Genomic DNA, 111,135 nt, shown 5'->3' on the forward strand with positions numbered 1-111,135 from the left:
TATGAAATTCATGGAATTGGAAATCAAGGGCAGGAAGGTCCCAACAGGAGTGATTGAGGTATGAGTATCTGTTCTTGCTCCTTGAGTTTCCCGGTTACCTTTTGCTCTGCTAAGGCTAAAATTGTTTGGAAACCACTGTCTGTAGATTTTAGGTTTTTCTTCTCCACTGGTAAGACCTGAAGCTATTTGAGATGTTAAACAATTTGTGACTTCTCAGCTTGGTTGTGGTGCCAGCTTTGTACAGATAAATATAGAACCTGTGGCATTTTCAAAAGCCGTTTGGAATAGCTCTTCAATACAAGCACCTTCAGCAGAGATTAAATACATTATTTGGGTTTTCTGCCCAAAAAGCACTTAAAAAATTGGCAGAAATACCGTTTTCTTCAAATGACAAAGTTCTCTTCCTCCAAACTGAGCAAACTGAGGCTGGCAATTGGCAGCTCTTTACAAAGACCTTTTTTTTTTTTTTTTCTTCCCTCTCTCCCTTCCCGTACTCCTTGATTTCAAAATAACCTTCAAGGCAAAAAAGCAGGACACAGCAATATAAAAAAGAAATACAAACTGATTAAAATGTTTCACTCCTTGAACAGAATGCTTTACATCTTAACTAACTTGTATCAGATAAAACGCTATCACATTCCTAACACAAGACATTAATACATTGCAGGAAGCAGAACCACATATGTTCCTCAAGAAATGCGCTATTCAGAAGTTCTACTGAAAGAAGTGAAACACAATACAAATAAAGAGCTTTATTAAAATCACTTGGAATATTATATGAAATTTAATATTGTATAATATAGGTGCAACCCCCCTGATATTAACAGGATGTGATACATGTGAAGAAAGGACATTAATATACATATAAATAGAAAAGCTAAAATGTGTTTGACAGTGCTATATTAAATGGCTACATAAATGTGACCACAATTAAGAGAATATGTATTTTTGTGTTCTTTAAGCAGGATTTTCTGAAGCAGTATACATAGTAAATTGGTTTTACCTCTAGTGTCTGCTTTCTTATGAGTAACAGGAGATGCGTAGGAATATTATAGGCACATGCAAAAGCAATGTAAAAGATATAAAAACAGAGGCAGAACCAGGGACTTATTTGTTCTTGGCTGCCAGAGGCTTACGGCTGATCTTCTTTGACTTGTCATTGTTCTTCTTTGGAGGTTCAGGATTCGCCTGCATGTGTCTGCCATACAGACTGCAAGGAAATGAGACAGATATTTGTGATACAACCATTAAACACAGGCTTTTATTCTGCAGCATGTTAAACAATGCATCTAGTTACTAGAAATAAAAAAAAAAGGAAGGTCATATTTATTTTGTTTCAACACTGAATTTTCTATTGGATCTCATGCTGCAGTCATTAGTATTACGTTTTTCTCGACTTATCCGGAGAGTAACATGGGGAAGAGCAGGCCTTCACAAGAGCAGCGAAGGAGCAAGCCATTTTGCCTTCAGAAACTAGCAACCTTTATTGCACAGTTATGGGATTAAGGCTTAAAAGGCTGCAAGGATGTGTATTCAAGCCGACAATGACAAAAATTGGGTTGAACTGGAGAGATAGAGTGCCCGCTTAGAGCTAAGTGAGCATCATCCCTAACCAGAAAACCCAAGGGCTTGATAATGTGACAGAGAGCAATGGTGTCACACCCGCCTTCGCTGCTCACACATGATTGATAGTACTGGGACAGCTACCAACACATCAATGCCACATTAGTAAGTACCTCTGATTAAATGTTGACAAAGTATCTTACAATTAAGATGGCTAGCATTCACAGCAAAGCTAAATAGACTACATGGCTGAGAGGATCTTGCTAAATATCACATAGTAATTAATAGATAATTTATGAGTAATCCTGATTAAACTAAATTAAAAACCTACCCAAAATACACACAGCTCAAACTTAACTCCCCTTATTGACATAAAGTGCTTTTTGAAGACGGGCTTTGCGGGGGCGTCAGTGTATCTAGAAAGGAACCGAGACAAGCTTTGTGCCTGCTCATTCAGCTGTATGATCACTGGCAATGCTGACACCGACACTGAAATCCCTCTAAAGCTGTCCCCCTGCCAATCCTTCAGGTCAGTGCTGGTGAGTGCCCGCCCCAATCCCGTACTACACTGCCGCCAGTCAGGTCAGATGCTAACTTCTACCACTTGATAGGAATTCTGCTACTGCAGAAGGTAACAGCACCAGTTCCCACAACAGCCTTCCCTGTGTAACTGCACCTCCACCTTTTGGTGAACTCTGCCAAGAAACAGGACAGATCAGGGGCCTGGGGTTGAGAAACTCTGAGTCTTCCTAGAACTGCCTCTTGACGTGTCAAAATTTGGGTGAGTAGCTGCCAGCACTGTTGCCACAGAACCTGGGTCCTGCATTTTCATGTGTCTGGGGCACACAGAAGGACCCAGCTGCTGCATACAAGCTGCGCTGGTCCATCACACGCACCCTCACGTGGGTTCTCCCTTGCTGCAGTCTTTGTATGGAGCTTGCATGTCCGTCCTGCCCTTGCTGCAAACAAGAACCAGGCACAAATCCTTTTGCTACTTTCGCTTAGTCAAGTCAGGACAGACTTAGTTACTCATGATAGGCTGTTGTTTATCCAGAAAGCACGACCTGATGTACAGTTCTGCAGTGGGTATTACCCTGAGCAGGTATCTCAGAGATAAAGTGACTCTTTATTTACAGTGACGACTTTTGCTTTGCTGTCTGAAACTGATTTCAGCAGAGGATGGGCCCTCCTTCTTCTACAGTGCCTGGCGGACTACGCAGTCAACTGTACATAAGAGACATTGAACAAGGATCCAAACAGAATTACTCTTGAATTACTGTGCTATAAGGCATGGCCATGGAGGGTCTATTTATGTCAGATACAGAGACATTTTAGCTAAAACATACATTGCTTTCTACAGCTTCCTGAGGAGGGGAAATGGAGAGGGAAATGTTGAGCTTTTCTCCTTGGGATCCAGTGAGAGGATGCGAGGGAATGGTTCAAAGCTGCACCAGGGGAGGTTTAGACTGGGACATTAGGAAGCATTTCTTTACTGAGAGGGGGGTCAAACACTGGAACAGGCTTCCTAGAGAGGTGGTCGATGCCCCAAGCCTGTCACTGTTTAAGAGACATTTGGAGAATGCCCTTAATAATGTGCTTTAACTTGGTCAGCCCTGAATTGGACTAGATGATTGCTGTAGGCTGCTTCCAACAGCAGTGTGAGGTGGCATGGTGTTTATTTTATTCTACTCTGTGTCAGAAGGTTAAAAGCTACCGCCTGCTCTGAGTTCTGTTTTGCTGTATCTGGAAGATACTCCAGCTATGGGGTTCTTGGATGGCAGAATAAGATCAGAGCTTCTTGTAGGGTGGGGTGGAGAAGCAGCACTCGCTTTTACCTCCCCAGCAGCTGCAGTTTAACATGATGCTGCTAAGCAGGCTGCTGTCAAGGTGCACCGTACCCAAAACAGCCTTGCTCAAGGAAAATACAACTGTAAACTACGACATCACTTCACCTTACTGAAATGTTATGTGTGCCATCACCTCCTGTCAACAAGGGATCAGATGCCATTTCCTGATGAATGCAGAGAGCCCTGACCCTCTGCGATAACTGCATGCTTACTGTTAGCTACAATACACATATTTTTCTTTTTTCGTAAGAGATAAAGCCACAACAGCACAAGGCTATATTTTATCAAAGTACACAGCATGCATACTAATCAGATATCCATCCTAAATAACTGTCCTGTTTTGGAAGGCGTTAAGTGAGTTGAGGGACAGAAGATATGGAAGGAGATCTTTCGGTATCAGGAAATACTGTCACTGTGGAAGAGCACAGAAGTGCCAGTCAAGGAGGCTGTCCCATCAGAAACAGATCCAGGGTAGAAAGTCAGGGAACAAGCAGCATGTTGTTCTCAACGATATGCAGCACAGCATTTGAATCACTCTCAGCAATGATTTTGTAACTTGGAGAAGTTAGCAACAGAGAAGTGGAAATGTATGCTCAAATCTGTGAGCACCATTAGTTAAATACTAAATTAATATTCAAGTTGGGTTTTGGCTCTAGAGAAATACTGCTATGTTGGACTAGAATGTAAGTTTTTTTCATATAATAAGAAAGTCTCCATTTGGGACTTTAAGCGCTGAATTAACAGACAATCCACTGATCCACTGTATCTGAGCACAAAAAAACCCTCATGGATGGGAACAGAAGTCCCCTGTCACTGTCCTGTTTTCCACCTCCTGCCGCCCCATCACTCCTTTGTCCTGTTAGTGTCAACCCAAAGAGAACTGTAACAGCTTTAGTAGTTTTCAGGTGTTACATACCCTTTTTTTGCTCAGTTTTTTTGCACTTTTTTGCTTGGGAAAATTTACATGACTTTCTCAGATGACACTAGCAGCATTCATTCTGCCTCTCATTCCTTGCTTTCTCAGTGCAAATGTTCAAGTTTGTGGACTGGCAGTGCTCAGATCAGTGAACAACTTCTGAAGTGAAAGGGTATGGTGAGAATTCTACTGACTACATAACTGCTTTTGAAGAAACTGAATGTTGAACGTATTGAATGAACTTCAGAGTTCTGGTGAGGTCTACTTGGGCAACACCTTTTGACTGCGAAACGAGGTCCAGTGGCCACTGCACGCATTAAGCAGTAAAAATCCTAGCTGACCTGTGTTTTTGGTAGCAGTTCTTCTTTGATATTTGCTCCTTACAATATTCAGTGCTATTGCTGCTCCAGCAATTCCCTCCACCCCATGCAAATACATTAGCAGTAGTGGATGTGCGTGAGTTGCAGGCATCTGCAGTACTTTTACATTCCTTTTACTTACTCTCATGTCCAACCACTTCTATCAACACATGCACAGTAGTTTCATCCAGGAAAATAATTATCAGGTTTGAAATAAATCAAATATATCTACTTAGGTTTCTCTGGCAACATTTCAAGGAAGTTTCAGCTGCACACTGCTATCTCAACTGAAGATAAGTGCTTTACAATCTATCACAGTAGTCTGCTACGCAAAGAGCAAGGATCAGGCGTATTTAGATTATACAAGCCTTCACAGACAGGGACTCTCTTGTGTTTGCACACATCAAGCACAAGGAGACATATGGTGTCACAACAACATTTAAATACAATAATGACTGCGATAATGCCTCTGGGACAGAATTTGCCTTCTGTTACACTAGGGAAAAGAGAATTCACAATTTTCAATGAACTTCTGGTACAACAACAGACACCACTTTTACAGCTCCCATGGGAAAAAAAAACCCCACATCAGAAAATAAATAAATAAATAATTATAAAAAAGAAACAGGAGAAAAAGCCTAATGGAACTGATCTGCACAGAGAAGCAACTATCTGAATTATATGATAACCTATAATCCTTTATATGTAATAGATGTGGAGTTTACATATATAGTCCTTAATGATTTTGATACCTACTGGAAGGATACAACCACAGAAACTACAGCTTGCATGTCACCGTCTGTCAGCCAAGCTGTACTAACTGTGTACACGCTTTTTGCTCTGGCATCACTGCAAAGTCAAACATGTTAGGCAGAGACACTCACACACCATCCTCAGCAGAGGTCAGCTTAAGACATGCACAAGACGGTTATACAGCTCAGCTGATGGATGGTAATGGACTAGGAGATGGCACCTTGACATACATGCCTGCATGACCAGACACTTAGCAAAGGCAGATGGTCTCCACGAACAAAGAAAGGAATACCGAGGTAGATTGTGGCTACTGTTTCAAGGCAGACTTGTGAGGTAAGTGCCGACAATATATTCATGGCAGCACCTTCGCACTGGGTACTTTGGAATATCACCTGCTCACAGGGCTGGTGTAGCTGTGCGTAGGACACTACACACAGTTCGCAGACCAAAACCTCAGCTGAAAAATGAAATCTGGAGTGCAAATAAATATTTGAGATGTTTGCAGCAACAGTCAGAAGCTAGTAGTTATAACCACAGCTCACAAACTGCTGAACCTTTGTAGACTTAGCAACTACAGTATTGCATGCAGCCTTGTCATTATGTTAAAGTGAAAGAGGAAAGAAATGCAAGACGCAAAATGCAGAAAGCCCTTAGGCGAGTTGCTTTTGTTCCTTGTATATATTTTTCAAAGCAAGTATCTCCCATGAACAGAATTGTTTCTTTGTATGCAAATATAAGCATGAACGAAATCTCCCTGCATTCTCTATCTGCCCCACTGGAAGTAACAAATGTGAGCACTATGGCTGCTGCAGCAAAACTAACAATATCAAGTGAGAAAGATGCTCATTAAACTTCATCATTCTGTCTACTTTAATGATGCTTTTACTTAATAAAAATTCCCTGAGCAGTTGCAAGGATATTAGGCAAGGTCTTTGGTTATGTATCAGGGGTCTGAGCTGTCACTAGCAAGCATGCAGTTCAGCAGGGGCATTCCCAGGAGGAAAGAGTGAATACAGCTTTCTTGTAATAAATTCAGAGTGAATCAATAACCACAGCCTGCCACATTACTTAAGCATTTAGGAAAGTAGGTGATCCTTCTAAATTAAACTACAAATTGCTAAATGTTGCAATTTACAGCATAAGATCAGGTACAGAGCCTTATAACTTGAAAGCACACAGTCTTGCTACCAAAATCTTTGAATGTAAAAAAGAACAACAGTTAAAATTTATGAAGTCCAAAAGAGCCACTTTCAAAACCCACCTTCAGCACAATTGCCTCCAATTTTTTCTCTCTTGTACAACAAAACACTCACTAGCTGAAGGCTACATGCTCCCAGAGATGAAAACAGTGAACTTGTGTAAGCTAGTGAATTAAAGTATTTGATGCACATGCTGATTTTCTGGAGTTTAAGCACTTTGAAAGAGGATTTCAAGAATGAACCATAAAAAATACAGCGCTCTCACTTTATGTCTGCAATAGACCTACAGGGTGAGTACTCAGTACGAAAAGAACACGCACAGTTAAATACAATTCTGGAGATACCACCTCCAGGTATGTCTGATAATCTGAGAAACAAAGGTGAAACATTCCAGGACTGCTCACTTTTCCAACAGTTCAAGCTCAGGTTCATGTGGGTATTTAATGCTCAGATGCTGCTTCCAATGTATTTGCAGTGACCTCAACAGCACGGTCCCCAGCCCCAGCTGCTGAAGCAGGAGAGAGGAAAGGCTGAATCAGTGGCAGTATCACTAGAGACCCCTGAAAGAAGTGCTTGCAGGACTGATACGTGCTGGCTAGCCTGTATTAGTTACAATTCTCCAGCACTTACTGCAAGATGCTTTTGCCCTGGCAGTTTTTGCGTAGCCTATTGGTGCTCTGGTGTCTCCTCTGAGCTACTGAGACTGGCCTTTGTTCCCCTGGGAGCTGCTAATGTGTCACCTCCTCAAACCACATCTCCCAGGAAGAGGACAGATACTGGGATTTAATTTGCCAGTAATGTACCAATAAGAAAAATAGTGGGGGTTAAAATTACTTTGCAAATACCACATTATTTTGGTAGTTTACCAATAACTTTTTTTATCCTCTGTGACATAAGTCAGATGATTTCAATTAAGAGGAACAGTACATGGGTAAGTGAAACCAGTTATCTGTTTTCCTTGTACACTTGGATGGCAAGCTACAGTTTTAGGATTCTTAATAAAGAAGAACAGACCAGAGTGACTCATTTTATCCAGCTAATTTTTTTGCCCCTTGTTTGCGAGTGCTCTGAAAGCAGATGGCAGCAGTGTCAGAGATGTTCATCATCTGAAGCTCTCTGCAAGTTTCTTCAAAAAAACTCAGCTTTGGCCTGTCATCTGCCTGCATACCAGCTCACTGCTCACGCTCCAAAATGGAAGCGGCGCTGGCTGGCCGAAGGGGCAGGTGCTGGCAGTGCTGCATGCCTGCGCCGCCGCAAGAGCCTCTGGGCTACTAAACCTGCAGCTCTTCATGTGTTGTAAAACTGCTCCGGTATTTTTAGGTCTGTAACAGTTTGTCTTCCTGTATTGCCCACTCACACTCTGGTATGCCTAATATTTCAGATTGCCCAAATCTCCACACACCACAGCCCAGCCCCAAGACACTCCGAAGTACAACAACATGTTATATTTTCCTGTTCCACCCACCCCACTCATCTTCATAACCCAAAGTTCCTGCAGAGTTTGCCCTGGCATCCCCTTTCCTAATCCCAAGTTCTGCATTTCAGCTTTCAAAGAGACTTTCTGCATCACCAGAAATCCCTAACCACCTCAGGTGCTCTCTGGGATCTTCAACCCCAGAAGCACTCTGTAGGGAAACTGATCACATCTTCCCATCTTGGTTTAGTTGTTGGTTTTTTTTGGGGTTTTTTTTTTTTTTTTTTGTAGCTAGTGTCTTTTTTCGAAGGCTGAATTAGATAAGAACGAGAGGATTCAGTACAGGTGGAAAGCTAGGTCTCCAAGCCCATGTTGCGGTCTGTGGAGATCTGGCTAATGAAGCCAGTGGAGCAGAGAGCTTTTTGGGTGACCAAATACAAGGGTCTGCTGTGAGGTGCTTAGTCGCTATACTCTGTTACACATCTTCACCGATTTTCACAGTGGACAGTAGGTAGCTAGCTGACACTCACGTTTAGATATTTTAAAATGCTAGATGAAGTCCACCCAAAGCAACCACTCCCTCTCCATCCCCACTTTGCACGCTCTCACAAGCTGTTAGCTACCTTACGTTATAGACTCTGCTGAGTCATGCAGTCCAACACTGACTTTCTGAAAATTCCTGCCTAAAACCACTCCAAAACTAAATAAGAAAAAAAAACTGTTCTGCCAAAACTGTGCTGGAGCTCACTGTCTCAGCGACTGTGTAGAACATGCATCCTCCAAAATAAGCCCACCCATCCCATGTTTCCTACTGGCCGCTTCACCATTCAGTTCCCCAACAGAGCTCTCTTCTGCCAGATCCCTCAAGCCCAGGCTCTCCCCTCTACATTTGCTGTCCCATATACCTGAAGAAGATAAAAACTCAACCTCTATGTGCCATGTTTCCTACCCTCTTTCCCTACAGGTTACTATCAGAGATGGCCCCTGACCAGATGGACCTCTGGCCAGAGCTCAGGAGCTCCCTGTGGTGCTCCTCACAACAGCATCATCAGCCTTGCCGCAATAACTCGGCAGCCCAAACACAGCAGTTAGAAAGGGAATACAGTTCAGTTGGATGTACAAGGAGACACCTTGGGGCAGACATGTCTGTGTGGGTAGATTTAGCCAAGGTAAATATGATATACAAACACCTGCTCTCCTACAGGACTGGCAATTGCTGGATAATTCTAATTCTGCCAGACATGTCCACTCTTAAACTGGTTAATTTATTCCCTGCTTCTTTGAACTCACCATCTTGCATGTTAAGAAGAACTATTTTTTTTTCCCAGAAAGGAATTCCAAGCAGGTGTTAGGCATTTCTTTAATTAATACACAGTAATAAAAGAAAGTCTTCTTATATTCTCTGAGGCTAGCAGCCTTTTGAAGCAAGTACTTTAAATGTGATGCTTGTTAGGGGAGCACAGTCGGAAGCTCATAGAAACCTAGCAAAAAAAAAAAAAAAAAGGTCTTTTTTAAAGGAAAATGTACAGACCAAGATTTGCAAAACTGGCTAATTTTTGCATATCCAACTTGAAAGATCTTAGAAGAAATGTGGCTTTTGGCAGGGAGGGTTTTGGAAGCACACGGAACACCAGTATCTGCTTTCTAAAAGTCAGACCTATCTAATGCTCAGGGAGCCTAGCACTGAAAATTCCAGCTGTGTTACAAAGCCAGAGACACACACACAAGAGGGGCCTCCACGGAACTCATGAAGACGGAAAGGAGAGGATGTGCTTATGTTTATTTCTTTAAAAACAGAAACAAACACAAATTCAGATTTCATCTAGAGAATCTATTATGCTGATAAAACAACCCCCAGCTAGCCCAGTATAATGAGACAGCAGCCTGAGAGCACCAGGGAGAGAACAATTCCTTTCTGCACCTGCATAGTCCTAGCAAATTATCTCAATCATGAAGAATTTCTCACCTGGGACTTGTATCTTCAAGCACATCCAGAAGGGCTGATCTCCCTTCTCGCGCTCCATTTCAAATGGACTGGTGAGTGTTTCAGCCTACAAGTGCAGACCAGTCCCTGGATCCAACCCAGGCACAGAGAAACGTCATCGGTCAGAACCTGAAGTCCTCATGGCTGAGAATTCCCACAGACTGCAATGGAGTATTTTCCCCCTTGTTTTATTTTCAGAGATCAAACGGTGCTTTCCCTCTTACATATGACTAGAAAAAACAATTTAGTGCCAGATACAAGCATCAGCTGTAAACTCTGAGGGCTGAGGTATCCACTAGAATAAATTACATCTTCCACCTAATGAAGCAAAACAAATTAAGAGCCACAAAATCTACACGAGCAGGCTCAGCTTCTTTGGCAGAAGCCAACACAGGTGGCTGCAGAGAAAAATGCACCAGCAAGAAGCAAAAAGACCATTCAAGTGAGAAAGAAGTGTGTTCTGTTTACTGAAGTCATCTGTATCATCATAACCCTTATCTTTATGTATTTGAAATTCCATGAGCATGCAGTAGATAAATCCACAGTCTGCTCCATTTCACCAAACCATGCTGTTGGCACCATGTTCAGGGCTACCTGCCCACTCTCAAAATAAACCCCGGACGGGCAGCGAACACGGTGCACAAACATACCGACATGCAGCACAGATACCTTCCTGGAGCCAGCTGAGCACAGCCATCTTCATTCTTACGTTATTTCAGTGTTGTTGTCTACATGGAGTCCTTTGGGCTTAAGTAAACCAGTGTTCATTTTCCTTTTTCAACGCTACGCTAAGGGGCTTGCTGCTGAGATAAATCCCCTTACATAATCTTTATTATTGACGTACTACATGCATTTTGCCGGGCACCTAATTAACATTAAAGGAAAGGAAAACTGAGGGTAAAAATAGCTAAGTGCAAGCCAAGGAACTTTCCTTAAGTTATTCTATGTCTGGCAGGTATGTATTTCTTTTCCAGTAACTAGACAAAGTGTACCAAAAAAATGTATAGACAGGACTCTGGGGAAATACTGATACTCAGAGTCTCTTTTTTTCTCTCTTTTTTTTTTTTAAGCAAAAGTGTCTGAGTTAGAGCCTGCCCTGCTGCACACTGATGACCGATTTCACTCGCAGTAGCAGCGAGCACATTCTGGGGACCCCAATTCTCCACACGCAGGGTTTATATAGCTGCCCTGCTCTGCTGGGCTGGCTCCCATGCCTCTCCCAGGGCTCTGACCTTCGTCATCCCTATCGGCCACGGGGCCAGACACCTAACTGCTCCTCAAAACAGACACAAAGACTGAACAGTGACAAGGGACATAGTGACATGGTGGGGAGCTCCAACCAACCTAACTCCCCTGAATCGCCACTCCCGAGACCCTCAAAGGTGAAGGACTAAGCCCCAGTTCCACCACACAACCCACTGCCATGAGCCAACACAAGAAACTCTTTCTGGAAGGCTGTGCCAGCTCTGGGGACCATTGTGTAAGGGGGGCATAACTGTGGGATGCTTAGGGGGAGACTTGGGATTGAGCAGAAGTATTTAAGGATTATACAGGATCTATGAGGTGTTTAGGGGAAGGACCAAGAGAGTGGAAGGGAGGGATCAACGTGGACGGCAGAGAAAAAGCGCAGGAAAATGGAAAGAGGATCAGGTGGGGAATAAATGAGGCCAATGGTGTGCAAGCAGGAGGGTGGTCAGCTTACTTGCTTGGCTAAGCTCTGAGCCAGATCACTTCCACTTTGTCCTACCTAAACCCTGTTTCTAACTGTTTTCTGTGTGAGTGTGCTCCCTGTTCGGACAGCATGCGTCACAACGTGCATGCATGACTCATCAGCAAAGTTCAACCCAGACTAGCTGGTCACGAGGATGGACCGAGCCCTGGGTACCAGAGAGACCAAGGGTCTGAGTCCAGCCCTCAGGGAGGCTGAGGGGCTGTAGGCTGGTAAGGCTGGGTCTGGGGGCCGGATACTTCAAACATCAAAATTTGGGAGCCAGGTACCAGAGGGATCCCTGACAGGGATTTCCCTGAACGTGGATTCCTAGAAACGCAGTCTGGCTGGTTTGTCCTCTCTGTGTTTATGTGGCCACCTCTCTCACCTGTCTTCCTGCCATGCTAATTTGTGGTTAGCCTTGCTACTGGCAGGGTGCGGGAACAGGGGTACGGAGCAGCTGCTCGCTGCTGTCAGTGGAGGAATACTCTGGCTCTTCCAGCTCACTGGATTTAGCTGCTTAAGAGCACTACCAGGAAAAAGGTAAAGAAATGAGGAAACTCACTTCACCTTTTTCACAGAAAGGACCGCATCTGAAATGCTACACATCACAGACAATCCAGTTTCACCCAGTCACCTAAGTCAGCTTATGTTGGAGTCTGGAGTCTTTCCAGAAAGGCTGTTCCAGGGGAGCCTTCTTGGATTCAATTTTTGAACACACATAACAGGTCAATGCAAACACTGAGATTTGCCACCTTCCTCATGAAATCTCTTTCCAGTTCCCAAATACAGCCCTTTCAAGTACCCCTGGCCAAAACTGGCACAAACAGGCCAACAATGTCAATCTTGCAGACACTCTGATGAGTTGCGCTCAGACAGGTCCACATGCATGCAAAGGAGAAAGGAGTTTCAAAGCCAATTTCAAATTAATTGTCACCATTCATGTTAAAATGCTGGAATTTTGAAAGCCAGAGACTTCATTATGGAAGCAAAAAAATACAATGGTTTTCCAGTTATATATCTACTGTTGAAGACCAAAGATGGTCACATAGATGCCATGTAATAAAATGATACAGACTATTCACCTCATTTTCCAGCCAGTTTTGAACAAAACATTGCAGCATTAATATTTGGCAAACAATTACTGGGTTTTAAGCAAATCTTTGGCACTTTTCCATGGCTTTTACCATGCCAACAAAGCTGTTCCAGAATAATTTCAGGTGGGACCTATGTTATGTGGCAGCCAATAATCTTTATGGTAGCACTGCAATGAAAATGTCGCTTACTGTAATGAGCGGAGATCATAAGTTAAGCCCCCAGCTACCTTTCTACTATTTTTCATTACAGTCTTTCTGGGTTTGCTATGCTTCAGGAGTACTCAGGGAATTACACCAAATTAGGCTTACTAGTCAGCTCTTCATTACTCAGACCACACTGAAACTGAGCAATCAGCAACCTGAACCAGCTCCTGAGGTTACACAAGACACTAACATTTGTTTGAATATTTACCATTTCTTCTTTAGCTTGTCCTCTTTCTTAAAGCTCTGTTCTGTAAAACAAACTTGCCTATAGTTGGAGGCAGTTCTGAAACAACAGGAAAACCACATTTTTTTTTTTCACATCATTAACACCCTGAGCAAAGGTTTGGGCTTCCTTTCATCTACCAGAAACCAACTGGATATACTCATGCTTTCCTGACAGCAGGATTTTTCCTAGATTTGTGTTCCATAATGCTGCATGAGCTGGGTGAGACAAGAAGTCTCACCGTGTGAATCCTTGTCCGCACTCCACTGCAGATTTTTACATTGGCTTCCTGCCCTCTTGCAAAGCAAGAAGCTGACCACCCCTTTGGAAAACAGCAATTATGCTGACATCAGTAAGTTCTGATGTCATCCAATCCACACAACTTCCCAAGTTGCTCCCAGCGTCTTTCAAGGCCCACAGTGTGAAGAACATAGAGCCTTTACAAAGGCTTTCTTCTCTCCTGACGTCTGTCAAGATGCAATGGCAACATGGTATCAGCCTGATATTGATTTCGACAAAATCAATACAATTTTTGCTTCTGATTTCAGTGAGTGCAAGGTTTGGCCTTTAATGTCATACAATCAGATCGCAATCACACCTGACAACTGAAAATCCACTAGTGCACACCACGCAGCACAGGCTATCCCATGAGATGGGTCTCATCATAGTCTTCTTGGAAATCACCTGCATTTCTTATTTCAGCTCCCTCCTGACCAGAGTGACTTGGGAGGCATAAAGACCTTTAGATTACTTAAGAATTACAACAGAGGTTTCATAATAATTTGTGTTGTAATTAGTGTTAGCAACTGAGGTGTATCTTGGAAAGCGTGCAAAAACAAACACGGCTTTACGATGTCAATCAAAGAGTGTATTCTTTATTATTTAAATCATCTACACACGGCCACTTATTATCCATGCAAGCAAACAGGCAAACTGCACTTGCAGTACAGCTCGCAAGCCCCAAACTGTACAACAACATACGAACAACATCTAGGCTATGAACACCGGAGTGAAAATTACATCTTTTCATCAAGTACTATTAATAGCTAGGGCCAATGAGTCACTCTGTAAACTTCTTAATGCACACATTAACCAAAATAGTTTCTCTTACAGGGAAGATGGGATTATGCATACCAATATGATCTGGTTTTGCTGAACATCTTTTTGTCATAGGTAGGCAGCACGCATCCTAAACTACTGGTGCTTACATACACACGTGAGTTAGAGGAACAAATATGGAACTTTTACTTAAAAGGACAAGAACTAGTTAACTCGTTCATCAGACATTTGCAAAAGGCACCCACAGAAGCCTTCAAGAGTGATGCAAAATAAACCAGTGATTCCACCTGCTTCTGGGCAAAAGGAAAAGGAACATGGAGTTGAAACCACTTGCACGGAATTGGTCTAAGTTCCACAGTAGCAACAAAGGCAGAAAAAGTGCAACAATGGGGAGCCAAACTCCAAGCTGCAGTCATTGAAGATAAACTGCAGGACATCTACTCCTCATCTTCTTAGAAAACATTGGAAAACACATTGTGGGGAGGGCAGACATGGTCCTTGGACTACTGTCCTTACTTTCTGGTTCCTCAGCACACAGGCTACTAACACGTTTGCCAAATGCCAGCCTATGCATGCGAAGTAGCAAACAAGCACCCCCTTACTTGTGCAACCGTCCTAGTATTCCCCAAGCTTGCAGCATGGAGCAGATTTATGAGAAATGCAGGAGTGGGAAAAGCAAAGTGGCAAAAGATTTGTCAACAGGTCTCTGTCATTGAGAAAGCACTTCATTAGCCTGTCAGTTGCACAGTGTCTAGGAGATACATTTATTGACAACTCACTGCCAATTGATCTAACATCTATATAAAGTCTTCTTATGCAATGAGCTTGCTGATTCACATGATTATGAGATCCATAGAGAACTAATAGCTGTGCTAAGCCCCAAACTGCTCTAATGGTCTAAGCAAAATGAAACCAGAAGTGGCAAAATCCTACCAAAATCTCAGCACCTGGACCACATTCGCTGCTTACAGCACAACATTTTAAAATGAGATTAATTTTTGATACACTTGATAGGTGGGATATGAACTCATGGTGAATAAAAGTCCTTACGCAAAACACCGTTTTTCACTTCTATGCCATTTGTGCTTATGGGATTTCTTTTGAAATACAGGACGTCTGCATTTTCTACTCCCTCAATTTAGCACGGAAGTACCCAGTGATGTTCAATTCTGTATGCCAACCAACTGCTCTGTGCGGCTGGGTCCCTCAGCCTCTCATCGGGTGAGGATAATGCTGCAAATGGCTAATTGATCCTGCAGTGCCTTTAACAACTGGCAGTCACTCCACACAGCCAGCAGCATTCCTGCAGCGCACACGCTCCTAACCCTTGCTTGCTTTGCTTTGTAGTACCTGTTTTATCACTTCATGATAAGGCAGCATCAAAGACAGCAGGAATAACCTATTCTGGCATCTCCATCTGGCACTATATATCAGACTTGTGCTGCTCTGGTGGATTAGTTTCAGATCCCTGTTGGCAGATCAAAGGCAGCAATAATAACCACAAATCAACCCCTCTTTAAGGCCTAAACCATCTTCTCCCTCATGTAGGATGCCTCATTTCTTCACCAGCCTGGAGCCCTTATAAATACCGACTTTGCCTTTGGAATAGGATTCCAAAAGGATATTCATGAGATTCAAGATCCACACGGCTGCTGCAATAGAGAGGGAACATCTGGTCCCTTTTGCAATAACTGTGTTTGCATTCTTGAGATTGCCCTCAAATTCTTGATGCCTATGGGTCAGGTCTTAGCTAAAGGCAGTGGGAGTTTAAACATGACTCAAAGGCTAAGTATCAGCTCTCTGTCTGGCTGTGCTTTACCGTCGAAATGAGATTTGTACTGCAAGAGAAGTAGCTTTTGTTTCCTCCCTCTGTAACACCTTCACAGTGACAAACCTGTATTTACCATGATGTAGCTAGGCAGTTCCCTAGGACTCAACTCACCCAGAGATACTGTAACAAAACACCAAACAAACCCTGAAACAAACAAACAAAAAACCCAAACAAAACCCACAACACCTGTGCCTTGGATTTTACCAGAGAACACCTATTATGCTGTAAAAGATATACCTGCATGGGCAGTGAAGACATAAAACTCCTCATCTTTCTTTAAGTCTTTCAGTCTTGTAACTTGCAGTTTGAACTGTCTCTGAAGAGACTGCAACATCAGCTAGAATTAGCAACAGTCCCATGCTACTACATTCTGCCTAAAATGGAACCCAGAAAGACTGAAAATGATAGCTGCTTAAAGATGTTCTGAAATTCTTAAGAAAAAAATGAATCAATTAAAGGCAAACAGTGATAAAATCCTCTTCTGGTGCCAATATTGCACACCAGTGCAATATATTGACCTAATATTTCAGGGTTACCATATAAGGGCCCAAAGAACATTTTATCTTAAAATTGTTTTGAATATAAATGTAAAGTACTTTGATCCCGATTTTTTCAGTATTCAATTAAGATACAGTTCCAATCAACTGACTGTTTATCACTGATAATTTTTTTACTATACACATAAAACTAGAACATTGTCTCAACATATGGAAAATGTGGATAGTACATATTGCTCATAGCTGCACATTTTTAAGAACTGTAACTGTACTATTTCTAGAGAATTTTTAAACTATGACAAAGATGCATGCTATTGAAGAAAAATGGCAAGTCTATAAAAAGCTACATGTGTTTGAATCAATCAAGTATAAAGAATATATTTTTTTTTTACAGTATGATCTTTTTACATGCTAGTGTAAGTATGAAGTCAGAAAGATTAAACAAAGATCAAGAAAAAAATCCAGACCATCCTCCTCTTCTCCCCTCCCACTACTGGGCTTAGAAAAATATCCTAAAAAAGAAAAAAAAAAATCCACTGGCAGCTTCAAAGACAGTTTAATAAACCTGGGAGAAGGCCTTAGCACTGAATTTGCCTTCCCGGTAGTATCTAAAGCACTGGTACTAAAGCAATACAATAAAGTTTATGAACTTGTCTTTACTGCTGCATAATTTATCTTGGAGAAATGATACTATGGTGAGCAACTGCTCTCTATGAATCTCTTTGGGGCTTCAGTGGACTACAGTTTTTATCACAGCAAGTAAACTGGATGAAGATTGAACTCCAAATGAAAATATATATATTTTTGTATTAATGAAAAATACTTAGTTTAAAAGTTAAACACTAGTATACTCAAGTAACTGTTTTCTTGTGCTCTACAGCAACTTCCCAACTAAGTCTTTTTGAGACATTTTCACTGAAAACCAAAAGAAACAAATTCCAGTACCACTCATATTTCTTTCTAGTCAAGAAATTTTCCCTTTTCTGTTTTATTATTTTCCTGCCTAACAAAACCCAAATATATCCCTTCATTAAAAAAAACCCTAACAAACCAAACCAAAAAAAGCCCAAAAGCAAACCCTACAAATCCAAAATCACACTGCAAATTCAAAATAAACATAACCAAACCCCAGCAACCAAAGCCAAAGGCACACCAGCCTCACTTCTTCACCTGGTCTAGTGCTCACGGTATAGTTTGCTCAGACCACTTTCTAGTGCTGTCGTTACACTACTCCTGAAAATGTTTATTTTTCAGGGTGTATGCTTTCTGTCAGGTCAGCAAGATAACATCACCATGTTGTTAACTTGCTGTTTGGTTACCAGATTTAACGTGACGGAGGCATGGGAAACCCTAGCCAGAGGAAAAAGGTGAAGGAAAGAAAATAGATGAATCCATATTTTTAACTAAAAAACCCCACACAGATCAGGCTGCGTGAATCAGGTTGAACTACGCAAAGGGGTATGTATACATGCTGTGGGGAAAGCTTCATTGTCACTCAAAGCCCACAATCCCATACAAAGCTGACGTACAGAGTAGCGAGGAACAAGCACAGTGGAAGGGGGACCCACAGAATAACAGTCAGCCCCAATTCCTTGCCAAGGACATATTACAGGTTGGTAAGAAAACTGTCAGATATTCCGTGTAGCCTGGAAGAACAATTGTGCTGAGGGACTGATGACCTGAGTACAGCAGGGTAGTTTTCATCCCTGCATATTATGATTGTTTGCCAAGTGGCATTTCTCTGCGCATTTGCCTATTAGAAAATAACTTCAGGGCGCTGCATTATTTGAAGAATTCCAGCATTTCAGGGAATGTTCTAGAAAATGGGCAATGTCATATTGATTTTAGTGAAAACAAGAAAATGAAAGGGGAAAGGTACATATACACAGGGTTTGTGACCTCTTGCAGTTGGCAGCTGCAGCTGCTTCAGCCATCCAGATCTGTGGGTAACGACCACATGGAAGAGCCAGTGGATGGCTGCCACCTTCTTTGCCAGTGTTAATGACGCCCCCCTTTCCTCTGTGTCCTTGCAGCACTTGCTCCCAGTACACTTTAGAAATGCTGACACCAGAACAAACTGCCTCAAGAGAGGAAGAAAGACTGAGCTATGGCAAGGATGGAAGAGAGGAAGGAAGAGCTATGAGGACAAAACAGGGATGAAGAGATACACAAAGCTTCATGTATGAAGAAGCAGCTGACCTTGGCATGGGAAAAAGAGAACATTAGTATATTGCAAGAAACACACAGGCAACTCTCACTTTGGTGTAGAAATGGAGCACAGTGTGAACAAAGGAATAAATGAGTGTGTAGACCATGTGAATTCAGGAAGCCTTTATGGTACAGAACAGAAGAACATGGGGGGCTCTTGACTGATGCAAGGAGCATATTCCTGAAATTCTGGGTAAGTTCTCCTTTGTCTATGTTTTTTAGTACCATTACTTAAAGACCAAACACATTCAGCATGAGCACAGCCTGCAGCAGACCCTTCCCCGTTTAAACATACATGGTGCTTGTCACTTCTTCACATCCACCATTCAGTCACATTAGCTCTCTTAATGAAAAAATAAATGTTGCAAAAGGGAAGTATTAACATAGCCAATGCCAAGGACATTAATTTTAAAAACACTATTTACATTGTATCAGAGCAGTCATCTATCTTGATCGCGAGCAGTTCTTCACCTTGTCCAGATTCTGATTCCATGCTACAGAGGCAAACTCTGTCCTGGCACTCCTTCCTGCCCATGAATCATTCACTTGACATCTTTAGTACTGTACCCACTTGATGAGCTTCCTGTATTTAGTAAAAGACAGTAATTCTTATTTAAGCAAAAATGAGTTTTTTAGTGCAAATCCTGAATAGTGACTTACTGTGAAGAATAGATACAGTATGGCTCAAACTCTCTGCTTGAAGAGAGAAGTCACCTAGTTCCAAACACAACAGTTGGCCTCACACAGAAAGAAATTTGCAGCTTGATGAAGAGAGTAGGCAGATCCCCAGCCTTGAGGGATAAGCACTAGGTCCAGTGAGCTGCCTAGAAGTATCATGCAGCATCCGGCATTGAAGATCCACGTTACGTCCTAACCACGCAGATGCAGGACCCTAGCGAAGAGACTTGTGCAGGTAAGCTGCCTTCCTAATCTGTTCCCCTAAGACAAACCAACCACAGATGTCAACTCTGCATTTTTCCCTAATAAAGAGAAAAAATTGCAGGGAGCACAAAACTACTGCCAAAGTACAAGGAAAAGGTCAGCACTATGGCAATGCCCATCATTCTGCAAACAGTACCAGCTGACCTGGGGCTCATGCTGCACTCATTCATCCAAGCTGTTTTAAGAATTGCCTCTTTTCCCTGTGCAATGTTTCTAAAAAATTAATTTTACTCCCTGCCGATGTCCCTGCATCTTTGACACAGTTCCACTGCCCCGTGTCGCAAACCCACGGCTGCCCCAAATGCGGTCCCACTCTGGACTACATAAAAGAGCCAAAATCAAAACCAGACACAAACCAGGCTACGTAACTCTAAGCAGACTGGAGGCACACCGAGGACCTTCTCTTGAAAATCCTGATTCTTGTGAGCAGCTTTCACTTTTAGCAGCAGTCCCTGAGAAGTAAAGGCATTGAAGATCAGCTGCAGACAGCCAAAATAAAAACAGTAAGGCAAGGGCAAAATAGTAGGGCTTTCCTTTGATCCACAATTTTTCTCCAGGATACCTCTTCCTTATTCACTGTTTTGTTTAATTGGGCTGTCCCTATATGTTCCTCACATTACACCCATTCTGTATTTACATTGATCGTGGCCTGGGAGAAACAACAAAATTTCATTTAACTTGATTCTGTTCTTACTGATCTTTTATTATATTCTTGAAATACTATTTCAGTACTGGCAACTTTAGATCAGATATTCTCACAGCCTTTCTGAATATTTTTTTTTAATTTGGAAATTATTTTTAGTAAGGAGGTGAATACACTTGTGTATTTTTTAATTCTTCCAGAATAACAAAGAACAGGACAGGGGTTTACAGCTTCAAGATAAAATAATCACCACAAAATAAAATTAGTTTGAAGGAAAAAAAGACACTTTTTTTAAGGAGTCTTCCATAATTCCAGCAAAAATTAGTTTAATAGTACTGCTGTTTATGTGTTTGAGGATAAAAACTGCACATGCTACAATGGGAGATCTGTAACTTTTCTCAATACATGGGAGAAAATAACATTTTCTTTCAGAAGGAAAGTAATTTTTATTGAGGCAGTATATAATTTTCTACACATAGATGTGTTCATCCAAACCCAACCTACATGTCTCTGTGCCTTATGCTCACATCTTCTCTCACTGCATTCAATACATTAAGTGCTGCCTAACTCCCACCTCCTGAATTCAGAAAGAAATAATCACTTTTTCCTGTAAAAAACCCACCCTTTGAAATAGAATGTATTTTTATTGTTATCGCCTATAAGTTAGAGGCTGAAAACAGACATTAGTTAACAATTGCCCTACCCATTACCCTGTACAGTGTTAACAACATGTGAACCACTGCTGCAAGGAAATTGCCCAAAGAAAAGGGCAGGGCACACACCCTGATCCATCTCTTCTGGAGAACAAAGATGGACTGGGGCTTTACCCCTCAAAAATCCTCACTCTTTTATCCTGTGCTGGCTAACCTTTGCTAGCTGGCAAATGAAAGGGTGGGCCACAGCACAGCCAAGCGTTTAGCATCCCTGTACACGCTCATGCATCTGGGTCAGCATGTAGATCTTGGAAGCTCTGTACCTCTCCTGGTGCCACCTCACCACCCTGTGGACAGGGAGATGCCCAAGATTACGCACCACCCTACTCAGCACACTGAAGGCTGCACACCCCTTAGGTACTTGACTTAGCAAGTCAAAGTGTTTGCTACTTTACTGTACTAAAAGAGGAGAGCGGTTGTACAGAAATCTGCGTTTTTTTCTAGAAGCAGGAGGAAAAGAGATGACCCAAACTTGCTCAGAATCATTTTAAAGGATGTTAGTTCAAGCTGTGATCCCAAAACAACATGATTCAAATAATTCAAAGTAGTCACAGAGTTTAGCAATACAGTGGTATTAAAGGAAGCATGTTCTACCCAAAGTAAACATGGTGAACCAAAATCATGCAAAGGAAACCCAGAGTCCTAAGAAGAGGACAAGCAAGAAAATACAAGTTGGTTATGACTTTGACATTTATCCATCATCCCTCTCTCCCACCTACTGATTGGTAATAGGAGGGAAAGGCAGCTTTTTATATCCTATCCTTTGATTATTTTCTGTCCTTGGTTTCTGCTTTTACTAAATTCTCCATTTTTCTGCTATTGCTGCACTTCCTCCCCTCTCTTTCCTTTGCCTAATCAGCTGATTCTCTTCATTTATCTTACCTGTCGAGAATCTTAGCTCTTCCCATTTCTCTTCCCTTTCCAGCTCGTCAGCCTTTGCCTTCTTACTGGTCTTCCTCCTGTACCACTTTTATGCTTTCTTCCTTCCTTTCCCTGTTTCTCATAATTTTATTACTTTTTTTTTTTTATATAGGATACTCATCTTTCCATCTGTGCTCCCTTTTTGCCTCTCAGGTGGTTGGATCTGAATAGGAGTGACTGTTTTGAGAAATTTAAGTAGGAAAATGACTCCTCTTAGTATTTCCCTCAGCAGATGGACACACACTACACAGGGGGGATCTGCTATAATGTGTTTTAAAATATTTCCCTGGATCCCGTATCATCATTCAAAAAATATTTTTAAACTATTTAAAAAGGAAATAATATGAAACATTTCATATCAATCTTTATGGAATTGCAGTAAGTTCCATTTTGTTCCTTAAAAAGTAGGCATGAAATAAAAGTTACTACTGACATCTGTCATATTTGAAATTCCTTTATAAAATTTAGTAGTGGCAGCAACAGATGTAGCATAAAACACTGTGAAACGATCTCCTTAATAGAGCATCCTTTAAGGAAAGCAGCTTCATCATTGACAGTCATTTAGTAACACAGGAGGCAGCTTCCCAGAAGATATCTGCTGCTATTATATTAGAGGTAATTAAACTATAAGGTGATTTATTTCTTTGCAGCCATGTAATTGAGCTTTCTAAAGCCATTAATGATATCTTCTGAAAGTATCAGCAGATACAGAACATGATTATCCCCAGAAAAACTGGATTTACAACACACAGAGCCACAAAAATTCTATAAAATGCCATTTATTGGCAAAACATTAATATATTAAGACACAAAGGACAGTGCACTGAGGGTAGAAACTGTCACCAAACACACATCTCTCCTTCACCCTTCCCCCAGCTCTCCCTTTCCCATGATTGACAACGATTTTCTGAGAGCAGGCATTATCTCCAGGCAAGAAAATCTGTGTACATAAAAAATAGTTTTACATTAGTCCTACTGCAGCACTATTGATCACTAAAGGAAGCTGTTGGAAATGAAATATATATATTTAAAAATAATAATTTGTATTTAGGAGTGGAAAAAAACTCCTATGTATAGAAATTCAAAGGAGTATCCACGTCTCACATATTTTCACCACCATATTAACTAATCCAGCAAAAAAGATCCTTGATATGTCATTTTCTGATTGATGAGCACAGAGAGCTGAGACCCGAGCATAGAATTTTATTGCTGAAGACATTTTCATCTGCAGCCAAATCACCAGGGAAACACTTCGTCAAACAACTTGGTTCTGCAGGGAGACTTAGTGACAATATTGGCAACTTAAGAATTTGTTCTGGTTTTTCCAATAGCATCTACTTGTCCATGTTGAGAAATATTTACAGTAGCACTGCAATTCATGCAGATAACCCGCTTAAGACCTGGGAACAAGTGGTTCACATTTTATTGCAACAATATGTAAAAAACAGATGCTCACAAGTTCTATTTTTTTAATATATATCTAAACAATCCAATATATTTTTGGCAGTTTAATACCAAACCCCTATCCTCTCACAGTAACAACTGATCTTATATTGGGCACCTGCAGGACTACGTGTTGTTACTTGTTTTCAAGAGCTCAAGTACCTCTTTTATCCTTTTTGGGAGGTTCTTGTATATTTTTTTGTTTGTTTTGGGTTTGGCTGTGGTTTGTTTGTTTTTTGTTTTTTTTTTGTAACTGGGGGCACTGAATCTAACAAAACACTGCTGACATTTATACCATCAGTTAGGCAAGGTGTTAGGCTTCCAGTAGTACACCATGGGTTAATATATCCACACACTTATCCTCTTGCTGCTCCCGAAATTGCTAAGGAATCAGAGTCCTGCTGATGGTCTTGAAGTTTCTAATTATTTTCTGTGTTGAACAAAATTCCCAGGTTTCACAATTTTTACTGCAGTGGCAGCAAAAGTGACCTGCTATGAAGTTTTCTCAGCTGAGTAATTACTCATTCAGTGCTCTCAATGGCTCAGCTGCGCTGACCACAATGGGCTAAACCTGAGAAATCCAGAAACAGGTAGCCCCAATCAGACTTTATGTATAAAATTGTATGTACAATTCCTTTGTCCATAGATAAATGTAAGAAAGCAAATGAACGGCCAAACAAGACAGTTAAAACCACCTGGCATGTGATGGAGTGGAGAGAAGCAAAAAGTGTTGCTATTTCTGTACTGATAAAGACATACTATCAACCCAGCACAGTGGAAGAACAGTAATAACCCACAAGCCTCATGTCAATGGTAAAACTCTAGTCCCTTGCATTCAGCTGGGTTAGAGTTTATCCTTGGGATTTTAGGGTTAAATCCTTTAAGCCTCATTGACAATTCTGCATCTGAAAATGCAGGGTTAAGCTGAATAATTAGAATTTTTCCCAAAGAAGTTTCCCTAGGTACTGCGATGCCACTTTAGCCAAGCAATCTGCCAATGGCATTGTTCCACTGACCAATTTAAAGGACAGGAATCAAGTGTTAAATACTAGCTGCCAGTCAGCTTCCAAATAAAAAGGCACCGAGCATCCATTTCTGCCATTTGTATTGCCACAGGATCCACTCAAACCCCCACTGCTGCCCATCTCCCTGATGCTGGCCTTTGGGAATGCGCACAGAATTATGCTTTAAAAAAATAAACCCACCTGGCCACACATATACTAAGCAAAAATAACATGCTGAAATATGCTGTGAGCAGGTTACCACCAACTTCATTACCTTTTTTTTAAACTACAAACACATTTTAATAGTTAGCTCTTAGGAAACATATTTCTGTGTGTCACCTACTCTTACCTGAAACCTTCAGATCAAGTCCCACCTCAGACAAACCACCTGCTTTGTTTCTAGATGAATTCTGGCAAGGATGAAGGCTGAATGATTTGGTGAGAGTTTTTAAAATTGCAGCTCTTCATACCTGCTGTTTTGTTTGCTCCTTTTTCATAAAAGCTGAATTAAAATACCCTAACACATTCTTTCGTAAACTATGAACAGCTTAGTAAAAACAAGTGGGTGAGTTTTGCTGGCTAAATTACTTTGTAAGTAGAGCCACGTGGCTAACATGCTCATCTGAGACCATCTACAACCTTTCTAAATGGCAGCCGTGCTTTTCTTACAAGGGACAAGTGCCCAGCACTAAGCTGCTTTTGCAATGATCAGAGAGGGGAGCGCCCAGCACCCTGCTCACTTCTCCTTGGTGTGAAAGGTAGAAATGAATCCTCTGGGCTGGGTATCCTCCAGGGTATCCTTGGTCTGACACTGCTGGTCTTTTCCTAGCAGATCACTCAGATATTTTTTTTTTTCTTTTCTTCCCCCTGATGTCTGGCTTGTTGATCTCTGGCTTGAGAGTTCAAATGGCACACAAATAAATATAACCCAGAGAGCAGCGCAGTAGCTCCTACACTCCAGAAAACAGGGAGGATGAGGACAGGTTGACTGGGCACCTTGCCTCACAGCTGGAAGAGGAAGCGCTTTTCCCTTCCTACTAGAGCATATGAATACAGCTTGTTACAGGCACTGCTGCGCTAACTTGACAGGTTTACAACGCCTTGGGGCTTGCTCAGCACTAATGATCTTTCAACGTCCCTGTCAGATCAATGAGCAACTTTCCTCAGGACCTGCTTACTGGAACATTGGTCAGAAGGGAATGTAACTTTGCAAAACAGTGTCCAAACCAGACGGCTCTACCAGGAACTGCTGCAGTGAGAGACATGGGGCTGTTTGCAAAGTTCTTTGATTCAGCATGCTGAAAGGGTGCATCCCTAACCTTTCACTGAACGATCTAGATCTGTTGCAAGTCCTTCCTGCCAGTGGACTGTGATTTTTGGCACATGTCTCACCTTATCTGGTCTTTGCCTCTGGCAAACAGGAGACAGCAGGAGACAGCTAAGGTATTGTCCTGAACATACTTTGACAAACTTCCAATGTAAAGAAATCGTGTGACATCTCGTTACCATAAAAACATGCTGGTTTTTACTCCCTCCTAAATATAAGTGTAGCTACAACATGGCTCGATCATGAAGACCTGTTAAAAAAAAAAAAAGAAACAAAACAAACCACCCAGGAAATGACAGCTCAACTATTACTGTTGGGTAACAAGTAATTTCTTACAGAGCCTGCACAGCAACTTCCTTGCTTGAGACAAAAAGGTGTTTGAGTGCAGGGCGCAGACAAGAAGGTTTTGATCTTTATTTCTAATTTTTTAAACATTTCACTGTATAATCTAATCTGGTGAAACTAAATTTCAATAACAATACATCCGGGCTTTTTCTTTTCTATTTAAGCCATTAAGCTAAAATCCTCTTGCTCTACTCAAGAGTAACAGCTGTGAATAGCACTGCTATTAGTCCAAAGAGAGCTCAGAAGGTAATTCTCACTTCTCAATTGTGAAAATTGTGAACCCCCCCCCCCCCCCCCCAAAAATCTCAGTTACCTTAATCAAGATGAAGGCCATATAAATAAGAAACAATTTCTTATTTTGAAAGTATTATTTTTTGGACAGTGGAAAGTCTATCCCACAAATTGGAAGTTGTTTCTCAAGGATCTTCATTTTTGCAGCTCAGAACTACTAACATGAAACCATCTTCTTTCTAGGTATCGAACGTGTCTGAGTCCTGAAGGCAGCTTCACCCAGGTGACACTGCCCCGTTCAAACCTGCCTTCTCTAAGAGGAAAGGCATCAATACCTGGCAAAACCATGCTAACATTGCTCCACCTCAGGAAGCTGAACCCCAGTGTCTCAAAGAGATGTGAGAAGACTGCTGCTAGGGACTTACCACCTGACAGCAAGCTTTAGGGCACAAATGCTAAACCTAAAATGCATCCGTTTAGTCATAAAACAAGGCACCTTTACAGTAACCCAACAGCAACGTACGTTGCCATTCAGTGCACTTGGTCTGTTAATAATAATTAATCCTACTGATCTGTTTTAAAAGAAAGCAAAAAACCAGAGTGCTGGATGGCAATAGCAGCCAACATCAGGAGGAAATGAACAAAATCGGTGCAGTCTCCTTGCCAGGGTCCCATCATGGGGGATGCAGTTACATTGTTAAGGTCATAATAGAGCAACTGCAAATGCTGCATTTTCAATCCTGCTTCAAAACTATTATTTAATCCCTAATATATTGCTGTCTCCATCTGAACACCAGGAATAGTATGAAATTAGGACTCAGTACTTATTCATAAGATCAAATTTAAGTAATTCTTCTCTTCGGTATTACAGGCTTGATTCTCCTCGCATTTGTTCGCACACAGGACAAAGGAGTAATTCTGCTGAGGTCAATGTCAGTGCAAGAAAGGGACAAGCCATTCCTTCACCACAGGTCTGTACTGAAAGGGAAGAAGTGATTCCCAGCCAAGGTAGCACACAGACAACAGCAAGCAGTGAAGAAGCAGAGCTATGAGTTTCAGCTGCACAAGGCTGCTGAGCCTTATGTTGTTGTACCTTTACTGTTATTCTTACTCGTTAAAGCCAGCTTGAATACGTTCTGGCATGCTGAGGATCAGACTTTTTTTCTGAACAGACAAAAGCAATGTTTGAAGTGTGTTCTGTTTAAATGCCATGGGGCTCATCCTTGTTAGGTGTAAGCTGGAACAGCACAACAGAGCTTTGACCTCTCACAGTAGTGGACAATCTCTCTATATAGCTTTAAGAAGTTAAGAGACAGGGAATTTACAGGATTTTTTTTTAATTTTACTCTTTTCTTACAATCCAGGGTAAAAGATCTAGCCTTTGACATTAACTGTCAAGACCACACTCGAAAATTCGATGGGTGGACTGGCTATAGTGATGAACAAACAATCCAGAGATGATTCTGAAATGCCACCCACAGAATCAAGTCACATTTGGAACATATATAGGGTGCAAAGACACCAGCAGATGAGATGAAAATACACTGAAATGACTGCAAGGAGGTTTAAATTTCATTACCAGGACACAAGATTCAGCTGGACAGACATGAACAAAACCAGACAAAATGAAATGAAAACTTGAATGTCCCTCCTTTCCACTGCAGAAAAGACGCGACAAAAAATAAAGCCGTGGACATTTTACAGGTATAAGTATTAATAATGATTCCTCTATTCCTTTTACTTCCCTGTGAGGGAACACTTTCTGTTCTGACAGTGACAACCTCTCTGACAGATAAGAATACTCTTTAACTCTATAAGGAACCAACTTAAACTGCCTCTTAGGAAGGCTTAAACACTGATGAGTACCACATAGTTCGGGGAGTGCCAAACCTGAAAACCCCTATCAAAATCTTGACAATGAACATCACAGCCTCACACCTACTGGAAATCAGCCAGACAGATGAAGGAACCGCTATGCCTGCAAGAAATTTTATCCAGAAGTACAAAGCCTGGATGATAATACAAAAAAAGCTGTCAAGCTGGACAGATAATACATTTCCGAATCAGAAGAGTGACACAGCAGACAAGTTGTGCTGAGCAGCACAGCAAACATCAGCAGCTGAACAGCCAGGACCACCACCAGAGATCTGCAAGTGAAATAACACATAGGTAACCACTCTTCCCCATACCTGCTCTCACTCTTCTCTGGAAATGACTAACTTTTAACTTGATGGGATCTAAAGAAACTCCACCAGAACAGAAGAAACTTGTTTTGTATAGTTTAAAACCCATTCCAGCTTTAAGGAAAGGAAAGCATGAGAAGGTCTTGATAATATACTAAAAAAATGAACAGAGAACTCAGTTTTACCAGTCTCTATTCAGGAAGAATTAGCAACTTTGCCTTGTAAGACACTATGACGAAATGAGCTCTGACCTCAGAGGCCACAGTTGATCTTGAGTATTAGATCTATCACTAATACATGGTGATGCAGCTAGCCAACTATTTCTAATTAGCCATGCATCCCCAGAATACAGGAACTCACCAATCATAAGCCAGAAAAAAAGTGGGATACAGAAGGCCACTGTGGGCCGGCGGATTTGTCACTGGAAAGATCCTTTTGAGACCAGCTCTACATAGTATGAAGGAGTATGCTGGAGTGCCAGTACATCTGTTAGATTTAAGTAGCCTGTGAGTGCTGAAGAATGTGAAGAGAGGTTCTCCTCGGCATTGCATCTGCTTACTGAACTGCTGAGGCTTTTAAGCACTACCTCTCCTCTGCCTGGCTCAGCCAGCCCACCGCCCAAAACATCCCTGAACTCTACTGAAAAATGTTTCCCCTCGTCTAGGTGCCCATGATGTTCCCTCGGAATTGACTTGGGGAATTTATGTCCAATGCTTTTCATCTTAAATTCTCACCTCCTCTAAACTGGCAAATCTATGGCATCACATGAAGGGACTTCAAAGGTTAAAAATGCAGTTTCTAAATTATCTAGATCGTGCCTTTACTTCTTGAAAATATGCATGTCCTTCCTTGAGAATTACTTTTCTCTATTGCTTGGCTGCTGCCAGCCCATAATAACCATCAGGAACACCTGTTGGGAAACTAGCAACTGCCCCTCAAAAATGCAGTGAAGTTACCACTCTTCTGTGAAGAGGACTTTCTAAAAGCTATGTAGGGCACTTCCAGCCTGCATGGACACTCTCCTCCAGCAGGAAAGGCAAGAATTTTTCTATATCAGGATCTCATCTGTTTCTCTGAAATTCCCCAATCAGTACTTCAGAATGAGGTAATTTTTTTAATCAAAAGCCTATTCTGTGAGCTGTCTGCCCTCAGGTCCATCTCATTCATCTCTCTGGACATGGGTTTCAGTTTTCTCCTCCAAAGAGGTTAACAGATTGCTGTAATTGGATGGCCGCAAGAAAAGTGCTTCAAGCACCAGAGCAGCTAGAAACAGGACCCAGCCCATGCTTTGAGCAATGAAAGATTTCCCCTTAATACATATTGCTAACAATGTGTTTTAAGTACTTGAGGGAAAAGTATGATCTAAAGAGTTAATTCACACTTATCTTGCTATGAGGAGTTCTTCCCTGGCACTCAGGCTAAAACTGTCCACATCCCATGTACAATAAGCTAAAAAATTACAAAAAGAAAAGAATTAAAAAATTACCCTGACTAGTGTATTCATCTTTTAAACATCTGTAGACTCTTATGATCCTGTAATTAACTTCCTCCCCTTACTGCATTACCAGCAACTACTACTGCCACAGAAGTACAGCTCCTCATGTGTAAGCCTATCTCCTCAATTACATTCTAAAATTACTTTATGAAAATGCACGGATAAGGAAAGATGTCTTTACTGGCCTCTAACCTTGTGAAATCTGTACTTTATTTTTCATCATTAAAAAAGTACACCTGGTTCAGCATTCTTTCTCTGTTTTGTTTTGGGGTTTTTTTTAGGACTGTAAATGTCACAAGGTATCTTACTGTAATTACAACAAGCAGAAAATAAAACATTTTTCAACTAATCATTCCTAGTTAAATGGACGTGTCTGGATGACATGCAAAGGTATGTGAAGCATCATGTTTCAAAAAGCATACTTCTGTAGAGTGAAAACCTCATCACATATTCCATCACAATTAAGACTTCTTGCAGTTTCAATCTAATATGCCTTATGCCTTTTAATTCTCAAAAGAGTTGAAATATCCATGTAGAACTGGTGAATATTTTTTGAGAGTCAGCGTAACATTGAATAACCAAACAAGGGTAAATATATATGTGTAATCTGTGATGGCTGAGAAAAAGAAACTATGTGAAAGCCACTAACTACCAAATCAGAATTGACTTTTGAGTATTATAAGCTAAACTGAAGCCTTCCCCATTTTAACAAAACTGAATATATAAACTCTGCACTGACAAAAAATCAACTGTTATCTGTCAATACCACTCACAGATAAAAATGGTCCCTGGGATGGCTCAGCACCACACAATGGCAACCTACGGCACTCAGAGTATGGGGAGTAAGTCCCACAGTACCCAACACACTGAATCAAAGATGATCTATCTGGACAATACCAGTTAAATCCATAAATACGGATACTCACTGGAAGGATAATAAGATATGATCTCTTATTGAATTGGGTTATACAATGATGGAGACCCTAAAGAATGATGGATATGCTTCAGTTAGAGGGAGAACTTCTACTAGACATAGGGATATCAGAGATATATCTGAAAAAAATATTTACAGCCTTCAGAAGAAACACAAATATTATATCAAAAGCATTTGATATATCACTTAAGCCAGGCAAAGATATAAAAACACTTTCAACATGTCATCTTTTAAAAGCAGGTCTTCCAGAAAAATCCAGTTATCCAAAATATGTTTCTTCTATTGTCTGATGCTGGAATTTTGAAGGAATGCATTAATCAAAATTGTTCCTAAGAAGTGGGTGTTTTCTTTTTCCTTTGTTTTTAGGGTTGGGACAGGGTAGCAAGGTGAAAAGGGCAACAGACCTATTCATTAAATTACACATACATATTCTTTTACATAGACTGTTTAGTAAGTAAATAAAAAAAAAAATCACCATCACCCAAGTGTGAATAAAAAAAAAATAATTATATTATTGAGAGTTCCTGTTTTAAAGGCACCAGAATTACCTGTCACACCACAGCACTGTTCTGCTGGTCTGAGGGACACCTCTGAAAGGCATTTTTCACCCAACTGATTCACCAAAGCTACTGAACCAATTCATGCAGGAAAATAATTTAAACTACCAGTGCTTAGAATGCAATTTGACTGAAAGGAAGAAATATTTGCTTGAAATCTGAAGTATGTAAGATATGGGGACAGAAGATGGCCAAAAAACTTTCTTAGAAGTATTAGAGCAACCAGCTAGGACTTACATCAAGCACGGGGGAAAGCTCTGTGGGAGCAGAAGCACCAGTGAAGCATCTATCCCACCTTAAACCCTGCTCCCAGTGACATTTCTGTGTGTTATTTACATGCCAAGAAATTCTCACAGTGCAATGAACTAAGGGTGCTTACTTGGGAGGATATACATAACGACAAATGTTTTTTCTCCAAGAACACATTCTCCTTAAAAGCACTGTCTTTAAATCGAACTAGTTCTAATATATTTACTAGAAACTCTGCTAGAGAACCTGTGATTTCCTGAAGCCTTGCTTTATGATTGCTCCTCTTCTAAGATGTTGTTCAGCAGGTTCTAAAATAGCCTGGCGGCTTCCAACATAAAAACTAAACACATCTCCCAAAGCATCAAAAAATATAACCAATAGATAAAAACACTTTATCTGACTTTTAAAAATACTGTTGTTGGAGTTACAAATCCAGGAAACATAAACAAGAACTGGGGCCACTAGGTGTTGTTAAAAGAACACTATTTCATATCACTATATGGTTGCTTTGAAGCTTCTATAACTCTGTCAAAATGGAGGTGAGAGATTATATGGGTACAAGAGAAGTATTTCTTAAGTTCTCGGTGTTTCAAAACTTGCCTAAAAAACCATATGCACGCTGAACACACGTGAAAACACGACAGTAGACAAAGGGCCCGCCGCCATTATCTAAGGTGTAGACTACAGTTCCAGCAACCGTGCGATTTGATGAACAAGCCACCGCCGGTGTGCTGGGCTGTGGATTTACAGCTCAGGACCTGCTCAACACATACTCCAGCCACGCACTGAATGGCAGGTGACTTTCACCGGAGGAGTAAAGCACCTTTGCCTCAGGGCATGAGGGTGCATTTCGGCAGGTCTCGGGGAGCAGCTGGTATGCTGGAAGATGGTGTGACCATGCATCTCACCCTTGCTCTGAGCCTCAACACTGAAGAAAGGGCAGGGAAGCACACTTGTAGCAGCTGAGGTCTTAAAAAGAGCTTCCAGCCCCAAGAGCTGAACTAGCCCCGAATTAATTGTAACCTCCCAGGCAATGCAGCAGTTACAGAGTGACTGCATAGACCACGGGTCAGGAACCTTGCACAAGGGACATGTCAGACTGCATGTATTCATCCCAAATTAGTAGACAGCCAACAGGTACCAGAAGACGCTGCATCTCAGAGGAAAACAGCGCTCTCATTTTACTAGCAGTATCTATCCTCTGCAGAGGAACCAGTTCTTCTAAGACAACAACTTGGTGGTGAGCAAGTGCCAGAGATGCTGCTTCTCTGGGACACCTCTCAGCACACTACAACCGCTAGCTCCTCTTCTGCTAAATGCCACTTGAAGTACATGGCCCTTTAGCAATATGCTCTCACACAGACCATGTCAAACAGACAGCTGACATAACATGAAGGTACATGGGCAAAAGGAAGAAAAACCTAATACAAAGGGGTATTCTCAGCTCCAAGTCTCAATGCATCTCCTCTGCTATGTGTCACTCCCTCCTCCTGTCACCCACAGGTGACTTCTGCAGAACCATCTTCTAACTCACATCTCTCTACCTAAGTAACAACAGGTTTTCTGCCCACAGAGTTTTAGGTGGATCCATCTCCAATAACCTGAATATTACGCATTTACCCAGAACACGACTGCTCTGGCTGCAGGCAAAGAATCTCCAGGAGACTGAAATGCAGCTCCTTCCCACAGGCAAAAATTGCACCTGGTGGGTAATGCTGTAGCTGGATGCAGTGCCTGGGTCAGGTGATGGCATGTGTTACAGGCATACACTGCAAATTTCTGTGTCAGTACAGAGGCTGTTTACAAACTGCTCTGCAGATACATGTTGCGACATCCCACCATTACCCAAAACAATGTGCCTACTCCTGTCTGGTCTATGCACCCCAATTTCTCTTCTGTGGGAAAAATGGTAGAAGGGATATAAAGAGGAGTGGTCCGGCCTTGAGACTGCAGCAGAATGAGGCCGGGATGCACAGGCTGACAGGGAACCTGGAGACTCAAGTCTAACATTCAGCACATTCCCTGGCATACTGGACCCCATGTGTTCATGCTGCTGCCATGGGAATTAAGCAGTAGAGGAGATTCTTTGCAAGCTACGTGTTCCACTAGCTGTACACTAAGCATTCACCCTTACCCTAGAAGCAAGAGGAATAGGATGTCACAAAAAATTTCTTCATATATGTTCTTTCGTTGTACCCTTTTAGCAGCATTGTGGACTGCAGTACTGGATGAGCTTTCTTCTTTGACCCAGCAGAACCATTCATTCCTGTGGCAGATCCTCTTCTCTTCCAGCAATCAGCTTTAGAGAACTCATGAACTGGGGTCACACCTAGCACATCTTTCTTAACATGACTTTCTTCCACCAGTTTGTCCAACTGCTTCTAGAACAAGGTCACGCTATCCATCTTTACAACTGAATGACATGTGATAAACCCAAACCGCTTTCCTCCTTCCTTCCATTTGTTTTGCATCTGTCCCAGATTATTTCTCATGATTCTTGGATTATGAGAAATACTGAGTAAGGTTCCTTATTCATCTGTATCATGCCACTCATTACTTCACAGCTCTCTAACACATCCTGGTCAATCATTTCCTTTCCAGAGTGTTTCCAGGAAGAATAGGCTCTCAAGTCTATTTCTGCACATTTGTATTTCTTATCTTATACTTCTCCATTGAATACGCAGTTTTCCAATATTAGTTAAACACCTTCTCTTCCTAACTAGGTAAAGCCTATAAACTCTGAATTTGCAAATCTTGAACTATTTCTGCTACAAATCTGATCCAAAACTATCCATTTTGTTTTGTCACCCAATAGACTCATTCTTCACTCTTCTTTTCTGTAAGATTCCCAGCTGAAGAGATTTTGTTATAGTTCTACAGATGTGTACTACACAAATCAGTTTTAGATACAGGTATGCCTATTCTTAACCTAGTAAATATTTTGACAGTTATAAAATAAGAGAAATTGTTTTACATTCTTCAACTGGCACAATGACTTCTAAGACAAAAACATTTTTATCATGACTGCTCACCTAGAATGCAATTTCTGCCCAACAAAATCCAACAGGAAAAAAAGGAATTAAGAATTCTTTTTTTTTTTTTTTTCTTTTTCTAAATTAAACAAATCCTTATGTGTCACGATCTCCCTGCTGGGCCCTTCTAGGTTGTGCTGCCCTTTCAGTCAGGAACAGACTCAAGCCTTTGCTGTGAAATAAACAAACAAAAAGTATTTCCCAGAGGAATAATTTTATCCCTCTCTAGGTAAGTCTCCCTCCTGCCTTTGCACTCCCATATTACTCTTGAAAGACACTGACAGCAGACTGAAGGCTCTGTCACAGAAAAATTACATCTGCAGAGGACAGGAATTCAATCTTGTAACACTTCTTTCTGACCAGATAAAATTTTTGAAGATCCTTCTCCTAAAATGGAAAGTGTTTATCTCTTTCTAATTGGTTTCCTCTTTTGGCAAAATGAGCCTCACAATTTCAAAGGAGGACTGAGAACGAGACTCCTTATAGGAGAGGAAAATGACAGCTCCTAGCTTTCTGACTGCCAAGAAAAAACGAACACAATTAAAACATTAGCCATCCCTACTGAACAGAAAGACTGCAGAAGACAGGTATTTGCCAGAATATCTGCTAAAACTAAAACCATAGGTCTACCTTGTTAGAATTTTTACAAATAAAATGAGAAAAGTGAGTCTGAAAGGGAAATTGCATTAGGTGCAAAACTGTGGTTTAAGCTGGTTATAACACATTTATGACCGTAGAATTGAACTAGTTCTATTGCAAGTGAAACAATTCAGTTACAGACAAGCAGAAATCCTGCCAGGGCTGTCCCAAAATATTCCTGTTCTGTAACAGGAGATCCACCACAATATAAACCATTCATACTTCACAGTCTGTACTGTTACTCTGAACACTCTTCACTAACAAGTAAAAACACTAAAGAAAAGTTGATAAATAATTACCCAATATTTTTACTTGAAGGAGAAATACTACAGAGCAATAAAAAAACCTTGAAATAAATCCCCCTCCAAGATAATTACTAAAAGAACATCTCCCTCAGCAACACTGAAAAATAAGAGTAACAAAATATGCAGTTTTCCTATAGACAGTATATGTAAACTTTTTTTTTTTTTTATAGCCATTTTCCCAAGCACATTTTCAGGTTAAATAAAATAATGCTATTTGAAACAGTTTACACTTGAAATGTCTTGTTTGTTTGTTTGTTTTTACTTTAAAATACCCTGACACGATAGTCAAGTTTTACAAGATGATAAAACACGTCGTCTGTTATTGGGCAGAACTCCTCCTCAGAGCATTTCTACAACTTCATCTTTGTGTTCAACAATGCACCTAACACTGAAGTCTGACAAACAATACCTCTTTGGCCATCTCTTATGGTTTAAGGGGTTTAATAGTATTCTGTGTAGATAACTACATTATGTACAAATACTTTGTCATTTATGTTGGCAGTGATGTATACAGTGTATACTGTTAGCCACAGCAAATGCAAATTTCTTTTTGAAAAGAAAACTACAATTGCTTATTCTTGAAGCCTGTATTTTACACCTTTTTGAGCATAAGCAGATAAATTTTGTGTCACTGTTGCTGAGATTTCCTGCTATTTTTATTTTCTACTGACAGAATATTCAAAGCTGACAAATGTTGTAGAACAGACATAGTTATTAAAAGCTTCAATTTACAGCAAATAGTGACAGTTTGCTTTTGCTGCTCATAAACCAAAAATCTAAGAGGTGTAAATAGAGGGAAAGTGGCAACAAAACACTTCAGATAGTTCTTTAAATAATTCTAAAAGTAATAGTGATACGGAGTAACACACTTGCTTTCATTGTGTGCATCCAGCATCATCCAGTTTATGGATCTTGAAACAAACCTTTTAATTTTGGCTTTAAAAAAACCCGACCCAAACCACACAGATACTCTAAGCCTAAGTGAACAAAAAGACCAAAAAGATAAAGAATAAATGTACAGTATGTTTAAGCACACCTCTTTGAATGGCTGGGTTTGCCATGAAATACCACTGCTGCTCTTTACTGAGGTGGTGCTTATGTTTGATGAAGCTGTGTGTCTCACCCCTCTAGCTTCCATCTCCAAAATGGTTATTTCTCCTTCCTCACTCCCCTCTCTTCCCCCACTATAAAGTCTGGGTAGCAATTACTACTTAAGTTTTTCAACATTTAAAAAAGTTTCTATTTATCTTTCCATAACCATATCAAATACTTTATATCAGCACACAAGTCTCTTAATCAATACATTTTAAGCCCTATTTAGTGCAACAGTGAGGTAGTTGTCTGAGCAGATGAGGTTCCCTGGGAGCATGGCACTTTCTCTGCTTAGAGATGGGTAGTCAGACACATAAAATATTCCTGATATTTAATATACTGAATCGCTGGTTATATTATTAACTTACAGGATATACATGGTAGAGTATGGAGGATAAGGAAGGAAAGCACACCTGCTACTTCATGGTAAAGACCAGCAGAAATCAACTGTGTTGAGGAGAGCACTTTGTATGTTGGAAGCTGTCGCATTACTGCACTTCCCAGTGCCCACGCTCTGCCTGACCTCTGCACTTGCACAAAGGCTGCGGCAGCCTGAATGTGCCGGCCCTCATCTCACAAAGGACCTACAGCAAGTCTGCGGATGGGCAGCATCCCCCGCGTGATGGAGCTTCAGGTGTTTGATCTCCCCACTAGCAAAGAGTACTGGCACAAGAAAAGGTGATTTACTGAGCAGCAGAAGTAAAATATGGATGACTGAATCCCCTTACCCAAGCTGAGATCATAAATGAACATGCCGAGTAACTGTTCTGTGTTTACATGAACCTAACCCGGCTAGTGTGCACAGTCTAACAAGTCTGATGCTATACTTAATTTTTTAAAAGATCTCCCCTTATTTCTTCCCCCTAAAACCTTTTTCACCAAGCAGGTTTTTTCTCCCTGCATATTAAACTCTTAACTCAAAAAAGGCCCCCCTGTGCTTGAAAATCTGAGTTAATAAGCCTGCGTTTTGCACAATTGACACCAGTTTTGCTTAATTTTTCCTTTCACTGCACTGTGAAAACTCCCAGGACAAAGCATAGCACACTCTGCTTTGCTCTCCAGCAAGTTAAAAATTCCTAAGATTCATTTTCAGTAAATCAGGCCTGCAAGAAAATATTTTTTTTTGCTTTAGTTATAATATGCACAGTAATTGCTCTGAAGACTGAAATAATGGTGTTTCAAACAAAACACCAAATCAATTGTTGATTTCACTGGGGAAACCAATTTAAACACAGGTGTGGGCTCCGACCAACACAAGTTGCAGCATGTTTCAATAACTGGCCATACACCTTCTGTATACCATGGGATGAATAAAAAGGAATACTTAATACATACCTCAAGAGCAGCAATCTTACAGTGATATGCTTGATGCAGCAATTTTAATTGTATTTCTTACTTTCTCCTAGTTATCTTCTCAGACCAAAAAAAAAAAAAAAAAAGTAATGTTGACTACCAAAACAGTGAAACTACCCATTTCATCTTTTCACGTTGACATTTTTAAAGATGACCTACAGAAGACAATCTTTCAGGCTTCAGTGCTGCTTCCAAAAAAATCCCCAAAGGAAAAGTCTTTTGAAAGCCACACTTGACAAGAGCAGAAAACAACCTCATAAGGTAGCAAGCATGCTGTGGCACATTTTTCTACTTTAAATACTTATTTCTGCTTACAATAAATCTTCAAAGTTTTCTGTTCACATTCTTTCCTGACAACGTCTTATGTGTTGTTCACACCTCCCTCTAGCAAAACATATGCTATAAAGCAACATGATGGGTCTGAAATATGAGGACTACAGTTCCATGACAGAGGTTAAGACGACAGAGGTATTGCCTTGCAATGAACTCTGCCCACTAGGAAAGCTGGAAGCAAACCAAACCTCCATTCCAAATTTCATGGGGCCTTTAGAAATGGTTGCTGACGAAAATTATAATCTCTGCTGAAATCCTCTCCACCCCCACCGTACAGTGTCAGTTCTCCTTTCCCCTTTCAGATTTATGTCTTTATTTTAATATTTTTCAGTTAAATGTTATATTTACATAATATTTATGACCTAAAAGCACCATGGCCAGCCCTGAAGATCACCCAGTAACTACATTACAACAAAGAAGGTGCTAATCAATTATCACTTCAGTAGATTTTTAGGGAGAAGGAAAGCACGAGGTACTTACTTTTGGTTTTTTTGTGGAAGGAGGGAGAAGGGAAGAGGAAGAGCGAAGAAAGGTCAGACTTTGAGAACACAGTAAGAAATGGAGTCAGAAAAATAGGACTGACAGGACATTGAGAATTCATCTGCTTCTATCTTCTGCCTCATGACAGGATTAACTTTAGTTTGTCCTGAAATCTTTTGTAAGATCTCCAGTGATGACAGAAGTCAACATGAGTCCATTTTTTCTGTATTACTCTCACTCAAGACCACACTTTTTTTCCCCCCTTCCTTGTCTTGTAAGATATCTGAAAACACTTTCAGCATTTACTTCTTCAGGGCAAATGCCTCGACTTTGTCCATCTTTCCTCATAGGTGATTTTTTCTAGCCTTTGATTTTGCCTGTTCCTCTGCTCCAGGACTTTAATTGGTTCCCACCTTTCTTGCAGCTGGGATACGTACCTTAAAATAAGGCTGATAGAACCAAGTACGGCAGACATTACTTCTCCCGTGTCACATAAGACACTTCCCCAGTGATGTGGTGGCATTTGCTGACACTCTGCGGTTCCAGAGCTCATTCTGCAGATCCAGTGCTCAGCAGCAATTCCCAAAGATGTATTCCTGTAGCCAGTACTTTACACTCTGCTCTGCTGAAGTGCAGGCTATTCTTCAGGACACCGTAGTATTTCTATCTCAAATATTATTTCCCAAAATCATCAGTGGTGGATGTTTTCATTGTAGCCCTGTCTCCTGTACTATTATCTTTCTTCAGCTCTGCTAATCACTTTATCATGCTGTCATGTCTACAGGAAAAATAGTCTACTGTTCTCAAATACACAAGTTCCAAATTTTTCAGAGAAATACTTTCTTATACAAATAAAATGTATGATTAAACAGTCACTGAGCAAGTAGTACAGTAAGCAGGAGAAAAACAGGTTCTGATACAAATACTGATATACCTTGCCCCTGTTATTCATCGTGTCATATGTCTCTTGATTTTTTTCCCTTTATTCTTAGGTAGCAACTGCTTCTATTGCAAGCTCAGGACCAAGCAGTAGAAGGGAATGTGCTTTAACCTTCTGTGCAGTAAAGTGATAACTTCTCCAAATAAGGAGCAGTGGAGGCAAGAGAAGCTGACTTGCACTACGACACAGGGTTAAAGACGGCATCCAGGAAAACTCTGCTTCAGAGATCTGCTACAACATTTGATTTCTTCTACAGTGCTACTGGCTATTCTGGGAAAACCAGCCACTGCCTTCCTGTAAGTTTTCGTTACTCAGATTTGGCTCAAGAAAGAAGTTGAAGACTTGAAAAGCATCCATGGTCATTGTGAAGATTAATTTTCCAATGCAAATACTTACACTCTGATCCACTAAAGTGCTAAAACTAATGCCCAGCAGGTGTAGGCATCTATAAGGGAATATGTAACTATGAAACGAATTATGTAACACCTCTGATTCAGATGCCCTGTGCAACAAGAACAGTAATAACGAAGAGGGAGTCAGAGCTCTATGGGGTGTAAAACTATAATGAAATAAAACACAGATTTGCTAATGTGAATAAAGCCTTGGGCAAAAATCTTGTTGCAAAGCCTTGAAAATACTCCCCCTAGAAATCGAACAAATTTTGGAGCAATCAAGATTTGAATCCTGATGCCGTTTCCTTCACAACACTCTGAAGATCTGGCCATTTCCCACTGTCCAGATAGCAAAGAACATAATTTCCCTCTGCATATGTCACTCCTTTCCAGTCCATACCAGAAATTACCAAAAATAGTTTTTCCTTCTTCAATGCATTATGCTAAATTTCCGTTTCTCTGTAGTTGATTCTGCCCAACCTGATATAAAAGGACAACCTTTTTTTTCCCTCTCCATCAATCCCATTTTTTCTGCCCTATCAATGACATTAAGCTTTATTGTCCCACTTACCCTTTTTCTACATAGCAAACTCTTGCTGTTCTTCCACCAACCCACGACAAACAAATCTCTCCTGACATGCTATGGCAAAGAATTACTCCCTTATAACTCAACGTTTTCACTGAGGTCCCTTTTATATTGTGAAGCAACTAAACAGTTACCAAAAATAATCATGAAATTATAAGCACTTGGGAAATGTTTATGCCCTTTGACATTGCTTTGTCTTTCAGACTCGTCAGTTCTCAATATCAGGAACTGTCTTGTATTTGAGTATCATCCAGGACATTTTGGTAGCATCCAAAATCTAATAATCATAACAGCAATAAAAGCAGTAACACATTTCAGATGCTGTCCTTAGAGATTTCATGTTCCAAAGTGTTCAGCCAATTAATGGAAAAATCAATGTTGCCAGTAATTGCTTTTAGAGTTGGTTGGTTCAACCCCTTTGAATGTGATGGTTTTATTTCTACGCACTGGGTAAACAACCATGATGGAAAGCTCATTTACATGATCTTTAGAACACACGAGCACAAACTGAAGTGATCTCCATGATTTGCAAGGCCTACAACATGATGTTTGTTTCAGTGCATGCGCCAACATTAAAAAAAAACCCACCACCCTCTCTTGCAACTGGCTATGGGAGCAAGTTATTAGGAATAAATCCCTAATAGAACACTGTCTTTTTAGCTGTAACACATTTTGAACTTCTTCCACCACTTAGTCAACAAAATTAGCAATCAGTAGAAATCCTAAAGTGAGACAGATGGTTTAGTTACTGTCAGTAACATATTTCAGAAGTCTGTAACAAATAGCACCATCAAATGAATAAATAATGTTCGAAGTCTAACAGCCGGCTTCCCTAACAGTGTGAAAATATGTAAATGTTACATTGCTTTGCTGTTCAAACTGGCTCTCTTTTCATTCCTCAGAGACTCTTCTGTCAGAATAACAAGCTAAAAACAAAATATGAATGACAACTGCACATACTTAGCTGATTGAGAACACAGAGTCAAACAGTAACCATATTAATCTCGTCTCTCAAAGAGGCTGTGCGAATTCCAGGCAGAAATATTGATTTTGATCTAGTCTACTGCAGTGTAGATTGATAATTGGTGTTCAAAATCTATGCGGGAGTGCTTTCCTCCAAAATGGCACCCTTCAGCACTTTCCTTAGTTCAATTAGGACACCTAGAATCTTGATACTCAAAACCCATTAACACTGTCAAAATCCTCTGATATTTCTATACATCCTCAACAAACACCTGACCTTTGAACTTCCAGTATATACATAATCATAGCCTAAAGACATAAGAAAACTGTAAACGCTATCAGTGACTATTCTTGATCCAGATTTTTTCACCAAAGCTGGTATTCATCATACTGAAGCAAATTCTTTCTTTAGTGCAGTACTGTCAAGCTGCTTGCCTGACTGTAGTACTGCAGTGTCATTATTAACCCTGTATGTCCCCAGTGCAGCTCAACAGTGCCACGCCATCTTCACTGTCCCCTTCCATATACCACACACCTGCCGTCACACTACAAGATCCTAAACTCATTCCCAGTAATTCATCCTTCCCTTGCCTGCACATCCCCCCAGCAACTCACAAACCACCTCAGCAGACCAGTACTCCTGAAGCTGCTATTTAGCACTTACAGGAGTAAGATGCAGTGGATTACTCGGTACACAGTGGCTCTCGGCTCCCATCACTGTTCATTTCTGTATGACAGTGCCCCATCTGAAAAGTTATGGCTGGCCCAGCCGCAGTGGTTGTTCTTTGCCACTGTCCTTATCTGTGCATTAGCAGAACAATTTGATCTTAAGTATAATAAATCCCATTCCAACATCTGGCCACCCATGAATCAGGAAGATCAGCTCAAACATTAAAAAGACCCAGCAGTTAGTGAAGATCCAGAACTTGCTGGTACAGGAGATTGCTGGTAGACAGTCTCAGGAGCTTCAAACAAGAATTATAAATTCACTAACAGGTCTGTAAATAGGTGATGAAAGGAAGAGTCAGGGATGTACTCTCCATCGCCCCTAGAATGACAATGCTGGATGCTGGGAGAGAATAAGGGGAAGGGACTACAGGCAGCAGGCAGTCTTGTGTGTTCTCCCTGAACGGTATCTCCTACTGCTTCTTGGGGGAAGGCTGTCAGACTCGATGGGTTGTGGGTCTAACACAGAAAAGTCTTTTCTTATGTATTTAGGGTAGCCATTGTAGAACCTGGGAGCTAAAGCAGTCAAACCACAGGCAAGACTAGCCACAAATGAATGACGCTGTAAAGATTTTTTTCAGAAAAAACCCCAATATATTTGTCCAAAAAGGTCAAGAATCATTATTTTACATCTAGCTATGAAAAACTCTCAAGCTGCTAAATGAAAACTGAAACATTTCACTTAGAACTTTCACTGTGAAAGGTTAGGGAAGCAGTTGCCTAAACTCCAATTAGTGCCTTATCCTGTGATTTTCACACACTAATTCACAAAGGCCCATTCTAATTAAAGGAAAAACGCCAGGTCACTTTTGTTGGCATCATTAGGTGGAAAAAAACCCCACAACACCCAATGAACCAGCAGCAAAAAAACACCCCAGCAGACACAAGCAGCTGTTTACTGCTCTGTAATGCCATAAATAACAATCACATTAGATCAGACTTCAGGAACAAGGCCCAAAGTTTGAGCTAGTGTTACTCTTTACTGACTTGGAAAGTTTCTGAGATTGTAATAGCAACAGCATTAAGCATTTCCCCTCAATGGAGTAGGCTCACAGGAAAGCAAAGGGTACAGTAAAATTGATGACAGTATCTCATTGGCTGCTGTTATAGGAGGACTGACCAAGGGTTGTTATTGGCACAAACTATCTATTATGTTGGTAAAAAAAAAAAAAAAAAAAAAAAAGATGAAAAAAGGCCTTAAAAGCTTTCAGCCTCCCCTGGTAAAATTGATGTCATGTTGTTCTGGGAGGGAAAAGGGCTGTCTGCTCTCTGAAGAAGAAAAGAAAGGTTAAGCTTTCCAAGTGGTCCATCTTTCACCCCCAAAACAATTGTGGTGACAGTAAATCTTGAGCTTGCTGCTGCCCTGAAACCCACAGGTAGTAGGAAGTGTCACTGCTTGCAGAGACTTAGCAAAGAATTTAATACCAGGGGCTCACTATCAGCCTGTAAGCACAAACTTGTCCTGGTTTCTCAGTAGCTTCATCCAGTCTGCCTCTTTTTGTGCTGGATACCCGGAGAGAAACTCCTTCCAATTACAAAACTGCCAGAAAGTCCATCAAATATGTTCCATCTATACCGCCTGTGCTGGTGGAACAGATGGGTGAGGCTGCTCAGACAACCGTAAGCTTCTCTTAAAACTGCCACCCAGCTAGAGGTGTAAAATGTTGGACTGCATACAGAGAGAATCCCTTTGCTAACCGTAGTACAAATACAATTTCACAGAGTTTGAGACACTTCATCACGTACTGCTTTCACCTGGCTGGGTCACCCCTCTCAAATCACCACATAGTTTGGCATTTGCTGCTATTTGGCTGCAAGGTTTCTGAATCCAGACACTTTGGGTTTTCGTCTTGTCCACTTGCTATAGCAGAAGCCTCTAGTAAACGCCATCTGGAAATTGATTTCTGTTATCACATCACTTCAGAGAAGCACACCTGGATGTACAGACCATTACAACACAATACCCTCAGGCTGGGAAGAGGCACAGAGGTAATTTTTGAGAGGAGGTTTTGTCCTGCCTGAGACATAATGAAGTCAGTGCATTTTCACTGCGATCCTACTGGCTTAAACCACATGGTATCACACTTTCTGCAGAGAAAAAAAGACTTTTCACATGTTATACTGCTGAAAAGTTAAAACAGAAGGCAGCCCCCAAACCTGGTACAACAGTAAAACAACACTAAGGAAAGATACTTTGCTTAGTTCGTGTAAGGGTAAGCTCAGACAGAAAGTGGGTAAATATGGTAGCTTAAAAAAAAAAAATCCTCAGACTTCTCCTCATGGAAACTTACACTTGGCCAGCAAACCCAGCTAGAAATCTCCCCAGAGAAATAAGGCAAAACACATGCAGTTGCATTTTCATTCTTCTAGCTTTCCTAATTTCTCATTTTTCTCCTGTTTCACTTGCAACGTTATGCCTGCGTTGATTTTATGCCTACCTTAACCTTGCAAGAGGTTTCCTGCACCACTTGGGGTCCAAACAACTTTAATGCTTTGCAAAATCCTTTGATAAAAAGAGACACTCTGCACTTCTCTCACATCTCAGAGCAGTGAGTGCGCAATTGGGAATGTGTCTTTTAGAATGTAAAGCAACTGCTGTACCTCAGGCATTCTATAGGCAAACCATGGCCACAGCAGCAGTGGTCACAAAGTGATCTGTCATGCAGATTTGTCATGGTTACTTTTTGAATTAATGCGGTTTTTTTCTTAAACTGTTTTCTGTTTAATTATAAATGAGAGTCTGGGTGTATTCCAAGCAAGACATGAAATAATAACATATAAAAAGGGATCGTTCCTTTATTCTTCACCAAGATGTATTTAATCAAAAGGAAAGCGTCCATCTGACAGTTTGCACAGAACTTCATTAGCCTCTAATTGTTTTTGACAATTAGTGGAAATAATGCCGCATCACCATGCAAATGGCAGCAGAGTAACCCACTTCTATGGTATTCACCATAAAGCAAAACACTCCAGTACCAGACTCCTTCAGCTTTACATGACAAGCGCCAACCAACTTGTAACTGGTCTACGTTCTTAATGTAGAAATGTTTTAAGTTCACTTTTTCCTTCTGAAAACTAAGCTATTTCTTCTTGTGGTCTTCCAAATTACTTTAAAAAACCAAACCATGGTTGACAAGATACACAAGTTGTATTGGGTTCTTTCTGAATATTGATACAGGCAGACTTTTTTGTTTGAATTCTACTGGAAATAAAGATGTCTCACCTGTGTACCCAAATTAGCCAATGGTTTGTAGAACAGCCACCAGACAGGGCAACTGTGACTATCTTATAGTTAACTGTGACGATTTATAGTCGCTCTAACTGCATATCAGGTTGGCAGAAAGCATCCCCATCCTGCTTCCCTGCCCCATGCCCCAGGAAAAGAATCTTGTTGCCCTGACAGAAGTGGAAGAACAGCTGTGAGGCACCACACACAGTAGGTACAGAACTGATTTTTGTAACTTTGCTGGGACATCTGTGGGAAAGGTTCTAAAACTGCATTACAAACATGTTTTGCCATCCTATGGTATCTTTAAAAGCAGCAGCTTACGGTTGTAAGCTGGAGAATGGGTAAGCACATAAAATTTATTTAAATGCGTATTAACTTTTTTCAACATATATCCCTTTTTCATCTAAATAAAACTTCTTTTAAAAAAAGCAGCAAACAATTATATGTAGAAATTATATATTGCTACTAAGCCCTTTGAAAGTATTCTTAAAAGTAAACTGCAAATACATGTTTTTAAGAGATGCGGATAGGGGTTTTGGAAAATGCCCCACGGATCATTCTAAAATTTAGGCAAATTTCCATTATAATGTCATCATAAAATGGTTCAGATAATGTATTGAAGCAAGATATAAGAATAGAGCAGTTCATCTAGGCAGCAACCAGTTATGAATAATTTTAATAAATATGCAAAGACTACATTCTGACACATAAAACAGCCACTCAGTTGTAAACCTGCAATACATTTTTAGGCTGCAGTATGTGTATATCTAGAATTAAATAATTAATTATGATCCCCATGAATATAATAATTTGGATTCTGCAATATCTACATTTTGCATCAGTTCCTCCTATGATTCATTTTGATCATCTCAGTATTTTACCTATATTATTTTTATAAATTTATTTTTAACACCATTTGTATTTTTATTTCATGCCAACAGAATTCTGCTCTGCAGTGCCCATTGTTTTCTAAATCCATCCTTCCTAGAGAAGAATAAAATGGAACTGAGTTAATGCACGCATCTACTGAACAGTACATAATTTCAGAACTAAACTAAATATATACAGGATGTGGGAGAATATTTATGGATAGACGTGCGTGCAGAGACAAATACACCACGAACATATAAACCCACATCTTGTTAGAAGTCCACCTCTCTCCTCCTTTCAAAAACACAGGGGGTGTTTTAGCTTATCTTAATCCAGACTCCTTACTTCTCCAACATGTATACTCATTAGCACTCATGCATATATTCCCATGCCAATGTAGGAACATTTGAGTGAAAGTGGCCTTTCCAATTCCCAACTCTGCTGCCTGTGAAATTTGTTTGTGGAAAGCAAGATTCATGTGCAATATGCCCTAGTATTACCTAATATCACAAATCAATTATTTACAGGAAAAGGGAAATGAGTAACCTTCACCCTTGTTACAAAAACCTCATTTTCTTACACATATATATTAATACCTTTTCCAGTGGGGAAGTAATGAAAAAAACTCACACTACTTACTTTGTGAACATAGGTAAACCTGGCTCTATAAACCAAGTTTCAGAGGATTAAAACTAAACATTAAACATAGAACATAATGAAGCAATGACACTAAGTTTATGAATAATTATCTAGATTAGGGTATACGTGAGTTGCCAAGCAGAGGGAATAGGAAATTCTAATTACCATTCCTAACACCATAAGCCACAGAATATCAGGCATTTATATGTCCATAGGTAAATATTCCTGAATAATAAAGTAATGCAATACTTATTAAATCTTGAGAAAAAGGAGCGACATCAGTACTGCCATCACGCAATGGGAATCCAAACACCACCGGTATGGAAAAGGAAGATGCTTATCTTTGCAAACCGAAGTATTTGTGAGTGTGTAAGTGCACTAGTCTGATAAAATGCATCTGTGGGTTTCAAGTTGGTCCGTAAGAATTTTTACCTGCAAACTGTCCTCCATAAAACAACGTGGGATGCGCAGATTATTGCAGCTCTCAGACACACGTTTGCCACCTCCAAAGCTATGAATCTACACAGTGAATCACTTGGAACTGATACACGACTATCAGTCACATTTTGATCATAGGCACTGCTGAATCTCTAGGGCAATCTAGCTGGCAGTATGTCATCACATGAATAGGACTATACTTAGGAGGAAAGCAGGACAAACCAAGTTTTCCAGAAGACATTAAAATCTCATTTTGGCATATGTCTACAGAATAGTCTCAAAACTGAAGCAAAAAGTAAACAAATTAATCAAAATATAAATCATGAACTGCCAGAAACGCCAGGCTGAATTTCCAAGAATTTCACCCGACTTCAGAAAGAAACAGTTTGTCTCAATTCCCAGAGTAAAATTGCAAATTAAAGCCAATCAACAAAGAAAAAGGAGTCAATATTACTACTGAAAAAAAAAGCAAAACAGCTTGGTGGAGCAATTTGTAGACAATACAGCATGATTTACAGTACCCACGCCTAAAACTGGTTTTGAACCATCACTCCCAGTTATATCAAAAGTATCACACCAGGGACCATCTCAGATGCATCAGGTCAGATACAGTAAGTATTCAAATAAACTGAACAGAATTCATCCTCACTAGCTTCTAACAAAAATGCAGGGTACAATCTCATAAAAAAGGAAATATGATTAAAACAGCTCTTGACCCATTCCACCAGTGTTTTGTCCTATGGATCTTGGGTCTGAAGAGCAGGAACCCAACCCTGCTTGAACCCTGTGGGCTGAAGAAAGGCTAGCTCTTTATGCTTTTGTCCTGTCTATGGCACTCCAGACCATTTCTAGTCAAGTTATGGGAAATGAAGGCCTGGCCAGGTAGATTTTACACTGTGATTAATGAGAATGAAGTTCCCATTGAACAGAGCAAACTGTGTGCTTATAACACTGGTTTGCTACTGACTAGCTGATTTCTTACCAGTCACTTGAACTGCTGATTCTCCACAATAAAATGAACATACTTTTTTTTCACTGTATATGCATTCAGTAGCCTGACATGACCTTCAGGAGCTTATGGCCCTAAGATAAAGTTACCTTGTGTTGAGATCCTTGAGAAGAAGTTGCTGCATAGAAGTCACTAAACCTATACATGAAATCTGTGACAGATACAGGACTGGGATTCTAACTTACTTGTCAGCTTCCTGATACCTCTCCAATTTATAGAAAGATTTGGATCTCAAACTCCCACTTCACTATTCATCCAACGGATCTTCCAAACTTACTCTGGGAGTACTCTGAAATACATATGTATTTCAAGCAAGCCTCCTGAGCCACTGTCCAAATCACAGCCTTTAATTCACAGTATTTTACATCTCTATTAACTGTAGTTTTACATACTCTACCACAAAGCTGGACCAGTCCAAACTCCAGTCTGCCTTAAAATCAAGACCAGAAATTAGTCTTTTCTATTCTGAATGCAAATGCTACCAAGCAACAGTCATATAAAGGTACACAAAGATGGTTAGTTATTTTGACATGTTAATGATACATAAACCAGCTTAGAACTTGTGTCTCATTATAGATTTGTCTCAAAAATAAAAAGATGATTAAAATCTACTCTTGAAGTAAGATTCACACTGAACAAACTGTAGGCTGGTAAAGAGAGCTAAAGAAAATTTGTAACTGCAGTCAGATGTTAGCATTGATAACTGGATGCCATCATTAGTTTTAAAACTACCACACCTTTACAGTTATATCTATAAGAGAAAGAAAAGAACTACATCTAGTTCTCTTACACCTTACATGCACTGCTAAGTGAGCAACCCACAGCAACCATTTTCAGCCATAACTCACTTGAATTGGAATCAGACCAGGGAGATAAACTGTAAGAGCTACAAGACAACACTGTTTCTGTAAGCCATTCATCCCATAGCAGCCTTATTTTCAGCCATACTTAGGACTATAAACACAGAAAAAGTCAATGCTGAAGTTAAATACATTTCTCCCGTAGAAGTACGCATTGGGTAGAAAAGGGAACAGTAGGGTTTCTTTTGTATCGTTCACAGCTCTGCATTGCTTGGTAGCCATCCAGAAACGTCCTTTCTGGTTATTAACACAGAATAAATTCAATCTCCCTTCAGTTATTTTTTTTATTAGGCAAAACATATGAAAGCAAGCTCCAAGAACTCCACCAATGAGACTTGCATATATTCAGCATCACCAGATTCATGTGAAATACACAGGCTGTCAGGATTTTTTCCCTCCCCCTATTTTCTGCACATCATCAAATTCAGATTTCCCATTAGCTCCCTAATGTTGGGGAGGTTTTAAGTTCTTAAGAGCACTTGTGTTCTCTTCACAGGAGGTTTGCTTCATTTGGCGCATAAAGTGAAAAAGGCACATGAGGACCCAGGTTCTTCTCATGGCTTTGGATGTGCAGCTGAGGGGCTGCAACTTGGACTTACCCCAGCTGGGCTGGCTCTTCTACAGCTGGGCATCACTGCCCTCCGGGCTAGCACTGGCAGTCAGGCACCGAGTTCAAGAAGGTAATCCAGACTAAATCTGCCAAAATAAGTAATTAGTTTCCACCTTCCCCAAACCCCCTTGCTACATGGTCACACGAGGGCCAGTGCTGGCCTGGGTGTGTGGATGGGAACACACACAGCCAGGGTGGACACATGAGGCTGGCGCCACTCGATTGCTTCAGCAGCGTACCACCCATAGAGTGGTGGCCAAGGGCCCAGTCTTCCCCTCTGGGCGTCAAGAGCATGACTTAGTTTGTTGGTGAACTGTCTTGGCCCCTGAGGTACCCCCTTGACTACAGGGACAATCTAAGGTGACTCTTGCGTCCTTCTCGCAACTGCTTGACATGCCTGTATTTGAGTACTGAGATGAAGCCAGGCTCCATAAAACAATACAATTTCCTGGTTTCATGGTTCTCCAGACACTCGCCCTCCTCTGAGGACAGGACTACCAGCTTGCATGTGGATTTTCCTACCGACACCTTCATGCCAGGGAGCCAACACGAGTTATCAAGGGAAGGAAAAGCTACCAGCCACCCTCCCAGTGCTGTCACCAGTATGTTCTTACCATACACCTGTGGCTACGTCCCCTTGCAGTCAAACAGGCCCGCTGGGCCAGGGAAGCCCATTGCTCCTGCACAGGCCGGGGAGGAGACTCAATCAATGCAAACATTAAATGCAAGAGCATTTTGGTAAGACAAACATTTTGCTTTGACTAAAAGGAAGATGTGGGAAGCACTCAGCTCTGGCTTTACTCGAGAGCCACAAGCGTGACTGGGAAATTCTTAAAATACCAAAAAGAAACACGTAATCTTTTCAGAAAGTAGAAAGATTACTGTATCAAGTAAGACACTAGAAGTTTAACTGGAATGAGTATCAGAGCTCCTTATGCGACTGGATCAGAGCCTAAAGCACATTCACGGCGTGCCAGTACTACTCACAACATACTTCCATCCCACCCTACTCCCAAAGTGCACACAATCCACCACAACTAACCATAAAAGTTTTGGATTCTAATTGAAGTTCTATATTACATTCTACATAGAACTTTCATGCTTTATCAGAATGGTGCTAACATGAAATATACATACATACATTAAAAAAAATGGAAGGAAGAAAAGTCTAGCACAAAAGGAAGCAATTGTGTCACAGTGATGAAATAATGAAAGTGCAAACAAAACCTCTGAACCTAGTGGTAAATGCAATACACTAGTGACAAAAACATGTAGTCTTGAATGATCTTTTACATGCCGCTTTGTTCACCCTATTAAGATGGTAGTTGTTTCTTTGATTTATCTGATAATAAATTTTTGATGACTAGTGAGTCTCATAAAAATTGCTCTGGTGCTGACTACATTGATTAATAAGCCCAAAGAATCGAAACTGTCAGAAATTCATGTGCAAGAGTAAATTACTGCCAAACATACATTAGATATTCCATAAAATATAGAATAAAAAAGGTTGATTTGGTAATTTTATCTTGCATCAATTTGCCTGACATAATTTATATTCAGGATCATCACTATCAGTCCTGGCACACCTTTCCTTTTTTTAAAGTCAACATCAGAGTAAATCTAAATTTGGGACAGCCAAGAAATGAACAGGAGACAGAATATCGAACGCAATAACCAAAACTAACATTCAGAATTTAGCTTGGAAATTATATCCAGTTGAAAGGTGACTAAAAGCCATCTTCTCAGAGTTGCAGCTCTTGTAAGTAAAATTCACTTTTATTTTAGGTGTCAAAACTGGCACACACATATCCATGCCTAATCCCATTCTCCCCAAACTGTGATACCTCTGAACTTCCTTACTGGGACCTTTGCATGTTGTAGGTTCTTGCAATGCATCTTTGAAGAGTCCTGGACTCTGTGGTCCCACTGTATTTTGCTTGGATAACTGTCCAAAATATTTAATGTGCAGAAAGTCCCACAAAACCAGGTGCTGGAGCAGACCAGAAGTAGGGATCTGGGTTTACATATGAATAGGGATCAAATTTCTCCTTTTCCTGTCAAGAGGAACCATATTTACAGTACTGGGTTTAGGATTTGCTCCATTTACTTTCTGCACATATTTACAATCACATGACAAGCACTTTGTTGCAAGATATATAACTGCAGGATTGAAAACCTACCCGATAATAAATTTATAAGTGGGCTTTATGGACAACAAAAAGGATTCAGGGAATCACTGTTCCCCGTTCAGTGAAATAAGTGCTGCTGTTTTCATCTAGCACTGGAGCCAGCTTCTTAAAATATCTGGCAAAACTAGGAAGAGGGCTAATATTCTTGAATTTATTATTATTGCTTTGGAGAAGCTGGAGCAACTGAAATGGTCAGTACCCTAAGTAATTCTACTTACTGTTTATGCTCCTGCATACTTCACTTTAGACTATAATTTCTTCCTCCGATTTCCCAACCAAGTGTAATAAAGAAGAAAAATTACAGGATATTTTTTCCTGGGATATTTGATACTGATTTTCAGCACATCAGATTTTTAGAGTTAAATTATTAATGTCGCTGGATATAAAAAAAAAAAAAAGCCATTGCAAAGCTGTGGTCAAAAGGACTTGCCTAAAGAGGACCCAAATTTGACTATCCCCAGCTTTAACAGTAGGGCATTTCTTGTTTGGACGTAGGAAAGTGTTGAAATGCAGGACTGAGAGCTCCTGTGGCATATACAGTAGAAGCTCTGATTTTCAGGTCATATTTTTGAAGAAAAAGTTAATTTTAATAACAAGAATTTAAAATGAAATCTGATCATAACCATTTTTAACACCGTGCCTCAGGTATAAGCAGCTGTAAAAATGCATATAAACCAGATGGCAGTAATAATACCTGCTAAAATAAAGGCATGGCTTTTAAAAAGTTTATCAGAACTTGCACTACAAGTGGCTCCAGCAAATTACACTAGAATCATAGCTACCTCAGCCTTCCTTTGGATAAACAGTTGATAAAGACAATCATAAAATTAGGGACACTTCTCTAACTGATAGCCTTCACCAGGAGGGTAAAAAAATTGCTAAAGATCACACAAACCCCTCAATGCAAGACTGAAATAAGAAACTGGAGTTCAATAAAAAACATCATGTAATAAAACAAATATGACTACGTAGAGAATAGAAATTGCAGACAGTTCTGCTTGATTATAAAAGCGCCACTTTTTAATTTATATCTCAAATAAAACCAGCAAATGTGCACAGTTATTCTTCTTGTTTGGTTGTAAAGAACCAATCTGAAGAAGAAAACAAGAAAGCAAATAAACTGGTTTTTTGAAGATTACAAAGGGTGACCGTTATTTACTATTAGCTACACAAGTTTACCAGAAAAGCCTTATCACTACCAACATGTTTTCCACAATAGTTCTCAATTAGTATTGTTTTGTCTGCCATTCCCTACTTATTCTTCTCCCTGTTGCAGTCTTGAGGATTTTCTTTACAGCAAGTAACAAACAGAATTAAGCGTTTTGAAGTCCAAATACTGTTCCCTGCAATATCCTCAAACACACACACACATATATTAAAAAACCCCAGGGTGAAGCACCTTCAGAGAACATCAGTGTGAAGTTTCTTCATTGCATACATTTTGGACACACTGCCTTTGGTTAGCAACAACACTACCTAGAAATGTTGGGAAAACTCCTTGAATCCATTGGAGACCAGGAGCTGACCCACCATGCCTACAGGAGCAAAGCACACTATTGGACACAAGGCCTTAAAATTGTGGCAGTTCTGGTAAAGTCTGAAACCAGCCAACAAATCATCAGCTTTGTATACTACGCATAACGTATTGAAAACCATCATGGTTCATACAGTAACTTTCATACTGAGAATACTGAGATGTTGCTCTAAAATGCATTTTCCCCAGGAAGTACCCTGAAGCAACCAGAGTACAAGAGAAAATGAATCTGCTACTTTCCCTGGCAGTTTGCACTAACAAGCATCCTTTTACAAGGTTCAACCTTGCTTTATTTTCTTAATCTGCTTGACATTTGTTCTCAAACAATTTTGAGGTGTCTGTATCTAAACACATCTTTAACATCCCTTTAAAACTACTGACAAGAGAAGTGAATTCAGTTCCAGCCTCAGCTGATACTAAAAGTAGTAAGCTCCTATTCCTACACTCACTAACCCCAGGCTTCTTTCAGGCCTTTCAGATACAGCATTGAACTGGAAGTTGACAGTGTGCTTCAGTTACATCACATCTCTTAAAACATTTTTCAGAGGCAATTGCTTTCTAAAAAGCAGCATTCACTTCTTTTTAATCTTCTCCTGTAAACATAACCATAATGCATGGTCTATCCTGCATACCTTATTCAGAGGTATGTAACTCTTCTTTGAGCTGCTTTAAAACACACTATGCACAGGCACAGTTCATTAAGTGATCCAGGACAGCCCATATTTTCACTGTTGCCTTTTACCAACTTCCAAGTCATCTACAACTTTAGGGTTTTTTTTAGTCAGAAATGACTGTACATTTGCTTCCAAATACCCAAGGAGACCACTGTAACAGTTCCAGGTCAGATCTCTGTGGATGTCACCAGAAATGCCCTTGTTGGTAATTATCTCCCAAGACCTATCAGACAATTAACTGTTAATTCTTCTTAGTTTTATTGAAATTATACAGTGCTCATTTTCTACCGAGAATGTTGTGCAGCTGTACAAGCTAAATGCTTCACAAAATTCTATGTAGTTAAAAATTGCCTTGACCAGCTAAATTTATAATGTTTCTTTAGGAAGTAGTTTTCAACATCATATTCATGCCTTAATTGTATGAATTATATTCATACAACTGTAATTTTTTTTTTTCAATCTTCACTAGTAGAATCCTACGTCTCTTCACTATTTAAGCCAAAACTGATGTCAGAGTAAACTAGGCCATAATAACCCAGTTTAGTCTATCCACCTTCCTTGATACTGGAGGAACGCCAGCACTTCTGTCACTTTTTGGCATTTCCCTGAAACCATGATTTAATTAAGACAGAACTTTGAGTCCAGACTCTGTCAGTCAAATCTCCTAAACCTCCTGAGTGCACGTCCACAGCCCGGGAGGTTTAAAACCATTTCTCACAGCAAAATGATGGTCCCGCTTCTACTTGGTGGACTGAGTGAACTCATCTTTTGTAAAAGATCATCCTACCTATAGAAGCATAACAGAACATGACTTTCCTTCCTTCATCATCTTTAATAATCTGACCATCATGGTTCAGAAAAGGGCCCATTTAATTCCTAGGATTTATCATAAACAGAGAGCCATAATATCATAATAGTCTCTCCAATGACTAAAAGCCTAACAAGATAGATTCCACTTTGGATTGGCCCTTTTTTCCGCTGCACATACTTTATTCAATCCCACCTATAATTTTTCCTGCTCAGCGTGCCACTTGCCCGCAGCTGCACATCTCACACTTTGCTCGCTTGCTTGCTTAGACCCCAGCCTGCCCTCCCTCTAGCTCCTCAATTCTGTTTCTTACCAGTTTCTTTGATGCATCCCTACCCACTTCTCATTTTGGATTTTACATAATTACCACCAATTAACTCAGCTACTGATCTTGCCTTGCCCTAAAGTTAGATGCAACTTTGTCTTGTTTCCCTTACTCAAATCCTGTATTCTGCTGTCACTGTTTCCCTGCCTTTGGTTTCATCGAGTTCTCAGCTTCTGCACTTTCCTCACTTCTTCACTCCAATTCCACTTCTAATACAGCCCTAGACATCTGCCCCAGTGACTTAAGCCCTGGGTTATCATCCTTGACATAGTAAATGCATTACTGCATAACATTCTAAACTTTATATGAAAGTTCACATCAAAGGGAATAGTAATATCAGCAGTTAGACCAGTATTTATATGTGCAGTATCTATATCTGTCAGATACATCAGTGATAGCTTTGTTTTTATTACATATCCATCTCAGTAATATATAAGCATAAATATACAGAGGTACTGTTCTTCTTGTTTATCTTTCAACATAGGTTCCAGTTTGCTCTTCTTTCGGGAAGAGTTACAGATTTGCATGTAAATGTTGTCTAAAGATGTCAGGACTCTGAGTCATCTATTTTCTCTGTTGGAAATAATGTACTAATATATTTATCAATTTTTAAAATACAGCCAATAAATACAACATTAAGCTGGAATACGAATCAGTATTTTAATATACAATATACAGTACCATGCCTTTGATACAACAGAACCAAACAGAAATGACATTTTTATATTTCTCCAAATCAGGTTGACAGAAAATTTGTATTGGTTAATTAATTTTTTTTACTGCTATGGGATCAAAATGTGTGAACCAGGATTGTTAACACTTGTTTATTTCTTGGCTATGATGGATTTTGCTTCCTGCCATCCTTTGAGGGAAGCTTAATTTGCTGTTAGTTCATCTTCACAGGAGATGCTGCATCTCAGAGAATCTCACCTAAGGTAGATCACCGAGATCATCTCTTTTCCACTACCTTTACCTAGTCTTTGAAACCACCCTAAAATACATGAGGTCACAGCTATCACTAGCACAAATGGTGCATCCATGTCAGGAACCAAATGGTAAAGGTGACAAGCTAAAAAAGTCACTGAAATATAGAAGTGAGCTCCAGCAATGGACTGTTGGACATGTAACACCACCTTATTTCTTGTACAGAGCCCAGGACAACCACAGTGTGTAAATGAGAAGGGAAAAATAGTACATACTAAAGGTTCATCCTACAAGCACGTGCACAAGAGCAATCCCTCAGGAACAAGGAGGAAACCTGTTCTAGAAGTATAAGTATTTGTAGAGCTAAGCCTAAGATAGAACCAATGCATGAAAGCCTTCTACTCCACAAACTACCAAAGAATACCAGTGACAAAAATAAAGAAGGAAAACAGTATTTATTATGGCCTATTTTTCTTAGCATAGCAAGGTAGACTCACCTAAAGAACTATCCAAGTTCTTCAAATCTTCATTGACCTCTGTATGTCATACAAACAGCTGAGGCACCTAACCATACTCCTTTGTATCAAATCTACATCAGACATTTAAAGCAACTGGCCTGTATTCCTCTTTATGGTCTTTATTTCCCCCCAAGAATCCAGAATACTCATCATCAGAAATTATTCCTGAGATCATACTGTACCCAGTTTGGTTCTTTTTGGTATTGTTACAACCTTAGATACTGACTGGGTAATACAAGAAGTTATTTAATTTTATTTAGAGACAGCCAGAGAGAAGCATTCTTTCCATGTACCTCTTCAATTTAAGTGGAGAAAGGAATACTATGAAGATTTTTATAACCCCTAATGAATATATAATTTATACAACAAGTAATTATTAGGTTATTTATAAAATTTAGTAATTGTAAACTGTTGCACAAAACTGCTGTACATGTTTATTTAAACAAGTTATTAAATGCAGGAATATGCAAAATAATCTAACAGACAACAGAGCTTTGCCCCTCAGCTTAACGACAACTGCACTGTGCAGTTATCTTAATATGGGGGTGGGGGAGTGTAATTTGAATTTTTCATTCAAAAATCAGGAGACATGAATAAGGAGCACAAAGGTCTGCCTGCACCACAGACACGCCATCCTCTACCGCAAACAATCACATATATACTGCTGCTTAAACTGATGACTGCTCACTTTGAAACAAACAAGATTTTGGCCTTCATTTCTTCTGTCAGAAGGCTATTTCTATCAGAAGGTTATTGCCTTGCTCCCTTAATAATTAGAGGTCTTCCTTCAGGTATACACCTGACCAGCTTATTTATATTTGTTCTAATGTCCACCATTTGTTTTTTTATGCCTTAAATGAAGTCTCTTCCTCCCCCTCTCCCTCCCAATGACAGCAAAGATGACTGTTATCAGTCTTTGCTTTGCTAAATAAACCAAATACCTTTTAAATCTCCTCTTGGCTCTTCATTCCTTTTATAATCTTATTATCCTTCCTCACTTTGCCTGTTCCTGCCTGAATTCATCTTTCATGAACATGACGACCAGAACTGCATAATATTTCCTCTTCTGTACTGGAAAATTTCCACTCTCTTAACCCAGCTCTGGAGATTGTGCTTCTCTTTCTCTTCCTTTCAATCCAGGCATATCACACTGGTGGTTCACAGAAAACCTGTAACTAATACATGCAAGCCTTCGTCTTCATTTGCTAATTCTTCCTGTGTGGTGTGCTGATTCTTTTCTGTGCTGCTAGTTTTGCATCATCAGCAAAGGTCACTTAAATACCCCTACTTTTTGAGATAACATAAAAAAAATTGAATTATTGCAGGTCAAAGACCATGCTGCACAAGTACCACCATTCCAGGACAATCTCTCCTCCTACCAGTTCAACCTGCTGATGCCTACATTTCAACTGGAAATTCCCACTTCTCCAGCATGCTTTCCAACCACCAACACATGGATTTTTTTTTTACTTGTTTGACCTCTTTTCCACTCCATGTATTATAGGTGGTTTTACTGATCATCATCTTTACATCTTGGACAGCACCGATCACACAGCTGAAATTAAACAGGCTTAACAACTGTGGCATAAGAACAGGAGTTATTTCAGGATACTATTTGTATTCTACTACATTATTCTGAGTATCTTGCCAGCCTCCTCTAGCTGTTAAAAATAAATGTGAAATACTCTTCATTAATATAATCCAGAGGAAGAATCTCTTACCTCATGACCTGTGTCTGCTGCCCTGGAAGCAGCTGCTACATAATAGTGGGGGTCTAGTACAACAATTCATTCTCAAGAGGAAAGCTGGGGAGATTGTCTCTAAATAGAGGACTGAATCAAGAGTGGATTTTTCCAGACTGTCACTGCTGATAAAATGAGGTTTTCAATTACAATGCTTAGCACAGAGCAGCCTGCCCAGGGAAACCTATGTTCTGATGCTGCCAAGCGATATATGCTCAGCACAGCATTTGTCAAACCATTTCCTCTGCTAAGAGTTAATGTGTCAGTCTTTTAAAATGGCTTGGTCTTCTACCACCTTTCCTGGTGGGAATGTGAAAAGTGCAACTTACTTCTTTTCGCAAAACATCTTGTTGTTTTGCGAAACATCTTGACTCCAAATTGACTGCCTCGTGGGAAAAACCTGCTTTCTAGAAACTTAGGAATTGGTGATTAGTCTATCATAATTCTGCCTTGCTGGAATAAGGAGGTCAAACAGGGAGGCAACAATCATTAAACAAAGTATTAAACAGCGATTGCTGGGTTCAACAGCAGCTTAAAAATGCTAGAAGTCTCAATGCTATTCTAAGCAAATTATTTTGGTTTAGCTAAGATTACACTGCCAGGTGACAATGACTGCAATAGACTGCTGTGATAAAAGCAAAATCACTGCCCTTTCTGTTATGAGAACAACAGGCAAAGAGCAAGTTTCACATGAAGATTGATCAAGAGCACCTGATTAATGCCAGAAATGTACCCAAAGAGCAGATTTCTGGATTAACTTTGCTGTAAATGCCAGGAACTAAACCCACCCACTGATACCAATCACACATCTCAGTTTTACCTTATCTTAATCAAATCGCTAATTATCGTACACTGATCCTGACGAGCATCACAGGATTTCTGTTCTTCATAGGAGCTTAATTCACTGTTTTCTTTCAAACACTCATGTCTGCCTGCATTTGTCTAAGTACGCTATAACCACTAAATCATACAATCCATCATCTCTTTGCCAGTACCCTAGACAGAGAAGATCCTCTGAGAATATGCTTACAACATAAAGGTCACTTTGAAAGTTGACTAAAGGCATGAATAAAAAATAAAACATTTAGTTAAGCCCTTTGAGGAAATGAGGTTGCCATTACCCTTTTCTGTTTGAGCAAGTTCTTCAACTGCTTTTCAACACTATCATGACACCACACGGGGAGTTTAATGGCAGCTCCTGAGTATATCTAGAATCAAAGCCAAAATTCAGCCTACTAACTTAACTTTCAGAAAGTTAGCACGGCATTCAGAGATTAAGAATCATTATATACTTGGCAAACTGACCTATTTCCAAATGATGCTGTCATAGGATGATATGTGCAGTGGGCGTATTTTAGCCAACAAAAGCTAGTAAAGTGCCAAGAGCTGCTGAATTTCCTGTTAAGAATTAAGAGCCCCTCCACACACATTTTCTGCCACAATATATGGCCCATCTTTTTGTCAGCACAAGTCTTCCTTGAAAAATGAGGGTTGAAAAAATCACCTGGCATCATTTCTCATGAAAGGTAAGGAAATTAAAGGAAATGAAAGAACCTACAAAGTAAGAAGAGCTGATCTGAGGGTCCTACTGGCTAACACACTTCTGAAGTGAAGTGCAATTCCAGTTTTATACTTCGTGCACGAGTACCATGCAAAACAGGAGTGTGAAAATGTAAAAAGTATGAGACAAATGATGTTTTATCTTTAGACATAATCATCCTTCATGGGTGTCATCCCTACTTACCAATTAATCACTAGAGCACGAATATGCTAAGACAATGCTAAAAATGGAGTGCAATTATTCACCAAATTACTTGAAACAGCCAGCACATTTCACAAAGGAAAAAAGAGGTTTGTGATCTATTTGGTAGTTGCTTCACAAGTGCAACCTCACAGAATCAGAATGGAAATCTCCAGTATTGACTGCAGCATACAATTATGACTTATGGCTTATGTCAGCCATCAGAGAAACCTCTAACAGGCCTGCGAGTGAGTGCATTGCCAAGACCTACTTTCTGGCTTAAGATAACAGCAACCAAGTAAATACTATGTTCCAGTTATTGCAAAAACAACTTAAACTGTATTACCATAAACAACTTAGTGAAACATAACTTGCTAAGAAACCTGGCACTTGTGATTGTATGAGCATACCATCTCTATTTTAGCTAGTACAAACACTGTTAGACTTGTAAACAAAGTAAAAATCAATATTTCCAATCAGCCAGCAAAAGCAATGGGCATAGAGAGACAATTGTGATCTCTGGAGTAAAAATCCAACTATCTCATAGATGCATAGTTCCTGTTTTATGAAAGCCCACATCTTCCAGTATCTGAAAGTAAACTTGCTGATCTGAGTGTCAGCTGCTACTGCATGTGAGCTGCTCTCCCTTCTCAGTGTTGCAAGTGGTTATCTAAACAGCAATCTACCCCGTCACCCATTTAACTGTACTACGTTGTCTCAGAGTCAGAGTTAAGCTGCCTGGGCCTATCAAATATTGCAAGTTAATTTAAGTTTTTCTTTTCACTGAATGATCCACAAAACCCCCAAGAGCTCAATTTTCCTTAGTTAGATAACTACAAAGAGAATTATTACACTCACTTCTCAACCTTGTGATTTGCTTAATGAGAAAAAAAGACACACTACCTGGACATAGGCTCTGAAAGAAAAAGGAAGTTGAAGAAGGTGTATAGTTGGTAACAGGAAAAGATCAAAATTTCATCACAAAAAGGAGTTTTTCATTTCTTCTGTGTTCACAGCTTATTTACTTCTGTGCACAATAATGCTAATAGAACCGTTACCTAGATTATGCCATTGCTTGTGAGTTTTAACACCTGAAATCAAATGGAAACAGAAAAATGTCTATAGCAGGTGGCACCCAAATAATTCTCAGATCACATCTTTAAAGGAAACTGGAAATAAAAATGGGACACTTTTTCAGCAGAAAAAACCCACAAACACTCTGTATAGCATGTGAAACAAGTACAATGAAGAATCAGAAGTCGTTACTGGGATTCTAACAAAATTATGCAGCTATTTTTAATTTACAGTTGAAATATAAACTGGTTACATGCTACAAATAAAAAAATGACATCCAATTATGAACACCTTCATGCACGTAGTTTTCATTACTAATCTTTGAAAATAATGACATTTTAACTGAATAAGCTTCTAAGATCAAAGTAGAAGTCATGTATGAGCCACAGAAAGGTTCTTTTATTTTGTTTTTCCCCCTATTAATGACTAGAGTCTGATTTTGCTTACACTGTTAACTACAGAGGCTTCAAATATTTACTGTAGACAAAATCAAAATCAGCCTGTTAGCCAACAGGACATTGTTACACCTCAAAGAACAGGACAGCAAACACAATATAGCTAATTTAAACCAAAGAGCAATAGCTGCAGCAAGTGATGAATTACAGAACCTTTTACACCTATTTTGATTGCACAAGGAAAGTCACCAGAGCAGCTTAATATATCCACAGTTGTAAAATCTTTTTTGTTTGTTTGTTTTAATTATAGATACCTAACAACAGCCCCCCATCCCACCAAACTGAATATGGGTCAAATTCTCAAAACTGCACTTCAGTCCTTGAAACTCTGTTCTCATAAACCCAGAGTGGTCCTTGTGAGAAGTGCAGGAGGGTCCCCAACCTACACTGCTCAGCAAGTAGAAATATAAAATTGACCCCCAAAAAATAATAATTACAAAACATTATCAAGAAACCTAGATGCAGCTACACAATGGGCTCTGGGGAAAGGCTGGTCTAAGAACAGCTGTTTTCCTACACCATGTCTGTAGTACAGAGTACTACTTGAAGAAGGGTGTTGCAACCTACTTAAAACTATGAATAAATCTATGCTGAAAACACATATTAAAGCACAAATATCAGGACACTTCTGAGACATACAAGTTTTGTAACCACTCTCCCACCTGTGATCCTTTTCACTTAAATTCTGTAAATGAAGAACAGCCTACAAAAACCATTGCTGGATTATTTAGTTTCACATAGCAATTTACATCTCAGTTACTTAATTGGAATCCCAAAAATCTTAGCTCATGAATACTCTCCTTTGGTTATTAAGTTTAGACAGCTACTATAAAAAAAAAAAAAAAAAACAAAAACCAAAAAAACAACCCACAACTGTCAGAAATGCTTCTAAATTATTTATTTTTTTTTTTAATAAAAGGGAAAGGCAAAAACTAACTTTCCAGCCTAGAGGTTATACTGTGTGTTGTACTACCTACTGCTTCTAGAAAGACAGCATAATGGTGGTTGTTAGACACAAGTTTGAATGTGGACTAGTAATATGGAAATTTTTACTGAAAAAAAATATTTCAATTCAGTGAACCATTAAAGACTTTATTTGCTAAATAAATGCTTAGCATTAATACATAGACTTTTGAATTAAAGTGGAGAAGTCCTAGCATGAGGTTTATATTTTTCCAGTTACATTGTTGAAGAAAGCACTAGTACCTGTATTTGAATTACCAGGATTGTAGACTCCTGTAAACCAGTCCAGATCAAAACAGGTTTGAATTTTGGACACCTCTTTTAAAATATGACAACCTGCATCTAAAAACATTAACAAATATCTATTTCAGTCTAAAAAACCTTACTGTACATACGTACAATTAGTACTTATCAAAGGCTTGTAATACTTGCTCTTTTACATAACTGATGTTACTTAATAGCTCTTAGAAATGAACAATAAATGCAGGACAACATGAAACAGTCTTTGTGCTTTCCTAACACGTCTAAGTCATGTTTATTTACCTTCTTGTCAGCAAAATTCCTTCATATAGATGTACAGGTTTGCTATTTGCCCTGAGTACCAAGCTACTGCATGTGTTATGAAAGAAGCACATAGCTGGTAACACTTTGCCAAACACACTACAGGAAAAAAGCAACACAGCTACAGTACATAAGTGACATGTACTTACTACTTGTATGTTTCTGAACGAATGTATTCAAAAACATGAGATACTCCCAGCTGGAACTGGTCAGCAATAGGGGTAACCCAAGGATTGTTCTCTGCTTTGAAGACTTGCTTTTGACCAGTCAAATCCAAATTACCTGAAAGGGATTAAACAGAACAGTATATGAAAAAAAGTTAAATATGAAAAATTTGACAGTATCTTGCTGTGAATATAAAACTTTTCATTTGTTTCAGCGAGTATAATCATAATGAAAGTACTTCAGTCTTAGTGGAGAGGAATAGGATGACACAGTAGCTCCTACCATGATGGATGCAGTTCTACCCTATTCATTTCAGTCCTACTACACATTGCACAGCAGGACTGAACTTGACCCACTGCATATAGTATTTATTCACCAAATTAGTTTTAAGCAGGGCTTAACAGTGCATAGGTGTTGGGCCCTCTCCACCACGGCTTGCAGGAATAAAAGCAGAATGATGCTGTGGTAGGAGTTTGCTCTGAAGCCCAGCACTGCACGGCATTTCTCAATCGCTGCTCTGAGCATAAAGTCAGCCAGCAATGTCCAATGGACTTTTTGCCTTCCCGGGGCCCAACGTGTTGTTTGTACTGAGATCCTACCACGGATCTGTGGTTAATAGTTCTCTATACCACAAAAAACAAACAAAATGTGTCATTCTTGCAACACACCAGTTTTACCTATTCTGTTGACAGGAAGACTTAAGAGACCCTATTAGGGGTATGCTTGGGTTTTTTTTGTTTGTTTGTTTGTTCATTTTGTAAATGTTTACCACCCAAAATAGTACATGCTTTGCTGAAATGCCTCATGATTATGGATACAGCAGGCTGAATTCCAGGATGGTCTAGCCATTGAAATACTTTCTTACATTCTTTAAATTAAAACAAGCAATCTGTGCCACACTTTACATTTATTTTTGTGAACATTACCATGAAGAAAGGCCTATCCCCAAAAATGTAAACCAACAAATAAAAACAACAAAATAATCTTTACCTGTGGGAAACAAACCAGGAAAAAAAATACAAGGTTTTGAAGACTGACTAAGCCAAGCTGTCAAGAGAAATCTGAAATCAACCTGATGTGTTAGCTTTTCAAAATTAAAGGTACTTGTGTAAGCTGCACAAACACACATGCATGCTACGGGAGCTGCTGCAACCCATGTGCTTGCTGGTTGCATGTTCTAAAGTACAGCTAATTCTTGATGCATTTATCTCCGTAAAAGGGGTTAACACAATTAAAGGCAGACCATTATACTGTGTGAAAAGATGTCATGCATCTCATATGGCCCTACCAACAAGTTACCATTACCCCAGCAAGCTCATCTGTCAGCTGTCTTGAGGCCTGTTCTTTTGAAATAACAGGCAGGGAGCATTTCACCCCTCTGTCAGTCAGGCAGCAATTGCCCTCACTGCCGCATGCTTCAGTGCGCCTCGTTAGAAGCCTTGCACCCATCTCCTTTATTAAGGGACTCAGCAGCCCTGTTCTAACAAGGATCAGGAAAGCAGGATTAAGTACTGTGACAAAGAGGACCTAATAAGCTAGAAACTGCTGTGTCTAAATCTATGCTGGCTCAAGGCGCAGGCTCACACTGCTCACTATTCAGTTTTCAGGCGCAGGCCACCGGGGAAGCAAGCCAGCACTGTGATTAGCCGTAACCCTCTGACCGGTGCTGCTATGAAGATCATGTATCACTCAGGGGCTTGCTTTGCAATCGCAAATTGGATTTTCCATTTTATTACCTGCCAAAAACCACATACATTGCTCTCCAAAACTACCAACGCTGTAAGCACTCGCTTGTAATTACAGTTCTGCAAGTACCGCATCAAGGTAAAATGATCAATCTGTGTACAACTTAAAAATAGCTAAATTTTGGGAGGCAAGCTTGGCCTCATCATGGGTCAAATTCAATGCTGCTTACAGGAATAAGCCACACATTCCCAAAATCTCAATAGCTAGGGTCTCAGCTGAATCCTTACGTCCCAAGCTGTGTCACAAATTTACCACCCAGGGAACGCTGCTGTATGTATATGCTTCCATCCTCACAGCACAGCATGCCCACTTCCATTTCAAATACCACATGGCCCATTTAAACATAATTAATTGTAATAAATACTATCCTGCTAAAGCCAAAGAAATCTTACAAGAAAGAAAGAGAGAACTGCTCAAGCAAAAATGAACTGTAGGTTCTCCTGCCAAAGTAATCACTTCATTTTCCTCCGTCTTCTATATTTCCCAAAGCACACTGGAGGCAGGCACAGATATTACTTTTTACCTTCAGAGGGGAGAGGCAGGCAGAGGCCCTAAGGGTAAAATTAGTGTAATTACAGAGGAAGTTGGGGCACCCAAAAGTCCAGCATCTGCCCTGAAATCCACCCCTTCCCTGCCCAGGACGCCCCTCGGGGAGCCCTGATGGCAGCAGCCGGCCTGGCAGCCCGTCCCACCAGCTGCCTACAGCCAGAGTGAGAGGTGAGCTGCCACCTCACAGCCCAGGGGTTTAATGGAATAATTTAATCAAGTGTTGCAGTGTGAAAAGGAACAAGCTGTCTGTCCTCACAGCAAGCACCAGGCAGAGAGCTGGTGCCCCTCTGCAGCGGAGTAAAGGAGGGCTGCCTGGCAGCAAGCAGGAAGCATGGGGCACCCGACACTTAAAACTCCTCCCTGCTTGACACCGACATTTCCATCTGGAAATGAAGGACAGAAACAGGCAGAAAATTAAGCAGGATAAGAAGTCACAGGGAGCCTGCTCCACCTTACCAGTGATAGGGAGGAAATGGAGTCTAACAGTCCTGCCACAAGGCAAGCCACTTCAGAACAAAGATGACTTAGAATTAAAATTGTGACAGGATTGATGTGTGTCACTCCTGCATCACCATGCATTGCTTGGGGACATACCCTGGTGTCCCTTCTGTGCTTACAGCTAAAACCATCCGCAAATTGAGGGCTCACTAATTCTGCTCCAACTGCAGGACATCCATGAGTCCCAAGCACGAGGCCCAGGTCTCACTAAGGTCTCGGGAACAGTACATGCTGGGGCAACCAAACACGTGGGAGCCCTGCACAAACCCTTCTGCCCCAGCGTACCAAGACGAACCCAGCAGTGTGGAAGAGAAGACCGAACCCACCTGAAGCAACATCTCTGGCACCAGCCTCAGCACAGGAGTGCTATGGAACTGGACACCTTACAGATGTATCCCTATCGTTCCCCACCCCCAACAGTGTCCTTGCCTAGAATTTTTTTTATAGCAGCACTGTGCTAAGAAATGCTGTTAATTCCATCCCTGCAGCGCTAGAGCCAAGGGCCAGGGAAAAAGCCATGGCAGATGCGCCTTCATGCATACTGTCTAACGGCAGCATCAGCAGAACACTATCCCCAGGCCTTTAGGAAATTTATATACTGTTCTGCTACACAGATCACATCAAATCCCTCTGATATTTTTAGTAAGCAAAACATAAAATTGCCTTTAGTAAAAATCCACTACTGAGATTCAATCACAAAATACATTGGGGTTGCATCAGTCATTGCTGGTTTGTTCTTTCCATGAACATCAGCCTATTAAAAAAAGAAATTGTTTATAATTTCTAAAATTTGGCATAACTACTAGACTAAAATTGTATTTCATAATGGACTTAAGGTTTCTGCTATTCTGCCATACTGAAAGAGATCATCTCCACTGAAATGCATTACGGGTCACATGCCTCTGGTAAAAGAAGTAGAAGAGGCGGCTATCTTTACGACCAGTCAGCACAGTCCCTTTCCCAGATCATAGAAACGTTTTTTAACTTATTTTTGAACACTTCTAAAATTATTCTTATAAATAAATAATCAAAACTATATCCCAGAATACAGGCCTAGCATGCTTAAAGGTCTAACATGCTTAATTTCTAAGCCTGAAGGATACTCTTTTTAAGCTTTCCATCTTGAACAGACATAGATTTCCAAGTAGGAAGAATGCAAAGTGGACATATGCTGCTAGCATGAGCAGACACCGAAAAGAGAACACAGTCTGGAAAACAGAACAGTCTGGAAAAGAAGTGCAGAGATAAAGGTCTAACAGCTGATTGCTGAGGATGACCTGCACAGAATGCCCAAAAGCCTTCTAAAAGGAGCCAGCTGTGTAGACTTAGAAACACCTGATCATGTCTTCATTTTTTTTTCTGTCTCAGTACTCATTGTATCTAAAGATGATCCTGAACCATTAAGTTTGACTGGATCACTGCGACTGAACTGTGTTTAACCCATCTTAAAAACAAATTATTCCTATGCCCAACCACTAAAGACATGCAGACCTGAAAACTGTCTGCTGCCCAGATCTCGTTAGCTGCTGCCTGGAAACTACAGAAAACACATCTACACCAAAACAAACCCTTGAAAATTCAAGGACAAAAATCAAAGTATGCATATTTTTAATTTTAATGTATTCTAACTTATGCCATACATTGACTAAAAATACCATTTATCACTGCGTACATTCAGAGCTCCCACAGCCATGGGTGGACAGAAGGGACATCTTGTATGAGAGTGGGCACACCTGATCCTGAGTGACGTTTAAGGGAAAAGGCAGCTACAGTTTCCCTGCATCTCCCTCAATAAATCTATCCTGCATTTAAGATAAAACATGATATTTAATGTTTCTTGTTATTTTCCTTCAGTGCTGTTGAAATAAAAAGTGGTTTGTGCGAACATTCATATTTTGCTCAGCTGCCTGCAAAGGTCAGAAAAGAGCTCACAAAAGCAAATAAAATGCTGCCTCCCACAGTGGTGGCTGCAGAAAGTGTCAGAGCCAGTGATAGTGCTACCTATCACTTTGACCGAGGGTATCTCCAGACTTCCCAGGCTGCTCCTGTCCACTAGATCTAGCCTGCAAGCTCTCACATGCAGCTACAAGCCCCTCATCCTCTTGTGATGTATGACATATGGAGTGTACTATACCTTAAGTATACATACATTGGGTAAGTATTATACAAGTAGAAGACAAGTGTACATAGGCATTAGTTCAATACAAACAAAAGAAAACAGAATGAACACAAGCCTGTCTTGTCCTTTCCACTCGAATGCCCCTTGGCAACACTTTAAATACTTTCAAAAATTAAAAGGTGAAATAAAGTAATTAAACAACACTGACATTTGAGAACTGAACATTGGCATTCAACGTAAGAAACACGATCCTAGCTGTAAAATGCCAGATCAACGCTTCTTTGTAATGGTTTAAATTCATCCCTAGTGGAGCTTCATTAAAATCAATGGAAATAATTTTTAGCCTGTATACTGTCGAGTTTCACACCTGCGTCCCATTGATACTCTGACTCACCTTTCAGCCTACCCTAGACTGCACTGACCTCAAGGAGAGTCTTCAAACTGTAACACATCACTTTTAGCAATTCCTCCTAAGACTGCAATTTAAATGTTCTTTCCCTTTACAACAAAAGGGTCTTACACTTTGTCATATGTAAGGACAGGAGGAATGAAATTAGTTTTATTTCTTTATTTATATATAAATACCCTTGAATCCTGCTTTATTAAACACTAAGTAAGGGATCAATCCACTACACTAAATTTAAACTTAGGTTATATGTAAAAATACATCTGTCCTGGCTTGGTTTAGATTTGCTTTACACTACAGGGCTTATAATTTTTATTACTTTTGTGGCATTTGCTGTATCTCGATAGAGACACACATTGGTTTAAGCATGCGTGTGGAAGACATATCATGACTATGATGTCATTAAAGTTATGCCAAAGCAATTAATTGTGAACAAGGTCTTAAAAATATATGTAAAAGAAGAAAATACACTGATTCCTATGCCACAAAGTATTATCAAAAGCAAACTATTCTTACACCAATCTTAAGCACATGTAAACTGTGCATCAGTAGCTCATATAATTCCTATAAACAAGTAAGATCATCTCTGCTTTGAAGATCTCTATCACTCTTGAAGGATTAGTAACGGAAGAGTAGTTATAAACAGTAGTTACAAAGGAGCAATAAGACAACAGAGAGCAAAGACTTCTTGTACATAAGTGTGACTCAATCCTTTTGGAACCAGCAGAAACATTCAGTATGATAAACAAATCTACAGCTCCATAGCATATGTTGAAAATATACATTTGTTTGATTAATTTCTATGTACTGAAAGAAAACAACTAGTGAGAGCGAAGCACCTACAAAAGATCAATCCCAGCAACACTTTTGCCCTCTCACCCCTACATTCTTGTACTGGAGAAAGTCTAATATTATCACTTGGAGTCAACAGCACTTCAGAGAACCTCAAAACCTTATTTGTGATGCTTTTATAACAGGGGAAAAGGTTCAAGTTTCAACAAGAAGTCAGATTCGGTACATACAAATAAACCAAACAGATACTTCAGAGCATCCATCAGACCCAAGCAGGCTGGAAGTCTTTCTCTGACTGCTTTTCTGACACACAGACAGGAATGCCTACAGCCTCACCTGGGAGTGCTAGATGGGAAGCCCCAGGGTAAGAGAAGGCTGAACGAGCAATCTGAAAGCCAAACACTGAAGCCTAAGCCCATCCTCAGTTTCACAATTATTTTCAGGGAAAGCAAACAGGAGCACAGATATTGTAACATCACACATTATTCTAACAACTTCTTAGATGTAAGTGAGAATTCCCACCAATGCATTCAGAGCTTAGACCCCAACTTGAATGTTCACTTGAATACGTCTAGCAGATTTCTGTGTCAGTTCAGTAATTGAAGAGTTTAACAAAGATGTTTCAAACAAAAACATCTGGTCTGAAAAACATCGGGAGATGGACACTCCGCCAGTGGTGTCTTGTTCAAAATGGTTCATCACTGTTAAAATGCATTCTTTATTTCAGTGCTGAACTGAGCTGTCTTAGCTCTTAAACACCGCTGCTTCTTCCGCCCATCTAACAAGGAAGACAGATGACCCGTGCTTTCTTCTCCTGGAGTTAGTGAGGATCAGCAGCCAAGTCTCCTCTCAGCTCTTCCCTTTGATAGGTTAAATGAAGACTCTGATTATTCGTGTGATCTCAGAATAGCTACTCCATTTGCTTCAACTCTTAGCAAAAGGATTGCAGCTGGAATAAAGTAAAAGCAGACTAACTAAATTTTGAATTTTTTACCATTGCTAGAAAGGTGAAGTGATCCAGGGCAAACTGGTATTGCCTCAGCTACCTCTATTAAAATTTTATGGGAAGAGCATTTTACTCTCCAGCACTGTCCCACCTCAACCTTTCACAGAAAAGAATTTTTTTTTTTTTTACAAAAAAGTGAATTTAATCCTGAGATATGTACACAGAATTCCAGCATCATAGCAAAGGTCAGCCAGAATCATTATACCAAAATGTAATGGGGAATCTGGCATATGGAGACTTCCACTCCACAATGTGTCAGGACTGATGATGAAGCCTCGGAAAAACAACAGAGCAGATGAAATGCTGAACTTCTCCCTTAAACCATATTTCAGATATTAAGTACAGACAGAATATAGACCTACCCTGCCTGGGCAAACTCTCATTTCCATATTCAAGTGAGAGGAAGAATGGTTAACTCTGTGGGGACAAGGGGAGAGCCCTAGCAATTTCTACCATCACTCCACACAACAAACCTGACCTTAGCAGGACAACTAGTAGAAAGAGGAAATAATATTAACATTCACAGATGAAATCCACAAAACAAACTCATTCAACACAGCACACAAGGCACTCCTAGCCAAACAGACTCTGCTAATGGCTTGTACTTCCACATGATAACTCATGCAGTTTCAACAGCTGAACTCCACCACACACAACCTTCAGGTACAAAGGCAACCAGCCTGGCTGATGCATACGGGGAACAGCAGAAAAAACAGAATTTTGACAAAAATCCACAAAATTACTTCAAAATGTTTCCTATATTCATTGTATAATTATTTCAAATTACTTATGATTTGATTAATTTTTCCTGCATTCCTAATTTAAGAGAGACACCTACTTGAAGACCTACAAGTATTGCTGTTTCACCGATTTCTTTCTTTGAAAGGTGACACATTGTGCTGGAAATACTGTTTCCTTCGCTGCTGTGTAACAAATGTCTGGCACCGACCAGGATCTTGAGGGGCAAACCAACAGTCACTGCTAAGTGTTCATAGTGAAGAAACCCAAGAAACACACAATGCGGCAGACAGGTTTTGGAACAAAGGGAATTAACGTGATGTCAAAGTAGTTTAACATCAAAGACATTTTAATGGCACAGGAAGTATTACAGGCTTAGAGGATCAGCATCCCAATTTATTTTGAAATATATTGCACATTTTTTCCAACCCAGAAACTCCCCTGGGATTCTCAATTACACAGGAATTCAACAGAGCATCCTCTCTTTGAAGGGTCCCTATCAGACCAAAATCTAGTTAATTTAAAAATACAAGTTCAAAAAGGATTCACTGTATCGCTTTTGCCCTGCACTTTGAAACTTCCATTCAAACACAGGTTGCCAAGTACTCAGAAGAGCGAAACCACTTTGAAGTACTACGAAACACGTTAAATTTGGTTCATTTTACAACAAATATAACATTTGCTTAGATTGGCTCTAATTATGGTACGCTTACCTACCAAAGCTCCAACAGAACAGATGAAATATTTGCTGACAGAAACATCATTATCACACTGATGGTACTTATAATCAGAGTACAGTCAACATTAGGAAAGCCTACACACACACTGTAGTCATCTGAGAAGCGCCAGTAGGACTTGCATATTTTAAAAACAAATGTAAGATCAAATCTGAATCTTGGGAAGTTTGGCAAGAATTACAGCAGTGTAAAGAAATGAATGCTCGAGATTTAAATCTAAATGAAGGGCTACAGAAAACATCTTTCTGTGTATAATGAAACTGGAGTTATCATCTCTTCCCATAGACCTTAACTCACATCGAGTATTCTGTCGAATCAGCCAACATAAGAAGTGGTGGGTTTTGGTGGTGGTGGGTTTTTTCATGTTTTAACTTAAAATAAGCCTAAAATTAGAAACACAGAATATTCACAAATTTTCAGAGATGCTTTTCTTAAATAAATCATCTGTCCATGACCTATCTTATTATGTACACTTTTCTATTATTCCTTAACTAATAACTGCTACATCAGTAGTCCTAGAAAACAAGTTATTTTGTTTATTCACTAGGAAGTTTAGTAAAGCTCCTTACTTTCTTACACTACCTTTGCCTTAGTTCCAAAAGTAGAAACGGGTAATTTTTTTTCAAAATTGCAAGGTATCAACTAGTTGTTCCAGTGCGCAGAGCTGGTATCCAAAAAGCACCAAGATGTTCAGGCTTCTAACAAGCCCCAAGAACCCGTATTTGCAGGTGTAAGCTGTGCTGTGTTGTGACACGGAGCGCAGTGACAGTTTATACTGAAATATGAAAAGATTGGCATTTACATCTAGTATATTTAGGAAAGAAATATCTTTTGTGAAATAAGTGATTCTTATGTTTGCACATGCCTGTTATAACTACCTAAGTAAACTCCTATTTTGATTAATATTAACTTGAACAAACAACTGCACCAACTACTTTGCTTAATGTAATATTCATTCACAAATTCTAGAGTAATTTCAAAAGCCTAATTTTAAAATGTCTTCCTGTGATGGAAGTATTGAGACTTTTGGCAGGACTCCTTGAACTTCCTATTTAAAGTCAATCCTTTATCCACAGAAGATAATTTAGGTGTTCAAACCTAAAAAATTATGAAAGAATTACTCATCCATTCTGACATACATATTTAATTTACAAAATGTCTCACCCTCCTTACAAAGGAACATGGCTACTTACCCCATCAAGTTTTTTTTTCTTTTTTAAAGAGCCTGAGTTTTCCACACTCAAGTATGTGCCTAACTTCACAGTTTTGATAGTGTCTCTCTTTACCTGAGGAATTATTTGATAAACCACAACAGCATTCAATAGTATAGTTAAAAGCCACTGATGTCGACACTCAGTTTTGGAAGAAGAAGCTGGTAATTCAAAATGCATCCTTAGAAGTCACTGCTCTTCCCCATATGCACAAACATGAGTGAACTCCATGTATGTATGTGCACATGTGTGTTGGTGGCAGGGTAACTAACACAGTCAACATTAGAATCTGGGTTTTAAAAATCACGCCATTTATTTTCACATCAAAAACGCAAATCTACAGATCAGTTAGTTACATTGTCTGGGTGGCTATTAACATTTAGCCACAACTTTGTGAATATTCTGCACTATATACTACTCTTACACTCCTGACATCACTAAGAAAATCTTTTGTGTGGCACATATGGGTCCACCCAGATGACCATACAATGAACTTAACACACCATCGATCTTACTAATCGCATCTGCCACTTTATGTGGTTCTTGTTTCTACTTGGCTTTCTTTCCAAACACTGTTCCAATTGTTAAATGGTCAGAATACAGAAAGTGACAGATTTAGTGCTTCCTTGGTAATTTATATAACTGACTGCAACTCTGTTGTTGCAGTGAATCATGATTTATTTGTCTCACAATGCAGCACATAACCTTTTAAATGCTAGCGAAAAAAATGCCAGTGCCTTCTTTAAAGTTTATATATGACTGCCCACCACCATGCCTCACGAACAGGGTTTTGAGAGACAAATGATAAAAATAAGCTGCAAATTCCACCCACCTACTCTTGGCCATTTCCTGCGTTCATCACTCACACATACTGTACTTACAGACAAGCACCCTCACCCAGAGCACCAGTGCACTCTTCTAGTCCCCTTGTTTCCTCCTCAGCAGGAATATTTTTCTTAAATTAGCAATAGATATTCTCTGCTAAACACAGAGAGAGATAATACTGATCTCCCCCAGGTCCCTTACCAGTGTGTGCCACGCTCAATCACATCAGGTGAAATGAAAAGCAGACTGAAGGGGTTTATTCATTGGTATGTCTCTCCATTCCAAAACTGTGATCCCAATGCCTGTCTGTGGCCTTTTCTCATACCCTGCTCTCCGTGCCTCCTCCTGCACTCGGTTCCACTACCTTTAACACCCAGTATAACCCCCCTGCTTCTCCTCATTCAAATACAGTTTCATTCTGTTGTTTTATATGGTGCCCATCTCCCTAACATCTATGACTCTATGATATCTAATGACTCACTGCTGTCCACCAGTGTCCAAACTAAACCAGTCAAAAGCCTTCAGCACCTTTAATTACAAAAGTGATAACGAGAAAGATTATTTACTTCAAAATGGAACAGCACTACCTCCAATTAATGAAAATAGGACCTGCTTATTGAAAAGTTATTTATCCAACATGCACAGCACAAACTTATTTTGATAATTTTCCTTAAATTATATTTAAAAAATTTAGGAACGAGAATTCAGCAGATAAAACTGGTTTTCCTTCAGATGGTAAGTATGGAATTAGCAGTCCACGCATTAGGGTGTGACACTTGCACACCACCTTTCACTGGCAGATTTTAACACTGTCTGCAAAGATGTGCTTCTCTAAATTGCCCTAGTTTGCAGAAGTGAACACAGGTCTGCAGAGATGAAGTGACTTTTCCAGTCATTCAACAGATTCATGCTTGCCTGTGGCCTGCTCCTACCTGATCTCAAACTAGCCCTCCAAAGCCCAGCCTGGTGCTCCATTTGCCAAAATCCCTTCCCTAAATATTTTGTCCAGATATTTAATGAACAAGCCAGGACATTGCTTTGCACAGTAAATACACATGCAAGTTCCACAAGTTACAAATCTAGACTTCAGTGTAACATCCTTTGGAAATATATCCCAAACTCTAGGTTATTTAAAATTCTTGAGATAGTTCTAGCACTATGCATGGCATAGATTGCAATAGAAATTACACCAACTGATCACAAATGAGGATCCTGGGTAAGATCATAAAACGAAGCACCGGTAAATTAACACATGAAAAGTATAATTTATAGAATAGCATTTGAGTAATAGAGAACAGAAGTGACAATTTAAACTATGTCAACGCACCTTATCCTGATCAGGTGGGGAAAAATTACAAGTCCTTTTTCTACCAGATTATGACATTGGTCTATAATGCAACAAACATTAACTAAAAGGAATAATGCTTCCCTTGACCACCCAGACTTTGCAGGTTTGGACAATGATGGTAAAACCATTTAAAGTCAATTTGCTGTTATGCTTCTAAGGCAGCAGCACATTTAGAACATTTAATTAGCCACAGAAGGCACTTCCACTTTCTGGACAAAAACAAAGCTATAATTTAAGAAGACAGAAAAGTACATGTACAGATACTACATATTCTGAAATATTATTACTGTTGAGAAGAGACTTTATAAATAAACATGACTACAACAAAAAGCTAAAGAAAGTATACCTGTGTCAAGGAATAAACATCTGAAATTAAGGAAACGAGAGCAACTTTCATCTGCTGGGGGGGGGGGGGGGGGCGCGCAGGGAAAGACTATTCATCATCATACAGTTCACTAGATTGATAAAGGCAAAAAAAAAAAAAAACCAGCATGGTGGGTAAGCAAACAGAGTCAAAACAAACATCTTCTCCCACTTCACAGAAAAAAAGCAGACACTTTCCTTGGCTGTATAAAGCAAAAGGCATACATTGCAGACTGTCACATTTATGCACACAGCTACCACATTCTCTAATGGGTTGAAGCAAGTTCTTATGACAACAAATAATTTTGCTTCATCATGCTAACTTCAGTCATATCCTTCTGAGTTTTGGGAACTCTTATGTGGAAGATATTAATAGAAATAAAGAAGCCTTATCTATCAATACACAATAAGAAGAAACGAGGAATAAACAATAAACCCTGTGTAACAGGTGTTTCAACAACAAATAATCAATGCAGCTATATTATTCCCAACACAAATATTTTTTAAAGATTGCCATAAAAGATCTGAAACCAAGTTTTTGCTTCAGGCAAACAGGGACAACTATTGAAGTTAACATCCCATCACAAAATGGAATACTGCAATGCAAATTGAGCAAAATCAATACTTAAGTTTCAAAGAAAAACTATAGGTTGAAAGAAGCCACTTGTATTTAAATGACCAATACCACAAATTCAAAGTACATCAATCAGCTCCCACTGCTTTAAGTGAAAAAGCTGTCAACTCATTATGAAAAGTAGGCTACTGAAACAGAAAACGGAAAAATTTTACTCTAGTTGAGCAAACTTCCACTTCTACAGGAACAGTCACAAAAAAGCTACTTATGCTGCTGTCATTTTTGCTTAATATAATTTTGGCTGATCCAAAGAGTGTTCTCAATCCCCAGTCAGAGACAAGAATAGCTTTGCAGACCAAATATTTATGATATGTTATATAAAGCAAGATGCCATATACAAATCGGCAGTCAGGTGTGCTAATACAGAAGGAAAACATAACATGTAAAAAACAAACAAAAAAAATACACATCTTCTGGCTTCTCCTGCATATCCGCTAGGAGTGACAATGTGAGTGTTTCTAAGCAGAAAGTAAATATTAGCAGCAATGATGACTGAAGCATAATCATTGCCTGGAGTTTAACAATTTGCTTCGTTTCAGAGAAACACAGTGCATCATTACCGTTATTATTCAAATAAATAAATGACCATCCATAGTCTTACCTAGTTCTGGGGGCAGCACAGTAAGACGATTTCCCTGGATATGAAGTTCCTTAAGCTGAGTGAGCTCGCCGATTTCTTTAGGCAGTGATATCAGGTCATTGTCTCTAAGACTCAGCTAAGAGTGAATATAAAGTTGTCAGAATAATTTTCAGTTACCATAAAGCAGCCTAAAACAGAGCACTACTCCCTCTGCCCCCACCTTTCTCATAAATGCCCAATTCTTCCAATTTATTTACAAGTGTCTGCTAGTAAACAAGAAACAGTTCCAGGTCTAGTGGTCTATTCCTGCAAACACACCCTACTACTCCTGAAATTGACTGGATTCTATTCCTACAAGTGTTGCAAAAGCAAATTGATTTTCCAGGAATTTAGATAAATTACTTACTATCTGCAACTTTGTGAGCTTCCCAATATCTGGCGGCAGGATTTCAAAATCGTTGTCACTTAGATAGAGTGCACGCAGGGTGGCTGCAAATTAAATAGCAGTATATAAACAGGGTGGCATATAACCCAACCATTTGAGATCTAATCAATAAAAAGGAGTCAGATTTGATTAATAACCCCGACTTGGTGAAAAGCCTTTGACATACCCAGGGCTCACAATAATAACAAGCGGGTCAAACTTAGATTTACTGGCTTATTGTACCTTCGGCGAGTTCAGGAAAACATCTATATTCAAAAGGACTGGCACAATTAACAATTTCTACAATAGTAGACTCTGGCAGGTTCTGGCATATAGTCTCAGTGCTCAGCTGGCAGAATACAGTCATTACTCTTTACCCCCAATTCTTATTATTACATCAATTTGCATCCTAAATGAACATTTTTTAAAAAAGTCATCTGAGTTTTTTGATAAATACACATCTCTGTTAAGCTCTATAGAAAGCACAGCCTAACACTGGAAAAGAGACCTTAGAAGAGAGAAATACAGAAGACTCAAACTGTATAATTTGTAATTTTCATGCTTAGTCTCTATGAAATTCACAGGAAAAGAGATGACTCAGCACAACCATGCAGCCTGCTATTATTGAACAAGCATACCTGACAGTTGCAGGGTGGGGGTGGGGAGTGGAATTTAAAATGGAGACTCACAGAGAACTGTTGGGTGCAGCTGGAAGGAAGGTGGTCAGGTCAGCAAAACCTCTCCTCCCCACCAGAGATCCCATTTGTCATGTGTAGTTTACTCCTCCTCCTCTTTTCATTTCATTAAATGTGACCGTTTTTAATAATGCTGACTTAAAAATTTCCCTCTGCCAGGTTACAATCATAAAATCTCTCAGACAGCAACACTCCTTCCTCTCTTCTTGCCTGTCACTTTTGCTGCTAAATGCACTGATCCTGAAGCCACCTCAGCACGGCATACTAAAAGACCAGTAAGGTAGCAGAATCACTGAAATCTAGAAAGTGCCAGAATTCAAGTTGCTCAGGCAACCGTAATGCAGCCCTTCTGCATGTATGCATTACGACACCTTTATTTTAACTCTCTGAGTGTGTATTTTTAATACGTGCAAAGGTCAGCTTAGCTCTACCATTCTTGTGCCGAGCTTTGCAATCTTAGCATATTTTTAAACACACTGGACACTTCAGCATCCATATTCTGATAGTTAAATAGTTAAAACTATTTCTGTAACAAACCATCACGAACACAGTCTTTCCAGAGTCAACACACAACAGCTGCCTTCCAAAACAGTTTACTTTCCCCTCAGGCTTGCAGGCTTCCATGAAGTTTTAACAAAGCGTGGGACCCAAGGAAATACCACTCAAAGGAAAACTAATATACTATTACTAACCAAGTCTTCTCATGTCCAATGGTGTCAGGTGACTGTATATCAGTGAAAAATACTGCTGGGCTAGGTAGAAATATTCAAGAGATATTCAAATAAAAACATAAATATCAGGAAAATTCTGTTGGAGTTTGGTCTCCATCAAATATATTTCAACTGCAGAAAAAAAAAGCACCACATCATGAAGATATGTTGAGGTTTTTAGAAAAGTTTCTTACTCAGATAGAAGAAGTTTCCTGGTAGAGAATTTTCATTTAAGTTGTTGTAAGTCAAGTCAAGAACCTCTAGAGCTGGTAAAGAGCCAAATCCCCTTGGCAAGGTGTTTAACCTGTTCATGCTGTAGGTGAAGAAGAAAAAACAGAACATGACATCAGTATTCACTTCATCTAGTAGGAGTAACACAGGCAACAAGAGTTTCATTGCTAAAAAAATGCTGTCTACACCAAGCTTCTCTTTTGTTTTGAAAAGGGGTTGATGCTATACGATACTGAGCAAGCCTTTTGCAACACAGACCTTTTTCTATCTCTTGCTCCCATAAACATGCCCAAAACTTACGCACTCATAAGGGATCCTCTCTGTTATGTCAATCAACAGCCAGACAGGGAACACGAAGCAGTAGGGAGAGGTGTCACAGTGCTATACTCAGCTTAAACAGTGCACCACAGAGAAAGCTAGTCCTTGGCAGATGAACTATCCTCTAGCTAAACCACAAAGTACCTTTTACACATAATCTTGACCATCTCCCATTCTGCTGTACCACATATTTCTTCCCCATGGTACCAAAACCAAAGAGGAATACCTCAGCTGCATGGTAGTATGTTTAATGATAATTGCTGCTCAAAGCCCTTCTTAGGAACAGCAAATTTGTGTCACTAGATAACTAATGATGCACATGGAGCATGAAGTAAATAAAAAGTTAGTCCTCTGACTGATGAGGCTTCCTCTAAATTTAGCTCTTTCAGCCAGTCTTGGAGGGTTTAGGATAGCAGTTCCCATGGGCAACAGCTGGAAGAACATGGGGAAAGCTCACAGAAGAAGAAGGTTTCTCTGATAACCTGGAACAGACAAGCTACAGAAAACAGTAACTTTTCTGTGACCTCAAAGGGCTTGACCAAGGTGATCCAGATAAATCACTAGAGCTGCTGCAGTGAGGAAGAAAGCCAAGAAGATTATATTCATAGAAACTTACTGTTTGTGTATGAGCTGGAGCTCTGGCTCCTTATCACTTGAACAGAAGAGAACTACCAGCTTATTCACACTGTCCCTATTGCATGTACACCAAACATATAGCTTGCATGTATGGATCTTGTTTGGGTTGTCATCTGGGTTTGAAAGTCAAACAGAGAAGATGGGCATCTTCAGGAAGAGCATGTACAGGTAGCTATTTTGAAGAACTGGATTTTATTCTTGTGTGGTGATTGGAAACAATCATGACCTTTCACGTTATCCCTAAATGTATTTCGGATTTGACTCCTCTTCTGATGCTAAAGTGATAAAGAGCAATAGCCACAAATGAACTCAAGAGGAGAGGTAATGTGAATGTATGAAGCACGATGTAACACTAAAAACTATGAAAATTCAGGTCGAAGTATGGACAAAGTTAGGCGCCCAAAAGTACAAAGACTTTTGGCTCTTATCTCTAGGACCTTCCCTCCCCTATGCAACGTTTGTCAAACACTGTCCTATACTATGAAATACATCTGTAGGCCAGTTAATAAGCCCATCTTCTAAAAGCTCTTTGAACACCGAATTAAATACAAGAGCAGCTGCACCTCCAGCTAGGCATGATGACTACACATCCACGTGAGCAAAGGCAGAAGAACACACAACATCTTTCACAGACAGATACTAACCTCACCTTTCCTCTCCCACTTTTGCATAAGCCAGCCCCTAAACTAGAACCTGGATATCAGCTCTCTGTAGCTAAATTCTAAATGAAGTCATCTTCCTCCTCATCCCCCTGCCAGGGACATGCACATAGTATTACTGTTGTAGCTGTAGCTGTTAAAATACAGAAAAGCATTCTCCACTATCGCTACTGCAGACTTGTCACTGTGTTTCAAATAGGAAAGCAGCTCGATGGCCTTCCCTTTTGTAAGCAAGGAACACTGAGAAAGAGCATTCTCCCTGTTGACAACAGGCAGAATGGTATCTATTCTTTGGCACTGAAGAAGAACCAGCTGAAAGTCTCTGCCCAGCACTATTCAGCCCTACAGAAGCTCAAACACTGTGCTTGTGCCACAGAAACTGTACCACATCTGCCTTCCAAATTTTATTTTTATTTTTTTTAAAGTTTTCAGCACTACAGCACACCTTCCCTCTTTTCACCCCACCACTTGACCCTTCTGCACCAAAATCCTCTCAAAAATAATCCATGCTCTTATTCAATCTTCCCCTCTGCCCCAGAGGGCTGTTTTGATGCATGCACAACGCACTGCAGATGACAAGAGGGTTTCTGGGCTGCCCCTCGGCAAACTACTAGGGCAGAACAGTTTCCTCTTCACTGACTCCAATGACCTCTGAAGCAGAACCCGTTTTGCAGAGCTAAGGCAGGGCTGTAAATTCTGAGCCTGGAAGATAATGGCTAAGGAGAGGATTAAGAAGGAAGAGCATTTAATCTGCAAGACCTTGGACCACAAGGCAAAGGTGGCAACTGTGGTTCCAGACCTAAATGTCTGTTGGTCTTAAGCCCAACTGGACTTTTGCACTCTATTTTCCATTAATGAATACCAGTATTTGAACGACACTAACATTTGTCACTGCTTTAATCCATGGAGAGCGCCCAACTCCTTCCTCCCTCCATACACTGCAACACTTTTATATGCCATCCCAAAAAACACGGATTCAACCCCCAAGATATACAGAATCCTGATCATGAATTAATATCTGCTCTGATAAGCAACTCCAGGTTCAAACACATACTAAGGCATGCTAGACATCTAGAGTGACCAAATAAAGACCAGAGAAGACAGATCATCATGGAAACATTTATTGGCATTCCAACAGTTCAAGATGCAAGTCAATTATCAGCACTTTACAAAAGTATCTAAAGCAGCATACACAGAGCCTAGCCAAAATAATTTGGTATTTAAAAACAGTAAAAAAAATCCTCAGGTGTTCAGAAGTTGGAGTTTATAAAATACAAGCATTCTTTCTATGAGAAGCCTATAAAGCTAAAGCTTACCCCTACCAGTGCTTTTGCACTTTAATAGGACCAGTTAGTTCTCAGAAGGTTCTGTGCTTCACATTTATTTTCTTAGTAATTCAAGAAAGTCTTCTGCAGCTGTAGTTATTATAAAGTATCACCAACTCTACTGGAATATAGTATCTGAACACTTAACAGGAATGCCTTTGGCTCAAATTCAGTCAGTACGAGCTGTTTACATTAAATGTGCACCACATTTAAAGATTTGCTGCCTCTTTTTCAGGTCTAATAGAAATTGAAACGTCTTTAATCCCGAATTTGGGACTTTGAAATTAAAATCCTAAATTAACATGGAAAAATTAGTATTCAGTTTCTTCTGCTTTGTAAAAAAAAAAAAAAAGAAAAAGAAAAAGAAGAACTGAAAATAGAGCCTGGAGAATTAAACACAGTTTCTAGGGAAGTAAGATTCAATAATTGTTAAATTTGACTTCAATGTTAGATCAATGCGAGTTGCTGTTGCACTTAAATGGTTATCAGTATATCAGAGTAAGTGCTTGATCACTTTTAAGTATCCGATTATCCAGGACAATAGCTAAACACTCCGAAGCTGTAATTGCCAAATTATCCTCACAAACACTCTCAAAAAGAAACTCTAGTAGCAAAAAGTAAGAAGTTCCAGGTTCAGTTGCAAGAACATTTAACAGTATTTCTATTACAGCAAATTTTTGCATTAAGATACGCACCCAAGATTCAGGTGTTTGAGCTTCTGAAGGCTGCTAATCTGTGTAGGCAGTTCCTCAATCTGGTTGTTGAAGAAGTTAAGGACTTCTATGTTTCTGAGGTCTGCGATGTTTGCTGGCACAGCTGTGGGAAAGTTTTCACAGTGAGAGACTGCATTTAGAGCAAGCTACCTAGACCACAGACACCCTAATAACACCTGTCTTTTGCTCTGTTTGTGCAGTGGCTGACAGTAAAAACAACATCTAATAGTTAATGCAATTAAAGCAAGGTCTATACCAAAAAAGCCTCCTATCTAGAATCTGTTCTCATTGCTGAGGGCAGTCACTTTGCACTCTTCAGAAAATTACTACCAGTATTGTAAGGTATTTTGATGAACAAAGACCACGTAGATCGAGACAAGGACAACACATGCTCTCATAGATTAGCAAAGAGAAGCAAGCCGTCCTCTGAGTTCACGTAGAACAGACAGGTCTCAAAAGAGCAGAGTCCAAGACTCAGATCATTTCATTATGAGCTGGAAAAGTGAATGATACAAGTAGTTACACCGAGACAACAGTTTTAATGGAAGACTTCAACAGAAAATATGAAATAAAAATTCATTTTTAGCAATGACCCATTCTGCTTACTGCTTAAATAATCTAGTATCCAAGTCCTTATCCATTCAATAGACAACAGAATTTATAAAAAAACCTAAGTTCAGCCCTAAAAGATGAACTGTTTAGCCAAACCCATTTTCAGTTACATCCCACGAGTGGATAATTAACTGATCAATACACATACATGGCTACATTGAATTACCAACACATCAGTATCTGGTTATAACCTAGAAAGATGAAAAAATCAGGCAGAAATAATACAAGTACGCCTGTGCAAATGAGGTTAAAAAGCTAATCAGATTTGCATCTTTTCCCCCTTAAACTCAGTGAGATTCAAGCACACAGCTGAGGTTGACATAAAAGGAGGTTGGCAAATCACCTGCACTGAAGCTTGCACCTGTGTTCAATATTCACCTTGGTTCAGTCTCAACTTTGACTGTATCAGGAACTCATAGAGCGCGCATCTAAATTATTAGAAGTTTTTATGAGGCTATGATTTTCTTTTATTTGTTGGCATAAGGCAATCTCAGTCTTAAAATGGAGTCAGTAATATTTACAAAGCAGAACATTATAGTATGTCACATTTACTGGATAAGTCTAATTACACTGTGAACAATAACAGGATCTCTAACAAACACTCTAATTACACTACATAAATATTACTGTTGAGGGTCATATTCATTGCAGGAGATTTTTAGCAGACTTCTTTTTACAAAGTCATTAAGGCAAATCTGAACATTTAAAAGCCCTCCCTTTGCAGTATTTTCCAACTGGTCCCTGCGTATCTGTCACTCAGTGATAGCAAGGATTATGTGCCTTCAGAAAGTAAAAGGTAATGTACTACTACTGTTGTTTTAAATTATTCCCTGACAGAAGTTAACTGAGGATTTTAATTGACATAATTCAACTGTTTCCTGCCTCAATATTTCACCAGAGCAGTAATTACCAGTATTAAAATGTTTTCCATTCAGAAACTAGACTTTATAATTTGACTTTGATGAGATGCAATGGACTGGCAATCCATGTTTCTACTTTCCTTAAACAGATAGTATGCTTATGCAAGTCTAGGAGTCAGAAGTACTAGTAAATACAGGGTTTAGTTTAGTCGAAACAATGCAGAGAACAAATTCTCAATTCAACAGTTCTCCTGAAGTTACATTGTTGATGCAATTAATAAATATTTGGAATGAAGGTTTTTGCCTTTTTGACAGTGTAAGAGATTACATTCCTAGAAAAAACAATGCAACTTAACATTGCAAGTTATGCTAAATGTAATGCACAGCTCTACTGTGGGAACACTGAAACAAGAGCCTGACATTCAGGAGGCCAGACTCACCAAACTTGCTTGCAAGTCAGCTTGGCTGCCTGCATGTCAGCTCTGTATTTCAGTTATTCAGGCTGAACACCATCACAAGATGATAAAGAAATTCAGCTGTTATCCAAGACACTGAAATTTCTCAAAGCCAACTAAAAAAGGTACATCTTACACCAAGGACAATACTGTCACTACAAAGCCCACGAAACTTTCTTGATCTTGCAGTGAGGCCAGACTACAGACTCTCCCAGACTAGAGAGTTTTTCAGTGCTGCCTGCCCTCATGCGAGGAAAGCCAGCAATACCCAACCTTCGTTTCAGTTGAATCAGTGTTGGTTAATGGGCACCTTACATTTAGTCAGTCCTATTCAGAGGGGATTTATTTACCCAACAACCTCTTGCATTATGGAGTAGCAGCAAAGCTGTTCTACATCTGTGAACAGACCACGAGATGGAGACCAGTACCCTTCAGGCAGCCTGACTGAGCCCGAACAGTAAGTGACATCAAAGGAAAAAGCTTAACCCAGTTACTGAGCTACCTTGAACTAGCAACGCCAATTTAGCGGATGTGTCCTTTCAAATACCTGTCCAAACCAGCTTGTTTCCCCACTTAAGAATAAATGAACTCTTAAGCTTCTACCTCGCTTCTGACTTAAGCTAGGAGACTGTGGAGACAGGAAGAATCGTTTCAAGGAAGAAGGTGAACAGTCGTTTTAGTCATTAAAACAAACAAACAAAAACAAACACCCAACCAAACCACCCATGAAACAATCCAAAAATCCCCATGAAACTACCCAGAAAAAGATGATACCTAGACATCAAGCAGACTGCATCCAGAGATCTGCTCATGAAGATTACACCTGTACTGAATATGCCAGCATCAGAGAAAACCCTATTTTCAACGTGTTACTTACACAGCTCAAGAGTCTCAAATTCTACCTGCTCATCCCACTTGCAAACACAGGGCAAAAACTCTACTTCCATTGGCTTGTTTATCACAGTTTTTTAATTTGGGTTGCTTTTGTCAGGGCACAGCTATGAGTAAGTGTCCCTAGCGAACAATAGGAGCTGTGTCCTTGCACACTGTCTGCAAAGTTTCTGATATATCTGTATAATTCCCACATACTGTACTTCACATTGTGAATCACACTTAGGATACTTTATATTATTATTTTCTTCAAGCTATACTGAAAGCTGCATGGGTAAGCAGGCCAAGATGAGAAAAAGGCTGAAAATTTAGTAAAGGATTTGGATGAAACATTTTGTGTCTCACCCTGTTAAATCAAAATAAAAAGCCCCATTCCACAACCGTATTTTTTTGTTTGGATGGAGGGGCTAGAGCTATTTAATGAGAAGGAAAACCCAAAGAGTAGGTCAAGACCAGGCTTGCAGTAGGGGAAAGAGGACTTTTTCCTGTTAACAGCTTATTTTCCGGTTCAACAATTCAGATTTATTTGTAATATGAATTAATGCTCTCTGGGATTCAAAGAAAAACAGAAGACCGAAATTAACTCCTGTACTGGACTGGCAGATAAACTGTGCAGTTTCAGTACCTTCAGATCTAAAGATCAGTAGTGGTCAAGCAAAGTTGGCTAGGCATATAATGTTCTCTGGTTTGAACTTTACATGACTAAGTGCACCCCGACTACCATCCTACTGTTATGTTGCAAAATTCTTCCCAGATACATAGCAGACTGCCAAATACCAAGAAATTTGTGTTCTGGCAATACCGAATTCCACTCGAGTCACCTTCTCATGATGAGCTGTGAGAGTGAACTGTCAGCATCCTGGTTCCATTCACCCACATATTTACAGTACGATCCACAGTGTCTTAACAACTCTTTTAAGACCATCTGCTGCCCAGTGTCATTAACAACTAAACTCCCCCTCAGCAAATGCTAGTAAAATTTGGCAGCCCAATGCCTTTGCATTCTCCTGTGAAGCTTCAGTCACATCATGAAGCCCCATTCATATTAAGTCTCACTTCACAAGACCAGGAACAGATTCCTTCCCCTTACTCAATACTGGAAATTGCAGGCAGGGATTCACTATGAAAGCTGTAGAATTCACCTTGATTTCAACAGCTTGGGTGAAAATTAAAGAGAGGGTATACAGGCTGCACACCAAGGAATAACAAGACTTCGTTCTTGCTCCCGGAAATAAGGACTGGCAACTTGTTATACTTCAAAGCATTTAAAAACAAATAGGCTCTTTTGCCCTGAAGTTAGTGGCAATGCTTTAGGCACTAAAATAGTTTCTCATCAGAGCAGCATTTCACTCAAGGCAACTTACTACATTTTATTCCTATACTAGCAGCCACTGTTCAAAAGTTCTGATACTATTTCCAAAACATAAGAAGGATTAAATGCTGCTGTTCAATGCCTATGTAACTCCACACCTAACCATCCTGGATCTGGACTAAGGTCCTCTCTCCACATCAAGAGCCAGAAGCGAACCCTAGACACCTATCTTTACTAGAGGTCTGATGTTGCCCTGTGTTGGAGAACAGATACTGGGTTAGATGTTCTTTTTATTTGACAGATCTATCACGCAGAGCAAAATGCTAAGAACATTTAAATCCATTAAAGCAGCCTGGGGTTAAGTGTCTCAGATGTAACCCCTTCCCATAAAGCAGGAAGGCAAATGGCTCTCGTACTACTATGTAGAACTGACATCTAGATCCAGCTCCTTTTGTATACCCCACCTCTGACAAAGGAAGAAGAACACAGAAAATGGAAGAGAAGAAAAGGAGGCACATTTTTTCCCCTCCATTTCCACTCTGCCACTCTTTAGTCATTTGCCTAGGTTTCAATAAAACTCTTCTTGTGGTGGCAGGTCCCTTCATACAGCTGAAAATGCACAGGCTTCAGAAAGTATTTCTGCAAATGATCTCCAGGATTATTTCTCTTAAAGCTTCTGCGAAGCACTGGAAAACAACAGGAATTCTCACAAAAAGTTTCAAAAGTAAACAAACTTAGGTGTTTGCAAGATTAAGTCCCGATATGATTTTCATCTAAAAGATGAAATCTAGTCTGTTTTTTTGTATTTAGTAGGGACCAACATGAAATCAAACATTTCTGAAGACACTCTTAATAAGAGACCCCTATCAAAATTTCCTTTACAATTTAAAAACAATTAAAAATATAAAACATTTTAGACAGGAAAGCTCAGATTAAAAACATGGTAAGAGTCAATAAACTACCAAACTGGACAAATGAAATTATTTAGTAAAATTGTAAATCTCCATGAGGGGAACACATAGTATGTAAACAGAGTTAAACATTTCAGTTTGTTTATACCTTAACACTGAACATTCAAGATAAACATTATCCCATTGCTGCTTGGAAAACGGTATCTGTCATACCTACCTATTCATAAAAGTGTCCGTGAGTAAGCTTACGAGCTCCTCAATAAATAGGATTCAAAGGCTACAGAAAACCTGCCATTGAATGCAATGGGTTTTGAATCAGGCACCAAGTTAAATGAGAAGGTTCATTATTTAAAATATGATTAGTTTCTTTAGCATCCACATCTTTAGAAACTTTAAGCTGCAGAATTCCGGGTTTTTTTCAGAATGTTTCTTTAGTTAATGAAGTAATTTTGCAGAAGCTAGGAACATGACGTTCAGTAGTACTCCAAACCTTTACAGGTTCTAGGGGAATATTTTTCCAGAAGAGCTATTAAAATAGCACTACTTGTCACAGAAGAGATTTATAAGACTATGCCAGTTTCTCATTAAGCTGTTCCACTTAAAAGCTGGTCAAGAGTTACACAGAGCAGAGAACCCAGCACAGACATTTGAGAGTCCTATCAGTTCAGTGTAGATCCCAGTAAGGTTTTTCTTGCCAAGAATGAAAAACTGGTTTCTTAAGCCTAAGGTAAAACCTGTGGGCTGTACAATATAATCAACCCACTTCTGCAGACTGTTGCTAAATCCAGTTAGTATCAACAGGAACTTTTCATGAGTAAGGATCCCTTAGAGTAAAGGTCATAAAGACATGAAATGTTACTCACAATTCTTGGGGGAGGAAGAATTTAGAATACTAAATATATAATGCGTTCTGTGCATCCAATATAAGTGTACTCTTAGAGCTGGAGTCACGTTTAGATTAATTTGACAAGGGTTCTGTTATACTAAGAGAGAAGCAATCAGCTTCACCGAAATGCAAGAGGAATTAGCAGAGGGAGAACACAACAGTTTTCATTTTAAATATTCATAGGCATGCTGATATCATACTTGGCAGTTAACTGGAGAGAATCCTGATCCCAAGCGAAGCATACAGTACTTAATTTACACATTATGAAGTTCAAATTTCCCCTTTTGCCCTCCTTACACCCTCTTCCAAAGATGGATACTAGCCTTCCTCACACTGAACACATTAAAAACAGACTTGCCTCCTTAATCTTCAGCCCTTTCCAGAAACCAGTAGTGTCCTTTTTTGCAATTATCCACAGAAGCACTGCAGTTATGAAAACGTTCTTATGAACATGTTTAAATTATACTATAGCTCACTGACGTGCTCCTGTGCTAACAAAGCCATTTATCAATAAACAGTCTTAATTTACAAGTCGGAGTCTAAGGAGAAGTGCTGTGAACACAAGAAAGGCTGAGACAAGACTGGGAATCAAGTGACATCTAGTGAAGACAAAGGACAAATCTGTTCTCAGAGAAGAAAGCTTAAGATGCACAGTTTGGAGAGAAACACTAGAAACCAGGGGCTGAGGGTAGGAAGGGATTACTAGGTTGACAACACATCACTTAACAGTAAAGAACTGAATCCATACCAAAATAGCTCACAAAAAATCTTGTGTTTGTTAGCTTTCTTGCAGCAGTAAGGAACAGTACTGTTCAGGTGAAGACAAATATAAAAATGTGGTTATAACCATGCCCCTTCATTTCTACAAATAATTTTGAAGAAAACAGAGTATTAGCCAAACTTTTTGAATTAGTGTGACATGCAAGTACTATAGTAGATCACAGCATCTTTAGCTTCAATTATTGTTTTGCGAGGAGTGCACAGTTCTGCCAGGATGCTTTGCTACTTCAGGGTTTTTTTTCCTCCTGACATCAAAGTATGTAGTACACCATGCAAAAAGCTGAAGAACACAGGCTACATCCCCTTGTTACAGGTCAGATCATCTGTATGTGTTGATATTTCAACAGCAGGGAACGGTTAAGAAAAATAACTTCCGCAGGACTTTAGAACTTCAGCTGATAGTGTTAAATTGAGATTTATTATTAGGCTTCCACCAAATGCAATTACAAACGGTCTCACTAAACCTGTGAGTCTCATTCAGGTGTTCAAGTTGTTTGAGCATGGTCTTTTCAGAGTTTCACACTACTGCACAGTAGCCAGTTTTAGGTAAATCAAACCAGCTGAAGTTCAGCATGTCTATCTTTCCCTCTCTCAATATTCTCTTTATATCAGTCTATTCAGCGTGTTTTCTGCAGTTTACGAGAGGGACTAACCAAATATGCCCTTTGAACAGGTATTATAGGTTACCCCTCACAGGACAAGGTCACCACCCTATTATGCAGGAATACCAACGTACTTGTGTGCTTAGCAGTGCTTGTTTACAAAATCCTGCTTTCCCTGTACCTAACAAGTAGTCTGTAATTTCCATTCATTTTATTGGACAATATTCGTAGTTTATGCTTTTTATACTACTGAGAGGTTTTTAAGAACTCCCATAGGACTATTTTTCACTGCCACTTTAGATCAACTGACTCTTCCCCACCCCCCCCACCCCCAGACTGCCATGCTGACACCGTTTATCAGACACCAACCTGTCCTTTAAGCACAAACACAGGAACAGGCTGTAGTAAAAAAGCTCCCTGCTCAAAAGCAAAGTCAGCACGTGTGTTTACACATGATGTTCTTGTTCCAGCACTCAGAGCCGAGAATGAACTAAACTCCCTCCCTAGTTTGGCTCCCTATACCCAGTACTTAAAGCCACTTCTTCCAGTCTGTATGGTACAGTCTTCCCCGTGCCTCTATGTTAGCCGATTCCAGGTTTCAGCTGACTATACATTTCATTTCCAGCTACAGCAGATACTCCTCCTAGACAAGAGAAACCACATTAGCACAAATTGCCCATCCTCAGATAGAGATCAGGGAATTATTTCATCCTAAGGGTTCTTTTGCTCTACAGTATTTTTGAAACAGAGCACTAACGGAAAGAGTAAGAGGCCAGATAGGTGAGTGGTCTGAAGGGAAATACTGTCGTTATCCACTTCAAGCCAACACACCGAATCACTAGAACAAAAAGAACATATAGAAAATAGAGTACAAAACCAAGTATACAAAACTAAATCCAGTTCCCCTCAACCTAGACCAAATCCGCTTTCTCACATCTTTCTCACATCATTAGCAACAAAAAAAATTCCACTTGGCTTGTTAGTAAATTCTTTAAAATGATACAAAATTAAACTTTTCAATGAAGCGAGTGCACTTGTGCAACATTCACTAGCTTTGAAAATGCCAGCTTCAAAATAGTCTGTATCTGGCAAGAGGTTTTCCAATAATTCTTCACTATAACCTGTACGTACACATCGAGAAAGATCATTTATATGGGGCTTCCACAACAAAAACTGCAGCTATTTTAAGCCACTGGGAGATAAGTAAAGACACAAAAAGTTTACAGTAGAACATGTCAAAACATTAAGACTTACAAAAAGGAGTTAATATGTTTGCAGATGCCTTTTAATAAAAGAAGAACAACAGCTTCTGAAGAGCTATATTAGAGACAAGTGATTTGTGTCTAGTGCTCTGTTTAGTATGTATACTTACTTATGATGCAAAACTGACTTTGTTGCCATACGGCACAGACTTTGACAATTTAGTTTATGCATAAATTGGGGTAGTTTCAGCATGCAATCTTTATACCAGTACAGAACAAAACTCTCTCAAATTTTTCTGCTTCATTCTCCCAAAGCTTCTTAAAACTAAAGTTTATATTTAAAGCTAAAATACTCTACCATCTGTACTTTCTCAGAACCAAAGGTTTAGGTTTTTTTCCAGGGAGAAAAGAAAAAAGCTAACAAGGCATTTAATCTAAACATTTGCGTAGAACTCAGATGTCACAAATTTAGTAAGGCGTATGTATAGGGAACTCTTTTTTTCTCTCCTCATGTCCCGCCTGTGCACTGCACTCGAAGATATTTCCCTTTAGAGATTACTGCACCAGAAGTAAGAAGTAAAAACAAATCAAAATATGTAACAAAAATGAAAGGCTTACAGTTAATTTAAAGCCCCACTCCCAAGCAGAGCTGAGGCGCCACTGTCAGGCAGAAGTCTTGTGCTTCGGACACAGGCCTTGTCTCGCTGTGCAGATAGCTTACTTGCACCATTCGGGGGTATATCATGTCAGTCCAACAGTGTGGAATGACTTACCAGAAGGAAGCAGAGGCAGAAGTGAAGTAGAGGACAATGCAAGAGACAAAGAGTATATGGGCAGCTAGTTCCCTCCAGAAGTCAGCAAGTTTGCTATATAAATAACTTGATAGCAGGCAAAATGTGAAGTGTCAGACAATACCAGTGGGAGACACCACAACACATTTCAGCAGGCTGGAGAAGACAAAGGAGCTAGACTGGGAAGGAATTCAGGACAAACAGATGCAATGTTGCTAACTGTCTTTGGACTACCTCCAATAGATCTAGGTATACACTACAGGGAGAAAGGTGACTTATAAAGGAGATGCCCTCGTATAAAAATGACACCACAGGATTTTAGTAGCATGTTAAGTAAGATCAAGGACATAGTCAAGAGGGTTAACAGCAATGAAGGGACAAGCTTCTGTGCTGGTCACAGGCACAGAGCTAGACAATTTAGAAGGAGATGCTAGAGCAAAGCAGCAGTAAACTGTGACTAGGGGAGAAAAAAAAAAAGGGGCGGGGATAAAAGTTTTGAACTGCTCTGCTGGAAGAAGGCAAAATGTACAAGGATGATAAAGGGTGACTGCGTGGCTGTCAAAGGAACATGATCAATAAGACACAGCTATTCTGACAGGATCAGAAAGTGAACTCTGAAACAAAATTCAGGTGTGGAAATGGGAACCAGAAGCAAAAAAACCCTAACGGATCACCTCACAAAAAGGAAAGGACTAAAGATATGTAAAGCATTACACCTGGGAATCAAGCCAGAAGCAGTGGAAAGAACAGAGGACAGTACAGGACAGCAGCTCAGAGGAACGGCAGAAGAGGACAAACAACATGACATCAGGTAATACAGGGGAAATTTGAGGAAAAAATAGTTGTTCCCGATCTCTCGTCATTCAGACATTTTATAACATTAGGCAAGGAATCAGAGCACGAGAGCAAAAGAATAGAAAAATAGTCAGGAGTGAGCGATGAATAGCAGACAACTTTTGAGAACATTTAAAGGCAGTACAAGATTACGGCGAAGCTGGCAAGCACAGGATCACCTGAGGTTAAGGAGACCAAGGAGAACAGCAAAAACTGAGCAGCTGTCCACCACCAACCACCAGGCAGGCTGATTGCTACCGGGAGCGTTTAGCGTCTTCCCACCAAAGGAACTACCAAAGCTATTTAAACAGTGACCCCTAGCGGACACAGCCCGTAACACCAGTGTTTCCACCGACAGCAGAAGCACTCGGGGGCTCCAGGTGCGACCGGAGAATGACAGAAAAGCTGCGATCTCTGAATATCCCCTGATGCTTACAACATCAATTACTCACCTCAGGCAGACAAGTCAAATAACTGTTACAATAGTTACAAGCCATCAAAAACGTACAGCATATCCCCAAAATAAGTGAAAATAAACCACATCAAGTTGGCAGTCTAATAGTTGTGCACATACCGAGTACTGATGACCGGCACTCGTACCTGTTGTCAATGCTGAAGTAACTTTTAACATCCCAGCCTGCTTTCCAGTCACATCTTCCCCTCTGTGCACACCTGGGATGGACCACAGTTAACCTCAGCTTCTGAAAGCTCTTCAAGCACACTTCCTATTCATGATGTAGTACAGGGATTTTAATTGTCAAACCTCATCAGCATAACAAGGATACTAAGTGTGACTACACTTAGTGGATGTGAAATTTTGTATATGCTTTAGGTAGCTGGAAAATACCTTGAGCTAAGGTCTAGAAGTTTGAGTACCGATGCATACTTAATGGCAAAATAGTTCACAAACAGCTGCCTGCAAGGAAAAGTGAGGTAAGGCGTAAGCCACGATGTGTGTGCTCAGTTTCCTTTAGAAGCGGGAGTTCCTCTGCTGCGAATTCTGCTCCAATTATTGCTCACTTCCAAGTCTAGTGGCATAAGGGGACCAAAAGGTGAAGCCTAACAGGTTAGCCCTCCTGACTTCAGTTTGAGCCTGCAAAGGTACTTTTCTTTCCCCCTCCCCCAAAGGTAGCCATTTAATGTTCTAGTGCAACCAATTTATAAAAAAAAAAAACAAAACAAAAAAACCAAAAAAAAACCCCACACACAAAACTTAAGCCCTCAGGACAGTGTGACACAAACCTTTAAACCTTTTTGCCAGCTGGAAAAAAAACCCTCATACTCACTCACGTATTTTACAGTCTCCCACAGCTCCAAACAATCCTACTTGGAACAACATGAGGCAAGTTCCAGAGTAGAAAAAGACAGTCAGACCTGGCAATATGCTTTTCCTCTCCCTGACCTGAGCTCCTCAGACATCCCAGTATCCTACAATTCCCAACCTGTCCCCCAGAACCATTACAAAACTACAAACTCTAGCTGAAGACATATGAACAAAGTAGGACCAAGTTTGATTTCCAGAACTTCTATGAGAAGTTCCTTAACACAAAACTTCAGAAGCCTCAGTACAGTCCGAATTGTTGGAAACCAAGCACAGCATAACAGGCGAGTGGCATGCCACCCCAGCAGCAACGTAAGCGGAAGCACGCTGGCTGGCCCTTCAAAACATGCGTATCTACACCAACATCCTAAGTTCACTTCCATCCCACACAGGGGTGTCAGAAAGAGCAAGTGGCCAACACCACTTGCAGGCTTCAAGTTCCACTCAAACTTGGGTGAAGTAGTCCTAAGTAGAAGTGCACAAACCAGTAGAATGGATACCCACAAACATTATTACTGCTGCACAGAAAATGCAGAAACAGGACTTGTGATTGTCCAAACTCATCAAGCATGGCTTCTTCAGAAGTATGTCCTGTGGTTCCAACTCCCTCTGTACCCCCTCCAGCACAGCTACTCCGATTTATTTATGTATGTCCTATTAACAATCCCACTGAGCCAGAAGTGAATGCCACCTGTCACCGCTACATGCCCCAGCTACCATCAAAAGACATGGAACAAAGATAACTTGGTCACATCCACCCAAATCAATCCACCACACTGAAGGGAGATCTCTATCATTCAGCCACATGACAAATTTGAGGAACATTTGTCAGGACTTCTAGTCCATTTATTTTGGTGTTAGCCAATGGGTTCAAAAGATACCTGGGTCAGGATCAGACAACATATGCAGGCTAACAGCATAAGCATGACGCTTTAATTCTGCTTCTCGGCTGTATTACTGAATAGAAGGTTTTAAATCACTAAATGACGGAATGAAAAACACCCAGTACAATATATGGAGACATGGCCCATATGTCTACGCTAACTTAAGAAAAAACACAAATACACACTTTCTCCCTCTGCTTTCAACTGGATTGTCACAGGAGACCCCAAGGTGGAATCATCCCAGGTTTGTCACTTACGCAGCAACTGGTTCAACGAGACTGCAGAATCTCAGGAATTTAGCTTCCCATAGAGTTTTGCTTCTGATTTTGAAACACAGAAGTTCTCATCAAGCAGCCAAGGACAGATTCAACTGTTTCAGAAGCTACCTAGAGCAGAAGCGGCCAGTTCAAGACTCCTCCATTAGCGCAGCTTCAGACAGCTGAAAAAAAACCAGCCTAATGTTCTCCAGAGTGGATCTGAGTACTCCTGATAATGAATGATTTAGACATGTAAATGTAAAAGCACGACCAGTATGAATGGCATACTAAAAACATTAACAAAAAGGATGCCACAAAAATATTCTAAGCAGTATGATGGATTTAATAGTGCAGTCCTCGTACTTGCTAATGAGACTTTACTTTTAAGAGTTTGCTAGCAAAAATATGAACTGTGGTTACATAAAAATATGCATATCCTGTTTTTACATGTATTTATTCTTCCAGATAGACATATTTACTCTAAACAGCAGAAAAAAAAGCAAGGGGAACACTCATTTAAATGGCAGAAAACTAGTAGAAGATGCTAATATGACCTTAGTGTAGCATGTCAAGTGTCACTGCCACCAGCTTCCTAGTCATTTTAAGAACAATCTGCTAAGACAATTAATTACACAGCTTAAAAGATTAGGTCAACAGTGTCAAATACGAGAATATGAACTTGAAATTTAGCCTTTTAAAAATGTGTGCTGTCTATTTAAATGTCTACATCAATTTGTGAAAGAATAGTAAGTTTCAGACTTGATGAGTTACTTCTGGGGAGAAGCAGTGGTTTTACCTTCCCACAAAAGAAACCCAAACACAGCAGTTAGAAAGGCTAACAGAATCCCTTGGCTGAGCGAACAGATACACTTGCAGACTGCTGATCTAAGGGCTACTTTAGAAGAAAAAAGTAATTAAAATTTGAGAATTAACATAAATACAATTTTATAGTAGTGGCAATCCTTAAACTGTTATTCTGAAAAATGAAGCTACTTTAAACAAATGGTGAACTCCCAATTTTTCTTTAATAAAGTCACCCTGAACACATGCTTCTTGGACACCTCTTATTACCCTATCTTTTTCCTCCCCTAGTCTGGTCTACAGCTAGAACTCATAGCTAGGACATCGGCTGGTTACTTAGCTTGAGTTCTGGTGCTCATGCTGAAGCACGTAACCCTCCACAGGCTCAGTTCTCAGACAGCCAAGGTACCATGATTCAAGTCTCTTTGCAAGAGTTTCAGCCTGTCTTCTCTTCCTCAGAGCAAGGTAGGTATCTGCTACCTACCCAGACAGTCGTGTGTTCAGCTGAACTCACCCTTAAGCTACATTTAAGATTTTTAAGGTATCACAGGGAGATTAAGTCCTTGAAAGTCTGTTACCTTTCAAAGTTGTAGGATTTTTGCAAATCCCAAAGAAAGAATAGTCAAGTTTACCAAGAGTAATGCTTACAACCTGTTTCATCCTTGTGCCAGGCAAGCAGCCATACAGAAAGATGACACCAGCACAAATAATCGACGCTAGAGAGAAATTCTGCCTCACAGCACTAGGTACCCAAATTGGATGAGTTGTCTGACCACAAGCAACAGACAGAGTGTGCAGAATGAACTGCTACCTCAGGGTGCCTGCAGCCCTCCAAAAGCTGCAGAAAAAGATGAAGTGGCTAGATACAACTAACTACCTAGCTTTTAAGCAGCTCAAGTTCAGAGACAGGTGTCTCCTTGCAGTGACCTGAGGGAACACAAAAGCCACCAGCTGGGTGGCCCTGTAACCCAGTTCCATCAGTGGCTGATAACAGATGCCAGAGGGCAATACGCCCAAAGCAAGTTTACCATAATGGTTTCCCAAAGCAGCTATTGGTAACTCCATGACCTCCTAAACCACAGGTAGAGCTGTGTGGTTAATGCTTATGATTCTCCCTGCCTGAATTCGCCCCTGAATTTACCCACTGGTGATCGTTTACATGTTAGATGGCTGTACATTGCTGGTCATATTTATAAAGAGAGATGTCTTCGAAAACTACAATAGGGACAAAAACAAATGGCAAGATGCCAGTCTAGAGGACACTACGCAATCAGAAGCAGGGCCTAGAATAACTAATTCATACCTCTCACAGCCACTCACATAGTGTCCATAATTTTATCTATTCACTAATGCTACAAACCCTTTAAGATATACATTAGTACCCAATAAACTGCATCCAGAGAAGAAATGTTTATGTGCTAGAATCTAAGAATATTTTCATTTTTTCCTCATGCTTAATCCTCTGCAAATGTTTAGAGCCTTAAGTGAGATTTTTGCGTTAATACATGTTTTAAATAGCACATACCATCTTACAGCTCATGCAGCAAGTAGTTTAAAGTTTGATATGTTGGATTTTATCAGTTGGTTGGTTTGTAGTTTTTGGTTGTTGGTTTTTTTTTTTTCTTTAAACCCATCTCAATTTGTAAAGGCTTCCTCAGGTATAGTCTGATACAAGCCAAAGCACCTACCTAGTCAGCTCTTCAACATGCACCCCCTTTGGAGGTTCCATTCACCTCCCTATTTCACATACTCTTAAAAAATTCAGTTCCAAAAAAAGGAAGGACTGGATGAGATAGCAATCCACTGGCAAAGGCAGAGCGCAGACAAGGACAAGCAGAACATCAACAAAACCAACACTTCTTTTCCTTTTAGATGATTCATAGTAACAAGGTTTAGATGAAACTCACTGCTTGTATTTCAACAACCAAGAAGCAGGAACATTTGCACAAGTCACTGATGGGTAAGCCTGAAGCATGCTCCTACAAAAAACCAATTTTTTTGCCTTGCAAAAATCAGTCTGATATCTGCCTCCACTAAGTCTCATCTCACACTTAGGTTGCTCTTGTGACATGCTATTCACCATCACCTCACTTAAGAGCTTCTTTACTATGGGAAGTAGGATCCACAAGGTAATAACTGAAGTGTGCAGCACAAGCATGACAGCTTATACTCAAAAGCTTGGTTTTGACAGAAGTTGACTGCTTGACTTTCATGCCCAAAGCTCACATTCAGTTGGCCTTGCTCACATGTTTCGTTATAGATATAATGCAGAGTTGTAATTTGTTCTCACTTGTCTTCGGTCAAATTAATTATCCGTCTACTAAAATGCAAACTCTATCATTTCTGGTACAGTTAAAAATAAAATGCATAAGTCTTCACCTAAACATAAGGATTTCAGAGCCATGGCAGGGAATGGATTCTCGGCTGAACTGGTAACAAGACAGAATTACAGATCTTCCAGGTACATGGCAGATCTGTAGTGAAGTTGGAAAGGCATGTTGAACATAGCTGCTAAGTCACATCCTTAACCTCTTTATTTTTAACAAAATGCTTCACCAAGAAGCACTCTGAACAGTGACACTGCAGTCTATAAACAAAACACCAAACTAGCAGTGTCAGCTTTTCAACATTGCTCAACTGTGGGTAATGAAGTCTGAAAACAGAAGTATACTTACTTGTGAGCTTGTTGTGACTCAGAACCAGCTGGGTGATATGAGACAACGTAACTGCAAGTGAAGAGAGAGAAGTTCATTTACAGACATGGCAACAGGGAGTTTGTATCTTTTTCAGCCTAAAAAAAAAAGAGGCAAGTTATTCCCTCTGCTCCAGTAACCCCAGATCCGTGTACACAATAAACAAGACAAGCTCAAGACTTCAGGACATAGCCAGCTACTACTCTGCCTCTTTACTTCACCTTTCTGTTACTGCATCAAACACAACTGGAGCAGTAAGTACTGGTGCCTCCCAGCAGAAGTTTAGTTCCGGACTCATAAACACTTTTCTCATTTCCGACCTTTGAATGCTTCCCAAGCGAAAACTGATAGGTACTCAAACATTTAACCCAACAGAACACAAGCCACACAAGCACTTACATTTCCACATATTCCAAATTCACTATCAAATCACTGCTAGATTTAAGTCCCAAGTACCAACAGCTGCATTTACAACCTCACATCCACAAAGGACAGCAGCAGACTAGCATCATTGTTGCATGTTGAACGGCCAGGTAACAACATGAAATATTTATTCAAATTAAACGAATGACCCAATTGATCAAAGTCCCTCAGATTCCACCTTATTGAACAAACAGGCGTGGGGCATAGGGGGGCTACAGAGACCGGCACTCCCTCTACACTTCTTCGTCCTTTACATCGCTTCTTGCCTACCTCCACCCGCCACAACACCGCTTTCCCTTGAAGCTCCAAAGCCTGTAATTGACAATGGTATCTGATCAGAAAAATATCCTAAATAGACAGGGGAGAAACTCACACCTTGAAAGTGTTCTTAAACTTTTTTCCCTTCCCCATAAAAGGGTTTGTTGCACTAGAAAAACGGAGAGATTTTCCTCCCCTACACCTTTTCCTTACTTCCAGTGTAGCCACTTCAGAACAGCTCTAGGAACCACCCGGCTGGACCTCCTACGCAGTTGGGAACTTCTCCAGCCTGAAGGACAGTTGTAGTGCTACCTCTCTCATCCCTCAGAGCTTTCCTTGATTAATGAACATCACTAACATTAGTCCAGAGACATCCCACAGAGGTCTTGCTGCCTTTGGGAACAAAGATATCCTGGTGAGCATGGGTGAAAACTGGCCACGCTAATCAATACTCACTAAACTGCAACTTGGAGGAAAGAGCTTGGAGAGCTTTTAAGTAGTGATATAGCAACCTGTTTCAGCTAACCCTTGAAAGCTCATAACTTACCTACCACAGGCAAATATAACCTGTTAGCAGAATGAAAGCAGTCACTCAAAGGCAGAAATGGATCGGAAAGTTCAGTCTTAAAAAAAAAAAAAAAAAAACCCAACAAAAAAAAAAAAAACGAAAGAGAAGCATCACCACAGTTCCCTGTGCGACTGCAGGTTGTGGAGGAAGGAAAGGCAGGGAGGAGAAAGGAAGAAACAGTGCACCCATCCTGAATTTCTCCTAAAATATGAGCACTCCAAGTACTGCTTGCACCACCTCACAAAGCAGAACAGGACGGAGAAAGAAGCCCATACAAAGTCTGTAAGAGTATTGTAGAAAAACCAGCACTAAAGGGCAGACAAGAACAGCAGCCTGCACAAAGAGCTCCAAGCAGTAAAACACGAAAGACACATCAGCATCTGAACCGTAAGCAACCATTTAACACTATTGATTACTTGCACATATAGCTAAATATAGGAATGCAAATTACACCAAAAAAAAAAAAAAAAAGAGAGAACATGCTAGAGATAGTTACAAGCTTGTGAATAAATGCCTAAGGACTCCTTATGCATTTCTTTCTCTTGGTTTAGGTATTTTATAGCTGTGACAATCAGCAAAAGTCAACATTCCATGGGCCCTTTATATCCAACCCTGACTAGTAAGAACACAACACCATAAGGGCAACCCTACCAGCTGGCATCCTGAGAAGTGCTCTAGTCTGGCAACTCCAGCTCCAAGGCACCTTAATCTAGGTCAGAGCCAGATCCAAACTGACACCAATAATGCCAGGAAAATACACCTTTTCCCGCATTTAACTTAAGAAACAAGCCATTCCAGAGTTCAGAGGCTTTGCCTAGACTCACCAGCATCAACAAGAAATCAGCCTTGCTCTACTGTATTAAAAGAGACACAATCTTTTTCCTGCCAGGCAGTGGAGTTGCCTACTCTGCCCTAGCCTGTTTCCTCCTAGCCCACAAGGAGAGTAATGGACATTGTCATTACAACTCAAACGGCTTGTGTGCCTACCAACGTAATGGCCTCCCGTCCAAGAGGGCCCTTTTCGCTCTCATAAGCCAATAAAGGAAATGTCCAATTAGTCAAGTAGTATCTTCCTTAAGCCTCAAACGTTCAAATAAAATCCTAGGTTATGAAAAAGGCAGGAAAAAAGCACACAGCATGTACCAAAGTCTTCCATCAGCTTTGTACTCTCAGTCTGTCTCACAGTGGCAGCGGTGAAGACTAGCTACATCACGGTGCCTTTACCAGCCACCACGCCTGCATGCCGGGCAGCTTTCCACATTAAGGATGCTGAAGAGTGCCTTTAAGGCTGAAGTGTGGCACATTACAAAGAGCTGGGCTCTGGCTGCTGGCATCAGAACCAGGAAATGGCATTCCAGCTTTGTTCTTGAAGATCTGGGGTACAGGAACATTTCAGAATTTCTCCTTTGCCCTTCCCATGACAGTCGTATCAGAATGTAAAGATTTTGTTTAATCTGCATTTTCAAAAAAATCTATTATTGTTTTTTGATACTGTATAAAGTTGCTTCCACCTCACTTTAAGATTGGGGTTTAAAGCAGAGACGTTGAACTATGGCAGCAGAAGACAACCAACTCTCACTACCTCACCCCCACACTAAAAAATCAGCACCTCACCCTGAGCACAACAGACAACTGGCCTCCTACCAGGTGGGACCCCTGCATGGCTGCTGCCAGGCAAAGGTTTGCAACATCCTTGCTGAACTGCAGGTGCAGGGACTGGGAAGTCAAATCAGGTGGCCAGGCACAGAGTCAGTTCCAAGAGAACTTTTGCACTATTTCTTTTTTCCTTTGAAGTTGATCCTTCCTTTGGTTTATTAAAGCAGAACAAAGACACCTGTCACCACAATTCTGTGGCCTTGATAGTTCATTCTAGTTTTGCCTTGAGCTTTGCCAGCTTCAGGCCAGAATCCAAAATTCAGATAATCTGTTCTTTCCTTTGTTTGAGTCCATAATGGACTTTGTTCAACTAAACCCAGCAACCCCCATCATGTACCTCTTAACAAGCAGATAGACCAACTGAGAAACTACATGAGGAAAGGTTCACATATATATATGAACTAAATTTGATAGGCCTTTCTCAACTCTTTTTCCGACTATGAACTACCTCTTCTGTGAAGAGGATATGATTTCTATGAATGATTATTTGTTGACACTAAGGCTTGACATGCCCAAGGTTATCGAAATAAAACTCTTTAAGGTAGTGGTGAGGAAGCAGTCCTGATCCCACCCCACCCCGCTCAGTGAAACAACCATTTAAAGCATACAAATCAGAACGACAACTCATAGAGACTAAAGGTAGCATTTAGGATTTTCAGTTTCTGAGCTCAAGATTTAATTCAAAGAAAAAAGATATCAAATAATATTTCTAACTCCTGCAAGAAAACAGCTTAGGAGACACTACTTTCACATGACTGACTTGCACCACAGAAGTACAAAGTCACTGAACTGCACTGAGTGCTAGACAGCAGCACACATGCCAGTACCTGCTTTGGATCTCTTAGAGACTGAACCAAGAAACAAAAGTGAGAAAAGGAAGTGTTTTACTAATAGATAACTGAGACAGACGATGATCTAATCCATGTGTACGCATATGGTGACCCTTTCCTGACATGACTTCCTAATTTCTACACATAGGAAGTGAGGATGCTTACTTAAGGGCAGTTAAGCTTTGGGGCTATAGACTCAGGTCTTCTTAACATCAAACTCGCTGCTGAATTTAAGTACCATACAAAGTTCTCTGCATATCTCGTTTTTAAAGGTAAACCTGCTGAATAAACCATCAAGCCATGTGTACTGCTGGCCTTTAACAACATAATCTTACAAGCATTATTCTCACTACTCCCTCTCCTAATTTGTCATATCACTGTCTTCTTCAACTGAGTATATTTTCAGAAGGGTTTCTTCTCACATGTCTGTCTATACAGAACGAAGTCCCAACATCAACAATTTCAAGGCCAAAATCCCTAAAATCCCTAGACCAAAGACATTTAAATCTGGACTTTACTGTCCAAATTTGACTAAAGCCCACTATCCATGTGACAAAGAACCCCACTGCATCTTTGACCTGCAAAGCAGGCCGACGTGCCCTGGAGAAATGAAAAGGCAACATCCTCATATGATGTTGAAAAGAGCAGAGGTTCAGGCATCTGTGCTCTGGACTACTTCCAGCAGCATTTTAGCCATATCGATACAAAAAAGATTTTTCAGTCTTGAAAGGTCCACAGCTACTACCAGTTCAGACACAGATTTACAAGCATTTTAGGAAAGGAAGACTAGATATAAAGTGGTATTTGGTCACTACTTACAAGGAGGGGAATTTGCTCACTTCCATTAAACTGACCTGTGTGGAAACAGCCAGCCTCTGGAAATAACACGTTTTTCAGGACGCTGCCACTCGCCTACTCCTGTGAAAAGGACTGTGCTGTGGGAACAGCTGACTGTGGCTTTCCTCATCCTATATATAAAGTCAATTCTGCATGACAACTAAATTATCAGCTCTTCTACTAAAGGCATCTGTCTTAAGCAACTAATTAAGATTCCCAAGTAACATCTAGAAGGCGGAAAGGGGCCCGGTGGGGCCATTTTGCTTTGGATATACGCAGCTCAGGTAAGCATAACTAGCAGGACTCACTCGCTGAGGATCACTCAACAGGTCAGAGAATCCACCCTGAGATCCAAAAGGCACTGCAATTCCCACAGAAGAAGTACTATAACCTCTCTATGATGCCACCAGGGGAGCCCCTAGACGCCAAGAAGCAGGTCCTTGAGGACTGCAAGACCTCATATGCCTTGTTAACGTTACAGTAATTAGCATACAGCCAATGAATTAATTTGATTTCAAGAACGCACCAATATCCATCCACACAGAAGTTTGAGTTTCAGGACACTACCGTTTGCCAGAGCAATTTACTTGCATAGTAACTATAAATTCTCATTACTATTGCTTTGAAATGGAGTGGGTCAAGGGAAGAATACTTCAGCTTTTCCCTTTTGGCCTTAGTATCAAGCCTTTTCATATAGTGCTGCTATGCACTGCAAGTCAGCTTTACATATAAATATTTATATCACAAGACTTGCCTTAATTATATTTCTTTAAAAGGAAAAAACAAAGCCAAAACAGGAAGACTCCAGAGACCTTGCTGAACCAAGATAAGACATTGTCCATGCCGTTGGAGGAAGCTAATGCAGCACGAGCATTGCAGTATCGTACAAAATGACTTACAAGTAGCCTGCCCCTCCATCTTCTGTGCTTTAGTTATTTTAGGAGCGGACAACTGTATCAACATTAACTTTCTGATAATTAATTCCAGGCATGTTAATTCCTACCACACCAGCATGTACTTATGTAAGATATGAATAGCTTACAGATGGAATGATAACGAGAGCAAATTAACACTTACAGAGTAAATAGGATTTCATCCAATATTCCTTCCCTGACAAGACTACAGAACAGCAGATGTCTTCAAGTTATTTGGCCAAAATAATTCCTTAATTCATAGCTTCTCCATATCGATCACTTAAAGATACATAAATGAGAGATTAGAGACCAGGCCCTACTCCAAGAACAATTCCATAATTGTTGATGGCTGTTTAAAGTCCTACCAATAAACACCCTAACCATCAAGCTAGGGAAAAGGCATGCCCTATTTCCTGAACTTGACTGTCCACGCTACAGGACATACATTAATGCTCTCTATCATTACCTCTCCATGCTGACTGCTTTGTAAACAAATATGCTCTATTTATTTTACTACATGGAATTAAAAAAAAAACCCAATACATTAGACCACTTCCATAGGGAAAGACACTTTCTAAGACTATTCATGTATGGATGCACCACTATAGCATAGCTGTGCTCACAAATGGTATAACACTTGTTTTATCACATGCTAGAACAATAAGAAAAGCCTTTAAAGTTTAAAACTGTTTCACATGGTCTTTGCCTTATTATGATGAGCTAAAGCACAGAACACCTAGATAAAGGGATATTTTTAGTCACAAATGAAACCTTTTTTTCCTATAGAAAATCTTTGAAAAGAGTTATCATACTACATTTCTGAAAGCCTCAAAAATTCAGGTGCCCTGAAAGCCTGTAGCACAATTCTAGTTTGTACTTTTAAGTCATTAGGAGAAAACACGGAAGTGGCTGGATTTGAGGAATATTCCAAAAATAGAACTCAGCTGCTAATGGCATTCATGAACTCCTGAGCAAGCGGTGGTTCAGGAACTCCTGAACTCTTCTTCGTAAATCTGAACACCACGTTTTAAACAAGCTGGTAACTCCCCTCTCCCTTTACTAAACACAGAAGCAGGAAGAGATGTAGAGGTTGTCAAGCTTCTAGGTCTAAGCTAGCTGAAGATAGTTTCAAATACAGAGTGTCAATCTCCATCCAGCTAGGAAAGGTATTTCACCTGGACGTGGAAAGATACATTGGTATCTGACAAAGGCAAGTTTGGTCTGTTTTGCCTCTCCCACAGCTGCTACAGAAGGTGGAAGTCAAACTAAAAGAAAGTACGAGTGGCTGCCCTGTACCGTAGCAAGTCATTCACTAGACTGCAAAGAGAACCCTATCCAAGTCAGGGCATATATTCCCCTTTCCCTTTTCTCCTCTCTCTACCCCCATATAACACCAGTTTTCTATGATCACTTAGGATTTTTCTTCTTTAAACACACACGACAAGATTAGGTCTGCACCTGAAGGAAGAGGATTGGCACACTGAGCAGATGCTACACGGTGCACTGTTCCAAACCCTTGTGTCTGCATTAACTCTATGTGCATTAAGTTAAAGAAAGCTTAAGTATGAATCCACTGCCCTGCCACTCTGCAGCAAGTACTCAAATATGCAGTGGGACAAGGCTTGGTCCTTTCTTGATTTTACAGAGCAGCTTACTTTAAGAGTTACTGGCCACTGTGGGAGGGGCATTCACAACCATTAAATTATTACATGAGATGAAATCCCTTATCAGGGGCTACTGACCACAGTAACTTAGGAATATCCTGCAACCTAGTTAACGTCCTTAAATGGCCAAAACCAGGGAAATCACCACCAAAATGTTCCCTCTAATCATAACCTAAACTTATTCTAATCTCTGAACATCTGCAAGTGGCCCTCATAGAAGAAAGATACTGTGAAAGAACTGTCACTAGGCATGAATCATGATGGCTGATTTTAACAAAGATCTTTATTTCATGCCAAAACCAAAGTTTCTGAAAAGACAAGTTCTAACACTGCAACACGTTGGAAAGCTATCAAACACACCTAGAAGGGAAGGCACAAAGTCAGACTCATATAGCTTCCCTGCCAGTTCTGAGAGCCAGAGAAACCCAAAACACCTGATCTATACTAGAAAAAATCATCCATTAGGAGTCAGATAAGAGGATTAGAAAACAAGTTTAACATTTTCTCTAACAGTTACCCAAAATCCAGAGGTAATACCTATTTGTTACTTTTTTTAAGGTATATTTGGAGGAAACTATTCCTTCTCCAGAGGCAAAGTGGCAAATACCTTGGCGATAAACAAAAAAAAATTCTCTGCCAGAGTGCAGAATACCTGAAGCTACAAGTGGTCTCAATTGACCAAACAGAAACCAGTCATTGCTCCCTCCCCTAACTTCCTTCTCAAATTGGAGAAGGCCCCAAGTCCCCACACAAACCAAGTCACATGGTATGCACCAAGACTATCTGCACAGAGACCTCTCTGATGCAGTGTGACTAGGGTACCAACAAGTCTACACTTCATGTAGGGATCTCCCTGCCAAAAAAGCTTCAGATGCTTGATTAGCAACTTGGTATCAAGGTCCAGCTGTGGACCACAGTGTCGCACACTGTGGTCCCTGACCCTGCCTACACAACAAACCCAGAACAGTCTTTGCACAAGAAAAGCTTTTTTTTACTTTAGCATTACTGATGTGCTTTAACATTACCTTCCCACCCATCCCCACCATTTGAAAGAACAAAGCTGGCTAATCAGTCCTGTGTCTTAGTGCTGACAGCAGGCACCATGTCTACTTCACAAACGCAAGAGTACCCTGTCACTGCCCCACACTCTTAATGCATTAGTTTGTCTGAAATGGGTAAGTACAGTTCTGAAAATGAGTCTGTAGTTAAGTGAGAGCTAAACACTACTTTCTCTCAAACAACTGCTCATCCAATGGAAATACAGTGAAGCTTTCTATTTAACATGAGTTCATATGTCACAGAATGGGTTGGGGTTGAAAGCGACCTCTGGGGATCATCTAGTCCAACCTCCTGCTAAAGAAGGTTCACCTAGAGCAGGTTGCACAGAATCACGTCCAGGTGGGTTTTGAATATCTCCAGGTAAGGGAACTCCACATCCTCTCTGGGCAGCCTGTTCCAGTGCTCCGTCACCCTCAGGGTAAAGAAGTTCTTCCTCATACTCAGAAGGAGCTTCTTGTACTTCAGTTTGCGCCCATTGCCTCTTGTCCTGTTGCTGGGCACTGCTAAAGAGCCTGGCCCCAGCCTCTTGGCACATGCCCTTAAGATACACATACACGTTGATAAGATCCCCTCTGTCTTCTCTTCTCCAGGCTGAACAGCCCAGCTCTCTCAGCCTTTCCTCATTAGGGACATGCTCCAGGCCCCTCATCTTCACAGCCCTCCACTGGACCCTCTCCAGCAGTTCCCTCTCAAACCAGGGAGCCCAGTACGGCAGATGCAGCCTCGCCAGAGCAGAGTAGAGGGGCAGGATCACCTCCCTCGACCTGGTGGCCACACTCCTCCTAACACACCCCAGGATCCTACTGGCCTTCTTAGCCACAAGGGCACCCTGCTGGCTCACGCACAAGTTGCTGCCCACCAGCACTCCCAGGTCCTTCTCTGCAGAGCTGCCTTCCAGCAGGTCAGACCCAGCCTGCGCTGGTGCGTGGGGTTGTTCCTGCCCAGGCGCAGGACCCTACACTTGCCTTTGCTGAACTTCATCAGGTTCACTGCCACCCAACTCTCCAGCCTGCCCAGGTCTCGCTGAATGGCAGCGCAGCCTCCTGGTGCATCAGCCACTCCTCCCAGCTTTCTAACATCAGCGACCTTCCAAGGGTACACTCTGTCCCTTCATCCAGGTCTCTGCTGAGTAAGTTGAACAGGACTGGACCCAGTACTGACCTGTGGGGCACACCGCTGGCTACAGGCCTCCAGCCAGACTCTGTGTGGCTGATCACAGCCCTCCGAGCTCTACCATTCAGCCAGCTCTCAATCCACCTCACTGTCCTCACTCATCAACTCCACGCTTCCTGAGCTTACCTATGAGGGTGTTATGGGAGACACATAAAGCCTTGCTGAGGTCAAGCGAGACAACATTCACTGCTCTCCCCTCATCTACCCAGCCAGTCATTCCATCACAGAAGGCTATCAGGCTGGTCAGGCATGGTTTCCCCTTGGTGAATCCATGTTAACCACTCCTGATAACCTTCTTTTCCTCCACATGCTTAGAAATGACCTCCAGGATGAGATGCTGCATCACCTTTCCAGGGACAGAGGTGAGACTGACTGGCCTGTAGTTTCCTGGGTCCTTCTTCTTGCCCCCTTTTGAAGGCTGGAGTGACACTGGCTTTCCTCCAGTACTCAAGCATCTCTCCTGTTCTCCATGACCTCTCAAAGCTGATGGAGAGTGGCTTAGCAATAACATCTGCCAGCTCCCTCAGCGCTCATGGATGCATCCCATTGGAGCCCCTGGATTTGCACATGTCAAGCTTGCCTAAATGATCTCTAACCCAATTCTCCTCAACCAAGGGAAAGTCTTCCATTCTCCAGATTTTCTCTCCTGCCTCCAGGGTTCAGAATTCCTGAGGGGTGGTTTTAGCAGTAAAGACTGAAGCAAAGATGGCATTCAGTAACTCCACCACCTCTGTATGCTTCGTCACCAGGGCACCTACCTCATTCAGCAGCAGGCCTATGTTTTCCCTAGGTTGCTATCAAGTTTAAAAAAACATAGTAAAGAGCTAAATTAGGATATGGCTGGAGTTTCAAGAACGTTGATTCGTTTAGATTTTCGTTTTTTCTCATTACATCATGCATTCAGGAAGATTTCTGCCTGTGGCACACTACAGCCAGTCACAACTTACAACACAATGCCTATCAGTTGCACCGTAACATTGTATGTACTCTTAACTAAAGCAAAAGCAAGGCAAAGTTACCTGCCTCGCACTTCATTCACACGTTCTCCAGAACTGTGACAGTTGTTGTTACTGGTACGCTGCATTTGCTGTGGTTAATTCACAGTAAATGCAACATACCGGTAACAACGTACTGTCACAGTTCTGGGAGCACATGCAATCACGGAATACCCAAAGTACGACATTGCTGTATCTGTAACACAGTGTTACCCTACCCTCCTCCAGAGACCAGCCTGTCACTCCCTGTCAAAAACCCATGGAGATGCTACTTGGCTGGTGGGTTTGCTTTGGCAGCAGGGAGAGGCCAGCGCGGACAGGAGGCAGAGTCTCCCCATCACTCAAATGCCATAACGACAGCAGTGAGGGTCAGGGAACGCGCAGGGTGGCAGACGGGCAGAGGTGACAGCCCCAGCTCCCCACGACACAGCGGAGCAGGGACTCTCCAGCACACACCCGCGGCTCGTCACGGCGCTGTCGGGAGCTGGCAGCAGCGTTTCCCCCTGCCCCGAATCCCCCCCCTGCCCCCGACGCCCAAAGCTTCGGGACAGCCCCAGCGCGGCCGCGGGGCGGTCCGGCCCCCCCGCCCAGGCCCGGCTGCGCCCCCGGCGCGTCCCGGGACTAATAAGGAAGTTTCCGCGCTCGCCCCGCCCGCGCCGCCGGTACCTACAGAGGCCGGGCACGTCCAGCATGTTGGAGATGCCGCGGTCGCACATGTCCACCTCGGGCTGGCCCTTCTCCCTGCTCTCCTCCACGATCTTCTTCAGCGACTTGGACATGGTCTGGGCGGGGCAGAAACGGACACCGTGAGGCGGCCGCGGGGGGGGCCGGCTCCTGCCCTGAGGGGGCCGAGCGCGGCGAGCCCGCCCGTTGCCCTCCGCGCCGCCGGGGGGGGCCCGGCCCGGCCCCCGCACCCACCCCTGCCCAGCCCAGCCCAGCGGAGCCTTGACCGGGATGCCGGCCGCCCTCCCGCCCCCGGGCGGAGGAACGGGCCCGCCGCCGCCCCCGGGGCGACTCACCGCGCGGTGCCGTGGCGGGACGCGGCCGGACAGCGGTCGGTGGCCCGGCGGGCGGCTCCCGGCGGCTGCACGCGCCCGCCACGCCCCATTTCCCCCCGCCCCGCGCGCAAGCGCGCTGCCACCCCTCCCGGGAAGCGGGGGCGCTCCCCGCGCCTGCTGGGGGCGGCCGCCCGCCCGAGCGGTCCCACCCACGGCCCGGAAAACATCGGGCCAATCAGCGCGCCTCCTCGGTGCAGGCCCGCCGGCCATTGGCTGGAGGAGCCGCAGGAAGGGCCTCTGCCCAATAAGCGCGCCCCGCGGCTGATAGCGGGTTTCGGACCCAAGCCGCTGGGGTTCCGCTTGCGGCTCTAGCGCATGCGCGGCGAG

General features: G+C 40.6%; 1 protein-coding gene across 2 annotated transcripts; it reads right to left on the reverse strand.

The window, feature by feature from the left end:
* Nucleotides 1-737: 737 nt before the first annotated feature.
* On the reverse strand, nucleotides 738-110,927 carry RSU1 (Ras suppressor protein 1). 2 transcript variants are annotated; one of them, XM_056336733.1, is made up of 9 exons: nucleotides 110,770-110,927; nucleotides 110,421-110,532; nucleotides 99,356-99,406; nucleotides 83,264-83,384; nucleotides 79,594-79,712; nucleotides 77,977-78,059; nucleotides 77,592-77,706; nucleotides 64,003-64,135; nucleotides 738-1,210 (listed from the first exon to the last, which is right to left on the reverse strand). In XM_056336733.1, exons 2-9 carry the CDS (start codon nucleotides 110,527-110,529, stop codon nucleotides 1,108-1,110), a joined length of 834 nt encoding a protein of 277 aa, XP_056192708.1. In that variant the 5' UTR covers nucleotides 110,530-110,532; nucleotides 110,770-110,927; the 3' UTR covers nucleotides 738-1,107. The 2 variants fall into 2 exon arrangements, with proteins under 2 accessions (XP_056192708.1, XP_056192709.1); XM_056336734.1 differs by lacking the exon at nucleotides 738-1,210 and adding an exon at nucleotides 63,406-63,634.
* Nucleotides 110,928-111,135: the final 208 nt, after the last annotated feature.

This window comes from Falco biarmicus, chromosome 4 (assembly GCF_023638135.1).
Source record: "Falco biarmicus isolate bFalBia1 chromosome 4, bFalBia1.pri, whole genome shotgun sequence".
In the NCBI taxonomy this organism is placed as follows: Eukaryota; Metazoa; Chordata; class Aves; order Falconiformes; family Falconidae; genus Falco; species Falco biarmicus.

Bases quoted from the DNA above. Each gene is read 5' to 3' on its own strand.
- RSU1 (XM_056336733.1), bottom strand. From the start codon at position 110,529: ATGTCCAAGTCGCTGAAGAAGATCGTGGAGGAGAGCAGGGAGAAGGGC. The intron at 99,407-110,420 runs GTAGGTACCGGC...CTTCACTTGCAG, and splicing joins GCTGGACGTGCCCGGCCTCT to TTACGTTGTCTCATATCACC. The intron at 79,713-83,263 runs GTGCGTATCTTA...CTTCACCTACAG, and splicing joins CTCAAACACCTGAATCTTGG to CATGAACAGGTTAAACACCT.